Source organism: Microplitis demolitor, chromosome 1 (genome assembly GCF_026212275.2).
Source record: "Microplitis demolitor isolate Queensland-Clemson2020A chromosome 1, iyMicDemo2.1a, whole genome shotgun sequence".
Lineage (NCBI taxonomy): Eukaryota > Metazoa > Arthropoda > Insecta > Hymenoptera > Braconidae > Microplitis > Microplitis demolitor.
Genome location: NC_068545.1, coordinates 17,793,998 through 17,918,402, shown reverse-complemented (window position 1 = coordinate 17,918,402; position 124,405 = coordinate 17,793,998). Strand labels below are relative to the sequence as shown.

Below are 124,405 nucleotides of genomic sequence, written 5' to 3'. Positions count from 1 at the left end.
TTTTGTTTTGATTCTAAATAACGTGTCAAGATCAATGCAAAGAATTGAAATTTCTTTAAAAAAAAAAAATAAATAAATAAATAGTATCTAATTTACGTTAGATATATAAATTTAAACAAATAGTTCAAATATCACGATCAATTGAGTCCAATGTCTACTCGATCAAGAATCATTAATGATACTCATAAATTTATTTATTTATCTTCAGTAGAGATGAATGAAAAGATTAAAAAAAGAAACTTGTGTACATAATTTTACCCATTATTGTATGAATAAGAATTATTACGTAATTTAAAGATAAAGAAGCTATATTATCGAAGCTGCATGTACTCGATATTTTGTAAATAAAGTTACGTAATATGTTAAAACTTAATGATCTTAAAAAGAGTAAATGAAATATAGCGGATCTAATTGTTGAAAAATAATTGAAATTTATATTTCAGAGATGCTAAACTATATCGAATACGTCGTATTATGAAGGAAGAAATGCATTGCAAATACGGAATAACTAATAAAAAAAAATGTATTTTTTGAATGTATAATTTTAACGCGCATGTAGAGATATCGATATATTGCAACTTAATTAAACCAACCAATTGTAAATTAAGGATTGTTAACAAGTTATCAATTGCACGCCTCAACGCGAAGCGTTTGAGGTAGTGCATTACTCTCAACATGTCAAAGTCAAGCAATTTTACATTTCTATTAATTTATTAATTGATTATTATTTTGGCAATTTTTTCAGTTTCCGAAGAAATGCATTAGACGAAATTCCTCTTAAGATTTTCATTACTCGAGTCCCATAAATATTTAAATTGCAATTAGAAATTCAAAATCCAGAAATTCGGTTAGTACTGCCAACTCTTAAATGTTTTTTTTCTGGTTATCGTCTCAATCGGGCCTCGTACCAGTTACTGTTGTAACCCTTAGGGCTAGATCGTACAAACCGAATTTTTGAATGTTACTTTTCTTTTAATTTACCGATCAATTATTATTATAGCAATTTTTATAGCTTCTGAAAAAATGTGTAAGGCAAACTTTTTTGGAAGATTTTCATCATTCGACCCTGGTTAAAAATACTGATTGAAAATAATTGAGAAGCGGTCACTCCATGCAAACTGTACATCTATAGGGTAGAAGTACCATTTGTGGCCACTGCTCCATTTTTGGACATTTAATACTTAATTTTAAATAATGAAAATGTATGAAAGAAAAATTTAACTGTAATAGTGTGATAAAAGTATCTTCAGACACATTTAAAAAATTAATTATGCTATTGTGTATTTTAAAAATTATTTTATTTAAAATTTCTAAGTGGCCAAAACTGACCCTAAAGTGGCCAAAAACGGTACTTCTACCCTATATTCAAACAAAAGAATTGAAATTATTGAAAAGAATTCTTCAGGAGTGACGTTATTGACAAATTAAAATTTGGTTAGTAATGTCCCTTAAGGGTATTCTCAGACAGTGCTTCCCACTTTTTAAAAATATGAAATGATTTTCAACTGTCGTAACCGTATTGAAATTTTATTAATTAGTTAAAGAAATAGTTAAAACCTTAATTGAAAAAAAGACAATGTCGTAGCAATTTCCACGAGATATAGAATTTTTAAAAAATGACTTACAGTTTTCATCAATTAGGAGTTGAACAAAATTTGCTGAATAAAATTTAGCCTGTTAAATTTGAAAATTCAAAAACTTTTTAACAAATTTCGTTTAACTTCCAGTTGATATCGATAGTAATTTTTTTTTAATTTGTACCTCAACCAAATTACTACTAACTTGTCCTTTTTTCAATCAAGGTTTTAATTTTTTTCTTTAATCAATTGATAAACATTTGATACGCTTATGACAATCGAGTCATTCAAAATTTTAAAAAAAGTGAGGCGGCGCTGTCTGCGAATGGCCTTAAATGTTAAATGATTTCGATATAATTTTAAGGTCGATTATCACCAACTATATTATTTTAGTTTCACGTTGAAGGTAAATCCCACTGATGTCGCCACTTTGTCAATAGTACAGCAATTGAGTAACATTTTCATTCGTTCACTTTTTCGGCTATTCACTAGTGTTGCCGAAATCGAAGCAACTATTCGATTGTTCACAATCGAATAGAATCGACTGAAGACAATCGATTGTGGTAATTAATCGTTTCTGAACAATCGATTATTGACATAATCGATTTAAAAAAAAACTGATTTTTTTCTCTCTCAACTTTATAGTTGCAGAATCGATAGCTTAGCAATCGATTGTGTAAAATCGATTTTATAATTTTTTGCTCAAAATAAAAAAACGAATATGGGTCAAAAATCACAAATTCAAAATTATTAATATTTACATTATTTGACAGTCGATTATTTGCTCACAACTATAAAGTTGCACAATCGACCACCTAACAATTTATTTTGAAAAATCGATTTCGAAATTTTATTTTAAAGTTAAATATCACCGCGTATAAATATAAGTTTGTATTTCGAAGTATGAAATTTTCATATGGTCATTTATATTTAAAATAATAACAAATAAAATACTTTGTTTATGTTTAATAATTTTTTATTTAAACTTTTTCAGTAAAAAACAGTTCAGAAAAAAAAATATTTTCTCAATAAATGGAGTATTGTATTTAATTAATAATTTTTTTTTGTGAAAAATCGATTATTTCATCGCAACTTTAAAGTTGTAGAATCGTTTGAATAAAAATCGATTGTTAAAATCGATTATTTTTAAATTTTTCAAATAGCGTAAAATTTTGTTATATAAAATTACAAATAGATATCTAACTTTAATAATTTCGCTTAAGTTGTTTATCATTTGTTTGCCTGTATTAGTCAAACAATTTTTATAATGTTTGAGTTAATGACTTTGAAAAACAAATTGTTTTATTAATTCATTTTACAAAAAATCGATGTTTAAAAATCGTTTTCAAAAAAAAGAATCGATTTTTTTCAATTAATCGAAAGGCCTACAATCGATTTAAAAAAATCGACAATCGAAACGAAAACATCGATTGTTCGATTAATCGATTTCGATTGCACATCACTACTATTCACCACTTGGTGCTCTCTGCTCTACTCTCTACTCAGATTCCGGTTTTCGACCGACATATTGTCCACGTCCACGTCGTCATTTTCTTTATAAACACAAAGTAGAGGGACCTCTACCCTCCATGGTTATACATTATCTACACTTTACACACAAAATCATTGGTGAAAATGGTGAGTGAGGAGAATCCATCGCAAACGTCGTGTTCCATAAGAAAAATTTTAAAAATATATTAATTATTGTTTTATTGTTAACGTGTAGTGTTAGTTTATTTATTTACCGCCAACCCGTGATAATTTGTTTAAATAAATAAATATTATTTTAATTATAAATTATTTTGTTTCGATTTTTATTTTTTACGGAATATACATAAGTAAAATAGCACATAGTATACAGAAAACTATATCTTGTTATTTTATAATAAAATATAAGAGAAAAAAAATATATAATAATAAAAAAATAACCCGATGCCTTCCTCTTTTTGAATTATTTAGTATAAAACTATACCATATTTTCACATTAGGTCTTTATTTATAAATATATGAAATATTTATAAAATATAAAGTAAAAAGTGAACTGTTAAGATGCGAAGACAAATGTCATTTATTAGTACAGTGGATTTCATCGACTGAACTCGGAAATAAGAGGTCGCTAAATATATACAGAGGAACTCAATAAAATCTATCAGTTGGTCGTAACTTGTGTGGGATAATGTTTCGTAATATCTATCATATATACTAGAGTAAATAATAAAAATGTAGATTAGATTTATCAGTTGGTTGTAAATAAATTTTGGAATATGAAAATGGTATAGATATAAGATTTATCTAGGTATGTAATATATTAAATACTGAGGGTAAGTATTATCAAAGCCGGGAAAAAAAACAAGATCGATGTTGCTAAATAAAATAGGTATCAGTTATAAAAAATATTAGGTAAGAAATCGTGTAATGATGAAATAAATTTTTGCATGTTGGAGCTACGTGACGAATTAATTTTACCAGACTTATTACTATAATGTCAGCCATTATTGTGTCTAAATGCATGACTATGACCATTGGATATCTCGAGTCTGCGTTCTTTGACTAAATTATACTACCTTCAGGCCATTAAAATGAGTTCGTTGGATCTTTTACTATTTGTGCTAATATATATTTGCGGAAGCGCTATTATTACTTTATATTAAAAGAATATTAGGTGTCAGTACTCGGGCTACATTTTTACTATCGATTATTTTTTAAAATTAAATTTTTATTGCCACCAATAAGATTATGGTAAAATAATATAAATTATTACATATATATAAATAAATAAACAATTGTAATTAAATATGTGGCAAATAAAACAGTTTTAATTATAATTTTATATAAATTAATAGCAGTGATTGATTTTTTATTTTACAACTTATACAATAATTTTGATAAATACTCTGTGGTATGGCATTAAATGGAGTCATTTGTCTGGTATAAATTAGAACTAAATATATAGTAGCTGTGCGTGATGTGTTTTTAAGGACAGATAAAATACAACTTAGATTTCCGTGATTTACATTTAAATCTTTTGAGTTTTATTCATTAATTACTGATACAATTATTAAACATTTAGGGTTTTTAAGTACTAGTATTTTTCTAGTAGTGTCGGTATACAGCTGAGTTTCTTTTGTTTGCAAAGCTATGTACTGTTATAGAGTATCGGAGGAAAAAGATATCTGCTCATCTACGGAACACCCATTGGGTTTAGAATATATGTATGGATGGTTTAAGATTTCATAAAGAGAGCGCTGTAACAAGGGTATTTTTTCGGTAATAAGTAATGTCGATTTTTAGAGAGCACACAATATAAGAAACTTTAGTGCGTGCTTAGACGAAAGTTTTTTCTTTAAATCATTTTTGATATATTGTGATTTATTAAGATATGAGTAACACTAGGTTTAGTGACATGTAAACTATTTTTTATTTAATTATGACTCAGTTATTTCATCCATTGAAGAATTATAATAAACCCATTGTATATAAACTTTGATATCAAGATAATGTTTTACTAAGAAAAAAGTATAAGGCGTTAATTATTGGTAAGGAAATAATTAGTATATAAAACAATTGTATTGTGAGCACTCAATTTAGAATAACCGGTAGAAAATACTTTGAGAAAACAAGCTTATATTTAAATGGTGCTCAAAGCAATTTTTTTTTTAACTACTAAATTTTCTCTGTCAACTATTTATTTAAATTGTTTCATTGAATAAATAATTTCATATTCTAGGAAACACTTTTTTTTTTTTTAAATTTATATTTCAAGAAAATACGTCACTTTATATAATGTTAGTTGCCATTTTCCAAGTAACGGTAAGCATTCATATTATTTTCGCTTACCGTTTTTACAGTTTTATTGTGTACGTTATCGGCTTATTGGAAAATATAAAAGATATATGGTCTATCATATTATTTGTGCTGCTTAGATTTTCAATCCCTGTTTAAAAAATATGATTTAAAACGATTCGTAATATTTTATTTCTATAAAAAGCAGCATTCAAAGGGCGTAATTTTATTATAAAAAATAATTTTTTATCATATTTTCTGATCAGTAATATCAATAAAATTTTTAGTTTCAAAAGATGTCATGTATTGATTATCACCGATTAGACCATTCTATTTACGATAGTTTCAAATCCTTTAAATGCTGCTGGCTCTAGAAATTTAATGTCCCTGCTTAAGAAAAATGATTTAAAATGGTTCAAAACAATTTGAAATAATTTGAATCTACTAATATGTAGATATACACTTAGTATGGACTAAGTCATTCTTCTTAGTCAGGGGTTATCAGATAATTTTAAATCATATTTTCTAATCAGCGTAATTAAAATTAGGTTTGTAAGTCCACACATCAATTTTATAAAATAAATAAGTTTTTGCATGATTGTTCTCAATTATTGCTTCTTTTTTTTTGTAATGCTAATTATGGTATGGCTTTGATTTTTAATGATGTGATTTTTTATTTCATCTCTGAAAATATTACGCGATACATTGCTTTTTGGTTTAACTATCACTATAATACGAGTATCCGCCTGTCTTGATAAACAAAACTGTCGACGTAATATGCAAATTATCTACATGTCTTGTTTTACTTGATGACTCATTTGTTGCTACATATAAGACCAGTTCTTGGAAATTTTCAATCTAAGGTTTCATATTTAAAGATGGCGTTGAAAATTCCGTTTTACAATATAAAAAGTTGACTTATAAGTTAAATATTGATCAAATTATTCCAACAAATATTTTCTATTTTTTAAAACATATCTAAGTTTAAATAGAGAAAGATACTTTTGGTTTTGATAATTTAATTTTACAGTGTAAGTTACATAAAAAATATTTAGTTTATTTAACAAACACAGGTGTCGCTATCGACATCCGGAAGAAGTTGCTGACCGGATGTAATATCACAAAGCAAATAAATAAAGAAATTTATTCAGTTCATTCAGTCGGGATCAGTCTCTTAACCGTACTAGTTCTCTAGTCAATTTTTTTTTAAGTTTTTCAAATTTTAAAAATACAAATTTAATAACATCGTTATTAAAGAAAAATAATAAATAACATTCAATAAAAACGTTACACTAACTTATTAGGGTAAGTAAATACAATTATCTAGATAGTTTTTTTTTAGGTATACGTTCATATGAGAACTCACGTTATTGAGTGAAAGGAATATGAGAGCCTAGGGTAAATGTTGGGTACTAGCGGAATCTATCGTCCGTCGTTCGTAGTTCGCTATTCATTTTAAGTGGCCATCTGCTCCCAAGGTTATTATTGGGCTATACGACCATGTTTTTTACGAGTGTAAACTAAGCCGATCCTTAGTACATTTTTTGTAGCAAATAAATTTATAATAAATACTTGATAATCATGTCTAGATTTAAAAACCGTGATGGTGTATTATTTTTATGTACATATTGATATAAATATTTGTTAAATTTAGTAACATCGGTTCGCCTTAGTTATTATACGGGATACGAAACAAAAGAATGTGCATTAAAACGTGGTGTGGTATATAAAATATGAAAAACTCAAAGGACGTACGCGTAACCGCACGCTTCGTTTTTGTTTTACATTATTCAACTTAAATAGTTTTTTTTTTATGCGTTATAACATTTAATTAAATGCGTGAGTATACCAATTAACAATTTTTGATACTCGAAAGTTAAATTTAAAGTAATTTCAAAATCATTTTTATCTTAATATAATAAATTTTATTTTAAAGTTACTTTGGTTTATCGGTAAAAAATTTTTTTCAGCTTTTTTTTTATTACTAAATTTATTGGCAAGGTAAAAATTTCACGAAAAATAACCATTTATACTTACTATATAACTTGATCTATTACATAACTTGAGCTGCCATTTTGTGTGTTGACTTGGAAAATAAAATGGTGGATGCAAAATCGATAAGTTACTAAATGCATAGAAATTTTAAAACGAGAGATTTAAAATATTCTAAAAGTGATTTAATGTGGCTACAACTTATTCTTTATGACCTCTTCAGATCCAGGTTGCAAAGGAATTGAATTAGAGTATTTCAGTGTTGTTTTTGGGTTATGGGGAAGTCAAATGATACCCTTCTGTGTGATAAATTGCACTTATTAATATTCGTTAAGATTACGTCATTGATAAAATTATTCGCCACAATATGGTGTTACAAGTCTCACAATCTAAAAATAAGTTAAATGTGTTCTATAGTTAAGGCCATAAGCAAAACGGTAGTTTTTTGTTGTCTCTTAAAACGCGTTTCACGGTCTGTTAAATATCTATTGATTACTTATAGGGTTTTAATTTTATTTAGCGAGTGTTTTAATTTCGACTACATACTTAGTTTTAGAGTGTAAAATCGAAATATTGCGTCGAAGATATGTACCCGAAGGCTGAAGAGGATACAGATAACAGTTACACTAAATGGTTCGCTGAGGACAATAGTCATTGAGTTGAAAAGAAAAAAATCTTAAAACCGGTTGACCCGGGTCAGTCTTAAAACTTCCCGCTGGCTTTGTGTTTTAGGAGCTCACAACATTATAGTGAATACACTTTTAAGCTCTTTGAGGCCGACAATACTCTTCCATAAATTGGTTTTTTTGAGCTCAATGAGCTTGAAAAAAGTTATGTCTTGACTCAATCTATGAAAATTAAAAAAATTAGAAATAATTCAAAATGAGATTAATTGTAATTCTTATGATTTTTTGTTGCTAATATCTTTTGAACTAATCAACCAATTTTGATGTTCAAGGTGACATTCGACGTAATTTTCTAGCCTTTAACTCTGTAAAAACTTTTAGAACCAGGCAGTTTAACCCTTCGTTGGTTACGTTTCACTGTCCGCTTTCGTCGGTCGCGTCGCGAGGAGTCGACGTAATGTTAATTTGCTTACTGCATTGCCAAATCTATTGACAATATATGACATCCATATTAGTTTTATTTATTTCGGTTCCTTATACTTTGCAACGTGGAGAATAAAATTTCGGTGTCTAGTTCGGTCGCGCTCATGGGGAATCTCCGCGATTCCACGTTCATTCGACAATTATTACTTAATATATAATTAACATGAATAATTAGAATTTCAGCAACTCATTTAATATATACTAAATAGATCGAAGAAGGAATAGTTAAATTGTTGCAAGCTAGAAAAAATTATGTTTTTTTATATTACCAAATAAAGAAAAAAGCGAGGAATCGCTCATAGGGCAACGAACAACGGATCAACGATTCTGGTGTTATTCGAAAAAAAAACATTTTTTATCATTAAGGGGCCTTTCAATGCGGGTTTTAAAATTTTAGAGCTGATTAGATTTTGAAATCAATCCATAAAGTATGATAAACGTTATCCGAGCAAAACATTTGTTTTTAGAATAACACAAAACGTACGGTACTAATCAAGCGCAATTTCACACAGAATTTAGGAATTGATAAGCTGCTTTGAATACCGCATCAAAGATCCAAATTAGTTGGCCCGTTCAAAAGTTATAGAATAATTACATTCACAACTATGTACAGTGGGACATCATCTTGAAAATAGTTTAATATTAAAAAAATTGTCAATTTTCTTAGCAGGAAGTTAAAAAACGTGTTAACTATGGGTACATTCGAAAATGCTCTAACTCTAGCTCTCACTATGTGGCTACACTTGGATAAAACTAAAGTTAGAGCATTTCTAGAGGTGGGTAATTCCGGGAACATTCCGGATTGAACCTGGAACGTTTCCGGAGCGAAAAGGAACTAGTTCCTGGAATCATATCCGTGAAACTATTTAATGTTTTTAATTCTCATGAAGGTTCAGTATTTAGAACGTAGACATAGAAAATATTCTAGTATACACAATATCATACTATGCGACCTACGTGTTTAAGACGCATTCACGGCGAACTATATTATTTTATACTAAATAGAGAATGAATTATGATTGGTATTCAACTCAAAATTCCATAAAAAATCACCAATCAAAAATTTTTCTGCTGCTTGACTGCTTGTTGGCAATGATGGCAGTGGCGCGAAAAAGAGAACTAGTGAGCATACTAAAGTGAATTTTGAGGAACGACCGGATACGTATCCGACAAAAGACATAGTTCATGGAACTATACATGTCCGGAACTACCCACCTCTAAGCATTTCTGAATGCACCCTATTAATAATAAAATAAATCACTTTGTACTTGAATTTTTTAACTCATGTGTTATTTTAACTTACCCTCATAAAAAATCCATATTCATTATTATGTTAAATTCTATTACACGAGTGGATTTTCCTTGGTGCACGTGCATGATAAATTAAAACTTCAAAGAAATATTTTCCAACGAAAAACTCTAATTTTCAATAGTTCCAAATTTCGAAACTTTTATTACACTTTAAAATATCGTTTAAAATTTTATTTTGTGTTTTAATAGGTATTAGTACATTATGTTTAATCGAAAATTGTTCGTCATTATCTTCGAAATTAAATCTACTATTCAAGTTTAAATTTAAGGTTAAACTTACAGAATGCATTATCATGTACAGTTGTCTCAACAAGAGAATGCCGATTGACCAAATTGTGGGGATGGGGGTAAAGGAAGTTATAATATCAAGGTAGAGAGAGGTGGAGGAATCTTTCGTTGAGACAACTACGTTCTAAATACTTCCGGACACATAACAAGTGATATTCAAGTTCAAATATTGAAGCTTGCATTAAATTTTATTTTCAATCATAAGAAATTGCGGATTTCAAAAAATCAAAATGAATATATGATCAAAACAATAAATTAATTGTTAATTATTAAAGTACCTATTGCATTTACTCATGGCCCATTTCACACTAAAAGTACCGTATGAAATAATGAAATTCAATAATTGTAAACTCAAGATATCTTATCATGAAATTAAAATTACGTAAATCAATTAAAAACACTACGAATTTCGAGTTTACATAATTATAATATTTTAAAAACAAATTAATTTTGGGTACAGGTAAAAAAAAAAGTTGCTGTCAAGATGGACGAATACGACAAAAAGTTTGCAGAAATGCAAAAATACATTCCCTTTTTGGAAGCTATGATTGATAGACTTCAAAAAGTAACTGATTCTTCCCGGGTGCTACAGTTACAAAAAATGCAACAGCTACATGGAATTTTAACGAGCAAAAAAAGAAAGTATGTTGATATTTCGATTGCACAATCATTAATATACTATAATACTAACTTCTTATTAATATTTTTGAATAAATTTATCTTTCTTTGGAAATTACATTTCATAATTACGAGCGTATGCAGATATCGGGTTAACGAAACATTGATGAATGTGCAAACAATATATACGATCAATTATTTGAATAAAGCTGTTAATATTTGGATATCCGAAGTGTTTAAAATAATCTTATACATATTATTCAAATCGCAAGATTTTTCGATTAAACTGCTTAAATTATGAGAAATTAAATTCGATTATAGTTATTTTCAATAATAAATCAAATGAAACCAGTGAACAATTGAGTACAATAATGGTAGAAAGAGTAATTATTTTAAATTGATTGATAATCGTCTCTAAAGATTGAAGTAATTTCTCATTAGTAGTGACAATACATCTTATAGTAATTCAAGTCAAATTAAACAATGTTGACTTTCAATTCAAATCCTAACCATTGTTACCATGCGTTCTAGTCTTTTTAATTTCATTAACTTGATAGTTAAGTCTCGGATATTGTTATACTTTGTGTGTACGTATATTTTTTATTTACCGTATGTTATTAAGTGCACGCTTTATAAAGTTGAGTTCCTTTGCTACTTGCAATTTAAAATGAAACTATATATATCTTGACACATTATCCTATATCAATCATTTCTAATGTCAATATGGATAAGCTTTAATCACACACCAAATCTTAAGGTTAAGTATTAGAATATAATTTAAATGAACTGTGATTTTGAATTGAACTTATTGAAATTTTCTAAATTTAAACTGTTCGGATATTCAAATATCATTACAATTTATAGTTTTTAATTTAATCTGATAACCAGTATTTGCATATTACCTTTGAAATGGTATCTATTATGAATTCAAAAGCTAATCTCAAAGTATTTTCACCTTGCACATGTACATCTGCTGCTTTGTAATTTCTGGAACCTGCATACGTTTTATTTTTGTGATGTTTGTAATAAATTGTAACTATTTAATATGTAACACGTATTTATTTAAATACATATTTAAATATTTTTTTTTATTATTATTGAAATAAACTATGCCTAAAACACGTGAGAAAAAATTTTTTTAACTCTTCAACAGGTTGAAGCTTGAGACTCTGAAAAAATGTGAAGCCGTCCTGTTGAAACTGCACAGCAAAGTAGACAAGGTATCATTAATTCACTGATGACGTTTAATGTATACTAATAAAAGGATTTATTTGAATTAAATATCATTTTTTAACAGTTAATTATTTTACCGTAATGATAGTAATTGAGTAACTAACTCTTTGTGAATTAGGTTAGATTAGTTATTATAGTTGTCCCAACAAGAAAGTGTTTGTCTATTGCTTCCCTATACCTACACTATTCATCCTAGGTACACTCTTTCATTGGGACAAATATAATTTGAGTAACGACAATCATACGGAGCCATCTATCGTCAATTTTTCTTAAATAAATTTTTCTTAACTATTAGTAAATCGGAATCATTATACCCAAATAAATCCATCTATTAGTGTATAAGTAAAACTCATTGTTTATTAAATTTAATTGTATTGTTTCGTAAGCAACATTATTGAATAAAAATTTTTTTAATGATGCGCTTTTATTACTTGAAACAGAAAAATAAACTTTGCATTCGTGAAAATATATTTATTGTAATGAAATCAAAGTAGCCGTTGAATAGAGAAATTTTTTCGATAAATTTCAATATTTTAATGGTTAGAGTGTATATTGAACTCACTGTTTGTTGAATTTAACGAGTAATATTTTAAATAGCATAAGGAGTATTCATGTTGATTTGATCGATTACTCACACTAAATCTTCTAATTGTGTTTAAACTTTTTAGTCGTGCATGTGTGTAACTTTGAGTAAATATTCTTAATTGATGAAAAATTTCAGGGCGCTAATGCATTGACTTTTCCGGTTAAGAAGAGTGAGGACATTGCCGAGCCAACAAAGTAAGTTTTAATGATAAAATGAAAGTATTTAAAACAGAAAAAAGTCGTCGAGTAGATGCACGTTAAAAGTATAATTTTTAGTGATCCACAGTTGACGGTGGAACAGAAACTTGAGGAATCTCCAAACCGAATCAAAGAGCCAGACAAAGCAAAGGTCAAATCTGAAGAAACGCCAGCAGTTGTACAGCAAAAAGAAATAAAAGTAAAAAAAAAGATGAATGAGACTCCAGCAAGCCCAAGTCCACCAGCTAGTCCAGATCCAGAGAGTTCTTCAAATAATATTCCTATTGTAATTCCTACTGAAAGTGCTCCTGGATATGCGAGTAATGTAATTGATAAACCATCAAATCCTGATCAATGTGAAACTTTATCTACGAAAAAACCAATTGTTACTTCTACTGAGTCGCGTCTTAAAAAATTAGATGATAAGTCGAACAGCCGATCTGAATTGCCTGCGGGTGTGACCAATTCTCCTGTAAATAGTTTTGATGAATGGTCTATACTTGAAGCAAGTGAGAAATCTGCTAGTAAGCTTGGGCAGAATAATAAAGTTGATTCGAAACAAAATAGAAGGCATATGCCTGTTGCGTCAAGCCCTTCTGCCGTTTCGCGAAAATTTGGTTCTCCATCGGAAAAAAATTCTGACAGTGGTCTTTCAGATGTAGCTAAAGAATTGATTAAATCAAATTCACTTAAACAATGTAGGAATGAATCTCCCCCTGATCCTTTTAGATCTAAAAAGACATCGACTCTATTAGTGTCACCTCCAACTGAAAGGTCTGCACCATTATTATCAAAGTTAGATTTGGCTGAGCTTCTTAATGATAATCTCTCTAAAAATACAGAGAAAAGTGATAAGAAAAATATTAAGGAAAGATCATTTGTAGAAAATAAAAAAATAGATAATGAGAAAAAAGGAACAAAAAATATTTCAGAAAGTATTGATAAAGATAGTGAGAGACGTTGGGAGGAAGTCGATAAGCACATTGTTAAAATGACACCACGAAACAATATACCTTTATCCAATAGCAGATCTGATTCACTTAAAACTGAGTTAAAATCGCAAATACATTCCAGTAATAATAAAAATTATAACGATAATTATGATCGGAACCCTCGACACTCTTCCGACTTTCGTAACAACCCCGATCCAAATGTTCAAATACCAAACATAAATGTAATAAAAAACGCGTTATCTCGTATCTCCGAAGATGACTATGCCAATCTAGCAAATATTCACATACATAATGAAGGTATGACAAATGCTGATGACCGAAACCCAATGCATCACCGTCGAGCACCGTCACATCCACCCAACGATATGCATTTACATAGAGGCGGACCTCCAAGTTATCTCGGGTCTGTGGAACCAGATTTCCGGCGAGAAAATTTAGATTCTAGACATCAAGATCACTATGATATGCACAGCAATCAACCACCGATGCACCAGCAACCTGGAGGAAATTCAGGATTTTGTGGTCCACAATGGAGAGGACAGAATCCAAATTTACGCGGGCATCCCAACGGGTCTCAATTGTCTCCTAGACAGTCTCATTATCAGCATCCTGGAAATTTACCACCTCCAGATAACTGGAATGTAGCAAATCCTGGAATAGTAGATGGTTATTCTCCTCATCATATGCAAAATCAATATGGGCCAAATTTAAATCGTGGCGGAAGGTCGATGATGAGTCCAAATAACGAAATTAATTTTCCAGAAGACAGGCCATTGTCATCATCTCCTCATTCAATACCATCTCTTATGTCTTCTAATCTTTATCCTCAGTCTAAATTTAATTCTTTTCCGCATGAAAATCGTCCCATTGAGCAGCCATTCGATCGCCCGGCTGAATTTTCACGTGGACCCGCCAGACAACCGTGGGAACCCTTACAGAATAGAACCAATGATGCGCCTTTTGAGAGACCAAATGAATACTCTCATGGCCCACCAAGACAACAATGGAGTGGCCCACCGAATAGACCCAATGAGATACCTTATGAAAGGCCCGTTGAATATCCCCACGGTCCTTCCAGACAAACGTCTTGGGATACTCAACCCAATCGAACAAATGAACCAAACTTTCATGAAGGACCTCGAGGAAGGGGAGCAGATGGTCCTTACAGCCGGCCAACTAATACAGATCCTTTGCCTTGGAACCGTGGTAACAATGACCCTCCTAACCGAGGAAGAGGTGGAGATCGTTTTATAAATGAAAGAGGCAGAACTGGAGACTCTTCTTTCAGTAGTTACAATCGTCGAAGTGATTGGGATCGTCCACCTTCATCAGCTGATAATTCTAATCGTTTTGGAATAAGAGATCCACGTTATCGACCAGAACCAACTCCTCAACAACCCAACAACTCAAATATTTCAAATGCAAGAAGAGATCCTAGATTAGTAAAAGATAATAATTCTCAAATTCTTACAATAAATAATAAATCTAAAGAAAATCCATCGTCAGTCTCAAGAGATCCGAGACGAAGAAACTCAGAAACTAAGGAAACAAATAAACCAACAAATTCAAATAATATTGTCCTTACTAACAACGCTAAAGTTGTTGAAAAAACAAAAGACACTACAATCCGCGATGATTCAAAATCCAAAAAACCTTCGGTTGACAGTAAATCGAGCAATGAAAATACTATCACTGAAAAACTGAAAAAAGATATTGAATCAATGAAATCACCGCTACACAGTCTTTACGGTGCAATAGATACTACTGCTAAAACCGGAAAAGGTTATGGCCTTCAAAAGTTTAAAATACCAAAAATTAAAAAACCATTAACACCTCGTCCCCCTACACCTCCGCGACCAAGTCCGTCACATTTTGAAGAAAAGTGGGATGTAGATGTCGCACCTGTAAATGAAGAAATCGAAACCCAAAATGACACAAGTGATAAATTACAAGATGAAAAGAAAATGGAAGTTACAAGTACAACTGAAGAATCTTCTGATAATTTAAAACCTATAAGTCCAATTGGAAATGACCAAGGTTCTCAAATGTCAGAAGCAGAGGCAACAACTAAAGTTGTGTCTATAGAACTCGATGAAGATGAAAATCCTCAAAAAGATATAAAAGAAGAACCTGAAGTAACAGTTGATACTTCTACTGCTTCAAAAGAAACTGAAATCAAGAGTCAATCTCCTCAAGAAGATTCACTTAAAGTAACAGATACTGTTACTCAAGAGCTAATTGAAGCTTTAATTAGAAAATCATTGGAATCTGGTGAAGGCAAGAAACTTTTAGAACAAGCAAAACTTTTAGAAAAACTTGGAGAAGCTTTCAATGCTAAAAAATATAAAAAAATAAGAAAAATTATAGATTCGGAATCTGAAAGTAGCAGTTCTGATGATAAAAAAGCAATTGAGAGTCGTAAGAAAATTTTAAAGAAGAAAAAGCCTGTTATTGAATCTGACAGTTCAGAGGAAGAATGTTTAGCGAACAGACTTGATAATGTAAAAGAATCGCCACCAAAAAGTCCTGTGAAAGACAGTAAGACTAAAATTGATACAGAAGCTAAAACTAGTAAATCAGAATCTGATGACGATAAGAAAGAAGATGCAGATTTAAAGAAAATTGTTGATGAAGAAATACTACAGGATGATGCTGAAAATAAAGAAGAAGATGAACATTCACATCGTAGTGAAATTGAAGAAGTAAAGAAACAAATTAAAACACCTGTTAAGAAGAAACGAAAAGCAAAGAAGGCTACAGTGAAAAGAAAAACTAAAAAAGTTGAAGAAGTTGTAAATGAAGAGACTGAAGTACCTAAAGAAGATAAAGAAGAGGAAGTTATTAAACCTGTTGGAAAACAACGAAAACAACGACGACGAAATTCATTGGAAATGTTACAAGAAGATATACGTGAAATGTTTATTAGTGAAGGTGTAGTAACTGCTACTGGTCATCGGATGTGTAGATTAATAAAAGAAGCGCAAGGTAATTTACCATCTATTGAAATTGATGATAAAACAAATCCTCTCGGTGATGCAAGTTCATTAGAACTTTTAAATGAAATGAATTCAGACGAAGGTGAATTCAATTTAAGATCTCGATCTCGAAGTAGTAGTAAAAGAAGTAAAACTCCCGATGAAGTGGCATTTAAACCCAAAGAAACTAGAACACGTAAATGTACAACTAAACTCTCGAAAGAAATTATAAGTACTTCTGATAGTGATGACGATGATGATAATTTAGTTTTACGTAATATTAATTCGGGTAGAAGATCAAAAGATCCTTTAGCTGTAAGTCCTACTTCTGATGATAATTTAGATGACTCCGGGCCTACTCTCAGAAGAAGTGAACGAGTTGCCCTAAAAGAACCTCGTGTCGTAATAGAAAAAACCGAGTTATCAAAAATAGATTCTTCTAACGTATTTGATACTTCGTCTGATGAAAGCTTTGGTATTGACGTCACTGAGTTGACCGCTGCCGTTGATATTTCATTGCATCCTGAACGTAATTCAGCTGGGCAAGGGACTAGTACTTCTAAAGTTTCTAAGAAAAAGAAAACAAAGAGAACGAAAAAGACAAAAAATAAAAAAACTCTTGATACAAATGATAGGAAATCTAATAATACTCCTTTAACATTTGATGATGACGCCAGTATTGCTTCCGACGCTTCAGTAGCAAGCAGTAATGCATCTGCTGTCAAAAAATCATGCAATCCAACATCGACTGACACTAATGAAGAATTAATTACTAACATTATTGGAGAATTGGCTAGCGATAAAGAAAAAGAGGTGGTTAATACAAGTGTGGATAAAGTTACTGATGTTGATAATGATGAATACATGGACACTTCACACGAAGGAATTAAAAAACCCCAGCCATTAAAAAGAAAAAAGAAACGGGCGTCATGGCAAATGGGTGTCGTGCCTAAAAGTAAGAAGAAAAAAACTTGTCAGACAAGTAATGATTCATCAAACTCCGCTGGAATTACATCCGAAGACACTAAAAATGATTCCGCAAATATTTCTAATGAGAATGATCTTGATAGCGGTGATTTAACATTAAATGAAAATAAAGGTAAAACAAATACAAAAGCAGTATCTAAAATTAATGAAAAGAAACAATTGTCTGTGACAATTGAAAAAATTCAAGATATTGTTGAAGAACTACCTTACCCAGAATTAGAACTAAATCAGTTGATCGAATACGCATGGACGGGACAAGAACGATACAAATGTCTTCTATGTCCATTTAGTGGTAAAAATATTGTTCATCATTATATACATCATCATCCTAAAAATGAAACTATGATTTCACGATTGACTTTATTAGACGCAAAACGTGCTATCGATGAAGCTAAAGATGAAGAATTTATAAATTTGTCTGAAAAAGTAAACAGTGGACCAACCCGAAAATTCATCTGTAGATTTTGCGCTTATACTTTTGAAGGAGAAAAGCATATTGCTATGGAACATTTTTATGAGCATTGCACAACTCATACTGGTGAGTATAGATTTTCGTGTAAATGCAAGTATCAAACGACCATTAAATCTTCAATGCGAGCACACTATTATAAAACATGTCGGAAAAGTAATGAAAACTTTGCAGTTTCGGTTCATGAAGATCCAATTCCTTCTGATGAATATATACCTGGTTATTTGTGTTCCCTTTGTAATTTCATTCAATTAAAAGAACCTAATATTAAAAACCACATTGAAAAAATTCATAAAAGTAACTCAGATACAGAAATAATTAAAATTAATATGTCTGGATACTTAAAAGTTAAAGATAATGTCGATTTTGATAGATCATTCGGTGAATCAATGACATTAAAATATGAATCAGATTCTGCTGAAGAAAATGATTCTAAAGTTAAAAAAATTGAAAAGGATAAACCAGAAGCTATAAAAAGTAACGATGATATAGTTGAAATTCCTTCGAAAAATAGTTCAGTTGAAAAATCTGATCTTATTCAAGATGATGGTGATAATTCTTTATCAAAAAAACTAAATGCATTTGTTTGTCCTCCAGAACTTGAAAATAAAGAAGTTGAGATTCAATTGGAGCGTAAGAAAAAAATGCAAGAAATTGCTGATAATATTGGATTGAAAATTCAAAAGGATACTAATGAAAAAAGATTTTCTATTATTGATAAGTTGAAAAATAAAATGACAACTTCAGAAACACAGTCTGTATCTGATAATGCTAATGTAGAAGATGGTGAATATTTAACTCTCCATAATGATGAAGTCACTGAACGAGTAGCTAACGATGTATCAGAGCTTGCAGCAACTCAATTAATTGATGCATTTGAAGAAGAGCCAAGATTTAAATCGGAATTTATTTCTCAAACTTCATCTTCAGTAATGCATCATACATCTACCGAATCTCGTAGTGAAAATTCATTAAAGATTGATGAAGAAGCTGATGCATTGACTGCCGAAAAATCTGATAAAAAATTGAAAGATCCGCTTGCATTATTTCATGACGATGCTCAAAAAGATTGTAATAGTGAGTTAGAGGAAGCTAGTGATTTTGAAGCTGCAGCTGATGTTAATAGACCTTATGAATCTGATTCAAGTGATGAAGTATCAGATACTGAAATACAAACGGCTGTTAGTTCTTTACTTAAACAGACAATAAATACATCAACGAAAGTACCAATGATGAATACTATTCATCGTTTAGCAGCACAATTAAAAGGCGATAAAAGTTTCACTGCTACCAGTTCCGAAGAAACAACAAAAGATACGGAAGATGACGCTGATAATGACTTGATGGAAACAGATGATACTTTTATGAAACTTCCAATAATTACAAATGTAGTGAGCGAATCTGTAGAAAATGAATCACCGGCTCAAGAACAAATTTCTGTGATAAAACAAACTGATGATAGTGGACCAAAAAATTTTATTCGTTTACGTCGGCTTCCTGGAGATTTGCTTTCTACTGGAGATTCAGATTCTAATAAAAAATTAAGCTCTGAAAGCTCGTCAGTATCTTCTGTAGAGTCTCCTACAGCAGAAACTGGACCAGAAACAACTGTTTCAAACCCAGAAGAAAATGTTGTACAATCGTCATCTGATATTGTAAACTCTGGTGAAGAAGAGGGTTCTTTTTTAAAAATTGAAAATGTTGTAAGCCTTGCGCCGTCTTACGGTAATCCTAGTGATGAGCCACCTCTCGTAACTAATATAAGAAAAGCTTTCGGAACATCACCAGTAACCTCGGCTAAGCCGGTTCCTGTATCAGTACTCAAAAAAGTAATGACTCCGAATATTTTAAAGAAACTCCGCCCGGTGAATAATGTAGACGGGGTGTATTCTTTACCTATACCATCGACTTCAAATACAAATACAGTTACAATTTCTCGGCCAACTTCGTCGACTTCTGGGTCGAAAAACTTTAAAATTGTTAAAGTCTTGAGACGGGGATCAACGATATTGAAACCAAAAGATCCGGGTCAAAATACCGCTGCATCAAAATTGAAAAATCCTGATGCATATAAAGCGATGCTAACAGCATCCAAACTTCGGCATTTATACAAATGTATGGCTCGATCGTGTAGCTTCTCAACAGATTCATGTGATACATTTGGTAAACATTTCCAAAGCCACGCGGAATATAATAGTAATCAGTCATCTGATGCATATGACTACCAAAGGTGCGCATATTGCGATGATTTATCAAAAACCTGGGAAGATATGAAAGCCCACTATAAATCACGACACTCGTTTTGTTCATTTCAATGTACCTATTGCTTTTATCGAGCTTTTACTCAGTCTTATGTTGAATTGCATCAAAAAACAAGACATCCTGGTAAACCTGTTTCCGTTATTCTTGGAATGCGAGACTATCATCCAGCTGAAATGATTGACAGACGTGAACATGTATTACCTTTTATATGTAAACATGAATGTAACAAATTATTCTATGTTCCTGAAGCTTTCATTGCTCATTTAAAAACAAAACATGGTTCAACATTAGCACTTTTTAAATGTCACCTCTGTGAAACTACTAATTTTAAAGCCGAATTACTCATAAATCATTATAAGATGCACGGAATTTATAAATACCAATGTTTATATTGTCTTTCTGGAGCTGATGCCACAATAGAACTTCACAATCACTTGGGTACTAGCCATTGTAATCGTCCACCAAAAATACTAGAAAGATCTTTACCACCTCAGCCAGTCAGAGATAAAGATGTTTTATTACAATTAATTATTAGAAATCTTGACGATAATTACAAGTGTACTGAGCTTAAAATTGTAAGTGATGGAGACAACAATACTAAGCAGCTTAAGGCAATTCGTCCTAAACCACCTGTACAACCAATTATTTCCGCTAGTATTTTATCCGGTAAAAATCAAGTCCCATCTACTAGTAATATTAAAATTACTGGATTAACTAAGCCTCCAATACCAATTTTACCACGACCAGCTAATTCAGTCAGTCAACGTCCATCGGTTAAAGTTATTGGTCCTCGAGATATTATTAGTATACTTGAAAATGATCGAGATTCAAATGGTCAACCCATTCAACTTACTGCTAATACTAAAGAAATGATTATGAAAGAATCAAACAATTTTAGTCACAATGGAGGCATAACAGTTTTAAAAATAGCGGAAAAACCAATAGGTACTTTGAAACCATTACACGTACCGCGAGTTGATAACTCAACAAACTCGGTCAAAAATAAAAATATTGATTATTCTTTAGGCTCTAATTCAGATGCAATGTCAGCAATTCATCCTGAGCCTGAATTAGAACTGCGATATGTCAGTGATCAGTTAAAAACACAAATAGTTAATGCCGTTGATCCGTTGAGCATTCCTGATAATCCAAATTGTCAAGATGAATTTATTAATACAAACTTTTTTGATAGCAATGAAATATTAAAGCCTGCAGAACAATCATTATTGAACTTTGATAAAAATGAAATTACCAAAAATCCTGATAATGATGATACTAATAATAATAATGATAATAAAAATGATGATGATCTTGGTGATGACGATGATGATGATAACGATAGTGATATTGAAATTTTAGAGTACATTCAGCACTCAAACAAAACAGCAAATAAAACAAAAGATAATCAATCATCAGTACAATCAACATCTGGGGAATCAGAATTTAAACCAAGTATTGAAAAAATAGAATCATTAAATCCTGAAGATTTTAGAAATACGATATCAGAAGATAAATTAGAATTACAGAATTTTAGTAGTACTGATAATTCAACTGCAAATAATTCAACAGAAAAAAGCAATACTGATACTATTAAAATATATAAAACACTTGACGATATTAAGCATACTGGGTATGCTGGTACTGATCTTTACAAATGTGGATATTCTGCATGTGATTTTAGTGCAGAAGTACCTGGAGTTTTAAAAGAACATATTATCCAATGTGAACTAGCGAATGAAACAAAAGAATTATTTTGTGTTCATTGTCAAAAACGATTTTTTAAAATTGGATATCTCTTAGATCATTTTAAATCACATGGATTAAAACGGTTTGGATGTTCACTCTGTAATCAACGTTTTCCTGTATCTCATCAAGCTGTCAGTCATATGAAAATGAAACATAAATCTAATCATAGAATGTTACCAGCTGATCCTACTAATCCATCAGAAAATGGTCTTTTTATTCTTCATGCTTGTGTAAGTATTTTTGTAGTTGATTACAATTATTTAAATCAACAAAAAAATGTGTATTTTATTTATTTTTAAAATTATTTTTTTATATTACAGAAAAATCCTGTAAAAATTAAAAAAGGTAAAATAAAAGGTAATTCAAAGAATTCAAAAATAGAGGAAAAAATAAGTTTTAGTCCTGCGGATATTGAATCATTACCTCGACAAGCTATTTATCAACGTGAAGTACAATGTGCTGTTTGTCCATACAAAACAAAAGTTCGTACAAATATTGTGCGACATTTACAGCTTCACGCTACAGAAGAAAATGTCCCTGAATCAGGACCAGTTAATCCAGTGCCATGTTTAGATAAAAAGGAAAGAATGTTTGATAAAATGGTTAATTTAGCTAGCAGTTCTCATCAAAATGGTCGTATGAGTACTGGCGCACCTAAAGAAACTGTATCACAGAATGAAATTGAATCTCTACCGAAATTCGTTCCAGAAAACAAAAGGTAATTAATGTGAATATAGCGCCTTGAATGCAATACAATTTTTACTAGTGTCAATTCATCAACAAATAATATAAAATAATAAATATTTTTTTTTTAGGTATATCTGTAGTGTAGCACTCTGTAACTATATAACTGTCGAAGAGTCCACGTTACGAGATCACATGAAAGCTTTACACCCTGAAGAGCAATACTTTCGATGTCCTCACTGTCCTACACCATCGCCCGGGCAAGAGTCTCAGAATATTATTATTGATAAGATGGGAGTACACTTGAAAATGCATGACACAAAATTATATAAGTGCTCACATTGCAATCATCATCACTATCATAGGTTTGTTGACACAGTCTATTCACTATTTATTCAATCACTCTAGTAACAATTGTCTTTCAAAAGTCTTTTGAGCAAAATAGTTTGACAAGTTTCTTAGTACAGAGTTTTAAAATTATTATGCAAAGGAGGTAGGTCAAGTTTCTGATAATACACTGGTGGCAGACTTGCGCAAGTTTTTAATGAAAGATTTTTAAGCAATTGATGTTGAAATCTGCAGTAAGTCTTGTGCCAGATACTTCCTCTAGGAATTGGAGACTTTTTAATTCCTTGAACGAGACTTGCGCTAAAAATACTCAAGACCATTGATGTCATTTTCCTAACTTTTTTTTTTTATTAGTACGTCTTATGATATTATGGTGCAAGTTTTTGAAGCCATCATCTCCAGTAATATTTTTATAATTATAGTATGAAGAATCTGTTGGAGATAATTACCTAAGATTGAAATATAATGAACTAAAAATTTGATAATATTGTAGACAAAAGTTGCTCAAAATTGCTACTAGAATAATTTTCATATTATCTTTATTTTACAATGAATTTATTTATAATATTTATGTATTATTATTTTTTTTTTTTTAAATAGACATGTGGTCGAACGTCATTTAACAGATAAACACCCAGAAAAAAGACCATTTGTAAAAGTAATACGAGAAATTGAAAATGCAGAAAATAGCCAGCCAACAACTCCACCAGAGGAAACTGAAGATGGGCCATGTGATAAAGACGGAAATTACTGGAAATGTAATTTATGCGAGCACAAGTGTGCATACAAACATGAAATGTCAAGCCACATGATATCTGCTCACAATGAAAAGTCTCAGTTTAAATGTGGACTTTGTATTTTTAAAACACCATCAAAGATGTCTTTAGAGCAACACATTGTTTCTAAGCACATTAATGATGATAATGTTGATTATACATTAACTTATGAGCGAGTTAAAGGTACTAAAAAAGTTGTTGAAAGTACAGATCAAATTTCCGTTGATGAACCTTTTGATACAACGCCACTGTGGCGAAGAGACATGCCAAGAATCCGACACATTCGAGGTATTCTTTATGAAGATGAACCGACGTCAACTTCTGAAAATTCTGGTAAAGCATCGAAACGTAAAAGTGATGCAGAAATATCTTCAAAGCCAGCTAAAATAAAAGTTAAATCATCATCTTTAGATGGCTCACCTGAAAAAAATAAAATTCAATATAAAATTAATGATGTAGATATAGATTCATCAATAATTACATCTGTGCAAGGAGATTTTGACCTTGACTTACTTGAAAAAAAATATGGCTCTTATGGAAAACCTGACGGTGAGCGTTACACCTGCACATTATGTAATTCATATAAATCCCGTTACCGTCAAGACATACGGGATCATATATACAGAGAACTTCAATACTGGCGAATGCATTGTAAATCATGTGGATATATGGCTGTGTCTCATTCTTATTTAACAAAACATGTTAATCGAGTACATAAAAATATAAAGCCTGAGATTATTGCCATTCAGCCTAATAAAGAATTAGAAACTTGGGTAAGTTTTATTATCATTTATTTTAATATTTAATTTTTAATAATATAATGTTATGCTAATTATTTGTTTAGGTACAAACATTGATAAGCAAACAATTAGCAATAATACGCGGGTCAATGGGTTCTCGTGTTCAGATGGATAGTCCCGTTAAAATATTTGGTAAATCACCAGTTAAATCTAAAGCAGATAACAAAAAAGTTATACCACCCACAATAACTTTAGAAGATTCAGATAGTTCTGTAATACCATCAGCGACAATTGATAGAAGTGTTGAAAGCGCTAAAAAAGTTGATCTTACAGAGAAAATTTCAAATATGCAGGATACAAATAGTAGTAGTATGCAAATTGATTCTGATTTCAATGATAATGATAACGATGACGATGATGATGATGACAATGCGCTTGTAATTGATAGTAAAGATGATTCTACCATTGAAGAAAATAAGAGTAATAAAGTAATAAAAACAAGTACAGCAGAAAGTACTTGTACTGAAACAAAATCGAAACCAGAGAAGTCACTTGTTTGCAAGCATTGTGGTGCTAAATTTTCAAGATGGCATGGTTTTAAACTACACGTGGGAACACATCATCTTAAATGTTTTAACTTTTTGTGTCCTTACTGTGATCGAAGTGTTAATGATGAAGCAATGATGCGTTACCATGTACGCAACAAACATCCTGGATGTCCTGAAACAATAATAGATAATCCTGCAGCAGGTGGTCTAAAGCTTACTGATGAATTTTGGGAGCGGGAATACGGTTTAATACGACAAAAAAAACCTAAAAAGCGTAAATTAAAAGTAGTTAATACAGAGGATAAATTTGAAAATAATGATAAAGGAGGAGCAGGAGATATTTGTGTAGTTTGTGGATTCACAGCAATAAATGCAACTGGCTTAGCAGCTCATATGAGAGCTCATGCCAATAAGCATACATTAAAATGTGCCTACTGTAGTTTTACTGCTAATTCTAAATCCGATGTTTGGCAACATTCGGAAATAAATCATCCGTTAGAGGATTGGAAAGCTGAAGAAATAAATACACCTGGAACATCAGACCAACCACCTCAACAGTATACTAAAATTCGTAACGAACAAGATTATAGTAACGACATTGAAGAAGAAAAGGTTACAACAAATCCTAGTAATATTGAATCTATTTACGATTGTTTCTATTGTAATTTACGGAGTTCGTCATTGGATTCAATAAAAAAACATTGGTGTAATATTCACCGGGATTACAATGAAACTTCTAAATTTAAAACAGGAGTACCATTTCGTTTTAAAGAATCTCTTGTAAATAATTTATCTATTCCAAAGTTTATGAAGTGTGGATACTGTCCTAAAAAAAGTTCAATAGCTCTTATGCGATTACATTGTCGTAAAAAACATCCAAATTTACCGCCAAAATTTTCTGAAGCAGTAGATAAATCTCGAGATATTTATATTTGTAAATGGTGTAATGAAGTTTGCGAATCAAATACTAAAATGAATCATCACAATATGTTCCATTCGCACTTACCTATACGGTTTAGACGAGAGGAAGAAATATCAGCAGTCCAAAGAGGGTATGCTTGTACTGTCTGTGATTTTAGTAATGTTTCTCTTATGCGGGTGAAAAGACATATTGGTAAGCATTATGATAATTATAGATGTAAACGGTGTAACGAAAACTTCCCTACTATAGCTTTGGCTACTCAGCATAGCACCAAAGAACATCCAAGTCTCGCAGCAGCTATAGAAGGAACTATCAGTAATTTAGACGCCTTATTGGCTGGCATTACTGAAACATATGTTACTAGTAATTCATCAACTAACAGTGGTAACGATGACACTATTCCATCACATGAAATATTCAGAAATCTCGGTGTAGCTAAAAAATCTACTACAAAACAATTATTACGACCGTCTACAGGATCTGTCGTTAGAGCTGTTGCTAGAAAATCAACACATCCCTTACCTAGATACCCCCCTGGTGTTGTATTTCCTATTGATGATTTAGATGGTCAATCTTCAATAAAATCTGAGGGTTTCAGTTATTATGGACTTCCAAGGGAACCTATTGATTTATCTAATCTAAGTACTACGATGACTGTTGGTAGTTTTAAAACTAAAATAGAATGTACAGCATTAGCTAAACTTTTTAATATTGATCCAAATGTCATTGTGACAGACATAAAAACAGATCAAAAATATTCCTCTCTTATACAGTATCAGGCACCATCACTATCTTCACAACAACAACAACCACAACCGTCATCGTCATTATCATCACTGCCGTCACCATCACCCTATTCATCATAAATGTTTTATAACTTTAATTAAATTATTTTATTTACATTGTAACATTTTTATGTTAATGACAGTTAGTGTAATTATGTCTCAGCTAATACTTTATTTTATATTATTTTTAATCTACAAGCATTATCCTAAATTGTAGTTAGTTATTTAGGAAAACTAAATAAGTTGGAGCGTGTTGTCTGTAATAATTGTTAATGTTTATCAGAATGGATAAACTGTAATTAACATTAATAATTAATTTAACACATAATCAATTTCATGTTTGTATAGATGATAAATATCATTTTCTGCTCCAATTTTTTCTTTAATGCTGTCTATTTTATATAAAGTATATAAAAATACAGTAAAACATGTAATGTATTATTTCAGCTCGTAAAACGAAGACTGAATCAAGTCTGGCAACAGTTATGTACATATTGTATAACATGGAAGTTTAAACAATAAATATTTTTAATTTTTATAAGGAAACGTTTGTATTTATTTCATAAAAACTTATAATACTCTATTATATTTAAAAAAAAAGCACCAAGAGATGTCAATTTGAAACATGCCTTGCGACATTGAAATAGTAGATTAAGCTACATGTGGAGAAAGGAGCGAATTATTTGACAATTGTCATGTTGTAATATGAGCTTGAATTATGTCGCATTCGCATGAGAAAGACTATAGTCTACGTCGTAGGCGAGTGATAACTACAAGAATCTTCATGTGACTGTAATATATCCGGTAGTATTGCAGGTCAGCTCAAAGCAAACAGTCATATATCTACTCAATGACAACTGTTTGGTAAAATTTAACACGTAATATTGTTGGGTAGAGTTGAAGCTGAGTAAATATTCCTCCTATACTAAAATTTAAATGAAATTTATGTGAAGCCAAACTATTTGTCACGTGATTGGTCGAAAGTAAAAAAAAATATACAAACGACACGGAAATATGCATTAAAATAAACACATGAAAATTGATACGTGCGCTTGCATGCGAAATATTACGCTAGTACCACTTACTAATGTCGAAATTGGTTTTAAATAGCTATCATTCTGGCATCATGATCAAGCAAAAGAAAACTAAAATTATGAAGCATTTATCGCATATGTGCGATAAAGTAGACGTATAGTTTCGTCACGATACACAGTACTAGAAAACTGAACTTTCAAAGCAGGTGTTGCAAAAAGATATTTAAAACGTTATAAAAAATTGACATGAGACAAAACTTTGAACGCATTTTGATCGAAACTGTATTGGTCAGTCAACTAGATTTAAATACATCTTTTAAATAAGAAAAGACGAAAAAAATTATGAATAACTTTTTAGGTCAAATGAAGAATAATTGATTTAAACTGGCTATGAAATTAACAAAAAAGGTAGTTTTTGGATGTACACATTAGGAAAAAAAAGCAGGCCAGATAATCAGTTCGTCTGCAAATTAACGTAAACTCGCAGCTGAAGCTTATCGCCAACTTTCCTGCAACTCGTTAGCGTGCGCAACCGTTAATGACGATTTGTCGCCAAGTTTAATGCCGTACGTTAGGCGAGTAAGCAGTTGCCAACAACTTGACGGAAACTTTCTCTGTCAAACTGCCTTCATATTGCAGCTGCAGATTGTCGCCAAATTTCTGGGAAAGGAATCCAATTTGTAGCCAATAGTTAGATAGTCAAATGTTACCCTCAACTTGATATATTGACCGAAATTGTTCCTCCGTAATTTAGTTAAAGAGGTCGCGGAGAAACTGTGGTCATCTGAAAGATTTAGTTGGAGTAATTTAAAAAAAGAACTATTATTCAGAAATTAATTAATTGCATGCCCTAAACGTGAAACATGGAGGCTATCCTGCTTACAAAATCCGATAGACTCTTACAGCTGTATGCCTAAGGCTCTATAGTCTATACTCAACTATTGCACTTTTCATACAACATTCATTCTTGTAAACTCTAGATAGGAATTTATGAGAATCTATTGAATTCTATGAGATTTTTTAAACAGAGTATGCTCTGTATTTGCCTGAAAATAAAAGAATTGATTTTGTCGTATTAAATTGTATCTGAAATTTTAAATATACACTAGAATGATATAAAAAATACACTGCTATAAAGAATACTGATTACAGAGCAGACTTGATGCATTTTCAAGTCAATCAATCAAAGTGTTGATTTAAAAAACTATTTTTAGTGACAACGTCAATTTTCTTAAGAGTGTATGGGCTTGGAAACATAATTTTTGAAAAATACGATTTTTCAACTTAATTTTTTTTAATTCGTTCATATGGTTAATACCCAAAACGCTTGAGAAAATCGCAGCTCAATATTTTATGGTTTAATTTTAATTAATATATTTAGACTGACAGTTCCACCAAAACTTCAACCTTCCTTCCCATTTATTTCATGAATGAACATAGCCAGTTATACTTTTTATCGTTTAACATAAATCGATTATCGTTTGAGAGTATCGATAAGAAGCACAGAGTATACCTGTATTAAAGTATACATACTAAAAAAAATAGGGCGTGTTCAGAATTATACTCTGGAGGTGAAGAATTACCTATCCAGGTGTAATTGGTACCTTTGTAATGTTAAATCGCACCTCGGATTCAACTAGAGGATATTTCTGAACGCAGGATTCGAATATTTTCTCTTCCAGAGTGTGTTTCTGAACATGCCGATAGTGTTTCTTAGGTAAAAGGCGGGCTATTTAAAAACTTTAATTTAATTACACATGAATGTTTTGTGAATGCCTGATTTCCTTCCGTAGTAATCTTTTTTTTAACTAACAGTTAGTAGGAAAAAATATGTTAAAATTGAAAATAATATGAAGATTTTTAATTAAAAATTGCTGTACATGCAATAAACTTTTAAATCACTTGGATATTTTTAATATAACATGAGTGCTTAAGGCATGCATATTTGAACCTCCCAAATATTTATTTTATGACTTTCAACTCTAAATAAGTAGTTTAAAGATGGAATAACTTTTCGCTATTGATTAGAAAAACTGAAATCAATCTCAATAAAAAGATCGTAAGACATGACCCTGATAGCCACATCTTACTCAGCAAATTTTTGCAGTGATATATTATTGGCTAACTTAACGACAAGTTTCTGGCAAACCTTGGCTAGATAATACTTGTGTGCAAGTTGATGTAAATTTGCAGCCGTAAACTGAATGTAATTTGACAGAAAAGCTTGCCGTTAATTTGAAGTGAAACTTTCAATCAACTTAACGTCATTGTTTGACAGTAACATTCGAAGTCAAATTGAATTTAAATTACAGATAATCTACTGTCGATTTCCGGGTCATAATTTCTAGCCTCAATCCAGCCTTACTGAGTAAAAAAAGCATTTCAAGCCTCAAATGATGTTCAAAAAGCCTCAATGACCCTCAAATAATGCTCACAGTGCCTCAATCAGCCTCAAATGGTGATCAAAGAGCCTCAAATAATACTAATCGAATTTTAATTACATAGTCGAGACTAGGTTCATATGAGGCTCATCGAAGCTTATTGGGGATCTTTAAGCATTATTTGAGGTTTAAAATGCTTTTCTTCACTCAGTGAGGCTGGATTGAGACTTATTTGGGTTCAATGAGGCTAGAAATTATGACCCGGGCTTAATCGCAACTTTTTGCTCTTTAACTTTTGCTGTTAAGTTGAATTCAGATTCCGATCGTAGCGTGAAGTTAATTTGCGCTTATCGTAGCTATCGGAGGATGTACAGCTTGGAGCATTAATGCCTGGTCATTAGAATATCTTTTAGATTAGATCGATTAGATCCCAAGAACATGCATTAATGCTCCAAGCTGTACAACGAAATTTTTGATCATTGACAATAAAGTCTCTAAGAGAATAACTTAAATGAGTTTGTTTTTTATTGAATATCGTCCCTATATATTTTCAAGTATTAAAAAATCAAATTTAATAATTACATAGGAAATGGCTAGTACTTTTAAGGTCAGTTTATTGCCTTAAGTTGGAATTGTAAACTTTTATTATTTCAAACTACCTCAAAAAAAACAATAAACCATATAATTTTCATGCAAACTAAAGTTAATCTATCGAAACTTTATTTGGTATTGATGATTGATAGTAGTTCTAAAAGTCTATTAGCGTGTTCGATTGCTTGCTGAGTACGTATATCTCTCGAACAGGTTATCCGATTGAGACCTTTTTGACGACAATAGAAAGTTTTTATTCGGCTTTAGACCCAGACGGCATTCAAGTCGGAATGTCTGCTTTGCCACGTCTTTTTGAAGACGTCTTCAAAAAGTCTTATGACTTCTTAAAGGTGCCATTTTTAAGAACTCTTAATTACGAGTTCTTGAAGACTGCATAAATAAGACGTCAGTTTAGTTTTGTGACGTCTAAATGTATTATTTTTTTAAATTCTTTGAAGTCAAAATTAGGAGCTATTTAAGACGACATGATGAATTCGCACTGAAGTCTTATTTGCGAAGTCAGAAAAAAGAACTCTTTTTAAAGACGTCTTACTGAGTTCGCTAGGTGGCTCATTCGACATCTTGAGAACTTCTTAAAGACTTCTTTAAGATGTTGATGAGACGTCCAAATCGTAAATAGGAATTCATTCAGAACTTATGAAGACGTCATTTTGCTACCTGGGGAGCTGATAAGATTTTTGAATCAACCCATTTGGCGCCTCTGTATTTTACAGTAAAATAATTGAATGTAGTTATAAGTATTTGGCTTATAATTGTTACTACGGTTTATTTTAGCAGAAGATAAACGTGTTGCATTAAGGCAGGGCCGCACCTAACAAAATCTCGAATTAAAGAATATTAATTATTTATTAAATAATTATCATAACCGCAACTTTTTTAGCTTCCGACATAAAGCAGGAGACGAACTTCCTCGGGAAATTTTCATCTTTCGTGTCCCATTAATATTCAAAACGTAATTAGAAATCTTAAATTCGAAATTTCGTTAGGTATGTCCGAGCCTTATTAGCTTTTTGGTTTTAATTTGGGCGGTTAATAGATCAAACTCATTTGCAAAATATTTGAGAGAAACGAATAAAAAAAAAAAAAATTTTTTTTTCTTGTATAAGAAATACGTGTAAGAAATAAATATCTCAGGATCGATTCGACTAACCCTGATTAAGAATAATAATTTGATTCATACTTAGAGTATATCTATATATTAGTCGGTTCACATTGTTTTAAACCATTTCAAATAATTTTTCTTAATCATTTAAATGATCTCAAAATTGCATGAACTCTAAATGTAAAGGAACTCTTTCGAATGCCGCAAGAACCATCTAGGTCGGTTGATTTATTATAAAAACATGAGAAGTTTACACACAAGACAACACAACACACACACACACGCAAGCAGATGTCTATCTAAAAATGAACAGAGCTTCCTAGAGCCTCAAAACGTCAAGATCTGAAAAAAACTCGATTTTTGAAAATCGGAGTAAAATCAATAACTTCCCGAATTTTTTAAAATTTATAATTTTCTTAGCGGGAAGTTAAAAATACATTTTTGATCCAAGAAAGTAATTTGTTAACAGACATTTTTAAATTTGATAGAATATTTTGTTAATTTTTTTAAAAAATATTTTATTTCGCGGTAAGTTAATTCTTTTTTTTAAAAGAATTACTTCAAAGGAGATTGTAATTTCTTCTGACATGAAATATATTTAAAACAAATTTTTTTCTGCCTCTAGACTTAAAAATGATCTAAAAGACTTTTTTTGTAATTATCTCCTAGATAAATAATTTTTTTACCGGAAAAAATTTTTCGACGGACCCTTGCATTAACCAAAGATAAAAAATTCGCTTAAAAATACTTTAAATCAAATAACATTAAATATTTTAAATACTACTTATGACCACTCAATATTATCAAACCATTATTAATTATTTGTTTAAATTCAAAACAGATTTTTATAAGAAAAGACTTAAAAATATAATGATTGTCGTTGCCATAAATTGAAATTTTTTAAAATCTCAATACGAAATCATCACAAAACATCTGTATACAATTATGTTGTTCATTTTATCTAAATTTATTGTTTTTTTTAATTTTAACTTTTATCTTATAATTACGGCGTGATTGGTTTTATTAATGACTTTTTAAATGAAAAAATTGTTTTTATTTTTTTTTTTGTTAGAAACATTTATTATATTAAAGCAAAGGCAATTAAAAAATTTTACTGCAATGTAGTTAAATAAACAAGAAATATTATAATTATGTTAAATGTAATAATCGCGTGATAAAAATTACTTTAGTTTTATTTTTAAGAAACAAAAGATGATTAATCATGTGACGTTAAATTTATCCTTTTAATGATGATAGACCGGCTCTCATTATTTCATCAACAAGTAACAGATTACTTGCGATAACAGTGCTGAAAATCAAATTTACAATTTAAAAAAAAGTAACTATTTATGACAATGGTATATTGAGTGACAAGGAGTGAAACAATATGAATACAGGCCAGGATGAAATTGTCTACCTAAGTTGACGGCTCATTATCAGGGATTATCAGATATTTTTAGCTGAGATTTTCTTGGAAACAAAATCTCTGAATACAAACTGCGGACTGCAAATTGACTCACTACTGTCAATTAGAAATCTCCCAAAGCGCGATTTCATTTTTTGATGTTTGATGTTTGTTTGTTTAAGGTATTCTGGTAACTCACGCCGTTTTCTATGCTTTTTTTTAAGAGCCTTTTTTTTTTAGAAGGAACAAACGAAAAGTTTTGCATTTTTAGTCTGTTTTTATTTACATCTTAAGGTAACAGAAAAATTTTTTTTTTAGGAAATTAAATAATGCATTATTATTATTGCTTGAAGTTGATGCTTAAAAAAAAAAACGCGCGTGGGTGGCCCAGGCAATATTGACTCTTGAAAAAATTTGAAATCAAAAACTCTTGACTAGTCTTAATCTATAGACATGTCATTCTCGTAGGAACGAGGATCATGAAATTTGATTGAAAAATAGCAAAATGGCGGGCTTTGAAAAAAAAAAAGTCTTTTTTTTTTCACATAAAAAGGGTTGTAAAATGGAAAATTAGTGGTAAAAAATATAAATTCTACTACCGACGAGAATTACAAGTGTATAGAATAACCAGTTTAAGTTTCAGACCAATAGCTTGAATAGAAAAAAGTTATCACCCGGGTCGACCGTAAAAACGTTGTTTCGAGATAAACGCGTATAAAGTTTCAGTAATCTTCCTTGCGCAACTATGGGGCGCTCTCGAAAACTCGTTGTAACTCCGTTACTATTTCGAATTTCAGTTTGAAATTTTCACAGTATATGCTCAATATGTTGTACTTTCGAATTAGGCAAAAAAAAAAATTTTGCGATTTTTTCAATTCGAGTTACCAGACTACCTTAAGACAAAAACTCAGTCGGAGTTTCTAGTTAATGTATTAGTGCAACAAAGATAATATCATTCGCCCACTTGGGTGTGAGAGAGAAAAAAGTAAGGGACCCTGTTAAATCGTGTTACTAATTCCAAAAGGACATATATTTTTTCTTATTACTAGTCGCTTCGGAGAATTATTTTAATACTAAAAATCGAAGAAAAAAAAATATAAACGCGCTTTTGGATTTAGTAACGCGATATTTTTCATAACATCTACTCAGAATTTCAAGTTTTAATGTTTGATGCCAGTTAGAATATATTAATTTCAAAATATGATGTGGGTAACTGTTCGCGTATGCTTAAATCATGAATAACAATCAAGATAAATTTTATTTACTGATAATAGCTATCAGTTATTTTGACATGTAAATGTAACTGACAAAACTGACATTTGTAAGAAAGAATTGACATGCCGATCAATGTGATTTAATTTCAGCTCGCAAAATTAATCTATGACTTTATTTCAGCCTGTCAGGAACATATTTATTCATTTGAAAGCTGAAAATAATCATCTATTATTCCAACCAACCACGTTGACAGTTGAATGTATACATATCGATATTCTAATCAGCAAATTGCCTTACTGATTATTTTTCGTAGGTGATTCTGTGCCATTTTCAGATACTAATAGTCACAGAAAATATCATTTGAGTAACCTTGACATTAATACTATACATATATACTAGATATGGAATTGAGTTTTAGATGAAAAAAAAATTTTAACTTCCTTCTTTTCTTATAAATGGAGGATTTTTTGAAACGGAGTTAGACAATATGCTAATTAGTACGTCGATATAAACTTTGACTTTCAATGCAGGATATCATGGAAAATACTGAGTATGTCACAGAATAAATCACGATTTTAGACGTCGTGTGATGTTAGCCACCACTATCGGCTAGGACAGTCAACCTCACCCTCGTGTTTCATCTCTTGCCACCCAATAAACTATAAGTAAATGAAATACTTTACCAAGAATTGATTATTTGTTTTTTAACAACATAATTATCGTAAATGCCCATATCGCTAGGTTTGATAGCTTCTCCAGAGTTGATATCCAAGCCAACAGGTTCACCAAGGGCAGCACTTTCTTGTAGGAGCTTTACAATCGTGTATTGAGAATCGAATCCGCTATTGACAGCTTAAAAAATAAACAAGACAAATTAATTTTTAAATGAAATTAATAATTAGTAAAAATATAAAAAAATATTTTAGAGTATCTTACCAAGTATTTTTGGAATAACAAGAAGAGCTTCGCTGTAAGCTTGAATACCAAAACGTGATTTTCCTTTCACCTGTTCTTTGTACTGTGAAAGAGCACGACTAGCAGCAACTTCAAAGGCACCAGCTCCAGGAACAACAGCTTTATCTTCAATAGCATTGTTAATACTTCTAAGACCATCACGTACAGCGTCTTTTAGTTGTACTAATGTATATTTGTTTGGTCCCTTCAATAAAATTGTTACTGAATTTGGTTTTTTACATCCTTCAACAAAAGTATACTTATTTTCACCAAGAACGTGTTCATAAACAAGACCAGCCCAACCTAAAGAATCTTCCTGTAAATCATCAACGGAATTAACGGCAGTGCCACCACAAGCAAGAGCCAAACGTTCCATGTTTCTACGTTTAGCACGACGGAGAGCCATTATTCCTTCTTTAGCTAATGCATCTAAAGACGGTGGGTCAATTCCCTTTTGATTTATTATAACAAAGGTTTTGTCAGTTCCATCACATAATTTTTTCTTCAGCTCAATTATTTTTTTCACACGATTATCAATAAATTCACGTTCAGCAGCAACAAGTTTTTCACGTTCCTCAGCTGTTTTGTAGAAAAATCCGCTGTTAACTTCTGTTTTCTCATACTCCAAACTTACATTACACGTAAGTATATACGCATTTTCAACTCTTTTCGGCATATCAGGATGTCTTGAACCGTGATCCATAACAATACCCCGTACCAATGTACTATCAGCAGCTGTTCTGTGTTGCATCTCCATAAGTTCGACCATATGTAAGTCAATTGGGTTATCGCCTTGTTTGATTGTTAATACTGCATCAACACATACTTCTGCAAGTTTATCAGCAATTTTTGCATGAATTTTAGTTCTCAAAGATGTTTTAGCAACATCCAGAAGTCCCTCTTTATTACATTCAATTGGAATTTTCAATGATTCTAATACTTCGAGTGTTTTTACTCTTGCCAAATCAAAACCTTCAGTTAATTTTCGCGGATGTAAGCCTTCGGCAATGAATAAATCAGCTTGTTTCATAAGTTCTCCAATAACAAGTACTGTCGTTGTGGTACCATCGCCAGTCATATCATCCTGGGCAGTTGAAGCTTTTGCTATCAATGATGCTGTTGGATGTTGTATTTGCATTTCATGTAACAATACATTTCCATCTTTAGTTATTTTTATATCTCCAGCACCAGAGACCAACCTAAAATAATAATTATCAAGTTATAGTGCAAACAATCACAAAATATAATCAACTTACTCTTTATTTTTTACACACCAGTCTTTTAATTATTTAAAAAAAAATCATCTGGCAGTAAAAAATGGAAGAATTTTTCAAAAACAATTTTTATAACTTCAAACTCGTAAAATTGGTAAAAATGAACATAAGATAAAAATTAGAGCTTAGTTTATTAGTTTAAATTTACTTTCTACAGAATAAAGAAAATCTCGATGATGCTGAAGTTAGCAGGCATCTAGTTATTTTTTTTTCAAAACGATAAATTATGAAAATTTTTCTTTTAAATTGCACTTAGTTTTTTTAATTTACTACATGTATATTTTTGTAGCTTTTTTTTCTTGTAAGTGATTTGTTAAAAAAAAAATTCGAAAATTGTTAATTGTCTTCTACTTTCAGGATCATAAAATCTCTTCATTGAATAGTTATAAAAAAAGTAATTACAATCTTAAGTGGCACAAAAAAATTGTTGAATTTGAGTTAAAAATTAATTACATGGTAATAAATTGTTGCTTTAAATTTAACAAAAAGTTAAGAATTTTTTTTGTGCCGCTTGAGATAGTAAAATTCAATGGTCCTCAAGTTAGATGACAATTAACAATTTTCTGATTTTTTTTTCTTTCAACTAATTAATTACAGAAAAAAAAAAAACAACTAAAAACATGTATATTTTGAGAATAAACTAATATTAAAGAATTAGATGTATTTATTGAGAGGAGACCCAAATAAAACTAACTCATTATGGGTGCCACCATGTCATATTAATTATTATTAGAAGTCATTCCTGATAACAAGCATTAAATATTGGAATTCGCTGCACAAAAATATAACACCAGCTAATAGTTTGAGTATTTTTAAGAAATTATGTTATTCACATTTAATGATATCTGAGGAAAATGGTTAAAAAATTGATAATTTGTATACTAAATTAATTTGTAATGATGTATTTTTTTTCTGTTAATGGATTCTGAAAGGTATATTCCTAGAGTCAATATTATTTATACTTATTTCCACTTGTTAATTAGAAATTTGTATTCTAATAATTGTTTGTAAACAAGTTGATAAATAAATAAATAAATTAATATGTAGAAAATTAAAAAAGCTACAGGTGCAATTTTTTGAAATATTTTTATTTCTATAATTTGTCGTTTCCAAAAAAATTATTAGACTTCGGCGAACTTGAGTATCATTAAAAATTTTTTTTTTATTTTGAAAATTTTAAGTAGCCACTATTTGTAAACTAATCGACTGATTTTGCTTTTTTCTTTAATTTAATGAAAGTGATTGTTCAAAGAAAAAGTGGAAAAATTTGTTTAGGATCCAATAAAAATTGTGGACGCTATCGTGGTGACAAAGTGAATTATATCTCATGTATCACATATATAAACTTTTGAATTAATGGTATTTTTAAATTCTACTTGATGAATCAAGTCATACTATGGCAAAATAATTTGAAAACAATGCCATGAAAAAAAATATACAATAGTTAGATCTATATGAAAGTTACTGAAAAAAATAACAGTGCCGGTAAAAAATGAAACATGACGTTGTCCATATAAGGACATAATTTAACATCAATCGACTGAAAAATAATACATTAAATTTTCTCTTTGTCAATAAAAAAAAATTAATAAAACACTTTTATATAATATTTTATGTTGAAATAATAAAACTATTATTAATAAAAGATCTAAATATTATAAAACTGATAACACGTGATAGCTTACATTTTCATGGTTCCCTTGGGTCCCAAATTAGTTTTCATTACATCCTGGATTCCTTTAGCTCCAGAAATATTAACAGCTAATGCTTGAGATGCTCTAGCAACTTCAGCTTTTGGGTTTAATAAACTTATTGCTGACATAATTATTATTTATTATATTTAGTTTATATAAAATATATTTATTTGCTGGTTAAAAAATTTATGAGAAATACGACAAACGACGACGATGCGTTATTCACATTCACAATTTCGGACTCGCTTTCGGAAATGACATAGTATAGTATACTTATAAATTTAATAAAGACATATTTACAACAAAAATTAACAATACTTCAGTTGACATTACCAATTCTTAGAAAAAAAAATTTAACTTTCTTAAGTTGATACAAAATTGAAGTTAGCTGACGTCTAATAATTTTTGAATTTTTTTTTAAACGATACATTATAAAAAAAAAAAAATATTTGAAAAAATTGCACCTGTAGTTTTCAAAAATTTCTACATGTGCATATTTTTAGTTTTTTTTTTTAATTGATTTGTTGAATCAAGAATCCGAAAATTGTCAATGTCAATTGTCTGCTAACTTCAGTATCATACGTTGGTGGGGTTGATTTTTTTTTCTCTTTTTACACAGATTCTAACCTCATTTGACTCGACACAGTCCACGCCATCGACAATTTATTTATTGTGTCGATTCAGTGTTTTTTATATTATAGATATATAAAATTAGTACTTTGAAAATAACAAATTACAAACAATAAATAAATTACAAAAAAGTAAACAATGTCGTCGAGAGTAAATTCACGTAGAATACCCGAGTTAGAATCTCGCATTGATTATGTTCAATGTGATGGACTGGCGGCAATGAAAATTATAAAACATTGCCATGAAGAATCAACGAGTAATATGGAAGTTGCACAAGGTGCTTTACTTGGTTTGGTTGTACAAAACCGTTTGGAAATAACGAATTGTTTTCCGTTTCCTAAAAACGATGAATTAGCTGAAGAAGAGGAGTATCAATTAGCTGTTATGCGTCGTCTACGAAGGTATTTCTATTTTTATAATATTAATTATCATGAGTGTGAATGTAGCAAACATCAGAAAAATTTAAAATTTGAAATAAATAGAGTAAACAATTTAAAAATAATATTTATAAAAAGTCAACTTATTAATTTAAAAATTTTTTAAATGCGTATTTTTAAAAACGTTATTTTATTCATTATTTACTCTATTTATTTATAATTTTAAATTTGTCTGATGTCTGCTACATTCAAACTCGTTAATTATCATATTTATTTATTTAAATTGTTTTTTTCTTTTTTTATTTAGAGTGAACGTTGATCATTTTCATGTCGGTTGGTATCAGAGCGCAGATGTTGGTAATTTTTTGAGTGTTTCACTTTTAGAATCTCAATACCATTATCAGACATCAATTGAAGAGTCTGTTGTTGTTATCTACGATACTGCAAAATCAGCTCGAGGATTTTTGACATTGAAAGCTTATCGTTTAACTCCTCAAGCTATTCAAATGTACAAAGAAAATGAATTTACTCCAGAAGCACTCCGTACTTTGAAAATTGGATACGAAAATCTTTTTATTGAAATCCCAATTGTTATTAAAAATAGTAACTTGACGAATATAATGATGTCTGAATTAGAGGAATTGATACCTGAAGAAGAAGGTACTAAATATTTGGATCTTGGTACAGCGTCTGTTCTTGAAAATCAATTACGTTGTCTGATGGATCGTGTTGATGAACTAAATCAAGAAGCTATTAAATTTAATAGATATCAACATCTTGTCATTCGTCAACAGCAAGATAAGAATCGTCTATTGACTAAACGCGCACAAGAAAACGCTGCGCGTGCTGCTAAAGATGAACCTCCTCTACCTGACGATGATATTAATAAATTAATGCGTCCGCTACCAGTACCCCCCAGGCTCAATCCTATGATCGTTGCCGGACAAATTAACACGTACAGCCAACATATTTCACAATTCTGTGCTCAAAGTTTAGCTAAACTTTATATTACTCAAAGTTTACAGAGCGCCAAAGAATCTAAAACTACAAATTAAAAGTTGCAGACATCCGACAATTATTATTTTTTTTTTTTCATACAAACAAATTACATGTTATTAGAAATAATTATTTTAATAACATTATGACAAGTCACTCCAGGACCTCTCTATGTACAAATAACATAACAATTCTATATAAATATGTCTGTCGTGAAATGAAACTATTCTTGAATTGATAATTTCAAAATATCTCTATCTAGAACGATTTACCTCGGACTCTACTTCGAAATTTCTTTATTCAATGACAAAATTAGCAAAAATAACATCCATTTTTAGCTAGAAAATGATCAGTAACTGAGAAAATATGTTAATTTTCGTGTTAACTCACGTGTCTTGTTATTGAATAGAAAAATTTCGGAGCAGAGTAAGTCTGAGAATAGTTTTTCTGGGTAGCGATATTTTGGAGTAACCAATTTAAAGATACTTTTATTTTACGATACATATTTTAGGTAGAGGATTGTTATAGAGTACTGATACGTGGTCCAATAGGGACGATAGCCAAAAAGGGAAAACAAAAATTGTTATAGAGTTGTCTGTACATAGAGAGGTTCTGAAGCGACTTGTCATGATCCCATTTAAAAATGAGTGTAAATGTAGCAGATATCAGATAAATTTAAAGTTATAAATAAATAGAGTAAATAATTTAAAAAATAATATTTATAAAAAATGCACTTATTAATTTCAAAATTTTTTAAATGCGCATTTTTAAAAAATTTTATTTGATTAATTATTTTACTTTACTTATTAATAATTTAAAATTTGTCTGATGTCTGCTACACTAACACTCATATTTAAAAATATATAGAAAAAGTGTAAAAAGTTTTTGATGTGTTTGAAAGCTTTTTTTTCTACTAAAATTTAATTTTTTTATTTAAAAATAAAAATTGTCATTTCTCTGCTGTTTTCATAATTAAAATAAAACTTTCTTTTTTTTATAATAAAATTGTAATATCCATTTTTTAAGACATCAGTTCATGCAGATAAAAAATAAATAAAATATAATTGAAAGAAAGAAAATTGTTTACATATTTTTTCTTTACAAATAAAGTATTAAAACAACAATTTATACAAAATAATTAATTTGTAATAGACCATTCTATAAATAATTCTTAAGTAAACTCTACATCAATTGAAGTAAATATTTAATAATTAATTTAAATAAATATAAAATTTAAACACAAACAATTATCGCAAATATTTTCTTAGATTACAGATATTAACATTTATTTATCTAATAATTAAAGTCTTTTATACAAAATAATAATAATAATAATTAGTGATTTTTAAATTCATTTTATTATTATTTTTAATTTAAATACAAAAGCCAAGTTAAAAAAAAAAATATTAGAAACTATCTCCACACATATAAAACGTTATCTATTTAATCGATTTAACTATAGTCTGTTACAGTCACAGTTAAAAAATTTCAGTAGATGGAATACAACAATTTAAAAGCGCACATATTCTTTATAATTTAATAAGTAAATAAAATTTATTTTATCTAATTAGAAATCATTAAATTACAATATTTTTTTATAGTAAATACATCAAAGTTGTCTTGACATCTCGTTTATTAATTTAATTAAATTTAAATATTCAAATTTATTTATTATCTAAAATTAATTAGTATTACTGTAATTAATATAAAATATATACTATTTGTAATATTTTCGTGTTTACGTTAATGCGAATGAATTTATCAAGTGATATTTTGTGAGAAAAACATTTTTTAAATGGACTTTAAATTTAATTATTTATACAGAACAATAATATCTAATTCTATATATATATTTATATGTTTTTACTGATTTATATTGTTACATATATGTATATGTATAGTATATATATGTATATGTATGTGAAAATTTTGTGTTGATTTGTGTTTAGTTTAGAAATGAGTACCCCCACTTATTCTAGTTCCAAGAGATTCATGATGGCTGAAATGTCAGTTTGGTGAAGCTGTTGATCGTGGGTGTACTTAGTGTTCACTTGTGTTGTACATAGAGTGTATACGCTAGCAGTACCAAACCAAGTAAAGCACAAGCAGCATATAGCATAACATAAGGCCAGTGGGAGCGGGAGTACGTGAAAATTTCTGTGGTGTATATCTAGATGCCGTCATGGATGAAACCACAACTAATGGTATGTGTGTCATTTTTTTTACTAATAATTAAAATATATATGTATTTTATAAATTGTTTAGCCAAATAATTATTGCAATACAATGTTTTGTCTTTTTACCGAGCAATATTGTGATTCGTCAGACATTGAAAGCTATTCTCAGATACATACTTGACATCGTCTGGATCATCTTGTGAGTTGTGAATGATCGCGTGGGCGTCGTGTCCTTACAAGTCTGTTTCATCTCCACATTTTAAAAATTTTTTTATCATTTTATTGTCAACAATTCAGACATTCTTAAAATAAACTGTTGTATTGTGCTGTCAAATGTTACGTTTTATTATTTAAGATAAACAACATTTTTTTTTCTAGATTGTTACGATACTGTAATGACCATCCATTGTCGAAAGTGATTCACTCATTTTATTTTTATTTTTTTTATCAAAATGTTTTTTAAAACTAATGACTTAATGTTGACATTTGGTAATTTTTTAGTGGTGATTATTTATGATAATTATCATGTTTCGATTAACAATTTTTAGAAAGTTAAGTTATTTTATTTTATTTTTAAAATTGGTTATTTTGTTTATAGATCCTGGAGGTGGTGAAGGTGGGGGTAGGAGTTCTAATGGACCATTAATTTGTGCTGGATGTCTTAATGCTATTGAAGAAGATGAATTTATTCAAGCACTTAATCACGAATGGCATATTGATTGTTTTCAGTAAGTTTATTTGTTATTATACATATATATTCCTAGTAATACGTGTTTGAGTAAGATTCTGGAGTAAGTATCTTCAGCAAGACCCCTAGATGCTAGTGTCTTTTTCTACGTATGTGTCTTTCGCAAGATCGTATATCAAAAAAACTATGTCAAGATTTGTAGATGTCTTGCTCATGGTATCGTACGTTAAAATATTAAAGATATCTTGAACACGGTGCAATGAAAAAGTGTCTGATGCATTTCTTGCACCAGTAACTTACAATAGGTACTTACGCATCAAAATTGACCTTGAGCCTTGAGCAGATCTTGAGCAAGCCATGCGCAATTATTTTCAATCATAGTCTTCCTCCAAAATTGAGTTATAATCTGGCACAAATTTCTTGTGCAAGGTTTGCAATTTAAATCTGGTTTCAAGTATCTGCAGTAAGACACAGACGTAGAAAAAGGCACTAGCACCTGTCGATCTTGAGAGCAGACTTGCTCAAGAATTGAAAAAATTGTTGTATGAGTATAATTATCTGTGTAAAATATAAATTATAAATTATTTATTTATTATAAAAGGTGTTCAGCTTGTGATGCTTCTTTATCATCATGGTACTTTGAAAAAGATGGCCTACTATTTTGTAAAGATGATTACTGGGCAGCTTATGGAGAAGCATGTCAAAGTTGTGGTCAAGTTATTACCGGACCAGTTATGTTGGCAGGAGATCACAAATTTCATCCAGAATGTTTTGCATGTAATTCATGCGGTGCATTTATTGGTGATGGTGAAAGCTATGCTTTAGTTGAAAGATCAAAACTTTATTGTGGAATTTGTTATAAACGTCAAATGCAGCCACTTAATCGAACAGCAAATTATCCATTTGTTAGGAAGCCTCACAGTATCAGATTAGTTGAAATTCCTCCTAGTAATAAAAATCAAGAAAAACAGAGAGGAATTAAACTTACTTTGGATTCAACTCCGAGTCCACATAGTTGTGGATGTGGTCTGCTGAGAATTTCCGAGTAAGTTTATTTTTTTACATATTATTTATTTAGATATCTTTATTATTATTAAGTTTAAATTTATTTTGGACTAATATTTATTGACCGAAATAATTGAAAAATAATTAGTTTAATTATAACTCTTAAATATTATCATGAAAAATATAATAAATAGATTTTATTGAATGTTATATTTGAGAGTTATTTAAAAAAATTTTTTAATTATTTTGTATACTTACATTTATTTATTAATTAACAACCACAGGTTAGTGAGAAATGTACGTGGAAAGATGAGTAAACTGATGACCTCTATGGTGGAGGTTCTATTTAATCTATGCTGCAGATTCTTTAATAATAGGTATTAAATGATGAATAAATAAATAAGCACGAAATAATGCAACTTTATTCACGTAGAAATTATTATAGATGAATAGTAATTTTTTTAGGTACATTCATCTCACACCAGTAGTTCATTATTTATTTATTTATTTTTTTAATGATAAACTAATAGCAGTAGATTGAATTTATGTTTTTTATTTTGTTATTTAGCTTATAAATTATTATTTAAAAGCTAAATAAATTAAAGTGTGTTGGTATTATTAATTCAAAATAATTAGATGAATAATGATTTGTTTACATTTTCAGACTCAGCATGTCTGGGGATTTGATGTCTTTACATATAGGAGACAGAATACTGGAAATAAATGGAACTCCAGTAAAAGATCAACGGGTTGAAAGTATTGAGAATCTCATACGGTATTCTGATTCAGTGTTACAAGTGAGTAAAAATCATTATTTTTAAATAAATTAATAAATCTATTGGTATTTAATAGATAAATTATTATTTAAATTTTAATAATTTAGTTAACGATTGAACATGATCCTGACGCGTTGTCACGACGAAATAATTTTTCTACAACTCAATCGGCATTTCTTTCAACTGCGACTAGTCCTCGAACAAGTCCTGAAAGTAAAGAACGACTATTTAAACGTCGAGACGAAGGTTATATTAGTGGTAATCGCAGTCGTCAATTACGAAGATCTAAAGATCCATCGAATAAAGAACGCAGCAGTTCAATGTCAAGATTACTTGATTGGTAATTAATTAATTATTAATTACTATAATTTTTTATTGATTTGAATTGTAATTATATTTTTTTTTAAATATAAGGGCTCAAGAGTATCGAAAAAAAAAAATCTGTCAAAAAATTAAAAATTTTTGCGCCATCAATTATTTTTATGATGTCGCAAGTGAATTAAAATTCTGAATTTAACATTAGTAGAAAATATATGTAAAAATTGATTTTTAAATAATGTGTAGGTACAGAATATCAGCTGTCAAAACAGTCGGTATTAAAAAAAAACACAATCGTTTTATACAAAATCGACTTTTGAAATTTTTAAACAAATTTTATTGTTATTAAATAATTCATTAGTTTAAAAAAATTAAAACAAATATTGCATCAATTATTTTTCGTTATTTTTATCTCGTTTTTTTTTTTTTTTTTTTTTTTTTTTTTTTTTTTTTTTTTAATTATATATTTTCATACTTAAATAATTTTTGCATTTATCGCAATAAAAAAAATTTTCTCGCCTCCGGGCAAAAAGCGTCAACTTTCGTCCCGCTCGGCTTCGCCTTGGCCAACAATTACATGTGATCTGAGACATTTCTTACTTTACTTCCCTGGATGTGTAATATACTATTTAAGTCATTACTAATATAAATATCATTTTTCTATCAATTTAAATAAATTAAATGCACTTGGCATTTACAGTAATTTCTTTTTGTTTTTTAATGTCGGTCACTCTAAAAGCTCACATATTGTCACTAAACATCAATACTTGAAAAAATAATCTAATAAATTTATCGTTAAAAATGCTTACAAGACTTCATTCTCTTGCGTCAACGGACGTAATTATTTTCATGTAAGCTTGATTATATAATATTTGATTAATTCAAAGTATCTATTATGCAAAAATTTATTACTTTTTGACAGATTTATTTTACGCTTGTAGACCCTTAATACTTTTGAATTATTGAATCCTTATAACTAAAGAATACAAAAATTTTAATATTGCCCAAGTAGCAGAAACAACTTTAAGATGTCTTTTAAAAGGACAAGACAATTTTTTTTTTGTCTCAAAGTCAAATTTTTGTATATAATTAAGACGTACAGATGTTGGTCCTATGAGCCATTCAAAATTTGTGTTATTTTTCTTATCTTAAAAAGGACATTTTAATTTAAAAAATCGTTTAGATGACTCATTAATAATTTACTTTTTGTCGTCACTTGGGCCAAGTCTTTTAAGCAGATATTTTATCGGTGGCATAAATTTTTGATCGTTTTGTCAACATTTTGGTGCCTTATCGATATATCAAAAAACAGCCTAAAAATTTCTGTCTTATAGATGTCAAAAAGTCAAGTGTGCTACTTGGGTGCTAAAAAAATTTATTTATAATTAATTAATTAATAATAAATAATTTACAGTACACCTCCATCAAGTTCTACCTGTGATTTAAGTAGAACGAGATCATTTCGCGTGGAACCAAAAACTCAACGAATTTTTCGGGCAAGTGATTTAGTAAAGGGTGAGCTATTGGGTAAAGGTTTTTTTGGGCAGGTATATAAAGTAACACATCGTGAAACCAACGAAGTTATGGTACTAAAAGAATTGTATAGAGTAGATGAAGAAGCACAAAAAAATTTTTTAAAAGAAGTTGCTGTTCTTCGATCTTTACATCATAACAATGTATTGCGATTTATAGGAGTACTTTATAAAGACAAAAAACTTCATCTTGTTACTGAGTACATTGCTGGTGGTACTTTAAGAGGATTGCTTCACGATACAAATGTACCGTTGCCGTGGGAACAAAGAACGTCTTTTGCTAAAGATATAGCTGCTGGTATGGCCTATCTTCACTCAATGAATATAATACACCGGGACCTGAATTCACATAATTGTCTTGTTCGAGAGGACAAAACAGTAGTTGTAGCTGATTTTGGCTTAGCAAGAATAATACAAAATGGTAATTCATCAGATAAAAGACGATATAGTGGACTATCAACAACTGATGGTGAGACAAAGTGTCCACGTAAAGAAAGAAAAAAACGTTATACTGTTGTTGGCAATCCATATTGGATGGCACCAGAAATGATGAAAGGAAATAAATACGATGAAAAAGTTGATATTTTTAGCTTTGGTATTGTCGTGTGTGAAATAATTGGACGTGTTCAAGCAGATCCAGATTATCTTCCTCGTTCGTCTGACTTTGGATTAAATCAAAAAGTATTTAGAGAAAAATTTTGTGCTAATTGTCCAGAAACATTTTACATGATTGCTTTTTTATGTTGTGATTTAAATCCAGATAAAAGACCACCCTTTGAAGTCATGGAAGTTTGGTTAGAAGGCTTAGCGATGCATTTATCTGTTGGTGCTCCTCTTTCATCTGATTTAGAATCTGATATTCGATATTATACTGGTCCTAGTCCAAGTAGCAGTGAATCTACAACTCCAGAAACATTAGCGCCACAATTAAGACCTATCAAAGAAGGAGCTATTCATCAGGAGAAAAAGAGATACTGTTGTGAAGACAGTACATTAGAAAGAGAAACAGATACTGCTAAAACTGATGAGTTTAAAGTACCAGAACAACCGAAAGATCGATATTCACGGCAAAGTAGTCAAAATAGTCAGACTGATATTTCGAAAAATTTTGGTAAATTTTCAAATCAAAATTCACGATCTAAAATTACTACTTCTCCTACTATTACTCCTACTGATTCTAAAGATAGTGAAACACCAAGTATTATTATTTCACCTGATTTAAGTGGTTTTAGTGGACGTTTTTTGAGAAACCAAACAAATTTAAAGGATTCTAATCAAATTTCATCATCAATTACTAAAACAACTGATGAAATTAATGACGATGAACGTGAATCTAAAACATTTAAAAATGGATCATCACGAGTAATTCAAATTACAAAGTCTCCAGTTAAAGTTAAATTACCATTGATGGAAAAAATTCGTTATGTTGGAAATATAAATACTCAAAGTAATTTTGAATTACCAACAGAACTTAATAACGTTGACAATAAATATTCATATAAAGTAAATTCAGTAGTTAATCCAAAAAATGCTGAAAAAAAATCAGAATCTCATGATAATTGTACAATTAAAAATGACGAACACAATTCAATTGATAAATCATGGAAATCACCAGAGGCAGGTGGTTTTGTTGGTACTTATTTTAAACAAATTAGTAAATTAAAAAATTCAATTGAAAAAAGCAATAAATCACTTGGTTGGCAAAATAATAATGTTGATGCGACAACGAGCAATGATGTCAAAAAAAAAATTAAAGAATCAACAAAAACATCCGCAGGATCTTATCTCAGGCGGATGAAAATTTCACCGACAAAAGAACAAACTAATAAAAATGCGTTTACTAGACAAGATGAATCTACGAGTAATAAAGGATCATTGGAACAGGATGTTCTGTTAAAAGATAGTGATAGTAATAAAGATAAAAATAATTTAATTTATAAAGATTCGTTGAATGAACTAAATAATTTTCATACACAAGATAATAATTGTTTGTTACAAAGACAAGACAGCGTTGCTTCGAGTGTCGGTAGTATTTTATCTCGACATACGAGTCTTGCAGTTTCCGATACACTTCCATTAAGAAATTATACGGAGAAAATTTCATCATGTGAAAGTCCATTTACAGATTCACTTTATCGACACGATAGTTTTTGTTCGAATGACATAACTTTGAAGCCTGATGAGTACTCGAGCTTAAATGATTTTGATTTAAATAATATTGACAGTCATATTGAATCTAATGACGAAAAATATTTAAAAAATCATTTATTAAATACTGATGATATTGAATTTGATTATACAAGTCATTTAAATATATCATCACATCCACATGTTAATTATACAGAATGTTACAAAAATAAAGAAGTTGATTTATGTAGACAGGATAGTTTTTGCACAGATAGTGCTGTTGGAACAATGCGAAGTGATTTTTTTGATGATATTGACGTTGCTGAGTTACGTAAAGATGCTGAAGAACATGAAAATTGTTGTACATCGGATAAATATTGCCCATCAAATCGTAATGCTTCACCGATTGAAAGCACGGCATTGTAGACATTTTTTAATAACATATATATAGTATACTGTGCCAAATAAAATCGATATTTTTTTTTTCGGTCTGATACCAAGTTGGCCCTCCAACTCAATTACAAAATGCGCACTCGCTTAAATAAGATTTCCCATTTGAATAGCATGGGAAAATTTTTTTTTTACCTTTGAAATTTTAGAACTCATTAATGGATCAATAAAGTGAAAAATCTATAACTAGGGACAAGATCTTTGACTTAATTTCTAAATGAATGGTTCACATGTTTAATATTACGACGAAAATATTGGTCTTATAAAAAAAGTTTTCAAACAAAAGTTGCAGGAAATGTATTTTTATAAAAAAAATATCTCTTATGATTTTTTAAACGACCAATATTTTCGCCGTAGTTCTAAAATTGAGATTGATAATGAATTCTTCAAATTTTTCTTAATTATGAAAATCTTAATTTTGAAATAACGGTGAAAATATTGGTTGTATAAAAAATCATAAGAGACATTTTTTTTAGCAAATTAAATTTCCTACAACTTTTGTTTGAAACTTTTTTTTATACGGCCGATATTCTCACCGTAATTACAAAAGTAAGATTCATAATGAAGGATTCACATTTTTGTTAATTATAAAAATCTTAGTTTTGAAATTACGGTTTTCGTATTAGTCCTAAGAAAAAATTATAAGATACATTTTTTTTATAAAATTAAATTTTGAACAACTTTTATTTGAAAAATTACTTTATACGGCCAATATTTCAACCTTAATTCCAAAATTTGATACTTTCAATTATTAATTGTTATTTTTAAATAAAAGCAAAAAATCCTGGTCCTATCCGTAACATATTTTTGTAGCGAATCGAATACTCTACAGAAAAGGTCTCATTTAATTTTTTGATTAATTTAACCGTTCAAAAGTTACTTTCTTACAAAAATTTCAGTTTTTTTCCAAATAATTAATTTGTAAAACGTGTAATTTATGAAATTAAATAACATATTTTAATTGTAAAAAAAAAAAATGATCTACAAGAAAGATCTTATGACATTTGCGATAAGACTGATAGTTATGCTAGAAAAGTAAAATAAAACGAGAAATTTACCATAAATTTAAATTTAAGCTTCAATAACTTATGAACCGTTAGATCTATCAAAAAATTATAAGGCACTTTTTTTGTAGAGTGTTCAAATTTCTACAAGAATATATATCAGTTTTGTCAATCTATTAATCAGTTAACGAGTTATAAAATTCCAAAGTTCAAAAAAAAAATTTTACCATGTTATTTAAATAGGAAATCTTAATTAGGCGAGGTTATTTGGTGGCTAAATTCTCTTTGTTACATACGATAAAATTTTCGTAGACCGAAAAAAAAATATCGATCTTATTTGGCACAGTCTAATATAAATAAATATATATACGATAAGTTTTAGTAATATTATGTAATATTTCTAATGTAACATATGCTCTGAGCAATACAACAACACGGGCCTTTTGAAGATTTAAAAAAAAATAAGTTACAATAATAATAATGATAATAATAGATGTGTATTTTACTTAATATAAATAACGATCAATAATATTGTCAATATATTCGACGCGATGAATATTAAATTTTTTTATAATTATTACACGGTATGAAAAAAAATCTCTAAGATTTAAAAACTAATGGGAGGATTTCACAATTTTTTTTTATTAACAAAAATTTATTATTACAGTCTTGATATAAAGCATTAAATGCATAGAGATTTAATAAAAAAAATATAAAATTTTTGCTATAAGCATTCCATTATAATGTTCTTAAATAAATATAAAATATTTAAAAGACTAATAGCGCTTGCCAGAAAAAAAATTGATAGCCAAATGTATTTATTGTTGCATTCCTTGCCAACTAATACTGCATATTGTATTCTGAAAATAATATTCTTGCCTGATATAAATTTAAAATAAAATAAATTATAAAAAATAATGAATATAAAAAATTGTTAAAATACTGAATCTTCAAACGAAAGCATTCCATCCAAATTGATTGTCGATTGAATCAATCAAACTGTATACCAACAAGAATTTTCAATAAAAGTTTTAAATATTTATATAAATATATATATTTTAACTCGTAGAGTTTATGTAGATAATTATAGTCTGTAGGCTAATAATTTGATTGAAATTATATATTGTTGAGTAAACAGATAAATTTTTATAATAACGCAGTGTATAGATTATAAATTTTTTTTTTCTTTTTTTATAATTTTCCTGTAAATTGCAATGTATGTCAGATAAATCTATCTCCGGTTGTTTTAAAAAGAAGAAAAAAATAATCGATTAATGCACAATAAGTCATATTGTATTATATGAAGTATTGGAATGAAAAGAAAGAAAAAAAAGAAATAAGTGTAATGAAATAATTATTACAATTGATTAATTTGTGTTAGGAATTAAGTAATAAGTTACATATATTGTATTATTATTATTATAAATTTTTGTTTAGGAGCTGACAATATGAAAATGCGAATATTTGTAGCGTATAACGGCTATTTAGATATTTAGAAATACTGTAACAAAACTATGTGTATAGATAACATTAGTTTGTATATAGTTTGTATATAAATTTAAGACTCTTCTTTCAAAACACTAATTTCAATACAACCACGCTAACGTTCTCTACTTATACATACAATTATTTTATTTTATTTTATTATTTTTTTTTTTTTAACAAACTGTAGAAAAATGTACTTTTTATTTGCATTCCAAATATGAGTGTGAAAATTATTTTTATTATTAATTTATAATTTTTATTATTTTCTTTGTCAGTTTTGTCATTTTTTATTATTTAATACAAATTTTTATTTTAGACAATTGATTTAGATAAAAAATTTATGTTCTAAAAAAAAAAAATTTTATATATTTTATGATCCTGAAGTTAGCTGGCGTTTAATGATTTTTTTTAAAACAATAAATTATAAAAAAAAATATTTTAAAAAATTGCACCTGTAGTTTTTAAGATTTTCTATGTGTGCATTTTTTAGTTTTATTTTTTTCTGTAACTGAATTGAAGAAAAAAAAATCCGGAAATTTTTAATTTTCGGTTAAGTTCAGGATTATTATATATTTTTTATCTTTTAATGTAAAAAAAAAATATAATAACTGTTTTTTTTTTTAATTGGTACAAATCTTATTCGGAAATAATTCAAATGTACTTACGAATGAATTTGTTGTTAAAAGAAAATATTGAGAAAATGACTGTTAATAACACATTGAAGGTAACATTGATATGGTAATAATGTGTTGTTATGATGTTAAACAATATCTAATATATATTTTTTGCAGTATGTTAAAATAAATATCTTTTTCAAGCTGAAATAATAATTAAATAAATAGTAATAATAATAAGTCATCGATGTACCTTCAATGTTATTTTTCCAGAATCACATAATCGTTAATTGTCTGTGATAGAAAGTGTTTTGAAATTGTCTGTATTATTATTATTATTGTCATAATCCACATGTAATTAATTATAACAATTTTAAGTATTTAATTATACAAATAAATATAATATGAATACTCATACGATGAACAAAAAAAAAATGTCAAATAATCTGTTATCTCTTATTAGACTAGAGATTTTTGTGCAATTTTTTATTACAAAGTTTAATAATTTTCCTGTAATCTGCAGTAAATTTTTTTTTTTTTATTTTATATTATTTTTTTTTTTTTTTGAATGAAATATTTTTTTGGTTTGTTTTTATATTGAGTGCATATATATTTAAAAAATGAATCGAATAAAATAGATATCAAATTTTATTTAAGCTAATTGAGGATAAATTGTAATAAACCCAGTAAAATATTTATAATTATCATAATTAATTATATTGTGAGTGAAAAAAAAGTTTTATGTAAATGTATCCATCCCAAGTGACACAAAAAAAATTGTTGACTTTTTGTTAAATTTAAATTCGGAACCAGTTACATTATAACAAATTTTCGCCTTAAATTCAACAAAAAGTCAATGATTGTTTTTTATGCCGCTTGGGATATATATGATTATAAAGTATATAAAGGATATAAAAATGAAAGATCATTATTTTTTTTTCTTATAATTGTTGAGACAAACTGACTAGCTTCTGGAAAGATAGTGTTTTATATACGTATTAGTACTGATTAATTGTAATATGAACAATAATAATTATAAATAATTAATAAATATGTAATAATAATATAACGATAGTTTACAGGAAATTTTTACATGAAATAAAAATATGAATAATTATTTGTTTGACATTCCAAAAAGATAAATAAAATTATTTATCATAAATAAAAAAGAATTATATATATTTTTTTTAATCATCAATACCCTTACTATACATGAAATAAAAATATATATAAATATTAAGACGAAAACTTCTTTTTTAGTGGAAATGATTTAAATTTTGCAATAAAGCAGAAGTAAAATTTGATAAATTTTCGCCTGCAAAAATGTTTTTTAATTTATTGTGGACTTTATTATTTAATTAATTATTTGACGGATTATTTTTTATATATTTATTTGACCTGATAAATAAGTCCTTAAAAATTAGCCCTGATTAAAAACTTCGATTGAAACCAATGAATTCTGAATGAAAGTCTATCGGATTCAATTGGAATTTTTAATTAGGGAGGGACACTCGTAAGTACATATGGAAACTACATATAATAAATAAACTTATAAAGACATTATTAAAACATTTGGAAACTCGTTAACCTTGCGGGCCAGCTCTGAAACTTCCCAATGCTTTCAAGCTCCTTGAGCTCGAAAACATTATTGTCAATACATGTTTGAGCTCGACAAAAGTCAAGTTTCAAATAAATCTCCGAGAATTCAAGAAATTAAGAATAATCGATGATTTTTTTTTACGTTTTACACACGATTATACTTAATAAGTTCAATGTTTTTGGACAGAAATTAATAGAAATGATCAAGATAGAGAGTTACATGAAGTTTGAATTAAACCGAAGCATTAACATATGAAACACTTGGAAAAAAAATGTCGAAAACAGTGATTTTTCGAAAATTTTTTTGATAATATTATTTAAACTAATAAGCCGATTGCAATGAATTATATAGCGATCATCAAATACTATAAAAACAAAGGGCCGGTGTAAGTTTTGGAAGATTGAAGAGTTACATTATGCGTTATCCAGATAAAATGAAGTAAATTGTTATTTTTTTAATTTTTCATCGTCGATATCTTTCGAACTAATCAACAGTTTTTCAGCTTCTGACGCTAAAAAGTTTTACGAATCAATAAGTTTTGCAATTTTTTATTTTATTAGGAAAAAAAACTTTTTTTAAATTCTTTCGACAATGAAATCTCTAGAATGATTAATTCGATTTCGATGAGTGAGGCAGCTTATAGAGTTTTAGGACTGAGTAGATTTCAAAATAGATCGATTTTTTATTTTTCAAAATATTCGAGAAAAACAGGAAAGAACATTTTTTTTTCGAAAGTTTCTATCGAAAGTTTTTATCAAGTTCTAGATTTCAAATGTACAAACGGTACTTCTCTTGTTCCGTTTATACGATGAATGAAAACTTTGTCCAGATTTTCTGCTGAATGAATGGCAATTAAAAAAAAGTAAAAAGCTAGGTTACTAGATCATAACGTAATGCATACCCAGTTTTTTATTTTATAGTTATAGTAATTTTTGAATAAAAAATTTCGATCAAAATTTCTGAAAATTCTTCATAATTCAAATTGTTTTCTATCTTTCAGTCGATAAAGGAAAATTTTCAATGACCAATAGTGAGTAAAACTATAAAAAATAAAAAAAAAACTCATAATGAACTGCGTATATGTTGCTAATAATTTGCTACTGCGTCATATGTGTAGAATTACTCATAACAGAAATAAACGTTGGGCGTTAATTTAAGTATTGAAAGTTATTTAATCCATTTCACTTTGCATTTTTTATATAAATACAGTTTGAAGTTCCAATGATGGCTGACAAATCTTCAAAAAATTTCGATAGTAAGCCAAAGTGTGGATCATCACAACAAGTATCAACTGATTCAGCAGAAGTAAAGCATTATGCTGAGCTAGGTTTGAGAAAATTATCTTCAATCTATGGAGGCGCAAATGAGCTTATTATGACGGAAATTATCAGCGCGACTCATCAAGTTGTTGCTGGATCATTACATAAAATTCGTGTTAAATATGGAGAAAGTAATTGTCTCAAGGGCAAAGCTGATGAAACATTTTCACTCGCTGAAAATAGTCCAATTAAAGAGTGTTTAATCACTGCCTGGTCAAGACCTTGGATAAAAGAAAATCCCCTTGAGATCGAAGTTAAATGTGACTAGAATAATATATTTGAGACATTGAGATTAAGAAAAATATACATTCTATTGTAAAAATCTCCTACATTCAAGATAATGATATCAAATGATGTTAATGACCACTGGCTCTTCCACTTAATGTTTTTATTTTGTTATTCAAATTTTTAAAATGCAGTAGTTAAATGCATTTATTACATAATTTTTTTTTTTTTATAAAAATGGACAAGATCAAAGTGTATAGTAAGGATTAATAATCTTTTTAGTATAAGTATGTTTGTCTTTCAATATATTTTATACATTGCAATATATAAACTAAGTTTCTTACTTTATTTTCCAGAAGTAATTTCTATTTAACTGTTAATCTATGGAAGTTATATGAATTTGTAAAATCGTTAGTAAGAAGAAACAAATTTTATAGAATATAGCTATTAATGTGGATATTTAAGAGTTTGTATTTTTAAAAATTTTATTAATTCATACTGTAAGTGAAAATTAATCATCAATTTCAAAATTTCACTGAAATTATTTTTTCTTTATTTTTTATCTCTAAGTAGACTATTAACATGAATATTAGAAAAATTTTTTTTTTTTAAATTATCCTTGATAGCATGAGTTGTTCGTCAAAAAGTTGGTATTCATGGGATTACTACCAACTTGATGACAAGTTGTCAACAACTCTAGTTTTTGCAACTTTTGGCTACAGAGGTTACCGCCAACTTTCAGAGAAAGTGGGCGCCAGGGAAGAGCCGTAATTCGAAGGCAGGTTTCTAAGAAAATTGAAGGAAACTTTCCGTCAACTTATTGGATTTCCAACTTTTGCCACCAACTTTCTCAGAAAGTGTCTATCAACTTTGGAAATACCAAATTTTGCGACCAACTTGGCGTCTAGTTGCGGGTGTTAGTTTGACGCCAGGTTCACGCCAACTTGGCTATCAGGGTAGTTTTAAAAAATTTTCATGTTATTGACAGCCAGTAATTCACGTAAATTACGGCAGACGATGATCTATGTCCTTTATTCTCCATGCTTGGTATGTATATCTATTGAGCCACATCATTCATCATACGGTAGCATTTTTAAATTAAATTAAATAACGCTGTAAAGCAGGAAACTATGTTCATGTAACATACATACCGGAATATATACGTGAAGCGTTCCAACATTCTCGTATTCAGGAAGAAGAATGAGAATATGAAGGGATTGGGAAGGATAAGGAACTTTCTCAATGAACATTTTATGGATACTCTCTAAACATGAATTAGTGAAATAAGAGAATATTCACTAATTCATGTTTAGAGAGTAAATTAAGAAAAATAATCGGATAGTCCGAACTAGTAATCGAACCCAGATTATGTCGGTTACACGCCGAGGGCTCTACTTTTTCTTTTAAATAAATTTATTTGCATATAAATATTCACGTATTTACAATATTATAATATAAGGTTGCAAATTAACTTCAAAATAAGCCTACAATATCACTAATTTTATAAATTATTATATAATTTGATCTCCACGCTTGGAGCCACTTACATTTATTAGTTCTTGATGGATGATAAAATTCTTATTTTTCTTGTCTCATTTGATTAGATATTAATATTAATATGGGCCATTTGACTCTGTTCTCTCATGAGCTTTATTCATAATTTTATTAATGATGAAAAATAAAGAAAAGCAATAATCATTATTAAAAAAACTTTTCTAGCGCCGAGTGCTCTACTAGTTGAACTATCCAGACCCATACCGTATTTCGGTCAATTTAGCTATACCCAATGAGCGACACTTTCCATCGTACAGTAGCGTTTTTAAAATTACATTAAATTAATAGCCAGTAATTTAAAAAGTTTTTCATTGATAAAAGGCAGTAAGTGCTTTTTGAAAAATGCAGTAAGTTGAACGCTATATTGTACACAGAAAAAAGAGTTAGCTTGGGTCAAGAAAAATATTGTCTGCTGAATTTTTTTCTTAATTCAAGACAAATAAAATACTTTATTCAAAATTTTTTTAACTTCTAGCTTAGAAAATCTTCGATTTTCTAAAAATTCGGGGTTGTATAGGTTTCAACCCGATTTTCCAAAACCGAGTTTTCAGCGGATGTCAACATTTGAAGGTCCTAGGATGTTAGTCTGATGTTTTTAGGGAGATGTCTGTATGTGTGTATGTGTGTGTGGTGCTTCTACCCTACCTCACATTATAATAAAGCATTTTAATTTTTTTATGATCAATAATTTCAATTGCGATTTAAGTCTGTCAAATATACAATGTATATATGCTTTCTGTAAATCAATAAACTATAGTATTTTGCAATAATTTTTAATACAATTTTAATTAAAAATAACACACTTGTTTTCAGAGTGCAATGATCGAGAAACAATAAAAGAAATCATATTTTTTTTTATCTTATTTTTATTTTAAAACGAAAAATCAAATTATCTTTGACGAGTATGATTAGTTATTTTTCTTTATATTATTTAAGCAGTATGCGATAACTTAAAATTGATTATGTAAAAAAATAAACATTTTGAATGATCTCGCGATCGCTGAAGTAATTTTATTTGGTTTTATATAATTACGTTGATAAAATATAAATATATCTATATTCGGATATTAAGGTCAATAGATAATAGTGGCGATAGCAGCAGTATGGAAATTTTCAAATATCTAATAAAGCTGAGTTGTTTACGTATGATAAGACTAACTATACATATAGATGTGGAATCGCGTGAACTCGCTTCAGTGTTATTAACTTTCGCAGTAAGCACATGCGAAAGTTATTTAAAACAGCGTTACTTTTAATCTTCACTTCATAAGTAAGCTACATTAAAAATAATTAACAAGATGAGCAGTCAATATCAAGTATTCAAAGTTATATTTGTGTGTTTAATATTTCAAATAGTTTTAACTAAATCTGCACGTATTATACCAGGAGGGCCACAGTCGATTCCAGTTGATTCTTCAGAAGTTCAAGAATACGTTAAAAAAGGTCTAAAAAAATTCTCATCTGGTTATCAAGGTACCAATGAGCCAGTTATTGCCGAAGTTATCAGTGCATCTCGTAAAGTTGTTTCTGGAACATTATACGAAATTAGTGTCAGATTTGGAGAGAGTAATTGTCCGAAAGGTCAATATGGCGAGACATGCTTATTAGCAGAAAATAGTCCTATTAAAGAGTGTTTGATTACTGCCTGGTCAAGGCCTTGGTTGGAAGAAGATTCACTTAAAATTGACGTTAAATGTGACTAAAATGAACTTCATTTGGAATATATATAGTATATAAGATGGCAATATAAAATAATTTATAAAGCTGGTAATATCATTGGATTATCTAGAGAACATCAAGTTACTGAAAAAATATTATTACCAATAAATTTTTATTTCAAAAAATTTATTAAGGGTGTGGACAACAAGCCTTCATAACAAATAATTAAATGACAAATTTTATTTTTGTATGTTTTCCATTTTTTTAACAATTATTTTTAATAATTTTATTGTCTTGCTTTAATTATTTTTTGGCAATCATAAAGTAGTCATAATTTTCAACATTTTAAATGTATACTATGAATAAAGTTGAACATTAAAAAAAATTTAATATTTGTCATATATTGAGTTCATTAAAAATCATATTGATTTTAATATTAAATTGATTTCATTTTTTAGATCTGAACGTCAGAAATTGGGTAATACATATATTTGGTAATAAAATAATATTCATTCTTATAATTAAAGAATACATTAAGTATCAATTAATCTATTTATTTTTTAAATCGTAGTGATATATATATTTACATTTTTAATTATTTATTAGGATTGGATCCAGTGATGTCAGGTGATGTACACTTCGTGTATAGTGTTTATTTTTAGTTTTTTATCACGATGGTGGGTACAATTGCAATATATCCACTATCTTATTTAAATTTCAATAAGTATATATTACATAATCAGTATACCGATAAGTTGATTGTTTATTCATGAGTTTTATTTTATATTTAGTTACAAATGCGATCTAAAATATTTCATCTATTTTATCCTTATTGTCTTAAAATATTTTACATTTTATATTTGCAGTTGAAATTATTCGTAAGGTATAAGATCGAATACCCGATCAAGGAACTAGTACTCACTCCATGTATTTATATATCTATATTTAGTAAATATAGATGTACAAATACATGAATGATCGGATACTAGTTTCTTGATCGGGTACTGGGTTCTTACTTTATAGGCTTTTTTTATAAAATAATATTATAAAACTCAGGTTTAAGAAAATTTGTACAATTGGAGTAAAATAGTATCAAATTTAAAACCCGTGTGGTGGGCTGAAGGTAAAATTAAAGATTTTCGCCTAAAGAAACTGAGTTCAAGCCCATTCATGGGTGGGGAGGTATCAATCGAATATCGACTAGGGTTTCTGTGATTTTTCTATCAATTCTCGACGAATGACAAATTTGATTGAGTATATCAGATATGTTAGGCACTGACGATGTGATCGAAGAATACCAGTATGGAGAGTATATAGTCCCTATGTAAATATCAGATTTATGATTTTAAAGGAAAATAAAAGAGATTCAATCAAAAGGTTCTTTTTTCTTCTACAGAAAAGCAGATAATAAGAAAAGAAGTCACAAACAGCATCAGGCAGATCAACGAAAAGACTAAACGTGTAAAATATTATTCGGCGTGCGGCCGTATACAGATGTGGTCATTAATAACTGATACACTAAAGTATAGCATTGCAGAAAAATTATTTGTATTTTCTTTCTAAAAGTACATGAAATAACGAAACTTTTTGATTCTTTGAGTTTTTTTATTAAAAATATTTTTCAAAAAGTTATAAGCAAAGAACCATGAGAAGAGCGGTTTTTTTTTTGAAAATTTCATATCTTTTGAACCAAAGATAAAAAAAATCTCAAAATTTAGGAGGATGAGTTTTTTGATGAGTGCTAAAAAATATCAAAAAATAATGGAAATTAAAAATTAAAATTCTTAAGACCGTACGATTTAGCGTGGAATGCCCCATATATATTGATAGAAATAAATATCGGAATATATTTATTTTCCTTGAGAATAGTTTATAGAATGGCTAGTCTATACTATTCCATAGTATTGCAAACTACTATATAACAAAATTGTAGCCCGGGCTATAATTTTGTACATGGAGAAATTTCTTAACAAAACCAAATTGATGTTCATTGTCATATGATACTGAAGTTAGCCGTCGTCTAATAATTTTTGGACTATTTTTAGAAACGATAGATTATAAAAAAAAAAATATTTGAAAAAATTGCACCTATAGTTTTTTTAATTTTCTAAATGTGCATATTTTTATTTTAGAAATTTTTTTTGTAATTGATGTTAAAAAAAAATCAGAAAATTGTTGATTGTCTGTCAATTTCAAGATCATCATCGTCGTGGCTTTAAATAAATTCATGAATCAAATTTGAATTTAAAATAAAATTTTTATGATAATATATGAAGAAATTGATTTCTTCAATCAAACGATATTTTTTAGTACAAAATTATTGATTGTAATTATCGATGGCTAGATCATTGAATGAATAATTTTTAGTTCTAGGATTAGCGTTACTAAATTAAAAAATGAAATTTAAACTAAAAAATATTAAGAAGAAAATCATTGCATTAATTATAGAATAACATATATAGATTTCATTAAGATCACCCTATATAGAAATTCAAACGTTCAAGTCCAATGAATAACCGACAGATGGCTCTTCATGTCTTCATTCGATGTTCCCTAAACGAAACGAGACTTCAAAGAAGACGATTTTGTTTTTTATGAATAACTTGAAATAAAACATTTTTTAAAACTTTTTCATAAATTTAAATAATTAATTATTAGTTAAATGAAGTCACTTAATAATTCCAGTTTGAATAAATATTAAATGATAACAACAATAAATTTGCAAGGAACAATTGGGAATAGAAAAGCAAATGAAACAAAACAAACAAAAGAGTATAAAATAAAATATTACAGAATATAATTTTAAATCTGTAAATTTATAGTGGGCCATGTCGTCGGAAGCCTTAAACTTAAAGTACTACGAGAGGTCAGAGTTGGAGGATTTTGTAGTGCAATAAGGATACATTTATATCTCTAGAAAAGAGAAATAAAATGCGTAGAATAGAGGAACGTGTGCATTTGGAGCCAAGAGGATGACAGTAGTGGTTGGTTGAAGATGAAACGGGAATGAGACGCCAATAGAAGAGAAAAAAAGAGAAAAAGTATTCAGCAGGAAGAAGAGTTAGAGGAGAAAGAGGTGGGAAGAGATAAAGGAGATAGAGGAAAGGAGGAGGTTAGAGTATAACACACAGCACATACCGAAGCACATCTGAATAAAATGATAATAAACCGTGCGGCGAAGCTCCTGGTGTTCACTGACTTGACGTTCCGCATTCGAAACGAAGTGCGCAAAATGTTTCCGTGAGAGAAAAAGAAAAGTAAACTACCAAATGTAGTTTAACATAAAAAAAGAGACAACAAAGTATCTCATATATGTATTCTCTTTTTTTTCTCGTTATTGACGAGCATTATTTATTTAAATTAATTTTTATTGTTTATTCTTTTTACAATTAACAATATTAAAAATTTATTACTGTGTTGTACACAAAAGAAAAATTTCTTGGTGAAAAAATATTTTCTACTATGGAATGAAGAAAAAAATTTTTTTAGGACTAAAAACAATTTCTTGGTGCAAGAAATTTTTTCTTGTTCCAAAAAACTTTTTTGTTTTAAATTTATAGTGCAAAAAATTTCTTGGAGCAAGTAAAAATTTTCTTGGGCCGAGTAAAAACTTTTTGCGAGAAGAAATCCTTTTCTTCTGTGTACTAATATTTCAAACACTCCATCATTTTAGTTTGTGCATACGATTAATCATATACATACTTGACTGAATTTTTTTGTCAGACCGATAGTGGAAAATTGATTTAGGCGTTAAAAAGATGTAATCAACTGTAGTAAATTTCATGTGTGTATATAAAACATAAATATACGTCAGAAAAGATATAACAAAAAAAAAAAAGTCATAAGACACAGAAAGCAGGAGACAAGAGCCAAGACTAAAGATTCATATACGCGATGTATATATGTATGCCTTTACGTCCTCTCGCGCGTTCTCCTATCGCGATAATACCATTATGCGGATTCGTGATTTGCATATTTCAGAAAGCGCTGCACAGGAAAGCATAAACAACGTCTACGGCCGTATAACTAGGCTTCCTCGGAGATGAGTTACACACGCGGGAGATTTACGTAAACGTTCGCTGCGTCGTCGTGTCCTCCATCCCCTGGTGTAGTGCACGTTATATATATATATATATATATATATATATATATATATATATATATATATATATATATATATATATATATATATATATATATATATGCTTGAAATTTTATGTAGGAAAGAATTGTCTGAAAAAAGGAAACAACAGTCATTTTTAATTCTACTTTGTATAGAGCCCGAATTGATAATTTTTCTTTAAGTTTTTTCTCTTTTCAAATTAAATTCTATAATCATTTTTATCAGATAAATACAGAATATTATTCGATTTTTTATATTTTTATGTTATATATCAATTTATTTTGTTGAATTGATTGTCAACGAGATTAAGAAAATTGAAAAATTTTTTTTAATGATTTTATTAAATAAATATTATTGGACTGAGCAAAATAAAGTATATTTTGAAAAATTACTAATTTCTGGGTAAATTTGTTTTATAATTTTAGAATATCTACAGGCTATTTATGTAAAATCATAAAGATTAATTTTTTTAAATATTACTGTGTTTCTTTTAATGAATAAATATATTTATTCATTAAAAGTAATACAGTGCATATATGTTTTCAGTAATGAATATATTTTCAAACCCGAGTCGAAATATTAGACGTAAATTAAACGTTCTTAACGTTTTAAACGTAAATTTAACGTTTTTGACATTAAAAACTCAATTTAACAACTTTCAACTTATTCAAAACGTAGATTGGAGTATCATGAATCGAAAACGCAACTAAAACCTATTTAGACTTACAATAAGAAAACATAAGCATACCAAAAAATTTTTCTCATCGATTTTGTACTCCTGGATTATAATCACGTCAATCTCCTAAAATTGTGTCATCCGCCTTTATGGCTCTAAAATAAAAAATTTGTATTTTGCAAAAACATTTTTTTCAGTTTCATACTTCTATCTTTAATACTATATATTTGTATCTGTTCATATATTATGATATCAAGGTTATGAAAATTGTCATGACAAATATTGAAATAAATTTACTAATGTTATCATTAAACTAAAATCATTACTCATGAAATTATCAATTTTTTATGAACCAAAATACTAAAATTTACGTTTAAAACGTTAAGAACGTTCAATTTATGTCTAATATTTTGGCTTGGGAAGTTCCCATTTTATCCAGTCCACTTTAATATACATAACAATTAAAAATGCAGATGTTAAAGTTTGAAAAAAGTATTGATTCCATGCCCTGGACAATATACATTTATCGAAATTTATGTAGTATATATTCAAAACTCACTGGTTCGTGATTTATTCGGCTCCAATTATTTTTAATTGTCTGTTTCAATATAAAGCATTACAATCATTACGCCATATTATTTTTATATAACCCGGGAAAAAATGATCAGACCTGATCAGACATGAACAGGCATGAATCTTCAGGCCTGATCAGACATGAAAAATGACCATGCCTGATCAGGTATGTTCATGTCTGTTCATGCCCATCGGGGAAAAAAAATTATGTATAAAAAATGGCTCTATATAATTATACATAATTATGTGTAACTATATTATATTATATACAATTATTGCTCTAAAAATTAAAAAAAAAATAAATAATTCGGGCGTGTGCAGAATTTGAACTGTGGGGCTTTGCGCTCGAAAGTTTAACACGCTACCCACTGACCTAAGAGATTTAGTTGAATTGTATGTTTCGTATGAACTTTAAGTAATAAAAATCTTATATGTGATAGATTCTTGGTCAACAAAATTTTATATCTATGAGCAGACGTGAACAGCCATGAACAGGTATGATCAGGCCTGAGTGTATTTAACGCTTCAGACATGAACAGGCATGAACAGGTATGATCAGGCCTGAGCGTATTTAACGCTTCAGACATGAACAGCCATGAACAGACATGAACAAGCATGATCAGGCCTGAGCGTATTTAACGCTTCAGACATGAACAGACATGAACAAGCATGATCAGGCCGGAGTGTATTGAACGCTTTAGACATGAACAGGCATGGACAGGTATGATCAGACCTGAGTGTATTTAACGCTTCAGACATGAACAGGCATGAACAGGTATGATCAGGCCTGAGCGTATTTAATGCTTCAGACATGAACAGACATGAACAGCCATGAACAGACATTAACAAGCATGATCAGGCCGGAGTGTATTGAACGCTTCAGACATGAACAGGCATGGACAGGTATGATCAGACCTGATCATGTCTGATTTCAGGCCTGATCATACATGAACAGGCATTATCAGGTCTGATCATTTTTTCCCGGGAATACAAAATATGGGGTAAATTAAATAAAATAATTCCGCTTATTTGATATGCCGTAATTCTCTATAACGAACAATACAATCAAACTTTTACAATACTTTTTTTATTTGTAAGAACTAATGTATAATTTTAAAAATCAATTTTATTTTTAAATAAAAAAACTGCCGTTTTCAGAATTAGTATACTTCAATTCATTAACCGTTGAAATATTAAAATATTATTATTTTTTTTTGTGTTCTGTACTTATATTTTTCATGAATAATTCTTAAAAATTAAAAGATATTATAAGTAGTACTACAATATGAACAATATTAAATTTCAAGTTTAAAAATTCTGATATTTGATAAAGATTATAAATTTGAATGTATTATAAATAATTAAAAAAATATGAATAACTATGAATACAAGATAAGTATACACCTGCTTTATATTTTAAAAATCTCATCTACGAATTGTTAGAGGGCTTAGTTATCTTGTTTACTTTTTAGAATGGTTTGTCGACGAGGTTTTAATTATGTTCGTCGAAAAAGGCAAGACAAACACCCGTCGGGCTGCAAGACAGCAGGGTAAGCCACTGCAGTCTAGGTTGATTTAACCAATAGTTTGACAGTTGTTCATACAAAAAATTAAGAACAAGTTTTGAGCTATCAGAAGACTCAGGGACATCAGAAAAAACAAGGGTCTCGTCATATCTTTTGACTTTTGTCTGTTTTTCTTTTTTTTTCTGACATCAAGTGACGACTCCGCCTATATCGATTTAATGTCAGATTAAATCGCTTTAGACTTTACCTGTGTCTTTTGTTTTTTTACATTAAAGCCCGGTAAGTTTATTCAATTAATTATACGGAGACTTGGGTGATTATTAAACAATATATATATATATATATATATGGATAGCTATTTAAACAGATATCTTTTATAAATACTGCACTGAACAATGATATTTTAAAATCTACTATTACACTGAGAGAAAAAATCGGTTTTCTGAACTAAGAAATCGTAGTTCACAGACGACTCAGCTAAACTAAATCAGTTTCAGTAACTAATACACCATAGTAAAGTGATCTACGACTACATAGTCATTCTTACTATTTTTAGTTACATATACTAAGATAAAGTTAACATAACTATAATTTATATTGCAGTAAATAATTTATTCTTAGTCCAATTAGCAATAAGATTATAGTGATGTTAATAATGTACACTTAATTCTTCAGATCATTTATAATTGTAGGAATAAGTATTTGTGTCTAGATGTACACACTAGAAAATCGAGCTTTCTGAGAATGTACTGATTTGACTTATTGTAACTAAACATTCATAGTTACCATTTCCATGATTTAGTACTGCAGATTTTGGTTCATTATTACTGGATTTTTTTTTTTTTACTAGCCAATATTTACGTGACAAATTCAGAAATTTTTTTTCTTTCACATTGAACGTACTTGATATTTTTATTATAACAAAAATAATTTTAGGAAACATTAATATTAAACATTAATGTCTTAATGTAATTTAGTATATACGATATTACAATTAAAAATGATTCTTGTCACTTTGTCGGATAACAGAGAAGTATTTATGCCAGGATCGTTCTCAAGCTTGGAATATAATACTTCTGAAATAAGTTTCTTACCAGGGACACTATACAAAAGGTGGGCGCGATCTGGTGGCGAGCACCAAACTACTCCCGCTGCTGTTGCTTTGTTCTGGTGACTTTTATCTCTTAGTTTAAGCAACTTTTTTGTTTTGGTTGGAGCATAAAAAATTCTTGCGTTAAATAATAGTACTCATTGCGATAAATTTTATATTCTTCAAACAAAAAAGTGCAGATTGTTACAAAAACTCATATATCTTGCTTCAAAAAAATATCTAATATTAAGAAATAAAAACTTTTGTTACAAGTAAAAATTCTTCGCTTTAAGCATAAGAATATATTAACTTGAGAAAAAATATTTGAATTAAAAATAAAAATTTTAAGATAATTATTTATTTAGGGTAAGAAAATTTTTATTTCCCGAATCGATTTTCAAAAAAATTTCAGGATTCAAATTATCTGTTTTTTTCTGTGTATTTACAATTCTCGAAAGCAGCAGATAATTTAAAAATATATGTAGGATTAATATTAATAGATGGAATTATTTTATAATATGAAAATCGTAAAACTGCTTCGATTCAAACATCTTGTCTGATTATTTTGCTACAAAGGGTTTCTCTTTAACTCATAAGGTTATTTATTTGTACGTTATGAAAACTTATAAACACGGCTTTCAAATTTGAGTTTCTCTACACACACTGATAAAAAGAAACCTGTGAGTCAACTTGGTTTGAGTTGAGCCAAAATACGTCACGACTTCAAGTACGGCGAAACACGCTACAACTTTGGCTCAAAAGCCACACGTATTTGGAGGCAATTATCTAAGCAACAAAAAATTTTTACACGCCCTTTTGGTATAAAAAAAATTTTTTTTTTTCACTTTTTTAATCGACCTCCACATGTTTAACGATTCGGAACTGATAAGCAAAAAAAAAAAATGTTTCATACGCTTCTTTGGCTTATGTTTTGCAATACTCACTTTTGGCATTAGGAATGCAATTCAGAGGCAGGGAAACTAAATATTAATGATATTTTATAACGATATTCTCTTTTGAATTTTTTTTTAAATTTGATTACTAATCAGCAGAAATATTCTATAATTATTAAATTAACTAGAAATCGACTGTTTAGAGAACTAACATGAAATAATACGGTTGATACTTTTGTCAATAGTAAAAGGAACTAAATAAAAGATATTATATGAGACGACAACTAAATTCTTAGTTGTGTCAACTATTAAAATTATTTCTACCAACTATCACACAGTCACTAAGCTAACGTAGTTACTGTATCTATTTTATGTTAATTGAGCCAACGATAAAGATTATATTGTGTTCACTACTAAGCCTTGTTTTAGAATGATTAAAGTTTTGTAGTGACCATAATAAGGCAAAAATGGCTTCTTAAATTTAGTTGATGTAACTATTTTTCCGTGCTGATTCACACTAGTACATAGTTCCAGTAACAATAAAAATTGGTTAGGGAGACTATATTTTTATATCTGTCGCTGCATAGTTCAGGTTACTAAGCACTTTTCTCTCAGTGTATATTAAGCACAAAAAAGGCTATCATATTTTCGTGTTTATGATCTTGTAAAGCACGAGTAGAAAATCCAAGTAGAGGTTTTTATTATTTAATTCTAGAATTCATATCTCGATTGAAAAGGTGTCTCCTCATGTCTCATCGTAAGACAGCAGGACTACTTGACAACTTTTACTAACTTGTCCTTACCTAGACAAGAGTTTACATACCTACTACAGATGAAAATTAAAAATAAAAAAAAACAGAGTGAGAGAGCAAGGCGAGTTAGGGACCTCAAAGTGCCGCTATCCGCACCATCAGTGTCCAATACTAGGCTCAGGTGACACGGTTTCTCTTCATAACGAGACAAACGTTCAGAAGACCCTGAGACCGCATAGTCTTTGAGGTAAAACCCTTATTAAGGAGGGGATAAATGTGGACCTCTAAAGAAGGTCCACCGATGACAGCAAATATTTACAACGTCATGCTACCTAGACTAGGCGAGACAATAAGTGTCGTTATACGGCGCCAGGATAATTTTTTTTACTTTTTTTTCTCTATTTATTATTTACATTGCTTATTTATTCTTTTTTACTCTATTCTAAGAGCAAAAAATCATTTTATTTTATATTACTATTTGTTTAAATTCAAAAAGTTATTGTTTATCCGCAAATAACTCATAGGTAATTAGATTCAATATTGTTGTTATTATTTAATGTTTATTGATAATTATTGTACAGCGTTTCGTCCTTTTCAGAACTTTATCAAGTACTCAATTGTAATCAGCTGTTAATTGAGACGTTAGTTGTCAATGATTTTTAATAATTTTTTGACTTATAATTGTTTATGCACAGAACGAAAATTTCTTGACTGAAGGTAAATTTTCTTGGTTCAAGAGTTTTTTTTTAAAACTTCTATTTCCAGACTAAAGTCGTGATCTCCTTTGACCAAAACAAATTCTCTTGGCTTAAGAAAATCTTGACTTGGTTCCCGCAAACGTTTGTCTTCTAAAATATATTCTTGACTCAAGATAATTTTTTTTTCTTATGTGTATTAAAAATTTTATTTATGTGCTGGGAAAGACATATTGTGTCAATTTTTATTACTATTATTTTCTGTCTCAATTATCTAATTAAAGTTCTGACATTTAACGTTTAACCAATTGAGTACTTAATAAAGTCCTTAAAAGAACAAAACGTTGTACAATAATTGTGAATAAATAATAACAACAATGTTAAGTCCAATTACCTATGAGTGCCAATATTGAAGAATGGACATGAACCAACATAATTTAAAGTTACTGTTTATTTTTTCAATATATCATAAATTTATCTATTTTATTTTATTTCAACAACTACTTTCATGATTTTGTAAACAACTATTGAGTCTGAACAAAGATCTTTAATTTTTATTTAACATTAGAAGAATTAAAAAAGAAATACATATCGGTAAAAAATCTTTGGACTTAAAAGTTGTACAAAATTTGTGACAAATAATAAAAGACGATGTTTGTAAATACCATAAACAATAGGATTTATAGGTAAGATTTTGTTGAAAACAAATGCCTACTGTCAAAAAGTGTCATTTAAAAACAGGCTTTAACTCGATAATAGTGTTTAGAATTATCGGGAACTGTAGGGTTTGTAGATTTTAAACGGTTTTGTAGTATGTCAGAGTCGTTAGGGAACTGGAAATAATATTGAAAAAAAAAAATATCTACTAGCAGTTAGAACTAGAAAGTATCCATTGCATTTCTGAATACACTGTCATGATGGTTTGTATCAGTCACATGGACAAACTGTAGAAGAGAATAGAAAGTGAGGATTATGAGGATTTCAGATTTAGTGGGTAATCCAACAAGCATCATTGTTACGGTAACAAATCCACTTGGGCGGCTTATGTCATCAAAAAACTACTCCACTGAGCGTACAGTGGTTTATAATTTTTCTTGGCAATTATGAGTACCTTCATGCAGACAGGGAAGAAAAAAGAGATTATTATTATTAGAAAAGATTGTGGCTTACAAACTGGCAAACAGTATTACTGCTTAACAAGATAGGGTTAATAAATGCTACTTTAGTCCTACTGAATAAATTTCTATAATCATGTTTTCATTTTTAAAAATTCTTCCCGTACCTCTTCACTAATTGTTGTTAGAGTTATGATTTGTCATTGTTTATATTATTCTTTGGCATTCTTTAAAAAGTGATTTACAACACTGAGATTGGCAGCTGACATCACCGACCCAAGTAAATTTTTAAAAAGTAACTTTTTCGTTATCTGAAATTTTTTCTTGGAGCATATCCTGTAAATATATTACTATTTAAATGAAACGAACGAATCGTTATGTATTTTTAAAACAAAGCATTTTTTTAGCTGTGTTTTTCCTAAATTTGTAGTGAGTGCTCGTCTTGCTTTGACCCCCTGCTGAGGGTATCGGTTACGCTTAAACCGCGTTTAAAGAGTTTGGAAAGGCCTCTTTGAAAGAGAATATAGAAGCAGGGGAAACGAAAAGGACTTACGGCGCGTCATGAGCCGGGCCGACGGTGGCGCCAACGAGATCCATATCTTGGTCCGCGGAGTGGGTCCTGTCTCCCCTCTTTGTGTCCCTATGGGCCTGAGGCTCATTCTCTCAAGGCGTCTGGGAGAGGGCAGACGGGAAGAAACACGGGGTGGAGGAATAAGAGAGGGCTCATCAGAGATAACATCTAATTCCGAATCAGCCGTTCGTGTAGGCTTCCATGTAGCTTGACTGTATTCTTCCAGCTTGCAAAGTGTTGTCGTTGCTTCGTGTGTAGGAAAGCGGGCCCCTTTTTTGTCCACACATACACACTTTACGATATATGTATGCTACTAATGTAAGAGGTCTAAATGTCGAGGATACGCGAATTGGAGAATCGTTAAGCTTGTCACGTCAATCGATATGCTACGATGAGCCTTGAGGATATATCTCCAGTGACTATTGGGTTCCAAAGAGGGTTCTTATCCTAAACAAAGTAAAGTTTATCATCCCGTAGTCTTTGCGCTATATAGATCAAATTATTTTTTAAATATTAAAGTTGCAAATGAATATTTCGTTTTTTGTCGTAATAAAACTCTGTTTTGTTTGATTGACTTACTGTTTTTATTCGAGATATATTTTTTCCTTTTTTGTTGCTGTAGTTGTATATCTTTATTTTTTTTATATACATTTGTAATTCGTCGAAGGAACCGTGAAAGAGAGGTACGCCGACCACACAAAAGACGAAAGCGAGACTAAAATCGAGCATTTGTATTCCGCGAGGATTTTTCAACGACGGCAAGACAGTTTTCTCATTTCGCTTATGGCTGACTCTCAACTCTTTCTCGTTTTTACATATATGTAGAAGAGGACATGAATTTAACAAAAGAGTAAAAAAGTTTAAGATAGAGGTAATTGATAGCCCTTAAATATTATTCACATTTGAAATTTGTCTACAAGAGAAAATTTATATTTTTTTTATCAAAAATAACGTTTTGAATCCTTTTACTGATAGATGAAATTTAATATCGTTCATCCTTACTTGTCATTTAAAATTATACTATACTTTATATAAATATTTTTTTAAAAATAAATATTATTTTCTATTTTTTAAAAAAACCCGGACAGTCGATCGTTATAATCATGTTTACACAAGATTTTTCCCACGCGAATTATAATATCTATTCTAAAATAAGATAGTTGATTTTGAAAATTAAGAAGCAGTTTTGCCTGCCGTCTTCTCAGACAGGTTCACGCTAAATGGCGGTCAGCCGAGGTATGTCGCGCGCCACGGGGCGTCACAGCAAAAGCGCCGACACTACTATATGTTTCTCACTCGGATTAATGTATCTAAATCCACAGGAAAGCATTTCGCTCTCTCTTTCTCTCTCTCTCTTGATTTCTTTACCCTTTTTGCCTTATCCGTCTACGGTATGCGCCGCGTGATATTCCAAATGGCGTCACCCGTTATGTTACCCCGGGGACTATCTACACACTATACACACTAAGTCGCTAGCATAAGAGCGGCCTCACTCTTTCGACGATTATTATCGCGATTTTCGTGAGAGCCTGGGGATTCTCCACGAAATCGTCTTGAAATCGAAACCGTCTGTGACTTTATGTCGTTTTTTTCAGCCACGCGAAAAGATCACGTTTTTGAGATGCTTTTATTTACTTTATTTATTTATTTTTTTTATGTATTTTATACAATTAATTATGTATCTTGCGGTCGTATCTGACAGGCCTATTGAAAGGTGAAGATATTTATTTCTCCATTTTCATTAAATCAATCAGCAAATTTATTTCAATTATTTATCTACATAAAAGATGAGAGAAAGCTATAATATAGACTCTACACAACACCATTTTTATATCGTCAAATCTATGTTCGACTGTTTCTTCCTACATTTTCTTGTTTCTTAAAATTATTTACAAATTGTTTCCTACTGGGCGGTAAAAAAATCGCTTCCGATATTATGGGAGAATTATTTATGCTCTATACTATAGTAGCCCGAATGTAGTAATGAGGAATCGAAGGCGCCTTGTTACATCCTAAAAACCTTCCATTAGTCCAGTATAAATATCTTTGTTCTCTTTTTCTTATTCGTTTATTCTCTACTACTGTCTCTTCATCCTTATAGAATAGCTATTCTTTGTAAAACATATGGTTAGCCGAAATCTTTTCGTTCCATTACCATAACGCTTTATTCCACCTGCTTCTTGAGATCGAAAAAAACAAGACAAGTTAAAAATTAATGTTTGTAACTTATTGTCTTTTTCAGAAATAAATTGAGTTCTTGTTAAATATAAATAATTTTTAATGTATTTCAATGCCAAGTCTGTAAAGTTATAATAAACATATATATTCTCCTGATAAATATCACTCTTCGAAGTACTGCTGAAAACTTTACAATGTTGTCAAAATAATGTGCACATTATAAAAAAATTTTTTTTTACAACTATTCGATTATATTATAAACAATGAATGTCTCGATACATATGATCGAACGCGGAAAAATTATGGTCGTTTGAAATGCTATGGTTTTATATGGCAAAGCCAGATTATGTTGGCCATCCGCAGAAATTGAAATAAACATATTGCAAAATTACTACATCGAAAAAAAAAGATTTCTTGGCGTAATAAATTTTTACTTGCCCTAAGAAATTTTTTACATTATTAATTGAAAACGAAAATTTTTTGAGGCGAAAAAAAAATTACTTCCGCCGAGAAACATTTTTTCTGTGTATAGCCATAGTAAAATTGACAACGTCTATCACAAATTAGTGTAACCATTGGAAATTTCAATATGGTCTGTCATTCTTGCATGTGTTTATTTCAATTTCCGTCAGGTGGCCAATATGGTTCGGCTTTACTATGAAACCATAACATTTCGAACGGGATTAATTTTTCCGTACACGGTAAGAAATGCATAGCGTTCAACACTACGCTGGTATGGTCTCAAGACAGATACTAAAACTGTATGTGAAATATTCCAAGACAATATTGTAACAAGGCCCAGAACTATGGCGTTGCTTACTATACTGTATAGTACTGGAGCTATTTTATTTCTCACACTTTTGCATAACAGGCACGCACCGTAAAACCAAATGTGTAGTCAAAATTTACACACTTACCAAATAACATTGAAACGCCATAAGCAATCTATAGATATTTAATACACCGTGAAACGTGTTTTAAATGACTACAAAAAACTATAGTTTCGCTTATGGTCTTAAACATAGAACACATTTAATATGTGTTAAAATAATACGTTTGTAACACACTTGGTTTTAGAGTGCGATGAAATAGCATGGCCCTGAGACCCATATACACGGTTAAAAAAAATTGTTTGAATTTTCAAAACATTGTATATAACGCAATAAACACATACATTTGTGCTTGAAATTTTATTACTAATTTCATATAGAATTTAAAATACACGTTTTCGAATTTTCAAATCAACACTTTGGATTTTCAAATACTTCGTTTTGAATTTTTAAATACAATTTTTTTAATATTCAAATACTTTTTTTTTAATTTTCAAACACTTTCTTTTTAATTTTCAAATAGATGTATTCGAAAATCTGAAGCGTTTATTTGAAAATTCAAAAGCGTGTAATTTAAATTCTATACGATCATTGCAATGAAATTTCAAACACAATTGTATGTGTTTATTGTGTTATACACAATGTTTTGAAAATTCAAACAATTTTTTGAACAATGTATGGTTACATGTAAATTAAAGACTATTAGGTATATAAAGTAACAAAATGTTTATAAAACTTCAGAATTTTGTAAACTGTCATCAATTCCTTATAAACAACATTATAATTTTTTTTTTTTTATTAACCATTATTATAATATAATATAATATAACGGGCAATTATATTTTTTATTCTTAAACGTTTAAAAAAGTAGCAGTTAAATAAATATTTTAATATTTAAATCACCATAAAACTATATTATGTTTATTAGCATATTATGCTATATCACATTTAATACTGTATACTGTCAATGATGTTCAGTTCAGTCACAAGTTTTATTTACTTTATATTATAGAGGAAATAAAAACTTAACAACAATAAAGTCTAATGTACACCGTTCACATTACTCAAATTTATTATATATTTAACTAATTAGTATTAATACACAATCCTTGATTACTGAACGCGCAACACGTCACGCGCAGAAATTTCATATACAAGTATTTGAATTTTCAATTAAGTATTATGAACTTTCAAATGGAATTATTAAAATTCAATGTGTCTTAGAATTTTCAATACTTGCTTTGAAAATTTCAAAAAAAAAGTATAAATTTTAAGTACATTTATTAAAATTCATATTCTTTTTCTTAATTTTAAATACCAGCTTGATTATTAAATTACGTACATTAAATTTGAAGTTTTTATTATTGAAAATACAATTCAAATATCTAGTTATGAAAATTCAATTCCTTTGGTATTGTAATTTTCAAATTATTTTTTACAGTGTATACTACAATGCCGAGGGCGCAATGCTACTAGTTTTTCCCGCCATAATTTTTGGCGTGTCAATCAATGTATACTATCGTATTACCGCCAAAACTATATAGATATCGTTAGACTAGATTTATCTGACAGAAGCATTGTGGATACAGCAACGCAGTATTGGCCCGACTGCTATACTGTCATTGCGGCGTCCGTGATAACTATCACCAATGTTACTATTCCCGCAATGGTCAAATTATCTATGCATACAATTTTATGACGTATAAAAATCTCCGATACCATACAGTATGGCGTTCACACTTATACTACAGTGATATCCGCAAAATAGTTCTTATCGTGTAATTTATAATTTTTATGTGCTCTATTGGTATCTATAAAATAATTTATTATGATAAAGAGAAAAAAACAGTACCCATCGCTGTGCATAACAGTAATTGATTCAATATAATAAATATGTTAGTAAAATATGCTTTAATTGTTCGCCCAAACACGTTCATTGACTGGATTACTGTTACACGCAACAATGGTTGTTGTTTTTTTTTCTCCATGTATATTCCTCTTATTTTTCGCCTACACTTTAGTGTAATAAAAAAAGGTCACATAGGTCAATCATATGAGTAGGTATATCTACAGAACCATATTTTGACCGTAGATTTAATGCTAAAGATTAGTATGTGGAATATACTATAAAATGGTTCTATAAAAATTCAGTATATTCTTTCGTCACATGAATCTTCTCCTCTATATATTTTCCAATCTCATATATATTTTCATAAATATACGTTGATATTAATACACCGTCACAAATTTCAAAAGATTGTAGTGGGGCACTTTATCGTCCGATATGCATGCTGGATTTTCTGAGGGTGAAACGGGAAAAATACCATGATGAGTCGTGTAGTACAACTTCAGGGATTCATGTATGTATACATATACATTTATATGCTACATGTGTAGAGATAAACTGTGTGTCATATAGTAGCAAATATAGGAAAGAAAGTCTGTATATCTAGTAGCTTGTTACTAGTGACATTATATCTAAAAGTCGATTGCACTATTCGTTCTTGAGGTCAAGCGTTCCCCTAAATTTGATGATGAAAAAAAACCCCAGCGAATCGAATGTGACGGACTGCGGGCAATATTGCGCATTCCTATCTCTCCACAAATTTGGTAAGCGGCACGAATGTCTACTGGGACCATTATTCTCTTCTCTTTTTTCTCTTATATTATTCTCTATGGTCACGCATTCCCTGCTATTTATCGCACTATTTTATTTTTTCATATCTATCTTATTCATCAAACAAATAAGAGACTTATATATAGATACCCAAGATATAAATAACGTTTACAAAACATATATGAAGGGACACATAAATCTATATATTAATTATAAGTAATTATGAATTTTGAGTTAATTGTTAAAACAAGATCAATCATTAAAATAAATTCACAAAGTGTAATTTAAAGGTAAAATAAAAATAAAAAAAGTAATAATGAGGAAGCAATAAAGCCGAGTGAAAGAGGCATCAGAAAGATTTCATCGAGGTAGGTGGCGCCACGCCATGACCAATAACGAATGTTAGTTGAATGTTGCCTCAAGAAGAGGCCTGAGGATAAAACTCGACTCTCTTCTCGGGGCCCGTCATCACGCGAGCAAGCTCTGATTTACTGCTAGTTTACTCACCCACGAAGCGTCCGTCTAATTGCAGGGTTCGTGTGCCTCGGAAGAAAATATTTCCTTTTCTTTTGACTTCGTCCCTTCTTATCTTTTATTACAATTACTTATTTTATCCCATATCCTTTTCAATCTTTTTGCTTTGAACAAAATTGTTTCCACGATCAATTCTTTTTTTTACTTTTCTTCATTATTTTTATCCGTACTATTTATTGTAAGAAAAATAATGTGCTTTAAATTGTCTTACTAGGTAAAGAAGAACGTAAACTTTCCGAATATACATATATATACATAATAATCTTATGGTTGAAGTATGAATCTTGGTAGGTAGTAGCGTAGGCGTACAGCGAATCATACATATCTCCTTATCCCCTTTCTTTTTTTTCCTCCAAGTTGATGATTATGCTGTCGACACTCTCGGTCCCGAGGGCGAAGAGGAGTGAAGAATATATGAAATAAGAAGACAGTAAGGGAAGTTGACGCAATACATTTACATTTCACATACGGTGTCCGCCATTGCACCAAGTCACTGTCGTCGTATCATCTTTCTCACTCGTTTACTTTCTACTGCATTCGTCGTCGTCGCAGCAGTTCACCACCTCTGCTGTTGTTATGTTGCTTATACTCGTCGGCGGCGTTAAAATCATTTGTGCGCGTACATACACGGGTCATACACAGGTATTGAGTCTCGGGTAAGGGGCGTGGCGCGGCTCCCTGGTGGTCCAACACTGGCGTAGCATTTCATAATCTTCATAATTTATTATACCAATCACATTATCATTATCTATACTTTTTTTAAATTCGTTTGCTTATATCTTAATTAATATTATCAATTTATTTTACTATTGATTATTTTTTATTAAACAACACTGCGTTGATTATTATTCCTTGTAAAATAAATTTACATCCAGACAAAGAAATATGATAAAAAGCTATACTCTTGTTTATAAATGAATAAGATGTTGAGAGACTGCAGCGATAGGGTTTTCTGAGTGATTACGCCACTGGCGAGATATAACTATCGCGTAACGAGCCTACTCGCGCACTCGCTTCTTCTTGTTCTTCTTCTTCTTCTTCCTACGTCCATCGTCTTGGCATGCTGGAACGTCTGGTCACGAACGTCGGACCTCACATCATCACGAGAAATGTTCACTGGATCTTCTACCATGAGCCTTCTTGTTTCTCTTGTGTATATTTCTTGATACTATATACACAGTATACAGTTGATGCTTCTGGCTTGGTTGCAATCGTTGCAATGCTCGCACGCGTTCTTCTGTCTCTCGACTACTACCAATTTAGTCGATGCGTCTTCATACCTTTTCGTGTCGTGTGTTGTTCGCCACAGCCAGAACCGCGACGAATTCATTATTGACGATCTTTATCACGTACCTTTACTTTACTTATTAATCTGCATTAAATCAATGACTTTTAATTATATATGATTATCGTATTGACATATATATTTTTTTTCTCTGTAGTAATTATCAATAATTTTATAATATTTTAAAAGTATAAATATATCAGTAGAATTATATTCTGAGAAAATATTCGATGGCACAAAGAAAAATCTTTAATAATTCTATGGAATTTATTACCCGCGTTTTGATTTCGTTTACGAGATGATTAATTTGTTTGTTTTGTTGATGTTTCTATAGGAAATATATATAAATATATATATATATATATATATATATATATATATATATATATATATATATATATATATATATTAATGTTAAAAGCAAGCAGGTTAATCTCAATAAGCTCAGAGAACTCGAAAAGAGACAGCGAGCAGTTGGACGTTATTCTTGTTCAAATGAACCCTCAGAATTACTTGATAAATGCTACTTTAAAAACCACAAAATTGCTGTGGCAATCTCACGCTCTAACGAGAAAGAAGAATCAAGAACAATTCCAGATCATCGTGGGTGACCTGAAGTTAAAGCTATACAATAACTATGCATTTATTGTGTTATTATTTTTTATTTTTTAAATCAAATTGTTGGTTATTATTAATCAACAATAACAATAAAAATCATATTCTCTCAACATATATATATGTCACAATATAAGATATATGTAATGTGTTTTTTGCTAGTCCATTTTTATTATTCGTGATCATAAGTCGAGTACATACAGAGTGCGTGCAATGTCTCATCTATATACATACATATATATATATATATATATATATATATATATATATATATATACCCAATGTCTCGCGTATATAAATCGACTTGAGTTTATACAAAGAGGACTCGAAGTAGCGGTTTCTCCATATATACCTGACTCCATATATACTTTGATCTCTCTTCTTCTGGTATTATAGTGACTTTAACAAGCGGATAGCGTGCCAGACAACGATACGCGGGTATATCGGTTGTAAATCGTTTAGAGGATGCAATCTGTGGCAATGGATGTTCATACGGAAGCACCCAAAGCAAACGAATGAGACGAGTTCCTGCTGTTGCTCCTGCAGCCTCACGAAATTGGATTGCCTCACGCCCTCCTTTTGGGATCCTTCAATTGCGGTCATTCGAAGAAGTGTTCCCCGAGCTATTAAAGATCAGACAGGGCTTGTTAGCTTTATCGTATCATCTCAACATTTTTTACCTATAACAAAAAATTTTACTATAATAGTTAATATAAAGCTATTTATAGATTAATATACTTCATTTTATTTGTATTATTTACTTTATAGTGAGGGTTTAATTATAAAACCACTTAATACATATATACATAGAGTAACTGTGTATATTAGGAAATTATAATAACGTTGGTAGTTTTTTTTTCTTGGAATATTCTATTTTTAAAAAATTTTTTATTAGAAAATATAATAAAAGCTATAAAAAAGTCAAATAGACTATTCACTGAGTGTAAAAATTTAGTGAGACCCACTGTTTTAATTTCACTTGAAAAATCGTAAAATGCAAATGAATGATCTGGGGTCGGGTCGATTGGCAAATTGCGAAAGAAGGCTGGCCCGTGAGACGGGCGTGCAGGCGCCCAAGGTGGTCGGGTAATTTCGTCGCCGCCAAAACGAGCAGCTCAATGTGGATAGTGTGCCTTTAAGAGAAGTCAAGACACGATGAGGCATGCGAGAAAACGAAGATGATCAACGTGAACGTAAATAAGGAGAAAGAGAAAGAGTGATAAAGTAAGATAGATATATATGTATATAGATATATATATATACTGGAAGAAATAAGGCGCACTCCTGAGGTTTGGCCATTGAGAAAGAAGTTTTTGGCTGCGGGATATAAAAATGTGTTGATTATACGTTACGTTCAAGCGGAGGAATCGGCGCTCTCCGTCCGTGGTGGCCCGGGGTGTCGTTAAGAAAACACACGATGCGTCTTTTTCTTTCTCTTCTCAACTCTTTTACAGCTTTTATTTATTATCCTTGTCTTTTTCTTGTTCTTAATCTTGTGTTTTCATCCTTCTTACAACTAGTGATCACTCATCAGGACAACGTTGACGAGACCCTGGCATTAGCAGTTAGGTCGTTAAATGGTGACGACGAGTTTTATAATCTCAAGCCACTTCCGTTTACATCTTTGAATTCAACTCGAGCTTTGTGATAACAAAAGAGATGATTGAATTGTTCTGCAAATTGTTTTTTTTTTTTTATTATATTTTTAGTTATTTATTATTATTACTTTTTTTAAAGCTTTAAACCGAGACTTTCATAATTACTTTATTAAGGTTATACATATAATCCATAAAAAAAGACACTATATAAACCTGTAAAAAATTAACTCCGGATTTTTATGAATGATTAATATAATAATATAAAAAGATATATCATAATTACGTAATAAATAAAACTAAAACAAATCAAACAAATTATTTGTACATTTTTTTAATTAATTTATTGGTAGAAGAAAGAGTTTATATTTATTTTTTATTATAATTATATTATTTTTTCTCAAAAGTGTCTGCATATTGAAGAATAAAAAAAAAACTTGTATTTAAATAAAATCTAATTTCTATGCAAAACAACATTAAAACACGAAGACGGATGTGTGAGGTAGCAATCAAGTGAATGAATATCCGACGCTTTTACATCTTGTAATTGACATGAAAAAGTGAATACATATATTATAAATGTGTGCGAGGAATCGCTCGATAGTAATCGCAATGGTTAAATAAATACCTGTATAATTAGCATACCCAATATTAATTGCACGCATAACGTCAATTTGAATTAAAGAAACTAATCAAATTAACTATACATATATCATACTCGTGCATAATATGTTTATTATTATATATATATGAATATGAATATATATGAGGTAAGCGGATGTGCCGTGAACAATTATGTTTCCCTTCTGATTATAATAATCAGAATAAAAAATCTGAATAGCGGTTACTTTGCAGGACAACCTCAAAACTTTCCGCTAATTTCAAGCTTGCAGATAACGTAAATTTTTGAGCTCGTCGAGCTTAAAAGCGGTTTATGAATTATACGCAAAAAACATAAAAAAATTTTGTTTTTCAATTTTTATTTTTCGTATGTTTCGTAAACTTTATTCCTATACAAAAAAAAAAGAATCGGCCCATAACTAGCCTGTGAATGGCTGTCAATTTTTAAGCGTCGGCCGAAGACCAGCTAAATATCAGTCGCAAGCATTGGCCAATCGTGGCAATCAATCATCGGCCAAAGCTTGGTATCAAGAGCACTCGATCAAACCGTTGATCGACGAACGGCGGTTAATTGTGTGCCGTTTTTATAAGCAAAAGGGTAGCTGCCAATGATTTACCATGCACGGGCCAGTATAGTTAGCCATTTATTGGCCAATCATTACAAACTAGGCATTGGCCAATCTTTGGGAAAACTTCAAAGCTCGGCGACTTTGTATGGGATATCCGGCTGATTGACTTAAAAATCTAATCAGTTCTAAGTCTTGGTAAGCCTTTTCGATTCCCACCAAGTACACGCGCTCTCGAATAGTTTGATTCGTTCCAACGATATCGTCGGACAAAAAAAGTTTACATATACACACGGACATCAATCTAAAAATGGTCAGAATCGCTTCCTAGGACCTCAAAAATCGAAAATCAGACCGAAACCAATAACTTCCCTTTTTTTGAAAATTTTAAATTTTATAGCGGGAAGTTAAAAGCAAAATGATAAAGAAAATAACAGCGAGCTTAACTTACACGATAATAATTGTAATAATATTAATACCTAAAATAGTGTCTACGTTAATGCGACAACGAGTATCACTTTGTCCACTCAGTTGAAGTCATAATGAGATTAATGAATCACGAGGTAAAAGCAGTGAAAAAAAAAAGAGAATTGGATGATGAGTTAAGGTGGATGATAACTGATGAGGGTGGGAGGCGCCTGGGGCCCGGATGTTGCCTCCGTACGCTGTCCGTCTGCGTGATGCTTTTGGCTCGGATGAAGATTAAAAATAAATAAAAGGCAATAAGTGTGGGGCCCCGTGCGAGACCCGTCATTACGCGAGGCGGGCCCACCTTGTTAGCCCACGGTGAGTCCTCACGATCGTTCTCCTCCTTTCCTTAGCTCGCTCTCATCCCTCGACCTTACTTTTCAGCATCCACAGACCTTTCTGTATATATATATATATATATATATATACTTATTCAGGATGTTGTATCTTCTGGAGTGAGCTAGCGCCTGCACCGTTAAAATTACCGAAAATTCGAAGAATCCCATTCTCCATGTGTATATAGTGTCCTCAAGCGGGTCTTCTCTCACGTAGGATGGTGTCCATGCGTGATTCCGGCTTTGCACCTGACCTGGAACAGTGAATTAATGCCTTAGTCAGTCATAAATATTGAGACTAATGAGACGTTCCAGTCAGATTAAGTTGTGAAGGTCTCTTGTAGACACATTATATGTCTACAAATTCTGCAGTAATTATTTTGTCAAATTACCATGTCTATTTATATTATATATAGACTATAGACTGTGAGGGAATACAGGTGAAGCGTGATCTACAGCAGCCGATTTAAAATCGATTATTTGATTAAAGGAATATGATGAGAACAGGTTCTGATGATGATAATATAAACTGCATCATACTCTGAAGTCGTGATAATTCAGTGAAACTTTACTTAAATTTTTTTGTCAAACAACAGATGATCGAGATAGTTGATTATAATCGAGGTTAAACTGTAATTGTATATGTATATATATATATATATATGTATACATGATAACGAGAATATTAAAAAAGGAAATAGCGTAGGAGTCTTCTGCTAGCATCGAGTATTGACTAATGATGAATAATTGAACAAAGCAGCCGCAAATTGGACCACCGCGTAAGAGGTCATTTGGGTCACTGAGTACTAATCGTCGTCACTATTATTTGCATCTGCCGATATTATGTATATAAGAGATGTGATGTCTTGTATATATCGTGAGAGGATAATATCGGCATGCATCAATGCGTGATGTATATATGCTTGCTATATATATATATATATATATCAGATAGTAAATTAATGATGAGCAATGTTTTTCTCAAGGGAAGTTGATATATATATAAATATATGTTACAGAAATAGAGCAGTATAGATCTATTTATAATCACTGAGTTTATTGCTTTGATAATTATTAATTTGTCTGGTTTTATATATATTTATAAATTTATATCATAGGTTGTTTATAAATTAGTCTATAGTTATTTAATTATATATGACTAAGTAAAGACTTTAATAAATAATGTTAAATTTATAAAAATAATAATAGTAATAATATTTAAAAAATATACTGACATTTATGGGCATTGACAGAATTCAAGATGTTGTACTGAGATTTCTGTAGATGAGTACGAAAGTTTCAGGTCTAATTACAGTAATGAGGCAAAAAGATGAGAGCGCGTAGCTAATGGTAGTACGTCATGGCAAACTCTAGTCAGAAAATTCTAAGTAGCTCTTTCAGTTTAAAAGTTATTTTTGATCAGATAAGATAAAATATACCACTTGCCTTTTGGCTCTTTCGTCAACTTAAATGTCAAAAAAAAAGAAAAGAGGAAAAGGTTTAAAAAGTCGTGAAGATATATATTAGGAAAATGAAAATATATATTAGAAGGTTTTAAAAAAAGCTTTTTTAAGCATTAAAAATTCTTAATCGTTGCTGTAGAATCTTTTGGAAATAATATATCATTAAATGTCTAACAGTATTTTCTAGTTACACAGTCCTAAAGGTATATAGTAGCTAAGGATAATTTTGTCGTTTTGGCATCCGTGACGCGCAGGTCTGACGCCACAGGCGACCTTTGTCCGTCACTCAAAACGATACTTCACTGATCTAACTGTCAGATATGATGATCTATAACACGCGGCTTGCAGCTATATGTATACCTATTTCATTTACTCGTGTTGCCATCGAGCACGAAAACTGTCGAGTCCCAAAGTGTCGTTTCGATACGAGTCTACGATTATATTAATAACACGACTGAAAACGATAAGAGTTAAGCGTTGAAAATATCCGTATACCTGTTAATTTTTTTATTTTTGTTAAAAACATATATTTAAGACAAAAATTAAATTTGTTGATTTAAATAAATAATAACTTCATTACTTTTATCAGTTGTTAGAGCTCACGATTTTATGATTTTTAAACAACGTTAACGTAAAATATGTAATTTGAAATGTTTACAGGAAACTTCAGATATTATATAAAAGTACACGGAGAAATTATTCTCCTTTGAAATTCTATGGCGTTATGGTAAAACTGGACCATGTTGACCACCCACAGAAATTGAAATAAACACATGCAAAAATTACTATGACCATAAAGTAAAATTTCCAATGGTTACAGTAATTTATGATGTAATCGTTGCCGACTTTTACTGTGACCATAGTAATTTTTGCAAGTGTTTATTTCAATTTCCGTCAGGTGGTCAACATGGTCCAGGGTCCAGCTTTATTATGACACCATACCATTTCGAACGAGAATTATTTTTCTGTATAACTTTTATAGCTTTGATCATAAAAATTAATAATCACCAGAACAAATATTTTTATTTATAAATAAACTAATTGCTTGGTATAAAAAAAAATTTCTTCAATATTTTAAGGAAAATACTTATTTGGCTGTGTCACATTACGTGCGGCAACGAGATTTAGCAACAATCTTATTGTGTACAAATACACATTTTTAATTATTATTTTTGTTCTGTTCATATATTAGGACGCTCCCTGTTGGCGACATAAATATTCTTAGCAGCATTCAGATCTCCATCAAATATTTTATTACATTTATAAGGGCAATGAACACCACGAGTTTTTGGATTGTAAACGACTTTATCCATTGAATTCGGGACAATGAGAACAAGCTTATAAAGTCCTACACCCGTCGGTGGATTCAATTCTAAACCTAAACTTTCCTTGGATTTTTTGGATAAGCGAATTGTGCTCTCTAAAAATGAATTAGTGAAATTCACTGCAAATCAGAGGATAGTCACTATATTTCTATAGCCATAAGTACATAGGGGAAGAAGGGGCAAAAAGGGGTAAGATAGGCAAAGCGGGGTACCCCCAAAATTTGGTGAAAAAAGAAAAAAAAAATTTTCGTCTAATTACTGTATATCTGATATTTTTAAGCATTTTTAGCCCTACTCATGACATCTGGGGCAAAATGGGCCAGCCCAAAAATCGAAAAAATGATTCTATCAAATCTTTATCGTCAAAAAAAAAAAAAAAAAAAATTGAATATATTTCCGCATTTTTAGCCCTACCCATAACACTTGGGGCACAATGGACCAGCCAAAAGTTCTGAAAAACGATTCTTTCATATTTTTATCGTCAAGTTAAAAAAAAAATTAAAATGTTAATTAATAAAACTAAAAATATCCGAAAATAATATTTCATTTTTTAATTGATAACAATTCAATTAAAAAAAAAAAAGATTTATCATTTTTTGGAGGGGGGCCTTTTTGCCCTACAAAAAAATTTTTTCTCCCTTCGTATCCATCAATGATGTGAAATGTAATTTTTCTGTATGTATTTTACATAAAAAAAAAATTTAATTTAATGAAATTTGATCAACTTTCAGAAATTTTTTTTTTCAACTTTTTTAAAGGGTACCCCATTTTGCCCCTCAGAAAAGAAAATTTTATTTATTAACGGCAGCTAAAAATTTTATCTATTTACCTTGGATATCATTTAAAACAAAAAGATTTGGCGTATTTTAGTCATTGAAAACTTAGTATTTCCATAGGTATCCCCTTTTGCCTCTCCCTCCCCTACCACTAATTCTACCAGTGGTACACCTATAGCTGGTTCTAAATGCATATTTACTAATTCATAGTGAATTTCACTAATTCATTTTTAGAGAGTGTCAACATTTTCTTTCAGAGAGTTGTCCTACCCTAACTTCATCACCATACTGAATTTCAATAATTTGTCGTCTTCTCATTGTCCTTTATTGGATTGTATTCCCTTAGTTTATATATGTCATCTTGACGCGGCACAGAATTTTTGTCAATAAACAGATTTTTATTATATTTTTTTGCTTATTTATTGTCAACTCTAATTTGCTCAGCTCTTTTGGTGTTGGATTTATCAATATGTCAGTGTTTATTGTTCGTCATGCTCTTCTTTGTTGATACATGCTTTCAAAAAATGAATTAGTGAAATTTACTGCGAACTAGTGAATATTCACTGGAAACCAGCTATAAGTATACCACTGATTGAATTAGTGGTATATTTATAGCTGGAAAAATAGTAACTATATCCATCGATTTCCAGTAAATTTCTCTAATTCATTTTCAAAAAGTGCGAAGGTTCTAAAAAAGTGATGAGTGAATTTTGACATGCATTAATTATTTTTTTCTTCATTCTTTTACGTTTTGGATGATGTTTATTGTAATTCAATTACAATACACATTTATTTCAAATACAAGTATTCATAGAAAATTTTTCAGCTTTTGATGAAAATATAAACTTGTCAAATTTTTGACGTGTTAAGCAACGATTCTTATCATAATTAACGCATTCTCGACGAAATGTAAAATTTTGCATCATTTTCATCTCACCCTTTCTTTTTAAAATTCTCGATCTCTTCCTTTTTTATCAACTGTTTTTTTGGGAGTATCGACAACAAATTTAATTTTCACTGCGGACAAAGCCGTCGTCACGCCCTTATGTCATATCTTATATAAGGGAGGGATATCTGAGACAGCAGGTGTAATAGGTACACGATTCATTTGAGTATAGGTCTACTCAATCTACTCTACTGCTTCGATGGGAGCGAGGAGATTAGCCATATGATAGTTGTGTAACGCTCGAGAGTCATCGAATCTATATACACATATACTATACTTCTATTATCTTCGTCTTGCTTCCTCTTTCCTCGAGTCGATTCCCGCGGGTGCGGCATTAAGTCAAGTAAGTAATCTCTTAACCGTCACGCCATGGGACTCAGCCCGTTCGATAGATATATCATGATTGCTTTTTCATTCTTTGTATTTTATGTATATATATATATAATCTCTTTCAATCTTCATCTCTCTCTTACACGGGTTTCCACCAGAGACTTTTTTTTTTATCTATACACACTTTCTTGCCATTTACGATATTGAAACTAATCAAAGGTCTCATATTGAAAAAGTAAAATAAAAGAATAAAAATTAAATAAATAACTGGCTGTGTATTGATGAAAAATTTTATTCGTTGAATTATTCCAGTGTCTATAATATGCGGCTATATGCATGATTTTTTATTTGCAATTTTAACGATTAGAGACCACCCAAACTGTCTAATCAAAAGTTTTAATCACTGCAAAAATGTAGAAAATCGTGATAAAAATATGAATAGAATTTTTGAATTTATAATATATTATTAGTTATTCATAGCTTCTTACACATTAATTATTGAAACAATAAGAACATGTAGGGAAACCCATTACAAAATAAGGTGTCATTTTTGAGACAAAAAACAATTTTTTTCTCTTTTGCTTAAAAATGCTTAGTTACGGTTTGTGGAAAAGAATAAGGGATGTTGGTCAGCCTAGAAACTATGGCAAATTTTATCTCAGAGTCAGCTTTTTCTTATTCTCAATAACTATAATTCAAATAGTAAAAAAACTTGGAAAAAAAAAAAAAAAAAAAAAAAAAATTATTGAAAATTGGAATTTGGTGGCACTGCCCAGATCGACTTACCCCATCCTTTTCAACAAACCGTAACTGAGCATTTTCGATAAAAAAAAAAATTGTTTTTGTGTTACCCCGGGTCACAATATCTAGCCTCAATCTAACCTCATCAAACCCAAGTAAGCCTCAATCCAGCCTCACTGAGTAAAAAAAGTATTTGGAGCTTGAAATGATGTTCAAAAAGCCTCAATGAGCCTCGATGAGTCTCAAATGAACCTAGTTTCGACTATGTAATTCAAAATTTAATTTAAACTCGATTAGTATTATTTGAGGCTCTTTGATCACCTTTTGAGGCTCATTGAGGTCCTGTGAGCATTATTGAGGCTAGATATTGTGACCCGGGACAACTTGTGTCTTATTATGCTTCAGGTACCTATCAAAAATATGGTGTTCTATTTCCCCAGACTACTCTATATACATGAATATAAAAAAAGACCATTGGGCAACTAAAATGAAAGTAGATTTCTCATTATTTATTAGTAATGTAATAATTCCGCAAATAATAACACCGCAAAAGAGTGATTTTTTTTTAACTTCGGAAGTCAAAGTAACGAAGTAAATTCGGATTGAAATAGAATTTGTATTCATTCCGGATTCACTCTCAATTTTTTATAGTGTGTGGAGTTGGATTAATAAATAACAATTTAAGTCAATAAAATGTTTCTAAAAAAAAAAAAAAGAAAAAAAAACATCTTTATCATCACGTATATCTTGATTTGGTTATTTTTATTATTTTGTTATAAAAGACAGACCTTGTGTCACTTTTACGTCAGTGAGTACTGAAAGACATTTTTAAAAAAAATATACTTAAATTTTGGAACACGCACCAGAATGAACGCGAGTGATTATGGCGTTTGATACATCAACGTTTACCTGTAATTTATTTAGTTTTATTGCCGTTTTTAGTGTATCTCTCGAGCTGTATCCACATATCATTGGTAAATATACATATGTATATATTATACATTTATAATTTTGTAGTCCCGCAGCAGTCGGCTACCGATCAAACGCACGTCTCGTCTACGCTCTTGGCATTACGTAGATATATTTTAGTCGAGAATCCTCGATCGCAAACGCGTGATCGGCATTAAGCCGATTGCCATATTGAATCCTCGTTTAAACTTGTACCATTTATATCTTTATAATCAAAATTCTTAATTTATCTGATAAAAAAATTGCATTTATAATTATATATTGCATATTTTTGTTATTATTTGTATAGCGAATTAACAAATAATTATACATACTTGATAAATAATTTATTAATACATACTTAATTATATATATTCAATTTAAATATCTTTAATATGCAATAAATGATGTTTGCCAATAATTATATATTCAATAAAAAAATACGTTTTTTTTTTTATTTTTTATTTTTAAATATTATGGAAAAACGTGACGATGGACATTGCATTGATCAAATCATAAAAGATACACAACTTGTGTGGTCTGTTTTATTTTTTTATTTTGGAAATTTTATTAAACTTTTTACCTGATGCTAAAAAAAACATATTCATTTATTTATGTTATTTATACAGCAAATGTTATTTGTTGAATGGCAATTTTTTTATTATCATCATGAGATATATTATGAGCATTGATAATGTATTTTAAGAGTTTTTATATATCTATATACATAAGCATGTAATGGACGATTCATATTTCTTGTCCCATGAGTAAGTCTTTTGGCGATGTATAGCTGTGGGTGCATCAAGTAGCGTTTACACACAGGCCGCACATCCGGCCTCTTCTCTGTACAGTACACTGGCTTTCGCGGATCCGATCGGACAGCGGACAATACGTCGCCTCATGTGTGCGGTTCCTTTTTCCTTTTCTCTTTATTTCTCTTCCTCATCTCTTTCTTTCTTAGATTATCGCCCTTAGACTCTGCATTGGGACAAACAGAAGTATATGATCCAACATAAAAGAGGCCGACAGTAGACAGCCACTTGCCTTCGTCGTCTTGGGTTTGAGTATTCATTATCCACTTTATGTATATATATATATATAAGGGTATCGTTGTGCTATATATTTTTTCTTTTCTTAAATTTATGTTCTCAGGTGCATCATATTTATGTATTTATCGTTTATGCAAATTGTTCAATTGTATATTTTTATATATCATTAAATAATTATTTTGTTATGAATATCAAATTTTGTCAATAAATTGTCTCTTCATCCTTAATACAGTAAAGTATAGGGAAAATGGGGCACGATGGCCCACTGAAGCAAGTAATTATTTTTTGTGGCTTTTGACCACCGAATAAAAAAAAATTGTTGTCATCAATTTTGAACAAATTTAACATCATTATATACAATAATAATTTTGATAAAAAAAAATTTTTTTTTTCGAGGGCAGGGCGACCCACTACTAAAAATTACAAGAAAAAAAAGAATAAAATGTATTAAAATTTTTTATGTAAAACATATTTTGTCACGGGCCATGATAATTTCCTTCCCAAAAAAATTTTTTTGTAATAAAAAATAATTTTATTTTTTTTAGATTTGTCTTCCTTTTTGAATCCTTGATAAACTTAAAATCACGAAAGAATTTCCATTAAAAAAAATTCTTTATTTTTTTGTTTTTATTAAATTTTAGGGGGTGATGGTCTTGCCTTAATTTCTCTTGTGTAAAAAACAAATTTGTTACCGATAAACATAATAAAAAAGTATATAAACTGGCAGATTGATATACTGTGATCCAAAATTATAACCATGGAATGAAAAAGATCTTTTTCAGATTTCCGGATTGTTAAAATCAAAACAAAACATGTTTGTTGTAAAGTTTTAAGTGAAAATATATATGTATATAAATTGAGGATATACACAAGAGAATAAAGTACATATATGCAATAGGAGGAAAGGAAATTGGTTAAAATGGTTGTATGACGATGGACGTAGGGGTTGGTCAGTTAAGCGGCTTGGCTCGTTAACTGATTGAGTTAACTCGCGCGGTCAGCGCTGATTAGAACAAACTGAATAGCCTACGCGGCTTGATTGCTAGAGGGAGATTTACTCTTCTCGTCTCGACTCTTGCTGCAGCATCGTGAACTCGTTCCTCTCTTTACGTTTAGTTTGCTCATTTCTCTTTACTCTATACATACATCAGCAATCTATATATACATACATACAGTCAATGCGTATATACATTTTGTTTCTTCAAATCGGGTAGAGAGGCAACTAGAGTAGCGACAGACGTTTTCTACGTGATGCGACTATTCGTGACAGACATTGACGATTTCGAGATGTACCTTGTCTCATTTATTGCTTAACTAATTGGATATACTACTGCAGTTGAAGAGCAAAAAAATATTTATCATATATATGTGTGCTTGAAGAGATATAGATACATGTTAATAAAATAAATATGTAATTTAGTAATATTTTTTGCTGTTGTTTAGTATGTGTACTAAATGAGTAGTAGATGTATGAAGTTAATTTTAAAATGTCAGGCGTGATACTCAGAAATCATATTCTTGTGTGCAACAGACGGGGCGCGCCAAGCCCGCGGCAGCCATGTTTTTTGTTGTACGAGGGGACGATCCGAGTTCTCAAGTGCATCTCTCTTTGGCGAACCTCTCAGCACCCACGCCAAGCTTTTCTCTTAACTATAACGAGGGACTGTGAACTCGAATTGAAAAAGAGGTGGAGAGATGACTGTGTTATGCCTCCCAGATATATAGGAGCACAGTTAGCAAAGGAAATCAAATTTTTTGCCTTCCTTTTTTTTTCATTTATTTTTTTATTAATTTTCGATTGTACGATGCTTTTATTAGTGAATAATCGACAGTCCGTTTGAGACTATCAATGCTTTGTATAAATCATTTGAATTAATATTTCGTTTGCTTTATATTCAAGCTTTTTTGTTTTATATATTTATATTTTATAAAAAAAAAAAAAATTATAAAACATGTTTATAATAGAGATAAATGGAAAATTCCATGGTAACGTTTGTACAGCTTTCTAAAATATCATTTATTATAAATATTTTTTTATACTTGCAGTTTTTTATGCATCGTCTGAGGAATATTAAATATATTGAAAATAAAATAAAAAAATCCATAAATATATGTAGTAGATGTAGAAGCGACCAAAGTCAAAATATTCTCTCATGTATTATAAAAATTTTAAAATTCTGTTCATGTAATAAAAATATATAATCGAGGTTATCACAAGTCACCGGGAAACATTAATCACAATTTACCTGAATTTTGTCAGTGGTCAATTTTAATTTTTATATTAAACTGCAGAATTTTACGAGCGCAACTGCTTGACTTGTCTCGATCATTGGTGAGATTTTTTTTATATGTAACTACGTCAAGTTTGTCGTAAACTTTTACTACTCCAAAATTATATCCGGATTACTTTACATCAACTATGAAATACTTGAACCTACATATATTTTTATTATCGTCTCTTACAGAGTAAAAAAAAATTGATTTTCAACATCAGCATGCAAGAAAAAAAATGTATTATTTTATTTAAGTTGTTTTATTATGTGAACCAGAGAAATGAAATCTAAAAATTAAATATATTTGCCTGTGACAGTTGCTAAAATATTTAAAATATGTTTATGATGTACGTTATCATTTATAAAATCTTGAAATACGTCAAACTAGTAGCGTGGGAACTGTCGAAATTAAATGTTCTTGAGAGAAAAATGTTCATTCAACTCTCAAGCTTTATAAGCATCAAATCCACCTACACAGAGTACATACATGTATAGATATATCTAGATCCGGTGGTCGTCATACACACGTTTGTCCACTTAAAATAAGCATACATAATCGGTATATGTGTATATAAAAGAGTTTGTGTACTCTCAGAGTCTCCTCGCGTCCAGATCTAGTTTTCATTCATGCTTGTTTACTTGTTGTCTAGATGGGTGCAGCAGCGGTGAAGGGTTCGGGTGCATGATACTGACAACAAACGGCATGTTGTCTTTCTCGCGAGAGTTTGTTTTAAAATTCGTTCTGCACACTAGATCAAAAACTAAAGTCACGACAGCAAGTATATTCCCACACCCAGTGTAAAGATTTTTTTTTTTTAATTAAATTTTTGGGGTCTATCATTCAAATTTGAAATATTATAGTTTTACTATTTGTAAATTAAACTGAATATATAATGGTACTAAATTAAAAAAAAATAGATTATTGGTTTAAATTATTACCAAGATGTTACAATATTCAGCTTTCTCGTTTACATTCATCTCCAGTTCTCCAATGACCCCTGGATATGACCTCGACGTCGCGATATAATACCCGAGATGAATATTACGTTACCACGTCCGGTGGTGAAGCATCATTATCCTTTCTGCTTTCATGTAAGCACTGAGAAAATGCATAAAATATCAGATATTCTTAAGTTTTCAAACAATTCAGTGAGATCAGGATCAGACCATATATTTATTTAAAAATAAGAAACATTTTTATCAAATATATTATTGCATACACTGTAAAAAAACTGATGTTAAAAAAAATGTATTGGAAGTCAGATAGTATTTCAAACAAAAAAAATTTTTACAATTTCAAAAATTAATGATAGGGGAAAAGGGGGCAAAGTGGGCCCCTTAAGGAAAATAATTATAATATCATTAATTTTTTTTACGCGTTTATTTCTTTTTAGACTCTCGATACTTATTTTTACTTCATTATATTCTGCGTCTATTAGAAATGAAAAATCGAAAATTAGTGGCAAAATGGGCCCTCCAAAAAATTTCAGATTTGACGTTAAAACTACGATTAAACAATCCAAGGAAAGAAAAAAGGAAAAAGCAAATCAAAACAATCGGAGGATCGTATTTTTTGTGGCAAATTATACTCAGAATCTTTAGAGCCATGGATTCAATGAGGCCAATGTAAAAATTGGGCCCATGATTCATGTGCCGGTGTTCACAACAAAATTGTGCGAAGTTACATGTGTGATATTTGCAAATAACTATAAAACAATTGCATTTTAATAATATAAAAAATCATTTTAATAATCTGCAGTGATAAAACTTTGAATCGTAATTTTATTATCTTTTACTTTCTTAATAAATTATATTTAATGAATAGTTTTGAAAGTTTATTTTAGCCCTCATTGTATAAGACATTTCGATAAGCTTATTATCCGTCCGAATTTATTGACGTATAGAAAATTTTAAGGAGTCCACTTTGGCCCAGGGGCCCACTTTGCCCTCTCCTCCCCTTCAGATTTACCAATTTATGGAAAAATCTAAAGAATATCAGCATGAATTACTATTTTGTGATTTTTACTATACATTTAGTAATAAATATAGTACTAGTAATGCTCTCATTAATTTTCATTAGTATTTCTTACTAAAATATAAAGAATATCAAAATATTTTCGAGACTTGTTCTCTCCGTGTAGAGTTACAGTAGAAGAATAAAAAATGAAATTTATATTTATTATTATGTAATTATGATCCACATCATGTAATCCTATTATTAAAGTACTATATATAAGTATGATAATTGATTTATAGTCAGTTATTGCAGCTATGAAATATTTCGATATCTCAATACATTTTCCTATCTTTTTTTGCTCATTTCACAATTAAATTCTAGTCGGGCAAGTCAAAATTAACTTTATTTCTATTTGGTCCAGATTTCTAAAGTGTAAGTCGAAACTTAAGAAACCGAGCCAAGTCAATCGATCGAAATGAAATGTATTTGACTCCTCACTAAAAAAAAAAAATCTTAGCAACAGTTGGCTCTGTGGGCCAGCTCCGAAACTTCACGCTGTTTTTGAGCTCGAAAATACTCTGGAATGCAATTGGTTTTTTATGAGCTTTTCAAGCTCAAACAGAAAGACGATTTATGTTAAGGTTTGAAAATTTAAAAAATCGGAAATAATTAGTGAACAAGCGTTTTTCAAATTTCATTCCTGATTATGTTCAATAAAATGAATTTACTCAGGGAAAAGTCAATGTAATTACCGATCAATATAAGGATTTTAATGAGTTTCGACTTTTATCAGAGCGTTAATATGTAAAATATCCTAGGCGACTGAGGCAGCCGTTCGGCACGCGTGTGGCTCGGGCGATCACAGAAGTTAAGTAGCATCGAGCATGATCACTACTTGGCTGGGTGACCGTTTAGCCACACGTCGGGTTCGAACGAAGGTCTCTGGTCGCTCGGCGCGGGATGAAGATGCAGTGATCGGTAAAATGGGAATTTTATCGATCACTGGAGCTTCACCCAAACCGAACTGTACTGGCTAGGTTTTCTCTGTGGTTTCCTTAGCCACTGCACCTCCTCCATTGCACAAGGGAGGTTGCAGGGCATCTCACCGTAATGATGCAGTACAGTATAAGCACAAGTCGGGCCACAGCCGCACAACGGAAGGCAGAGGAGGAGAAGTAAAGCAGTTTGCGATATAAAGGCAAAAAGTGTAAAAGACCGTAATTGCGGCTATACACTAGAAAACAATTAAAAAAAAAATGTAAAATATCCGAGAAAAATGTTAAAAACGCCGTGTTCTTTAAATATTTTTTTGCTGATAATATGATTTAAATTAAAGAACGAGTTGCATTACATCGTGTGGTGATCGAAAGAAATCATGAAGATAAAGAGTTGGTATGATTATGAAAACATTTTAGTACATTTTATTACTACACGGAGAAAAAATTAAAGGAACTGTTCCTAGTACGTTTATGAAATATCATCCCATACCGTTATGGTAATGATTACTAGGGATTATGGGATATAGACCCATACTTTTTGGGAAGGTTTCCATAAGTATGGGAACAATTCCTATCATTATGGTAACAGTTCCCATATCGCATGTGAAAGAATCATGGTAATGATTACCATACTCATAGGAATAGTTCCCATAAGCAAATAGGAACCAATCCTATAACCACATTGTAACAGTTCCTAAGCGTATATGGTAATGGTTACCATAATATTATGGTAATCATTCCCATAATGTATGGGAATTATTACCATAATATTATGGGAATGGTTACTATAATATTATGGGAATGGTTACCATAATATTATAGGAATAGTTACCATTATATTATGGAAATGGTTACCATAATATTATGGTAACCATTCCCATAATTCCATAGGAACTATTCCGATACCGTATGGGAATTATATCCATAATTATAGGAATGGTTACCATAATATATATGGGTGCCGTTCCTATAATCAACATTTCAAAAAAACCGGTTACCATGCAGTATGGGAACCATTCCCATAATATATTGTAACTGTTACTATAATTTTCTCTCCGTGTACTAGACATAATATGCTCGCTTCGTTCACCTTCATTCTTTCAAAAATCCTGCCACCATCTCAGTCGACTAATCGACAACCGAATAAAATAGTCACAGAAGTGACGTAAAACGATAAGACATCCGGTCATCAACTTTTTAGAAGAGGATTCAGGAAAAAAGACATAAAATGTTATTTCTTTTACTTGTTGTCGTCAATATTTTTTAAACTAATAAATTGATTTTGATGTTCAATGTGGCAATCAGCGCATTTTATTTTCTAAAGCTGATTAAGTTTTGGGAATAATTGGTTCAGTCGTTTAAAAAATAATCGCGAAAAACCGTTTTTTACCATTTCTTCTCCGACGATTTCTTACGAAATAATTAGCCGATGAAGATGTTTGAGACGACAATCCACGTGTTTTATCTTATTCGAGAGCTGATTAGATTTTGAAATCAATCGATCAAGCGGTTTCTGAAAAATTTCAAAAAAACTTTTATTAATTCTCAAATATCTTTCAGTCTAATAGATCAAATGATTTGAAATTTCCAGAAAAGTTGGCAGCCGTTAAACTCTCTCGATTGATGCAAAAATAATTAAATCGGTTAATTACACTGTGAAAAATTTCCAACGAATTTTACTATGGGCGCATTGTAACACCAGACCATAAGAAAACTGGTACAAAATTTACAAGTATCCCATAGTAAATGGTATGCGCAGATGACACGATTGGGACCTATGCGCATACGTTTACTATGGGACACTTGTAAATTTTGTACGTTTCCTTATGGTCCGGGGTAACAATGCTCCCATAGTAAAATTTAATGGAAATTTTTCACAGTGTAGTTGAAAATTATAAGAAGTTCACAAACAGATACTTAGACATATATTCTGAAAATGGTCAGAATAGCTTCCTGGACCTCAAAGCATCGATACCTGATGAAAACTAGATTTTTGAAAATCGGAGTGAAAACAATAAATTCTCGAATTTTGGAAAATTTACAATTTTCTTAGCGGTAAGTTTTTTAATTGTTAATTTACACTCTAAAACTAAGTCTGTACTCAAAATTTACACACTTACCAAATAACATTGAAATGCCATAAGCAATGTATAGATATTTAATACACCGTGAAACGTGTTTTAAATTACTACAAAAACTATAGTTTCGCTTATGGTCTTAAACATAGAACACATTTAATATGTGTTAAAATAATACTTTTGTAACACACTTGGTTCTAGAGTGTAGTTGATTAATAAGTACAGTATAAGCAAAACGAATCCGACTAATTTTCAATTTGGTCAAGAAAAAACCAATAACTTGTATGCTTTTTTTTAAGGCAAAGGCGTTTGACATTCAGCCATTAGAATATTATAGGGTGCATTCTACAATATGGATTCAAAGGTGAAATTTCTCTTAACTATAAATCTGCTTACGAATTTTGTTTGAATTTGATTCAAGTACCGCAAATTCTGACAAGTCATGGGTAAAGGTACTTTTAGTAGTTGGTTTGAGTAAATCTTTATGAAATAAAGCAAAATACTATATTTATATATACTGTTTTTTCGAGGCCTTGATTAAGATTGCTTGAAATACTGACTGTTTAACCAACAAATATTTTAAAAGATAGAGATATTTTTGATGCATGATTACAAACGTTGAATTTAAAATCTGATAATTTATAGGTTTAAGTAATGCCATTATGATGTATCAAAGTGATATTAAAGAAATTACTATATCTTTGAATAAAATGAAAAAATTGGGATAAAATATAATAAAATATAAACTTAATAAATCACGTCGTATTGAATGTAATAAATGACGCGAGTAGACGAGATGATAATAAACAAATATATATGTGTATGTCAGAGATGAGAGTAGTGTAGTGCAGAAAAATGACAATAAATCAAGTTTCATCGATTTTAACGAGTAACCTGGTGTAAATCAAGATTATTGTGAATGAAGAAGAGAAACAAAAAACTTGAATAGTGTGTATTCGCAATGGATTTCATTGAAGAGAAGAGAAAGGAAAATAATTTTGCCATAGGAATGTGAAATAAATTCACATGACTGCTGTGATCTCGCGCGACACATAATATAAGCGACTTAACATATATTGAAAAGTATAAATCGAACTGTATAGGTACCAAGGGAAGATAGGTGGACAACGCACACACAAATGGTAGGAGGAGCAGTGAAAGAGACTTGGGACAGGAGTATAAACAAGAGACGGTTCTTGGCCACCCAGCTAGTCTTTGCGCTGAAGCGAGGGCCTTAAGACTCTTCTCTCTCCCTTACTCACTCGATATTCAAACTAATAAATTAGGTGGCCGGCGCTGAGGGCCGGTCTCGCGCATATGAATCATCTAAAACAATGGAATGCAGACTAAGATGGCGCCTGTGTATTTCTATAGGGACCGATCCAACCGATCCAACGAGTCAAGTCACTGACAGAGTCTCCACTGACCAACAGTCACTCACTCTACTCAAACCATTTCAACATTATCCTATATATATATATATGTATATATGACTGTGTTTGTTGTGTGTGTATATATATTTTAATAACAAGTTATTTAGGCCTTTTACTCATCTGTTCTTTATATTTTCCCACAAGTCATTTTCCTTATTATCTCATTCTTAACGCATCATTAGAGAATTTCTATTTATACTATTTATATAGATACTAAATAATACCATAATGAAGAGTTTAATGAAAAATACACCAACGAGAAAAAATCTATACTTTGATGAGCTTATATATAGTTATTATATCAAAGATTTTTTCAAAATAATAAAATACTTTCACAGAGCAAGAGACGGGGGAGCTTACATACATACACACGCACGTGTATATATGTACATATATATTACGAAACACTGTGGATTATTTTCTACAGAAAATAAATCAATGATCCCCAAAACTTGAACGTCATTCCCCCGCGAAGCGTGACCGTGTCGGTCAACAATAGCTATTGTGTGTTTACTGGTGGATATGGCCACTCCAAATGATCTCCGGTCACAAGTCATTACTTTTTCATTTTAAAACCAACTCTCGTATGATGCGCGTGCCTACACGACAATGAAACACTTCCAATCCCTGTAATTACTAACAATATATATATAGAGAGATAGAGATAGATATTAAGGTATGTGAATAAAAGTCATGATGTTGATGTTAATCCAAACATATATAGATATTTTTGATTACGAAACATAAATTATCGAAAATCATTGACCACCCCCGCGATGTTAACTTAGGGTTAGAGTGAGCCAGCGTATATGTATCTGACACCCTCTCGAGTAGTGTCTTATGTCCGGATGCAACATGAATGTCGTTTTATATTGTGGGTGCGCATAGACTTGGAGATTTCTATTCTTCTGTCATGAGAGACACGTTTAGTTTGATTCAATTGTTGAGAATAAAAGAACATAATGTATATTGTTAGTATAAAATGCTGGAAGAAATATTATGACAATTTATAGTAGACACTTTAATTGATTAGAAAATCTATCTCTATCTTCTTTTAATTGTTTCATATACTTTATTATATTTTATTATGACATAAGTTCAACCCATGTTTATATTTATTTTTATTTGTTAAACTCTTTACATTAAATACTTACGGGACATTTATCGCGAATTTGTTTATTAAAAATAAATATAAAAGGATTATCAATAACAATACATAAATCATAACTTGTGGATATACATTTTTTCATTACCACATGTATACATATATATGTATGTTCACTAAATTATAGTTATTGTAGCGAATGGTTATACATGCGGGTGTACGATTTCAAACAAATATGATACAAGTGTTATGATACAAATGGACAGAAAACCGAGGTTAAAATGTGAAAATTTAAATCAGAATAACCCGGATGGTTGGCAATATGTCCAGATCGCATTGTTTGCCTCGCGATTGCAGGTTGAAAGCCCTTCCGCGTTTTAGTGAGGGTTTTCCGTTGGTTGAGAGAAATAGATGGTTGCAAAACTAACAATTATATAATACACAAACAGATATGTTCAGGTCTTGTATATGTAATTAAAGAGTTCAAAGAGGAAATTGATACATTTGCTAGTCGCATTTTACTTACACATATTTTTACATGTATATATGGAAAAAATAAATATTCATACTTATGATAAAATTAAAATAAATGTTGAACATGATGATTTCTATGATCAATTAATACGTTAAAAGATAAAAGTCTGCATGTAAGTGTGATGTCCGTCAACATATCACTGTTATATATGCATATTCATATACATAAATATGTAATAATATTCTTGGCATATATAATTGAGTAGGGATCGGATCGAGTTGAGTGAAATGCAGATTTTGCCGGGTAGTAACTGAGAAAAAATAAGAAATATTAAAAAAATAAAAAAAACGATGAATGTAATATTAATATATGTATATAAAATAACAAGAACTTGTTCGTGTAAGATTTAAAAAAAGTAAGAAAAAGATCGTACGCATATATGTATATTTCAATTGACGTAAATGACTTTATAATTATCTGAGAGAATTTCAAATGCGTGCACGAGCTGGATATGATTATAAACGATGATAAAAAGAAAGATATGTCATTTGACACGCTTAATTGATTTGAAAATCACTACTTTTTTATTATATTCGTAAAAAAAGTATATATATATATATATATATATATATATATAATTGAAGATAATTAAAGATCAAATTTAAAAATTAGTTAAAAAAAAAGTTATACACGTGGAACGAAATTTATGGTAACAATTACAATATATTATGGGAATGGTTAACATAACGTATGGTAGCCAATTTTAAAAAAATATATTATAGAAACGGTACCCATATAAATAATTGTAACCATTCGCATCTATATAGTTTTCGTTTCTATACGATATGAGAATAGTTTTTATGAAATTATAGTAATAATTCTTATGTCATGACAATCGTTCTCATATGTACTATTATGGTAACCGTTACCATATCATATAGTGAAGACATTATGGTAATGATAAACATATTTTTTATATGATTCTCATAATATAAGGAGTTTCTAAATGTTATCGAACCATTACTATAAGATTATGGCAAAGATTACTGTAATGTTATGGTAATCATTACCATACATTATTTATGATCCCCATAGTATACGGAGCTTCTAAGTTTTATCGTAACCCTTACCATAATATTATAGTAACGATTACTGTAATATTATGGTAATGATTTTTATAAATTATGGGAATCATTACCATAACACTATTAGGCTTTATTCCCATAATAACCGTTACAATATAAAATCTATTCCTACTCTCTAAAAATGAATCAGTGAAATTACTTCGAATTAGTGAAAATTCACTGGGAACCAGCTATAAGTATACCATTGGTTGAATCAATGGTACACTTGTAGCTGTAGAAATAGTGACTATCCGCTGATTCACAGTTAATTTCACTAATTCATTTCTAGAGAGTATGTGATTATAAGAACTATTCCCATGAGTATGGTAATTATTACCATAGGGTATAGGAACTATTACCGTAATTATAAGAACTGTTCCCATATAAGTATGTTAACTTTTCCCAGAAATAATCGGTGTATAGCCCATACTTCCTAGTAATTATTACCATAACATTATGGGTCGATGTTTCATAAATATATTAGGAACGGCTATCAAAATTTTCTCTTCGTGTACTGTAAAAAACAAGACAAGGTATATTGAAACGAAGATGTGAAAAACTATAATTGTGTCTTATAAAACATGGTGTTTGTTTGAAAAAAATTGGTGACCATAAAATAGATTGAAAAATAGATTGCACTAGCTTTCACATGATGGTATTGCCATAAAAGTGTATTTGTAATATATGGCTTCAAAATGGTGTTTACATTAATCAACATGGGAAAATCACATTTAGATTTTAAGGAGGATGACATTTTTTAGCATTTATAAAACTACACAGAAAAAAAAATAGTAGTGGCTACTCTCTGGAATAGTACTGAGTACTTTCTGTAAAAAAAAACATTTCAGACAGTACTGTATGCTATCTATACTGTATCCACCACTATCTAGACTATACCCACTACTGCCCGGGATAGTACTCAGTACTATCCCGAGAGTCGTGGATGTAGTCTAGACAGCATACAGTACTGTCTGAATTTTTTTTTTTTTCAGAAAGTACTCAGTACTATCCCAGAGAGTAACCACTACTATTTTTTTCCGCGTATAAGCAAAAAAGGCTAATTAATACGAAAATTGGTAATAACAAATTTTCAAGGTGAATAGTTTTCAAGCTACATAATGATTTAAAATTTGTGTGAAAATAAACTAAACTTTTTAAAATTATAATTAAATTGCATATTTAAATAATATGTTTGTTCATCCCAATATATAATGGAAATTATAGTTATCGGAATTTGATAATTAAAAAATAAAAACTGTGGGCGGAATCCTATTTATTTAAAAAAGACTGATTCTATTATTGCTTAATAATTGTAAACGTTCTGAATTTCGAAAGCTGACCAAAAATTAAATTTCAAATACATAAAAAAATATTGAATTAACTTATAATTATTCCAAAATTTTTGAATTGTAAACTTGTCAGTAATTAATAAAAATCTTAGCAAAAACCTGGTAGATAAAATTGCAATTAATAATGTTATTCGTTACATCTTATTATATTTTTAAATATCATGAAATTAATAGTTATCTCCGGGATTATGCAGTAAAATTATTATTCTTTAATATTGGATTTGAGGTAAAAATTAAAATTATGCAGTTTTTTTATAAAACAATCTGAAACTACCTCATTGACATGACGTAATTGTTAGCCCTGATGAAAATTTTTTATTATCACAAGAACTTTTCAACTATTCAAGAACTTTGAAATTATTATCCACGAGAGATGTCTGTATGAAAAGTTTATAAACTTAAAAGTTATGAAAATTGACATAAAAACATTTTCGAGTTTGAAGAGTTTATTTGGAAAAATATCTTCAAGCTAATTTACAATCTTTCATGCTCATGCACATCGACAGCAGACAATCGAGAACATATACATGTATAAGGTTTTTAAATTTTTAGATTTCACATTAAAAATAGTTCATAAATCTCGCGTATTTTTAGTTGAATAGCTTTAGCCAAATCATTAATGAAAAATTGAAAAATATATCGTTAGTCAGATAATTGGTCAATATTTTTCTTTCTGTTCCAGTGATAGAAAAATTTATTATAGGTTTCCATGCGTAAAATAATATGACAACAAACCAAACGGGAAGTGAGTTTGAAAACTACCACCGTCCATTCGACAAGCTTCGAAGAATTGAAGCAGTGGATAATGACCGCAGCATTAGCAAAAGACTTCCTCTTCTTTTTCTTCACATATTCCAAAAAGATACTTCAATACAAAAATATATATATTACATACATTTGCAACTTACACTTATATATTATTGCCGCTTTGATTCATTTTTTAACTTTTTTTACAGGTTCACCACACTTCCTTACAACTTCAAGTATCCTGCTCATCTTTTGTCTCCTAGCGTAATATCAACTTTTGTAACTGGCATTTATTATTTTTTCAAGGCGTGAAATCAAAGGCCAGTGTTCATTTTTAATTTTTACGGAAGTGAACAAACTCAATGACATATTAAAGATACCACATCCGTCCGGTCGACTCCGGACATGCTTTCTTGTTCTTTCTGTTGTTTTCCTAAAAAAAGAATAACAGAAATGACAAAAAAAATTTTGCAAAAGATCAATTGTCCGATTTTGGGTCCATGACATTTTCTCATGTCCCATGCACCTGCCCTGAAATTTCAATTGTTATTAAACGATCGACTATATAAAATATTTTTTGTCAAAGACATCAGTTATTTGAAGTGTCACAGTGAAACATTTCGTAAAAGTAAGTATACATAAATGATGAGAAACAGAAAAAAAGAGGTTTATAAGAAAGGACGAGGGCATATAAAATTGTCGGGACATTGTGTCACGCACCACGCTTTCTTGTCATTATTATAGTAATTATCCTTATAGGCATTATAATATAGGAATATTCGTGTAACATAGTTAGACTCTAACACATCAGCTTCTGCGTATCCTTTTATAAGTATATTTATAATCTACTCATGGTTATGGCGTCAATGGTAACGTATCCACAAAAATTGATTCCATTTACTATGAATTTGTGGACATATCATGCGATGGTTATTGTTGCTCTTGTCATTATCGTTACAAATAAACCACACAACGCCATATTGCGCCATTGTAGGCAGAGAGGAGACACTAGAATATACATTTATATATTTATATATTGTCGGATGAATTGTTATGGCACGCAAGAGTCCGGACGAATTATTATTGTTATATATCGGTTGACTGCTCAGTAGCGCGAATAGCAGATGGTGAGACACTCCAAAACCATTAACTGGACTTGCCGATTTCAAAGACGTACGTGCTACATGTCTAAATATAAAGAATTTCCTGTTATTGATATATTCGGTCTTGTTTATAATCAAGTGTCGTTTTCAAAATTTTGTTATGCTTTAATTTTTACCACGTTTTTATTCTTACATCCGTCAACATATGATTTTTTATCTTTTGTATTATACTCTATTATGTAATTTGACGTGTGCACGCAATTCCCACCACATTTTGCCGTCATTTTTTAACGGATTAAAAAACCTCAGACACGTTGTATGCGCTTTTTTAAATTTGACCATATTCAATAGAGAAATAAAATCATACAATAACTTTATTGAAATTTATCGCCTTACATTTTTACTTGTCCCAAGAAATTTTTTTCATTATACATGGAAAACAAATTTCAATCGTAAAGCACACTCTGATGCTTCGCATCATAAATTGTGCAAAATTCACTAGTTATAAGAAAATTTTGGTTTTTTAATTCATAATGTAAAATATTCATTCTGCTAAGAAATATTTTCTTTCTATGTATATTTCGTTAAAAATTTTCTATAAATGTTTTTTTTTTTAAATAGTGGTTTCAGATTAAACTGAAAAAAATAAAACCTGAAAAACGGTTGGCCTTCAATACCAAAACTTCCCGCTGTTTCCGAGGTCAAAAAGCTTGAAAACGTTATTGTTTGTAAATTTTTGAGTTCTTTGTTTAAAAACATTTAAACCAAAAAAAAAATCATTTCCCATAAAAAAAAGTTATTTTCGGCCAAAAAGTTAAAATTAAAAATTTTTTTTTTTTTAGATATTTTTGGTAAAACTCGTAAGCTACTCAACTGATCGACTTCAAAATTTAACCAGATTTATGTCTCAATGAGCTCTTTCGATTGCCGCCAAGTACATTCAAATCGGTTGATTTGTTCCAAAGATATAGTACGACAAAAATTATTTCACACACATACACACGCGCGGTCGTCCATCTGGAAATAGAATAGCTTCCTAAGACCTCAAAACGTCAAGATTTGATGAAAATTCGATTTTCGAAATTCTAACTGAAACCAATACTTCCTTTTTTTTGAAAATTTGTAATTTTAATAGCAGGAAGTTAAAAATGGATAGCTATTCTATATTAACTATGATAAGCAATATTTTTTTTTTTTAAGTCCCTCATTTATAGTTAACCGGCGCGTGCGCTTTTATATTCTTGTTAGGTCTGAACGAAAAAATTAAAAAATGATATATAGGAAGAACAAGGGAAACCGATGGTCGAACCTATTTTCCTGTCGACCGTCCACGACTATTAATTTTAGGCTCGTTAAGCCGGATATGGAGAAAAGGATAGTGTATATTTATATTTTTCAGAAAACTTAAAAGGGGACCACGATCCATCTACACGTACATGCTGACAAAACAGTAGGAAAATTAACAAAACAGAAGTTGTGTAACTAATAATATAATAAATAAGCGGAATTCACCGGTATTTATATTCTCATTAGGAAACACATCGTCTGATGTTACTCTGAAATTTGATATAATCCGCGTCAATAGCTATGTAATTTCTTACATAAACTTTTTTATGCCATGAACAAGAGTGTAAACAAAATAAAAAGGTTGTAAGATAATAAAATATGTAAAAATTACCATCACAAGATTTGATATCCAGGAAAATGTTTTATTGGTCTACAAATATTATTTGTAAATTATATTTATTATTATTATTCATATTTGTATAAAAAAAAATAATTTCTGATAATAAATTTTATATGAAAATTTATGACCATTAGAAATATTTGTTATTTTTTTTTTTTTTTTTGTTTTACCTGAGGGTCGATCCCTACTACTTGCTTCGGTTATACCCCTGCAGTAAAATATAAAAAATATTTCACGCTTGCAAGATGTTGAAAAATTTTATTTTCTATTATAATATGTGGATAATAGAAAAATGTAATTCAATAAATATAATTATTGAATATTAATATAAAAGGTATGTTTAAAAATTTTATGGAATATATAAAAATAAAAAATTGACATTACATTAATTTTAATTTTGAAAAGAGTACATGCGAAGCGTTGGAGAAGCATTACGAATGTATGTAATTTCAATGATGGCTCTTGATACAAGCGAGCGTAACGTGTTACGCGATCGTTGGCGTGGTATCAAGCATGATATCCTCGCGTGCGTATCCACTGGTGGCGCGACATTACGACCGCCTCTCTGGCGATTCTTCACGCTCGGTAGAACCATCTTATACCTATATACTAAGGAAGGTGCACCTTCCTTTAGCGACCACATAAGTCTCTTAGATCCTCCTTGACATCCATCGGTCCGCGTCGACACTCACACTTGTCAGAGCCTCAAGGGACTACTGTTTCCTTCCACCATCTCCTCCTCTTTCTGCGCTAAGTATTATCCACTAACTACCGACTGTGGGCGACATACGTCTTCGTCGAGCAACGTCTTTTCTTTGATTGCAACCGACACTTACCGAATCGTCGTCATCAGTGCTGAATACCTTGGAATTATGTCAGAGGAAATGGTGACGATTGTGACATCCTTTAATTTTATTTTCACTATATAATATACGACAACGTGAAGTGTAAATTATATACGTATATTTTGTTTTTTCCTGTGAAAAAAAAAAAGCTTACATCAGATTTTAAACGACTATAAACCCAATAACTCTAACCATAGATGATCATATCAGCATTTATTGATTAAATTACGCACTGTCATACATAATTCAAAAAGGGGACGATCAAAATAATATACATCATTGTATACACAGAAAAAAAAGATATATTTTGGCGTATGAATTCTTTTTTTAGCCCAAGAATTTTACACTGAGAGAACAATTTATTTGAGCCAAATGAGATCTGTTTCAGGTAAATAAATCCCATATTTGAATGGACCCAATCAGTATCTATTTGAGACAAAGATATGGTTCATTTGAATGAAATAATGATTTGCTTATAGTTATAAAATCTGTATTTGATAACGCCATCAGCCATTGTGGATTTTTTTTTTTACCAAGATTTGTTAACTATAAACAAATATATATTTGAATGAAATAAGTAATTTTGTTCAGTGAAATAAATCTATTAAGTTGGCTCAAATAAATTGTTCTCTCAGTGTATATGCAATCCAGAAGAACCAATTTGAACCAAACAACTTTTGGCCAAGGTATCCTGTTTTTTCTATGCATAATTGTAATCATGATGGACTATATACACTGAGAAAAAAAATTGAATTCAAGTAAACATGTTTATTTGACTCATAATACTGAAAACAAGAAAAAATTTACTGTATTCACTGTAAAACCAAGTGTGTAGTCAAAATTTACACACTTGCCAAATAACATTGAAACGCCATAAGCAATGTATAGATACTTGGTTTTAGAGTGTTGAAGTATAATATTTCGTATTTTTATAACAATTGATAAAATCTTCTCATAAATTTCTACAGACAATGCATTTTTATTAAAATTAAGAAAATATTTTGTTGGTACTATTTAAGTGAACTATTACTTAAATTAAGAAATTTTACTTGGAAATATACACTTTTTTCTTTCAATGTACAAATCGTACCATATGATATTAGCTAATATTAGTACTATTAGTGCATAAAAACTTATTAATAATACACAGAAAAAATTTCTTGGCGATATAATTTTTTTCTCGCCCTTGGAAAATTTTTGTTTTTCAGTCAGAATTCAAAAATTTTTTGGGACGGGTAATATATAACAAATGTGCGACATCTGACTGCATAACAAATAAAAAAAAACTTCAATTTAATTAAAAAAAAAATACAAGTTATATTTTGTGTAGAAAATTTAAAGTGCTACAAAAAATTTGTGTGATTTTTCGAATAACTCAATACTTATGGAAATATTTACAAAAAAAATGTAAACCAAGCATCAACGATATGTATTACGACGATTACCATCACGAAAATGCAAAAAAGTAATTTTCTAGATCACGAGTCATGAACTTCAATATGAATTTTTGATTAACACTTTATAAAGGCAATCGCAACATAAATTGAAAAATCATTAAAAATACTAATTATATGATTATTAAATAATGTTTTAAAATTATAGGAATGTATTGTTCTCTATAAAATGTTCATTAATAATTTATTTTGAAGTTCATTTAATCGCCTCATGAGTAAAATCTTTATATGTAAGGATTTTTAAAGAAGTCATCATTATATAACTTTTATTTTTCACACGGGAATTATGGCTGAAATTATAATTATGTTTATGCAATGCCAATTTTACAGCCATATGACCATCTGTAGAGAGGACTTATATACTGGCTATATTAAATTTGATACAAATTGTTTTTCACAAGCCTCATTTTAAGAGAGTACATACAATATTATAGTATATTTTTCTAATAATTAATGATCTACATACATTTAGTGTTTGTTTACATTTTTACATAAACAAGTGAATTTTTATTGTAAAATTGTTTTTTATTGTGTTTGCAATCAAAGTAAGACACCTAAAAACGTGAAAATACGATAAAGTACATCAGACATTTATTCACTTTGATATAGAGTGGACTTATGGCAACAGCTTGGACAACCCGATTAATTTACTTTCTTTGAGGTGAGCGTGTGTTGTTGTTGGTGGCAAGAGTCCATGCACTAAAGGCAAAGTGGCGGTTGTTTTGTGACCGTTTGCTCTACTCGTTAAGTGACCATCAAGTGTATATACATGCTGTTCATCGCAGACACAACCGCTGTTTTCCGGAGATCAACGGCTTCTGATCTACTTTGTCAAAGCACTCACATACTCACCGGGCCTAGGGGTATTTATTCGTGGTTTTCGTGGCTGTTCTCTGAAATAGCATGCTCTACGCTTTTTGTTTCTGTATATATACTACTACAATATCACTCATTATTACCCTGGATAAGTATACATAAATATTTATTTATATAGTTAATTAATTTGATAAGCGACTTAATTTGTTTATAATTAAAATTCAATAATTTAATATGACGGTGTAAAATATGAAATATTTATTATCAATGCGAGAATGACTTAAGGAAATTAAAATGTATATGAAGATATGGATGAAATGGACGTAAATGAAGTGAATGCAGATGAGGCTAGCGATATATACTAAAATTTAAGAGGGGAAGAAAGAGTTGGGCAAAAACATAGGCGCCGGCGCTACGCGAGAACCAACCGCCAAAGACCCTCTTCTTGGTATAGTTTCGCAAGCGTAGACTTGCCTTATTTGCCTTGGTCTTATGGTCTTGGTCGTGATCGTCCAAGTGATCTTTCTCTTTGGCTTTCTTCTTATCCCGAAATCCGGTGGGCAAGTCAAAAACTAAAGAAATACTTGGCGTAGGATCGCGCCGCAGAAGTCTACGAAAAACACCAACGAGAATAAAGCGGGACAGCTCAAAGGCAAAACAAGAAGATGTGCAGACTTCTATCCTTTGCTGTGTCTGATTTTTCTTACTGCCAGATAAATTAATCGCGTAAACGGTTCCAGGTACTGTGTCAATGGTGCCGCGATTCTAAAATTTAAAAAAAAAAACTAAATTAGAACTTTTTTTTTAAATAAAAAAATTTTCATTTTTTAACTTTTACAGTAACATTGTTCGAAAAATTTAATAATCTTACTTATATAATAATAAATTAACGCAGTCATGTATTTATATACTGTATATAAATTTATTTGAAATAATTATATAAGTTCTGAGGATTGTATATGGTAATAATAAATAAAATAAAAATTAAGGATTTATCTTTATGATGGCGTTGAAGATTGTTACGGACTTTCAAGTGGTAAGTTATCGAAGCATGGAGAATATTCGTGACTCGCGCATAACATACAAGTCAAACCAGCGTGAAAAAAGCGAGCGCGTCGGATCACAGGGTCTGATCTACTGGATCTGGTACGTGACTACTGACAACGCACCTGTCGTTGCTGTTATTCTTGGTGTATATGATGCTAAAATAATTGTGTCTTTTATTATGTAAAATAATTTATTGTCCTCGACAAATCAGGGTAATTAAAATTTAATTACAGATTTAATAGAAATGAGTTAAAATTATTTATAAATACTGATGTAAAATGTGAAACTGATAATAATTGTTTACAAATTATTAGTCAATATATATGTTGATTTTATATTATTGAAGGCATCACCTGGTTTTTTAATAAAGGTATACATTTTTATTATTATAATAAAAAATTTACGGTGTGAATATTTAAAAGACGATTCGAGAGATCCTCTTTTATGAATCAATAAGAATGGCATTAAGGATTGACCGATCGTCGTGGTGTTCTCGCGGCGTTGACTCGTCAACGGTTACTTTGGCAATGAGACAAGAACCACACCTGCAAAAATAAGAAATAAATAATGATAAATAAAATGAATAAATAAAAGACAAGAAAATAACGTTGAGAAGACTGGCTTCGGGCTAAATGAAAACATAAAATGATCTCGCGCGGCTATTAATTGTCGCGGACCACCTTGGGACCGCGTCGTCACCCGCTGACTTTTTTTGTCAGTCGCCGGCAGTCAATCCGTGATGGCGGCCATCTTGGTACCACCCGGCAACACAATGGACGACTCTGCGAAGCGTGTGGATCGGCCTCGCTACTACTTTTATATATACATATATATATATATATATATATACTCAGCCTTATATACTCAGATATATATCTGTTGGTAAATATCTTATACAATTGGTGCTGGACATTGTTGACTTAAAACGTGTATGCATCTCCATAAGTTGGTGCACACGTGAATTCACCAGCGATTATGGAGTTTTACGTCGTGTGTGTATGTAAAAAATTTTTATACTGTCTAATTGATACTCAGAGATGCGGCCACACGTGTACTCTGCAACTTCCAATCTTCATTCTCCATACATGTCTTTCTGTACGCCTCTTGCTTTCGTTATTTTTTGCCGATAACAAGACCAAATACTTTTTGAAAGATTAATGCTTATCAAATAGCAATCTCCAACTTCCTTTAAACTTTTCTTAATACTGCATAGCTGACAATAATTACCGTAAAATGATTGCTATTTAGGAAACAGTAGACAAAAGAAAAATATAAGAGGAAGTAAGTGATTGAAACAGGAAACCAAGTCGGTTTGTCTGACACTAAAAGACATCTAAAAATTAACTGACACGTTGGCTGTTGTTGAAACCGGAATCGGAGTGATGTGCGCTTGACACTACCGCACGTGAGCCTTCACAAGGCACAAATTTATTGTGCGAGTATTATATGTACGGTTATACTATAGTATTTTATGTGTATTTTGTATACCTATACAAATATACAATGATAGAAAATAAATGAAACCACGTATGCGTGTTGTGTATGACAGACCGAAAATAAAAGAAGCTAATAATTTAAAGCAATTTAGGAGCAGTAGCGCGAAACTCCAACACGTATGTTATTTTTTGCCACGCATTTCGCGTAATCGTGCATGAACTACCAGTGTGTAACAATAATTTTAAATCCTTGTAGAAACACATCATAAAATTTTTCTGTTGAACTTATTATTTATAACCTTTATTTGCATTGTGAAAACATAACCAATACACCTTCTGCTAATAATTTGATTATTTTCATCCCTCTCAATCCATAGTTATTGGAGAGTGTACCATCAAAAAAGTATAACAGGTGATACAATATTATTCGATACAAGTTCAGAATTTAAATTTGAATAATGTTCACATTCTTTTGCTTAATATGCTACAATAATTTTTATTTTTAAAATTTTTTTCCAACGGTAGTTATGAAATCCGATCGCATTTCACAAAAATGATTTATTATTATATAGACACGTGTTTTATCAACCTGCAAAGCATATAGTCATATTCACTTGACTTGCAAGCACCGATACGCTCATTCATTATGTATATTTAGGAATTATACAAGGTGATGACTGATGAGGATCACGTAGAGTAAATGTGCACATTGGGGACATATATGTCTAGGTATACATTTAACAAATGAGGTTGCAAACATCAACCGTGCAAAGCAAATGGCCGTTTCACGACATCTACATACGTTGCATTAACTTCCGCTTGGGCGTCATCATGAAACACTGACACGCCTCACTCACTCATGTGCATACTGCATAGATTCGATTAGAGGTTATGATGTTTTGTAATTTCTTTCATTCCATTCTTCAATGTTATTATGGTTATTAAAGTAGAAATGCATTCTTCAATTGACATATTTTTTTCTCTTGAGAGCTTCAAAGCTTATTGTTAATAATACCAATTTTCAAGATCTTTGATTTCTAAGGCAGTAAGAATTGCTTAGGATATGGCCTGAAGGATCAACGAGTTTATCACATTTTTCTTTTTTCTCAGAAGCTCGAAAATTCTCAACTAAAGATTAGTATTACCAACTCTTAGGATATACATTCGCATTTTTTGAGATATTAAAAAAAATAGGGATTTTGGTTAAATTTGAACCTCATTCTGTATTTTTTTTTCTATACATACAGGAGAGTTTAAAAATAATTTTTTTTGGTGACAGAGACACAAAGTAACCAAAGAGTTGGTTCTAGTCGTGGATATGTCTGGAACGTCATGCGTGACATCACTCAATGTTTCAGGTATGAGTCCACAGGCCCAACAAAACAATATCGTCGACAGAAGGGCATTCATGATTGAATTGACCAATCTCATGAGATATGCCTTTCTGGTCAAAGTAAAGCGCTCGTGGAGTACAAATTACTGGAAAATATGTGCAGTAATATGTACTTTAGCGATAAATCGCTCGTTGGGACCCTGCCGAAGGTGTTGATGGTACTCTCTTAAAATGAATCAGTGGATTTCACTGGAGAATCAGTAAAATTTCACTGTTTCATTTTAAAAGCGTCCGGGAGGTTGTCAACTTCCTTGCACAAGTGGCAGCCTCCAAAACCGGATGTTATGAGTAGAGGAGTAATAAATAAAACTGATCATTACCATTACTAAAATTTATATGACTAAGAAAAAGAAACAGTCGACTATATAATTGCAAAGAAACTTCATAAATAATGTATATTTAAAAAAAAACTTATTAATTTTTATTGAAACTATATAACTATTAAAGAAAAATATTCTCTCTGCTAATTAATAGCGGAGAACTCGTCCCATAAATGCTTCAAGTTTGGAATATAATAATTCTGAAATACGTTTCTTACCAGGGACACTACAAGTGGTGGGCGCGATCTAGTGGCGAGCACCGAAATACTTCCGCTGTTGTTGGCTAGCGTAATGACAACTGTTTTTTTTATGGTAAATAATTATTAGGTTCAAATATATATATTTATTAACTTCGAACAATAGTATATTACACATAAGAGAAGGAAAGTTGGACATTTCGATCCGCGTGAATAATTGCCTACCCTAGCCGAAGGCGTTTATCAAATTAATTGTTTCTACACAATTAATCTATGGGAACCTTAAATCTAGGTTCAGACTAATAATTTTCAAAAAAGCTGTAAGCTATGACTCAACTGTAGTAATTAGTGATAATTAATCTTTTTAATAAAAATATCGACGTTCTAATTAGCAAATTGTATAACTCCGTTTCAGAAAATTCTCCATAAGCGAAAAAAAGGAAGTTAAAAATTTTTTTTTCATCTAAAAATCAATTCCATATCTAGTATAGTATTTTTTTCAAGGTTACTCAAATTATATTTTCTCTGACTATTAGTATTTCGAAATTGCACAGAATGACCTTACGAAAAATAATCAGTTAGACAATTTGCTAATTAGAACGTCGACATATAACATATAGGTTTTAGTAAAGTAATTGTTTAGTTAGCTAAATGAATTAATATCTGTCTATTGATCTGTACTTATGTATTTATTTAATACCATTGTAATAGATTAATTACTCTGTAAAATATTAAGTGTATATACAAAGTCTTGATGTATGGAGTACAGTGTATAGAAGTTTTATTACTTAATATATATATAAATAGAAGCGTTTGCTTGTAGTCAGGGTCATTGATACTCGCTGTTGCTAACAACTTTTAGTGTGAGGATTAACACGTCAATCGACCACCGGTTATCCAACCACGATGGATAATAAATCGTTCATATTGAGTAACTACTCCATTGAAGGTGTATACTTACAGGATGATTAACACGACAAAATATGAAAGAAGGATGATATTCATGTATACATCAAAGCTTCAAGATTGAAAATAAAAAGAAATTTGTACAATAGAAAACAATTTGATTTGTACAACACATGTACGTGACTCCAAATATCTTTTAGCTGCTCACTTCTTGAACTCGTTTCCTGATTTGCTACTGGCCTCTAAGCGTGAATCCGGAAAGCAGTGAACGTGCATCTATCATGAATACTATATTATCATTCAATGTTCGTGATAATAGTACCAGTTCTTGCGATGATACCTGCTAAAAATGGCCGTTTTAAGTATATACATATATTTATATTGAAACAGCTTTTATAATTAAGTAATAAATCTAATTTTTTTTATATAATCCTATATTGTTCCGAAAGATTGATTTTGTTAAATAATTCTTTTCAAAGGCCAATTTTCAAGTATGCTCTCTAAAAATGAATTAGTGAAATTCACTGCGAATTTGTGAATATGCATTGGTTAAATTAGTGATATACTTATAGCTGGAGAAACAGTGACTATCCACTAATTCGCATTGAATTTCACTAATTCATTTTTAGTTTTTAGAGATGCTATTAAGACTTTATGACTGTCACAAATTCGCGGATTAGTTTTCACTGGATAGTAATTTTTACACTCTAAGTTTATGAGTAAATTTTCCGGATTTTTTATTTTCAAAATTTCTTTTTTGTTTTATTTAATAGTTTTTACGATACTATATACGATATTACTATCCCGGGAAAAAATAATTTTGTTCTATGTCCATCTCCGTTGATCAATGGTGATCAAAAAAATGACGAGCCAGATGTACATAGATGTACAGAGATATAAGATAATCACAATTGTGATGGCCGTATATCTACTTAGGTGTACGTTGATTTCATAACTCATGTAACCTCCAAATTTCTGTCGATCAACGTACATCTCAGTAGATTTACGGCCATCACAATTGTGACCATTTTATATCTCCGTACATCTATGTATATCTGGCTCACCATTTTTTTTATCTCCATTGATTAACGGAGATGTACGTAGATCAAAATTATTTTTTCCCGGGTAATGTAAAAAATTTCTTGCAATGTATATAACAGTATAAGTTATCAAAAATCAAAGATTAATTAATATAATATTTTCATAGGGTAGAAGTACCATTTGTGGCCACTGTTCCATTTTTGTACATTTAATACGAATTTATTTTAATTAATGGTAAAATATTCACAAAAACTTCCATTGTACTAGTTTGATACAATTATTTTTGTACATATTTGAAGAATTAGTTATGCCATCACTGTAAAACCAAGTGTGTAGTTAAAATTTACACACTTGCCAAATAACATTGAAACGCCATAAGCAATCTATAGATATTTAATACACCGTGAAACGTGTTTTAAATTACTACAAAAAACTATAGTTTCCCTTATGGTTTTAAACATAGAACACATTTAATATGTGTTAAAATAATACGTTTGTAACACTCTCGGTTTTAGAGTGATTGAATTTTTTATAAATAATTTAAAATTTTTCAAGTGTCCAAAACTGGCCCAAAAACGGTACCTCTAGCCTATAGAAATTAAAAAAAAAAATGAAACCAGCCACATTGGTAGGTCGTGACAGGATTTACGTGGATGAAGGGCTTACACAGGCACAAGGCAGGTTGATGTTAACATGGCCTTAACAGGTTCTGTTTCCTGAGCCCCAATTCTGTTCGTGGGTGGCCGCAATGATTTCTGAAGCTTATCCTCCCTGGGATCTCAATAGTCGGGTAATTCTTGTGTTTCGCTGATACAGGGCGAGCAAGACACATTTCTGACACCTTAGCAACTGGGTCCTGGTATGAATTTCACCAAGGGTATAAGAGAGGGCAAATGGGCTTGACTGGAGTCCCGAATAAAAAAACGAGGAAGTAACGAAGAAAGACGTTGCTTTAAATCGCTGGATCACAAGAGTATGTGAGAGAGAAAGAAAAAAAGAAAGGAATAAGAGGAAGAGTAGTTGAAGACTGGCAACTCACTCGGTTGTGGATCAGGTCAGGCCCACTGTGAGGCCTCGAGCCAACCAGAGCCAAGAAGAGTTATTCTTGTACACCCTCATAGCCCCACCTCTGTTTCAGCAACCCGATCTTCTTGGTTTGCTTCTATCTTTCTCTCTTATGATTCTTTGCCTCCTTCTTTCTTCGTTCTCACTTGGACTAGTCCTATGTGTCTTTTGTTTATCTCCCTTATTCCCACTTCGTCTTTTTCTCGCGGTAAGCTTTGATCCACTCCCCTCTGCTTCCTTCTTATAATTCAAACTCTTCTCTCTCTTTCCATTCGTCTTTTGGAGCAGAACGATATCCCTCTTCATCTATAGTCTCTTCTTTTTTTTTTATTTCTAAGTCTCAATGTGCAATGTCTACTTCTTTGTTAAGCATTGAAAAGAGAGAAGTAGAAGAGTTGCACTCGTTGAAGATTTTTTTGGGACCCTCAAGTCTTTGCCAAGAGAGCTAAATGAGAGCTGGAGACCTCTGGAGGCTACCCGCGAACCCTTGTGGACTCGTAATCGCCGAGGGGTTGCAAGTTTCTTCGAGTGTCGCTTGGATTTTTTCAGCAGCTTCTCCAAATGCTTATGAATATGCGACTCATAACGAGTTTCTTCAATTCTTTTTTTTTTTTTTTTATTTTTTCATCAGAATTAACGTTTGATCAAATTTATCCCTCTACTAAATATCTTAAGGACTTCTGAACCCTTTATAATCGGAATTTCATTTCAACTTCATAGAAAAAAAATTTTACTTTTCAACTAATTTATTTATTTATCATTTATCAATAATAATCGAACTTGTTTCGATTAATTTGATAGCAGCTAATTTAATTTATAAATAACTGCCAACTAATTGAAATACGTTAATCGTTCGCTAACTGTGAGCAAAATAGCTTTTATTGCTTCCGGACATTAACTGCTCTAATTACTTCATCAGTTTAATTTCTTTCCTTCTCTAGTATTGTAAATATAAAAGCATGGACAGCATTGTATGGTACATAGTTGAAGAATATCCTTGATTCGACATTTATATGAGAAAACCATTTAAATATGAAAATTTTCATATTTTGTATAGTATATTCAAAAACTTATTTTTTAAGTAAAATTAATACTTATAAAATTATCGTGTTTCATACAAATACCTAATGGAAAATAAAACAATACAAAGGAATGCACCAGTGAAATTCAAATCATCATCATATACGGAAAAAACAAAATATTAAAAATGAATAAATAATAGTAAAAAGTGGAATCTGTTATCAATAATTAGTACTATTATGTACTTAATACAAAGTAGTTTACTACTTTTTGTAGATTCCGAAAAACTACTATCAATTATTTAAAAAATTAAATAAATTTTATTACTTTTATGTATAAATTCGTGATTTATTAATGGAAATTAATTAATTTATAGCATACATATATTAAAAAGTAATGATTGGTCAAACTGAGAATTGGTATCTTAGATACTGATTTTTCCAGCCGAAAAGTTACAAAAGTTACTAACTTTTATTTCATAAATTCGATATCACTGATCAATTATTTGCTTAAAATATCATTTATTCTTCATTATAAATAAATTTACAATATACATAAATCGAATAAGTGGTAAATAATAAAACGAAAAAATAGTATACTAGATACTGATTTTTCGCTCATAAAAATACAGAAAATTTTGAACTCTTATTTTATAAATTCTATCCTATTGATTAATAATTAATATAAAATGTTATTTATTCGTTATTATAAATTAATTTATTATATACATAAATCGAAGAAGTGGTAAATTTTTTTAATTTTTCTGTTTATTTGAATAGTAGTTAATAACTGTAGATACCAATTTATCGATTCTTTTTCATATTCATTTTGATACACGAAATTACAAATTTTTCTCTTCTATGTGTACCAACTTTTAATATAAATAATAGCCACTTTGTAATATATAGTGATCCTGGTTTGATATTAGTATACAAATATACTAATTTTAAGTCAAAAATAAACTACAAACTATTAAAATTTCGAGCATCATTTTTTTCCGTGTATATATATAAACACTTACTTTTCAGTATATAGCAGTCGTGTTGATAGGCCCATGGTAAAACAGTTCATGTGAAGAACTGCAATAATGAGTAGTGTACTGTACACTAATAGGCACACTGTAACTATGTGCGCTGCCAGCAATGATTTGTGTGCATTACACACACGAACGATTATTACTGTGTGCTGCATCGTTTTCAATACTTTCTGATACACATGACTGATTACTGTTTCTCATAGTAGTAAGTTATAGTTCAGCACTGTAATCACTCATGTATGTTATAATAACGACTGATTATCGTTTAACGCCATAACTTCTCTTGTATTTCTCACGAGTGACATCTGTTGAACTAATGAACGTAAAAACGAAAAATTTGAATCAGCGATCAGTAATTGACTATATGTACAGTATAAAAAAATAAATACCTAAATGTTATGCTACGCTACAATTATTATTGTGTGCAGAAGCAATTTTTATTAAAGCTTATGGAAAGGTTTCAAATATTTTATGCCATAAACTGTTTTTTGCACTTCAGTTCTTCTGCAACACCACTTTACATGGGTTTTGTGCCTGGGATTGATGTGCGTGATTATTATAGGCTTACAATGATCCTAAAACAAATTTATGAGTTTTGATATCTATTGATAATTATCTAAAAGAAATAATTTTGTATACTCATAGTTTGAATCAATTGTAACTAATAAATTTGTTTAAAAAAAAAAAAATTTAACTTTAATATGAATCGTTACTATTCCTCCCAAAAGATTATAAAAAAAAATTAACCAAGCCACACTGTGAAAAATTTCCAACAAATTTTACTATAGGCGTATTGTAACACCAGACCATAAGAAAACTGGTACAAAATTTACTATTGTCCCATAATAAACGGTCTGCGCGGACGACACAATTGGGACCTATGCGCATACGTTTACTATGGGGGACACTTTTAAATTTTGTATTAGTTTTCTTATGGTCCGGGGTTACAATGCGCCCATAGTAAAATTTAATGGAAATTTTTCACAGTGCAGGTACAAGAAAAAATTACGAAAAACGGTTAACCAAACTATTTTTGGGCAGCTCAAACCTATATTTTTTCATAAAAATTCTTGAACTAAAAAGTAAAAGCTAACAATAACAACCTTTCGGATATAAATTTGCATTTTTTGAGCTCTCTTAAATTTGAAATTGGGAAAATAGTGACTATTTGCTGTTTATGAGTGAAAATAATGTCGTTAATTTAAATAGTGGCATACTTTTCACTAGCATTAAGTGACTCTTCACTGCCAAATGGTGATTGTCACGTTATTTTCACTAATTCAGTTTTAGAAAAAGATATTCAACGAAATTAGGGATTTTGATTAATTTTAAAATATCAATATCTCCAATACTAACTACCCGATTATTTACTGATTCGTGGTGCAAATCATGTCACTTTTGGGAATTAGTGGCACACTTTTTATTGCAAAATAGTGATTTTCACTACTTCAATTTTAGAGAAAAAAGCTAAATGCATTCCGGGTGTAAAAAATGACAAAATTGACAGTTTTGACTTACTCTCTATGAATAAGTTAGCAATTTGTTTTTGGCCCGGGACCTCTGTACTATTTAAATAGTCATATTTTTACAGTTTATTTGTTTTCGTACACATAGTTTTCATTCTAAGCAAAAAATTTTGACGGAAGACTTTGTTCTGCTTTAATAAAATGTTTTCTGTGACAAATAATATGAATAATATAAAATAATAAAAAATGTAAATAAAAAAAAAAGCTTATATTTATATGATGTGTATTTAACTGCAATGTACACACGTATTTTGAGAGAAATTCATATATTTCCTCTTTCACTTCCATTTTTCTTTTTACCCGCCCTCAGTTGGCTTTTACACCAAGTGAAATTCACCCTATATGCGTCTTTCTTACTCCTGCTATCCCTAAGGTTTATCCGTAGAAAATAAACGACCATGACACCGGCAGTATAGAGTTGCAGAGAAAATTAATTAGCTTCTGCGTTGCCGAAAAAAAGCGCGGGAGTTCAAAGGAAGTGGCGTTACAACTACTCCGGTATTCTTTATCTCTCTTTACTTTTTTCTTTTCCTTTCAATGCAACTTCCGTACGAGGGTTGGATATTCTTTTCCTCTTTTTTTAATATTATGTATTCACTGTCGTTCATCATACATAAGACTAAAATATTCTTTATTCTTCTTCTATATATATATATATATATATTTTTTTTTTTTTTTAAATGTAGGTATCAATGTATGCTCAAGCACGCTTATTCTAATTATTTTTAGGATAAATGTGCATATAAAACTATGTAATATTGATAGATTTTTAATATTTCATATAGGGGAAGGGAAAGGCAGAAGGGAGTAAAGTAGGTAGAACGGGGTACCCCCGAAATTTTATTTTTCAAATGTTTTTCAAATATTCCAAAATCACTTTTGTGAACATAATTGAGTATTATTTTAAATATTTTTTGTTAAACTTATTCAAAAATCGAGATTCAGTCAAAAAATGTTGATGGCTTTTGATTTATGATAAAAACTAGTAAAAAATTTTTTTTCTCCCTTTACATGCAATAATTGTGTAAAACGTAATGTTTCTCTATGTAAATTGCTCACAAAAAAATTTAATTTGATCGATTTCATTTAGTATGCAGCAAATTTTTTTTCGCCTTTTTTAAGGAATACCCCATTTTGCCCGCCAAATTGAAGATTTTTTTGTTTCAACGACAACTGAAATTTTTGTTTATTTGCTTCGTATATCAGTAAAAACAAAAAGATTTTTAGCATATTTGAGCCCCCCCCCCCCCTCCATTCTCCTACATAATTTTTTTTTTATTTCAAATTCAATATAATTTTTAATTATGATAATTTTGATATCAAATTTGAAAAAAAAAAAATTAAAAAAACGATTAATTCACTAATAAAACATTAATGTATATAATTATATATCATTCTATTTTAGCCCTAAAATATGATACTTAATATGAAGAATTTATTATATAATTCTCATTTCTATCATTTTTGTGACTAACTGCTGTTGCAATAAGCTGATCAAAATTAAACAATCACCAGAATAATGATAACTCACCGATAGCTATATATAGTCGATAAAAATGAATATAAAAAGACAAAATGCGTGCGTCACGACTTCGTGTACCGCAACGTGTGTGGCGACAAGTCATCTTAATATTTTTACTACGAGACCACAGTAACATAAATTTACATCCTCGCTTGACCATCTACTCTCTCGCCCCAGATTTGAATTTAGAATACTATGCTAATGCTAATGCTAGATATTAGAATATACAATGGTTCTTTTTACAGCGACACAAAAAAAGCTTCCCAATCTTTCGGTTTGCTAAAAAAAAATCATTTTGCATAATATGCTTATAGTGCATTTATTAATGTACTGGCTATATTAAAAAAAAGTGCCGTAACCGGAATGGAATGGTATATTTAGTATTTCAATCAATTTAAAAATTTAATTTTTAGGTAGATTTCATAACGAAATCAACATATTGTAATTCGTATCCTCTAATACATAGAATTTAAATTTCAAATTAATTTTACAATATCATTTAAACGATATTTGACAGGTTTTAATTTTGTTTTTTAATATTTTCAATTTCGTGAAGCTGCTACACCAAGTGAAAAAATCCTAACATACTCAGTTTTTAGTGAAAAATTAAAAAATCGTAATATTGGTATCCGGAGGATTTGAACCCAGCACCCTACGCGTGAGAGTCAGATGCTTTACCGCTATACTACGAAGCAAATAAAAAAGTTTTAGTTTAATTTTGCTTGTAGTACTTTGTTCTTATATTGAATGAATATATACCATCAATTGCTTTTACATTGATCTAAACGAGATAAATATGTGAATTTTTTATAAATAAATTTTTTTATCGAATTGGTAATATAAGGACTTTCATTCAAATATACTTCGATATTTTGTAACGATATAGGGGAAGGTGGCCCAAAGCGGGTACCCCGCCAAAAGCGGGTAGGTGCTTGTGCGCCGACGCATGAAACGCGAGGGACAAAGTATGTATATGTCGATGTTACCTGAATACTTCCGAGTTTCGCTCAGTCCCAAATGAGCATTAATGAAGTGGTATGACGTAATTACACGCAATTAAAAAAAAATTAATAATTTCTTAAAAAAATTAAAGGTTTGTATTTTCTGATTATTAAAAAAGTTAAAATTGAGAGAAAAATATTAGCGTTTTGTTTTGAATTATTTGAGGTTAGCTTACTTGGATAAAAAACGTGTTCTCGGGTAAAGCGGGTAGGGCAAACCCCTTATTTTTTGAATGATTATCTGAAATATTTAATATTTATATAAGACTATTCTTTTCTATATAAGACTTTTAATCTGCGAAAGATTGAATAATTAATCGAATATTATTATTTGTATAATTAACAAAAGAATTTGATAACAAGTTACCAATTTAATAGTCATTTATATCGAAGTATTGCTATATTTAATAAGTTAGTCTTTTAAGTTGTTGAAGACTGATTGAATGAAACTAAAATTATTATTTAAATATCTAAAATAAGCATATTTCCCTTAAATGTAGTGCCAACCCACTTTGCCCGAGCGGATTACTCACTTTAGGCCATCCCCGAGGGCGAAGCGGTTTTTGGGAGTGTTTTTTAATTTTAATAATAAATCATAAATTAATACAAATTTATACAATATTGCTTATTGATTTTGAAGTTCGGTAATCTATCTAAGAAAAAAAAATCATTATTGTTATCATACAAATACTAAATTTTCTCGGCCTTTAACGTTAACATACTTGGTTTTGGCCACCTTCCCCTACATTTATATTCTTGTCAAATATTTTTCAGTTTTAATGTGAGTGTGTGAAATTATTCTCACAACCTCATCAGATTCTCTTCCCAAGAAACTCGTCGATTGACACGACGCCTTCCTTATTATAGGGGACTACTTTTGCTTCATTAAAATATATGTGAAGTTGTCAAACCAAACGCTTCAAGAGTTTCAGTTAAATTTCTAAAAATTGAAAAGTTTGCTGCACCAAGTTTTTATTTTTAAATCAAGCACATCCAAACTTTAATTAAAACATATTTACTATTCAATCAAATGTTAGTTTAATTACGGTCAAACTTAAAAACTTTAACATAAACGGTTAAACAATTTCTCATAATCGAGTAGAGATTTTAATTCAATAA

General features: G+C 30.1%; 6 protein-coding genes across 15 annotated transcripts; 5 read left to right on the top strand and 1 right to left on the bottom strand.

Annotated features, from left to right (window-relative positions):
* Positions 1-2,957: 2,957 nt before the first annotated feature.
* On the top strand, positions 2,958-27,435 carry LOC103575818 (uncharacterized). 5 transcript variants are annotated; one of them, XM_053741610.1, is made up of 9 exons: positions 2,958-3,873; positions 10,521-10,702; positions 11,832-11,898; positions 12,633-12,691; positions 12,773-22,316; positions 22,407-22,804; positions 22,902-23,135; positions 23,719-24,667; positions 24,739-27,435. In XM_053741610.1, the coding sequence occupies exons 2-9, from the start codon at positions 10,545-10,547 to the stop codon at positions 26,968-26,970; spliced, it is 13,641 nt and encodes a 4,546-aa protein (XP_053597585.1). In that variant the 5' UTR covers positions 2,958-3,873; positions 10,521-10,544; the 3' UTR covers positions 26,971-27,435. The 5 variants fall into 5 exon arrangements, with proteins under 5 accessions (XP_053597585.1, XP_053597580.1, XP_053597576.1 ...); XM_053741605.1 differs by having other exon boundaries at positions 2,958-3,977; XM_053741601.1 differs by having other exon boundaries at positions 2,958-5,113.
* Positions 27,436-33,087: 5,652 nt separating this feature from the next.
* Positions 33,088-38,822, bottom strand: LOC103575817 (T-complex protein 1 subunit zeta). The gene is made up of 4 exons (XM_008555772.3): positions 38,552-38,822; positions 35,575-36,791; positions 35,322-35,490; positions 33,088-33,327 (listed from the first exon to the last, which is right to left on the bottom strand). The coding sequence occupies exons 1-4, from the start codon at positions 38,686-38,688 to the stop codon at positions 33,255-33,257; spliced, it is 1,596 nt and encodes a 531-aa protein (XP_008553994.1). The 5' UTR covers positions 38,689-38,822; the 3' UTR covers positions 33,088-33,254.
* Positions 38,823-39,129: 307 nt separating this feature from the next.
* Positions 39,130-41,564, top strand: LOC103575816 (eukaryotic translation initiation factor 3 subunit H). The gene is made up of 2 exons (XM_008555771.3): positions 39,130-39,591; positions 39,875-41,564. The coding sequence occupies exons 1-2, from the start codon at positions 39,329-39,331 to the stop codon at positions 40,620-40,622; spliced, it is 1,011 nt and encodes a 336-aa protein (XP_008553993.1). The 5' UTR covers positions 39,130-39,328; the 3' UTR covers positions 40,623-41,564.
* A 462-nt stretch (positions 41,565-42,026) lies between these two features.
* LOC103575414 (LIM domain kinase 1-like) lies at positions 42,027-53,201 on the top strand. 6 transcript variants are annotated; one of them, XM_053739061.1, is made up of 9 exons: positions 42,027-42,106; positions 42,513-42,767; positions 43,119-43,229; positions 43,339-43,468; positions 44,030-44,473; positions 44,718-44,810; positions 45,098-45,230; positions 45,317-45,549; positions 46,942-53,201. In XM_053739061.1, the coding sequence occupies exons 3-9, from the start codon at positions 43,193-43,195 to the stop codon at positions 49,610-49,612; spliced, it is 3,741 nt and encodes a 1,246-aa protein (XP_053595036.1). In that variant the 5' UTR covers positions 42,027-42,106; positions 42,513-42,767; positions 43,119-43,192; the 3' UTR covers positions 49,613-53,201. The 6 variants fall into 6 exon arrangements, with proteins under 6 accessions (XP_053595036.1, XP_053595049.1, XP_053595054.1 ...); XM_053739068.1 differs by having other exon boundaries at positions 42,037-42,106; positions 42,543-42,767; XM_053739074.1 differs by lacking the exon at positions 43,119-43,229.
* A 2,219-nt stretch (positions 53,202-55,420) lies between these two features.
* Positions 55,421-56,159, top strand: LOC103575815 (cystatin-like protein). Its single transcript, XM_008555770.2, has one exon. The coding sequence runs from the start codon at positions 55,561-55,563 to the stop codon at positions 55,924-55,926; it is 366 nt and encodes a 121-aa protein (XP_008553992.1). The 5' UTR covers positions 55,421-55,560; the 3' UTR covers positions 55,927-56,159.
* Positions 56,160-58,735: 2,576 nt separating this feature from the next.
* Positions 58,736-59,140, top strand: LOC103575831 (cystatin). Its single transcript, XM_008555796.1, has one exon. It carries the CDS (start codon positions 58,736-58,738, stop codon positions 59,138-59,140), a length of 405 nt encoding a protein of 134 aa, XP_008554018.1.
* Positions 59,141-124,405: the final 65,265 nt, after the last annotated feature.

Bases quoted from the DNA above. Each gene is read 5' to 3' on its own strand.
- LOC103575818 (XM_053741610.1), top strand. From the start codon at position 10,545: ATGGACGAATACGACAAAAAGTTTGCAGAAATGCAAAAATACATTCCC. The intron at 11,899-12,632 runs GTATCATTAATT...GAAAAATTTCAG, and splicing joins TGCACAGCAAAGTAGACAAG to GGCGCTAATGCATTGACTTT. The intron at 23,136-23,718 runs GTTTGTTGACAC...TTTTTTAAATAG, and splicing joins AATCATCATCACTATCATAG to ACATGTGGTCGAACGTCATT.
- LOC103575817 (XM_008555772.3), bottom strand. From the start codon at position 38,688: ATGTCAGCAATAAGTTTATTAAACCCAAAAGCTGAAGTTGCTAGAGCA. The intron at 36,792-38,551 runs GTAAGCTATCAC...TTATTATTTTAG, and splicing joins CCCAAGGGAACCATGAAAAT to GTTGGTCTCTGGTGCTGGAG. The intron at 35,491-35,574 runs GTAAGATACTCT...TTATTTTTTAAG, and splicing joins TGTTATTCCAAAAATACTTG to CTGTCAATAGCGGATTCGAT.
- LOC103575816 (XM_008555771.3), top strand. From the start codon at position 39,329: ATGTCGTCGAGAGTAAATTCACGTAGAATACCCGAGTTAGAATCTCGC. The intron at 39,592-39,874 runs GTATTTCTATTT...TTTTTTATTTAG, and splicing joins GTTATGCGTCGTCTACGAAG to AGTGAACGTTGATCATTTTC.
- LOC103575414 (XM_053739061.1), top strand. From the start codon at position 43,193: ATGTTTTTTAAAACTAATGACTTAATGTTGACATTTG. The intron at 44,811-45,097 runs GTATTAAATGAT...TTACATTTTCAG, and splicing joins TGCAGATTCTTTAATAATAG to ACTCAGCATGTCTGGGGATT. The intron at 45,231-45,316 runs GTGAGTAAAAAT...TTAATAATTTAG, and splicing joins ATTCTGATTCAGTGTTACAA to TTAACGATTGAACATGATCC.
- LOC103575815 (XM_008555770.2), top strand. From the start codon at position 55,561: ATGATGGCTGACAAATCTTCAAAAAATTTCGATAGTAAGCCAAAGTGT.
- LOC103575831 (XM_008555796.1), top strand. From the start codon at position 58,736: ATGAGCAGTCAATATCAAGTATTCAAAGTTATATTTGTGTGTTTAATA.